The sequence below is a fragment of the Cibotium barometz genome, chromosome 59 (genome assembly GCF_041138505.1).
Source record: "Cibotium barometz isolate CiBa-2024 chromosome 59, ASM4113850v1, whole genome shotgun sequence".
NCBI lineage: Eukaryota > Viridiplantae > Streptophyta > Polypodiopsida > Cyatheales > Cibotiaceae > Cibotium > Cibotium barometz.
In genome coordinates, this window is record NC_141104.1 from 24,552,776 (window position 1) to 24,696,954 (window position 144,179).

Sequence of the window (144,179 nt, forward strand, 5' to 3'; positions counted from 1 at the left end):
CTGGGATCTCGTTGAGATCATTTTATCATAATCAGTAAAAGTCAATGTTTTCTTGCACTACTACCTCCTTTAGTATGGAGATCTTTAAACACTTTCATTAGGGTTTTCTTGTTGATTCTTCCATGTTGGAAGAGTCTTCATTACTTATGGGCATTTCCACTTGGTATTATCACTCAACATGTAACAAGGGCAAATTAATGGGGAAAAATCATACACAACATATCCATAGTGATAGTTGTGTGTCCATATGGGTCAATGGTGGGAAATCTCATACGTGTATTCTAGCTCTAGAAGTGATGCAAATTTTGGATCTTTATGTTTGTCTTCCAACAATTTGTTGCACATTTTGTGGTGGTTCTAGTAGCTAGGACTCTTATTCCAAGTGTCCCTCCACTCATGGGTTTGGATTTTCCATCTCCTCAAGTTGAACTTAAGGGTATGGTCCTTTTTTCTAATGTAGATGCGGTATGTGGGTATTTGAGGATAATGTCATAGGAGCACCTTGATTATTGCAGAGTGAAGTTCATTTTTACAACAAAAGTGTGACGAGAATATCTTAACTCTTATGTCTCGTAAAATACCCATAGGCTTTGCAGTGGCACCACCATTAGCTAGCTTTACTCTACTAAGCTCTCGTCTCATCCTTTCTTAGATTATCACCGAGGGACTTGGAATAGATTGTGTCTAGCCCATGCATGATGGATTTGATTGAAGTGTTTCCTCCTTTACAATTTATTTTCCAAGATGATGGGTAGGTTCTTCTTCAAACCATATTTTTTATGCCGTGCAATGTGCTTCATGTGAAATGATTATGGGAAGTCTCCAAGCTTACGACTTGTGTAATGCTGAAAAGACACTAGCTTGAGTAAGGCCTGTTATTAGGAGCCTATATCTTTAGAGCCTTGTACAAACCAAGAGGTTAGTGTACCTGACTCCCTACAACCACTCAAAGGAGTTTCATGGATGTGATTAGAGACATCATCATAGGAGGCTACTACCCTCAATATATCCTACCAGCCACAACAATTGGGGATAGAAAATAACATTGCTACTTGCACAACAGTTGCGCTAAACCCTAAACATTGAAATATGATCAAACCTATGCAAATCACAAAATTGATACCAAATTTCCATGGGACTTGAGATCCCATTCCACATTTAGAAGTGTTTGATCAAATGTGTGATACATGCGGTCGGCCTGATGACCTGATAAGGGTGAGTGTCTTTGGCCTCACCATGGAGAAGGGAAGGTGGGTCAGCGGTTTGAATCACTAAAACAACTAGAAGATAAGGCTAACTTTGACGCCTTGAAGATCTTTCACATGATTGGATGTTCTAGTCAGAGAACTTGATGGAACATAGTCGATCACCTTTAACATGTCAAGCAAAGAAAGAGAAGGAATCCATTAAAGACTACATTAACAGAGTGAGATATCTCCACTCTCAATATTCTGAAAATGATAAATTCTTTGACGAATGGCTAACTAGGAGATTACTAAAAGGGATCCTTAATTGACCTTGCATAAAGCCTTGTACTCGAAAAACATAAAAACTTTAAGCCATGTTATAGAAGAGCCATAGAATTTAACAATAACTTCATGGGAATGTCCTCAAAGAAACTCCCTGAAAGAACCCCATCCAAAGAATATTTTGGCATAGTGCCTTTAAAGATCCTTTAAAAATGGAAAGAGCCACAAGACACACCAGTTGTAGAAGAGCGGTGGGGCGATTGTGCTCATTCACAACAAAAGGTTGGGATAAGGAGAAAGACAACATAGGTCAACTGCAATATATACCCTAGATGTGAGGTGGTCTAGTATTCAATATGGTGTGCTAACCACACAAGCATGGAATGCCCCCACCTAAGGCCAAGATAACAATGAATGGTGTACATATTGCATGAGGGTAGGAAACCATGATACAATACATTGCTATATCGCAGGAGGTAGCTAGTCATACTAGCTCCACCCGTGCACCCACCATTGGCAAGGCCAATGGGTGCTATACCATACATTGCTATACCGCAGAGGTAGCCAGTCGTACCAGCTCCACCCACACACCCTTTGGCAAGGTCATGCTTACAAACACACCTTACTAGGGTAGTACGTACCTCAAAGAAGAGTACTAAGAGTCCCTAAGTTTACCCTAACACCTCCAATATTTCCATAGCAACCATCCATTCCTTGGGTGTGACCCTGCCCATTGCTATACCGCAAAGGTAGCCAGTCAGCTCCACCCACGTGTTAAAATATTGCATCCTTCTATTTATGCTGTCGTGGAGCTATCAGCCTGTTTTCCTATAGCCGACTGCTTCATGCACAAGTATAGAAGAGGTGCTCCCTTTATTCATTCTATCAGATCATTCCTTTTCCTATTTGCTAGCTCTTATACTCTGTAACCTCAAGTTAATAAAGCTCAGTTCTTGCTTGCAATCTTTCTCTCTCTCATGTTCATTGCTTTCGCTTGTGCACATTCTTTCATGGTATCATTCGCCTAGGCTCTAGCTGTTGCACAATTTGTTCCTCTACATTTTCTGCTTCCCTAGATTCTCCTGGCTGTAGATCTTTCATAATAGTGGGTGCGTTTCTCTTTCTTAGCTATGTTTTTGCTCTACAAGCTCTCCAACTGCTGCCGACCAGTCCTCAGGCTACGTTTTCTTCTACAGAGGCAAGTGGAGGAGGTCTAGCTGCAAATTCAATAAGTGCATCAGACAAGTGGCACATCAGTCTTCTCCCTCCAAGATCCCCTCTCTTTTGGTAGGAGGTTCCCGATGGTGTGTTTTTTGGGTTTCTTTTGCAACTGTCTAGTAGCCTGCATCTTCAGAAGGGGCTATTAGTCCCTAGTTGGATCCTGTGGGAAAGGTGCTTGAGAGAGCACGTGGATTGCTTAGCTACAGAGGTTGTTTGAGACATAGCTTCTTTGAGGCAGACATGGGCCCCCCCTGCACCACGAACAAGGAGGACAAGCTCAGTGGTACAAACTATGATCACTGGAAGCTACAGATGAAGGTGCTTGAGAGAGCACGTGGATTGCTTAGCTACAGAGGTTGTTTGAGACATAGCTTCTTTGAGGCAGACATGGGCCCCCCCTGCACCACGAACAAGGAGGACAAGCTCAATCAGTGGTACAAACTATGATCACTGTGGAAGCTACAGATGAAGGTCTGGTTCACACACAAGGGTCTCTGGGATATTGTTCAGGGCCACAAACAAAAGCCTGAATGCCCTACCAGCTCTAGGAAGTGGACTCAGGACCATGAGGATGCAACTTTCAGCTTGGGAGAATCAAGACTCAAAAGCTCACTCTACACTTGTGTACGAGCCATCTCACCAGAGGTCTCCCCGACCGTGCAAACATTGGATTGTGCTGCTTATGTTTGGAGAAAGCTGACAGACCTATATGCACGGGACTCTACAATGCGGTCTGTCAACCTATTGGATAAGCTCTTTTCTCTGGAGTTTTCAGTAGGGACTTCCATGCAGTCGTTTGTGATGAAGGTTAAGGTAATTCATGACCAATTAGTGGCAATGGGTACTGCCCTAACATCCTCTTAGTTAGCTGCTCTCCTCCTCCTTATCAAGCTTCCTGCAGATTATGACATGGTTTCCCGAGCTTTGCGGGTTCAAATCACAACACGTTCCCTCGAGTTTGATGATTTGTGTACTCTCCTCTTGGAAGAGGAATCCATCCTAGTTTCTCAAGGAAAATTGAAAGTTTCATTGTCTATTGGACCTGATCAGGCACTCTCGAGAGTGCAAAAGAAAGTTTGGAGTCGGTGTTACAAGTGTGGGAAGAAAGGCCACATGTCAAAGGATTGTCAGTCAAAGGACAAAGGCAAAGCAAGGGACAAGGGCAAGTCTTCAAATAAGGGCAAAGACAAGTCACATGACACTGACACAGACTCGTCTAGTGATAACCCCAGCTCTCCCAAGGCCTTACAGTCTAGAGAGAACATGACTGGTGTCCTGCTCTGATCCTAAGGGCATCCCCCGCGTGTTGTCTTCCAGAAACGGCTTGTGGGCAGGTGAGGGAGCTTTCAAAAGCTCTCTTATATTAAATCTAGAGCATGGGACCCGTGTGTCGGAGTTCTAAGTATAAAGATAGGCAAGTTCACTTGATGGTCCGGATGAGTTCCAAGATCAACCAAGTTTCCTTCATGGTTCGGATGAGTTCCAGAACTATTGGTTAGCAGAGACTATGGACAGGATGTGTTCCATGTTCATTTGTTCGAGGTTATTGGATGTGATGTGTTCACAGTTCTACTTTGAGTTTGGAGCCAAGTAGATTTTCTTTTGCTCTTTATAGTGGCATTATGTTCTTTGAAGACAACAAGCTGACATGTGCATTTTTCAAGGTGTACTCAGTACTGGCCATGCGAGCTGACCTTCGTCATCAGTTTTCTTTTGACTTTTTTTGCACACTTCAAGATGCAGAGGTGTTAAAATATTGCATCCTTCTATTTATGCTGTCGGTCTGTTTTCCTACAGCCGACTGCTTCATGCACAAGTATATAAGAGGTGCTCCCTTTATTCATTCTATCATATCATTCCTTGCCCTATTTGCTGGCTCTTGTACTCTGTAACCTCAAGCTAATAAAGCTCAGTTCTTCCTTCTTGCAATCTTTCCTTCTCTCATGTTTATTGCTTCCGCTTGTGCACATTCTTTCACCACGCACCTACTGGCAAGGCCCATACTTACAAATCCACCTCACTAGGATAATACGTGTGCCCCGAAGAGGAGTGTTAAGAGTCCTCGATTGCCACCTTTAGTATAGCAACCATACATTCCTTGGGTGACCCTCATGAACCAATTAACCTTGACAGGAATACTTGAGGGGAAGGAAGAGGGAATAGGGGGGACACTAACTACCTAGCAAATCCCTAGAGGCTCAGAGTCCCCCAAGTCAAATCTTAAGTCACTACATCCAAGATAGAGATAATGGCTACCCTATTTATATAGCCATAGTGTTATCCAATAGGGGGAGGGACATTAATACCTTAGGATCCCATATGCCACTTCTGCAAAATAAGAGGAGAGTCATTGCTCATCATATGAAGTTGGACAAGCTTCATCTTCTTGTACTCAGAGGGCAAAAAAGCAAACCCAAGTTCTACCAGTAGTTGACAAAGTTTCAGAACATGCTAGAGTCACCCCTAAGTCTAGAATGTCTAAGAAGACAGGACAAGGGGAAGACCATGTGAAGTTCAAGAGAAGGGTCAAGCGAGGAAACAGTTTTCAACATCTCTTCATCCTCTTTAGAGGGAGAAGTGAATTCTTAGCTTATGAGCCACCAAACAAGGACTAGGACGAACTAGTTAGACAACACAACCAATCTAAGAAGCTGGCAGAGTTCCCAAGTCCTATTGAGGAAAAAAGTAGACTAGAAGTAGCCTAGGAACTAGTAAGGGCATGCCAGTCCCCATGATTAGAGTGGATGCCAATGTAAAGGCTAGATTCAACTTACTCAAGAGAAGACCGAGAAAAGAACCAGTCTATTCCATAACCTAAGAAGGCTTGGAACAGGGATTAGGAGTTGAGGACAAAAGTTTTGAGGCCATTTCCTCCAAACACTTGGATGATGATGGAAGAGTGCCATACTCAAAGGGGCCAATACACATTCCTATACCATTACTAGCCCCAAAGCTACGTGAGTAATAATGAACATACACCTAGAGACATAGTAGGACTCACCACACCTTCCTTTCCTCCCAAGTCCAAATTTTAGTTGGCTCCTTATTTGCAAGGTGGAAGCCCAAGCCTACGGAAGGACCTAAAGGATCAGATGGACGAAAGATTAAAAGTTGAAATGGAAGAAGAATCACTCCAATACTCTTCAGATGAGTCGGATCATGACAAACTCGCTACTATAAGGAAGAGGTAGTTCACTAAGATTTTTCAAAAGTATTGGTATCGATGAGTAATCTAGGCCACTACTTTGAGAGTGATGATATGAATTCCATACTCCCTATAAAATACAAGGACAGTCAGGTCATAGCCATCCTAGTAGATGGAGGGGATGGAGTTAGCATCATTAGCAAGCAGTGCTAGGAGAAGTGGGGAAAACCTTCACGTGACACTACTAGTTCAATAGTCAAGCTTGCTAATTAACAAAAAATCCCATAGGGAACACCTCTTAATCAAGTAAGCTTCAAGGAGCCTATTGATTACCAAGAGTACGAGGTGGATGTCAAACCCACCCCACACCTCTTTGAGGACTCCATGGAGCTTCATCTTGACTATTATGTAGTGGATGGGAGAGGGGAATTAAAGCCAGTTTACCAACTTATCGCGATGGGAAGGGGCCAAGATATTAATGCAACGGAAAGGAGAATGCCTTTTCAATGTTCACCTATCAAGGTCCCCATCGAGTTTCAGAATTCCCTATAAGTTTCCTCAACTTATCAAGTTATACCCTCAAACATGCCACCGGCCACTTGTAACCATTGTGGCATAGATCATTGGATTAAGGACTGTCCCAACAAGATTGTGGTGACAAGTCCACAGATGGAACCCATCACACACTCCTAAACATGATTGGGGTAAGTAATCAAACTCAAAGGCAGATCCTGAAAAATCTAGATCGCACACCTTTGAATGCTATCACCCACTACAAGCCCAAGCAGAGTCTAAGAAGAAGAAAGGCCATAGGAGAAAAAAGTCGACTAAGAATGGAAAAATGAAGGAAACCATGTGGGAATGCCTCAAGAGCCAGTCTTCATCAGGGACCTAGATGAGGACTTGGACACAAGGGCCAATTTTGAACTTGGCACAAAGATACCATCCAAAATCAAGAACACAGGAAAGGAAACCCCATAGGAACTTGTAATTCTTGAAACTAAATCACACATGATGAAACTTGGATTTTATCTTGTCCCTCAGAAAGAGATTGAACAAGTCCAAGAATTTAGGGATTTAGTTATAAAAACACAAGAGGAGCTTGAACCAAAGTCCAAGCAAGTGAGAGTCTTAGATAATATACACCCTAGTATCTTAATGTCTTCTATACCAAGATTCAAAATCCTCTAGATGTGCTGAGTGTCATCATGGAAGAGATTGAGGCCTCCACCACTTAGTTTGATCCCTCTAATTGGTTTAAGGGACAAATACCATAAGGAAACCCTAAGAGCCCATCTCGGAGATGGATTTTCCAGTCTCATCGACACCTTTTTATAGAAATAAGGTCATGAGTTCGCCATTGAACATCCCAAAATTGTTGGATTTTATGGCCTCACAAACAAGTACAACTATAACCGCCCAATTGAGTGGAGATCTTGAATTGTTTGAAGCGATGAGAGCTCTCCTTAATGAAGAACTTAATGTAGGATTACCACCATAAGGCACATCTCCACTATACAATTGAGACACCTTGAGGTGTACCCGAATGAACAGTCTCATTAGAAGAAGAAAATGTCAAATCTATTGTTAAAATTCCACATAATAGGCTGTAACAATACTATGAAGGTGATGAGTCTAATGCATTACTACTAGTCTCACTGCCAAGGGTATCTCAGTAATGGGAATCCTAGATGGTGGTGTGTAGGAGTGAGCATAATCCTAGATGGTGGTGTGTAGAAATGTTGGGAGAAGATGGCCAAGCCACGTCTAGAAGTCTTAGACATTATTGTCAAGATGGCTGACAGAGCTGTCGCCAAACCTATGGGGATGCTATGAGATTTAAAGATTAAGGTTCTTAAACATTGGGTTATGGACCTTTCCAAACAAACCAAACCATATGAAATAATCAGAGGATACCCTTCCATGAGAGAGGTAAAGGTGGCACATGGCTGGTCTAAGAAACATGTCTACCTCCAATTCAATGATTCCATCATCAAGGTTGATCTTGTACTACCTGCATACATCCTATGGGTAGTGGAGGACTTTTTGAAAATCATTCAGACACCACCACTCATTCAGCCCCATTGTAACACTGCTATATTTGTTGCAGAGAAGAGACTGATGTAGGGAAGGACCTAGCCTACAAGGATGTTAACAATCAGGCTATTGAGCCTTAAGATGATTTAAACTAGATACATATGATGGCTATAATAGATAGTTGGGAAACCAAAGGATCTACATGGGTTACACCTAACCTTGGTGAGGAGCTCCCCAAGGTTATGCCATTTACAAATGATTCATGCTATACCTTCTGATGCCAAGGGGAATGGTCATATAGTGAACTTGAGTCCACATGGGATGACTCGGACACAAGCACCAATGGCAAGGACTCTAAAATAAATATCGAAAGTGACACCAAATCCTTAGTACCACAAACAAAAAAGAGCTGACAACATCAAAAGAAACCGCAGGGAGTAGCTTTGAATCTGATACTTAAAGAGTCTTAATTTGAACAAAGGGACAAAGTTCTTCAAAACACCAAGGAGAATCTTTGAAATTGGTAGAGACATAAATGCTATGTAACTAAACATGCAATATGTGGGTGCATTCGATGCACATCGCAAGTTATTGACACCTGGGGAGAGGAATCACAAAAAGTTATGTATTACAACCCTCCTCCCACTGCAAAATTGATGTCGTGGATGAACCAAAGCTTAATCATTCTGTGAGGCAAAAGAAGAACAAAGAGTTGGCCGAAAAGAGAGGGAAGCGAAAGCTGCAGCTAAGTTAGTTGAAGAAAATCAAGAGCCAACACCTAACTTGCACCCTGTCCCAGAACACTATAAATCTTTTACAATTGGAGACTCCAAGTTAGTGTTTGATAATGCCACATGAAACCAACAAGTGAAACAAAAGGAGTTTATGATGGTTTGGCTAAAGTAAAGAAGTAGACTTGGTTGAACCTTGGGAAGACCCTAAGCTAGTCTTTCTAGAAAAAGACCTCACTCCAAATCAAGAAACTGAACTTATTGATCTCCTCAAGGAATATAAGGATTACTGGACTTACCATGATATGAAGGCGATACCTATTGAGGTTGTCTAGCATGCAATCCCCATGGTATCAAATGCTAAACCTTTCCATCAGCACGACCTTATCCAATGAATTCGAAGTATTCTAACATTGTTAAAGAAGAGATAGACAAGCTCATTGAATGTGGATTCATCTATGAGATTGAGCGTTCGAATTGGGTTAAACCCATCATGGTTTTACCTAAAAAGAATGAAAAATTACGAGTGTGTGCCGATCTCAAAAAGGTCAACGTAGTAACAAGATGAGATCATTACCCCTTGTTGCTGCATTTAGAACACGTACTCAAATGCGTAGCTAGCAAGGAAGCCTACAACTTCTTAGATGGGTATTCAATAACCAAATTTCCATTGCTCCTCCTGGAGGATCAGGCAAAAACTTCTTTTGTTTTACAAAACACAAGGTTTATGCTTATAGAGTTATGCCATTTGGCTTAACAAATGCATCGGCCACATTCCAAGGCTTATGATCACTGCCTTTAAAGATTTTCTAAGGACATTTCTTGAAGCTTTCTAAGATGATTTGTGCATTTATTCGTCATGTAAAGAGGATCTATTCTGCCTATGAAAGGTATTTGAACTATGTAGACTTTATCGCCTATCTCTAAACCCATTCAAATGCCAATTCTAGGTTAAATACGGAGTCATCCGGGTCCAAAAATGGGTTTTCCACCATGAATGAGGGTAAAATAAAAATTATCTTGGAATTACCCCCACCAATGAACTATAATGGAGTCCAAAGGTTTATGGGACATATAGGCTACTATAGGCGATTCATCCTATGTCGAGATTGCACATCCCTTGTACAAGCTTCTCATTATATTTGAGTGGATAGAAGAATGCCAACAAGCTTCTGACACATTGAAGCAAGCTTTAGCTCTGCTCCCATACTAGAAGTGTGCCAAAATGCGATGTTATCTTCCATGTGTACAATTGGATGCGTCCTAGCCTAGCTAGGTGAACATAAACTGGACTACCCTATAAGTTTTGCCAATCGACAGTTATGTGAGGATGGGATGAATTATACCACCAGAGAGCGTGAAGGTTTAGGAATGGTAAATGCCATGAAAAAATTCTGACATTACCTTCTAGCTAATAACTTTGTTTTCTTATGGATCATCAAGCCTTGCTATACTTTGTCAATAAACCTTGCTCCACCGAGAGAATCACTAGGTGGTTGATTCTTCTCAAATTTGATTTTACAGTGGTGGTACGGCTTGGCAAAAGAAACATGTTATGGGCTGATCATCTATCTCCCTCATGTACCTAATGGTGAAGCACCAACTAGAATAGATAAAGCTCATGTACCTAATGGTGAAGCACCAAACTAGAATAGATAAAGATTTACCTGACGCTACATTGTTTAAAGTTGAGGCTATACAAAAGTGGAGTGATAAAATTGTTAACTTTCTAGCTAATGGTTTTCTAGAAGTAAAGAAGCTAAGAAAAGATCTAGTGAGGAAGTTGCTTAAAGAAGCAAAACCTTACCAATTGATTGTTGGAACTCTTTATAGAAGAGGTAAGGATGATATATTGAGACACTATCCCAAGGAGGATGAATACTTATACATCATCGAACAAGCACTCCAAGGGTAGGGCACTTTTCAACAGATATCACTGCAAGAAAAATACTCCAATTGGGGTATTGGTGGCCCATGCTCTTCAAAGATTGTGCACTATTTGTCAGAGAATGTGATGAGTGCCAAAAACAATGCTAAACCACAAAATAAGACATGATGCGCTTGCACCCTATTAAAGTTCTAGAACCCTTTATGAAATGGGGCATTAATTTAGTGGGACCCTTAGTCCAGTTGCATGTAGCACCCAAGTAAGGTACATTTTAATAGCTATGGATTATGTCACAAAATGGACTGAAGTAAGAGCTTCATGATGACAACAGCTAAGTTTCTTTATGAAAATATCATTACCCGCTTTGGTTGTCCTTTCAAGTTGGTGAGTGACCAAGGGAAACATTTTATAAATGATGTAATCCAACATCTCACAACAACTTTCATGATCTCACAATGCAAGCAAATGACCAAGTTGAGAGCACCAACAAAGTTCTCATTTCCATATTAATAAAAATTATTGAAGCAACTCGACGCAATGATTGGGAATTCAAGCTCACAACAGCTTTATGGACTTACCAAACCTCTTACAAAGTTACAATTGGTTGCACACCATTTAAGATGGTATACAGGGTTGAGGCGGTAATGCCGAGTAATTCATGATACCCAGTAGAGCAGCTGAGAGACTCGAGGGTAACATGTTGGCCAACCAGCTGTTCATTCTTGAACAACTGGAGGAAGAAAGAATAATTGACAATGTACAGAACATGTTAACAAAAAAGGATCGATGATAAGGAAATCAATGAGGGAGACCTTGTACTTATGTGGTACGAAGTCCACAACGAAAAAAAGAAACTAAAGTACACCATAAAAGAACCATTTTGAGTCTGCAAAATAACACCTCAAGGTACCATGTGTGTTGAAACCCTTGACAGGGTTGAAACCGTAGGCTTCCTTAATGGTAGTAAATTCAAGAAGTATTATGGTCCTCTTACTGAGGAAGCCTTGTGGGTTGACATGATAAAAAGGCAACCAAGGAAAAAGTGAAATAAAAGAAAGAGCAAGCTTAACAAGAAGCTAAAGAAAGAGCAAGCTTAACAAGAAAAAGTGAAATAGAAGAAAGAGCAAGCTTAACAAGAAGCTAAAGAAAGGCAAATTCGACCAGCAATGTGACGAGAATCTATTCTTGGATCCACACAAGCCTTTCTCAGAGAAGTTGAAGGAGACATAGAGGAGCACATAGGCCTTATGGTAAAGCATTATAGATACATCTTTAAATGTGAAAGGTATCCATGGTAGGAATACCAAGGTTCTTGGGCTACTACAAATAGAGACATATTGTGATGGCAAAACAAGCACCTGGTGGGAGACTTCCTAGTTATGCCTGCCAAAATATTACATGAACCGATAATACATGGTCACACATGAATGAAGGTTGCTGGATGTATGATTAACTGGTCAACAAGGTGTGTCTTTGTGGGTGAACCACAGCTGAACATTCTACTTATAAACCCCTGCCAGCTCTCACTCTTATCAAGAGTTGAGGAGGAAGCCTTAACATCCACAAAATCTAAGGACACCCCCTCCACTTCATCATCCACTATTCAAGAAACTCTAAATTCTTTTACCTCCACACAGAAAACACTTGCATGTCATAAGGATGAGTAGATACAATGGGCTAAAAAGTGGTAACACAAATCTAAATTGAAATGGATTCCCAAGATTTCTCCATCTATACCACCTCAACCGACCAAGCAAAGAAGGCCTCAACATAATAATCAGCATAGGAAATCCAAATTCTAGGTTATCCCAAAATGGATACCCAAATTCTTATTGAAAGCTTAAGGCTACTATGAGGGTAACCATTATATTTGGATACCAAAACATAAATATATACCACTAGCCTCACTACCGTTGCTTACAAATTCCCAAGTCTCCTCCATGATTGACAAAAGCTTCAGTAGCTTAAGGCTACTATGAGGGTAACCATTATATTTGGATACCAAAACATAAATATATACCACTAGCCTCACTACGGTTGCTTACAAATTCCCAAGTCTCCTCAATGATTGACAAAAGCTTAAGTAGCTTAAATCCCAACAAAGGGAAGACTATTGTAAGGGAACCTTTACCACCAACACCCAAACAAGTATGGATCCCAAAGAGAAACCCTATCAGATGAGACATGGTAATTGATGGTGAAGCTTCTACATCACAAAATGTTACAAAACCATTGTTGGCCATCCAAGTCACCCCAATCCCATTGGTTTCCCTAGAGGCGATCCTCTATGCAAGTACAAATTGCCTTGCCCCGCCAGTGTCAACTCCATTTCTCATCTATAAGGGAGAACCCATAAGCTCCATCCAGCCTTATGAAAGGCCTTTACCACCATTAAAGCTGGAAATTGACATGCCGCAACAAGTAACAAAAGGTGCTCCTAGCCAACAAGCACTAATGGAGAAAAGTTAGAGGGGATGGTTACAAACCCCCATGTTTCGCTCCTCCTCGATAAATTTCATATCCATATCAAGAGAGGGAGTCTATTGGAAAAATCTAACCCATGACAACACAGCTTGCACCAACATGTATAGCAATATAGCACCTTTACATATACTAAAAATTGGGACTAACCTTAAATATTTTTTTAAAAAGATGATTAAGTAGTAGATATAAAAATAAGAGAATGAAGTATGATTGTGCTGTTACTACAGGCCGTGAGCATGGACTTTTTGTGGATTGATATGAGTGACCCTATCCTGGACCCAGATTGTCTAGATTGGTACTATCAAGGGTAGCTAAATATTCCTCCTTTCCAAACCCACTCATGCTATTTTTATGCACCACTAGGGGCGCAATGTTGTGGAGAAAAATTGTGAACCTATTCTACCTACAGTTTCATCCCCTTGCACCATGTCTTAGCTGTGAGCGTTGCATGTTGTTCGCAACTGCATGTTGTCCGCAACGTCCTACTTATGCTGGCACTGTAGAACTTATTTTAGGTGCTATTAGACAAGAATCTTATAGTTCATGGTTGTAGGAGAGACCCCACAATGACATGATCATATGAGTGTAAAAGGTGAAAGCTTGTAATAATCACGTAATAGTTTTATTTATGAGGCTAGATAATAGCTAGAGATGGTTTCACCAAAGTAATAGTGTGTAGAGACTAGGGTCATAACCCAAGGCATGCTCTTTGCTCCATCTTAGTTTAGATCAAATTTGGATTGACCTTAATATTACCCTTGTCTTAACTAGAAAAAAATGACTAGTCAACAATAATGTTTCCCCACTACTTAGATAGATGTTTGCACTATGCTTAAATTTTAATTATTTTTCATAAGAACACCTTACTGGTTATACCATGTTTCATTGCATATATTACAAGACCTCCGACATTTCTAATGCCAACATGCATCCAACATATAGACTCGACACATCTTCATTGACATATTCCAGGTATGTTAACCCTTTCCAGAGACCTCTATGGCGTCGATGCCATCACCTTTGGGCCACATGCACTGGAATGGTCGGAATTCACTTAAAAACCATGTATTGTATATTTTATGTGTGTGGTTGCCACTTGTCTATTAAAGGTGCACCACGGGATTTTAGGTAGAGAGTACTATTTGTGGATTAGGTGTTACACAAGCTAGAATGGCCGAATGAGCCTAGGACCTAATTTTAACTTTGGCCGCCCAAGAGGGTAAACCCTAGCAACCACACATAAGAGGCAAAATGTAACTCTCACAAATTATTCTTTCATGCTAATTCAATAGAGTGCTATTCTTCTCTATCTACTATCTTATGCTATTACTTGCTTGTTTGAGCTCTTATGTGTGCTTGCTTGCTTATACGACGTGAGAGAGTGAGTATGAGAGATTAAGTGGTGAGAGGAGGGCCGAGCTTCCATTGGAGTGCAACGGTGATGGCAGCGATGCAACAACAGAGTGGAGCTTTTTCGGGTGTGGTTGCAAAGCAACATTGTCTCTTACGAGAATCCCAAGCAACAAGCTTTCATGCGGTGAGTGACACACCTCGACTGTGCATTTGTGTGCTAGGCCATGGTAATTTAGTTTCTCGATTAAGCTATTTGTGCACTGATTGTGGTTAGGCAAAGCCCCATGTCATTGGATTGTTCCCTGCATTCTTTCTATGGCGCAAGGGCTTCCCATGTGTGTATTATGGAAAACTCGTCCCCTAGTAGTACATCAAAAGAGACGTACTGATTACCATAACTATAATTGTTGGGGACTGCTACAGACTAGGCTAGGGCTTATTAGCTCTCCATGTTGGATAAAGAACGAATGAACCAAGTAACAATAAAATAGCATGAAATCAAGAAAGAAAAGGGAAGAAGGAGAGCTCACAAGACAATCATTCCCTTGCAATAGTTTTCTCCTTCTTCCCTCTTCTTGCTTGCATGCTATTGCATTATTACTTGCTTGATGGATTCTTGTTTGGAGAGGTGTAATTGTAGGTTTTCCTCTTCCATTAGCTTCTTCTTTTCCTACCTTTTGTGAGAGATAACCATCATGAAGAACCATCTCTTCTTGCCTCATCTAGGCATTGAGAGCTCTACCTTCCCCCCTTTGGCAAGGAGGAGCATTCCAGTGTGACAATGGATTGGGGACATGCAAGACAACACATGAGCTCTAAGGCTCTTAAGACCCAATAACACATGCATTCCAGTGTGACAATGGATTGGGGACATGCAAGACAACACTTGAGCTCTAAGGCTCTAAAGACCCAATAACACATGCTTCGGGCTCTTGACCAAATCAATATTATTGCCAATTTGCTCAAGCATTAATCTCTTCATCTCAATTTTCACACCATCCTTAGATGTGTATACAATATCAATATTCAATAACAAGATGTATGTGCGCAAACATATATCTTGTTAGTGTCTTCAAAAATAACAAAATGTATATATGCACACATACACACACACACGCACGCACACACACACACACACACGCACGTGTGCACGTGCACACACATTATATGGACACGTGTGTGTGTGTGTGTGTGTGTGTGTGTTTTGCCCGCTACGTTATTGATAGCTAGTATTTCTAGTGCTTGTATTGAGCTCCTCTCTAAGGTGGTGCCAATTATGGATGCACAGGAAGCAAGAGAGCTTGAACTTCCTTTTTCACCTTTAGAGCTCAGTGGTTGTTAAATCTTTAAGCCGATGGAAATTGCCAGGTTGGGACGGTTTGACTGTTGAATTATTTCTCCAATTTTGAGAAATACTTGAGCAACCCCTTTTGCTTATGAGATCAATCAATCATGGTTGCAAGGAATTATTCCATCATCTTGGGTGGAAAGAGGGGCTTGTTAAATTGGTGCCCAAAAAACAACTATGTCAAAATTTATTTAATTGGTGACCCATTACTTTGATGCCAGTAATCTATAAAATGATCACAAAAATTCTCACTAATAGACTCAAAAATATTTTTAATAGAGGTCTCCGTCCTACACAATATGGCTTTGTTATATGATATATTATATCAAGAGGTACTATTTACCAAAACCAATCCTTTGAAACATGAGAAAGACTTAAAGGGAAAAGCTATGGATGATATTATAAGCCGGTATTTGCCAGAGAGAAAAGCTAAAACACCTTATTTTAGATCCATATTTGTGAAATACACTCTTACCATGCCTTGCACCTAGACCTAAAAATCTACATAGAAGGATATTCTAATGCCACACATGAAACTTGAGAGGATTCACAAGATTTTGAACAAGTAAGGACAATGAGTGGACCACATCACTCCTTCCTACTTACTAGATTCAACTGATTTTTTTAAGTTTTTTTCTCAGTTAAACCTGTGAATGTGCACACATTCACAAGTTGAGTACATGCGTTCGAGTAGGTAAGTGAATGACTAAGTGAGTTGAGAATGGGCATGGCTAGGTCCCAATTAGAGCTATGAATGTGCATTCACAACATTTGAAATGTGCATGGGGAGCTATGAACCTACGTGAAAAGGTGATATCTATGGAGCTATGAATGTGGGTTCCAAGTTAGAACGTGCATGGCTAAGAGAGTTAGAAATGTGCCTTTGTATATGAGAACGTGCATTCTCACTTTGGCATGTACGTACAGAATTCAGATAGCTCTACCACTTGTTTTGCAAGCAGTGGTAGAAATCAAGGCCACGTGATGGTCAATTTTCAAGCAGTGGTAGAAATCAAGGCCACGTGATGGTCAATTTTCAACCGTTTTTTATCATTATAAGCATTTTTGTGAAGAATATTTTCTAACCCCTTCTTTAATGAGAATATTATACAAATTTTCTCTGTCAGACTTGTGAACATACGTTCAGACCTGTAACTGTGCATACGCATGCCTAGTTGAGCACATACGTAGGCAAACTAGAGAGTAGCTTTTGTGTTTTTGGCCTAAAATTTGAGATTTTGCTCTCTAATTAATCTTTAATAGTGCATATTTTTGAGATTTTGCTCTCTAATTACTCTTTAATGGTGCATTATTTTTAAGATTTTTGATTTGATAACATGCTTTAGCTTCTTCTAATCTGCTTGATGATGTGCACAATGCATCCTAATGGTATTTATACAAAGATTACTGGTGTGAGTATGTCTTAAAGTGAACAAAAATACATAAAATTGTTAATGTAAGAAGGAATCAACCAAAATCAAAGGAATTTGAATTGAAAACTTACTTGTAACCATGTAACTTGAGCTCGAAGGGTTTCTCCATACTTTATCACATCAAGGTAAGAAAAATAAACCATAAAACATTAACAAACCCGATGGATTTTCACTCCAACTAGGCTATGAGAATACTCCAAATGCAAAGTATAGCAAGGGAGTCCTAAGCAAAGGCACTTTCCTGGTAGTGTCACCAAATATGCTCATGGGAGAAAACACAAGAGCCTTGCAAGATAGAGAGAAGGAGAGGAGAAATGCAAGGGTCATACCGGTTTACATCTCAAGCCACTCTAGGTAGAGTAATTCTGAAATGGAGAATCACTAATACAAGATTAAGGAGCTAAGATATGGGACAAATCATCATGTAAACTAGCAATTATCAAGAATCACACACATAGCACACATAATGCCGAAGTAATATTAAGCACACCTTAATAATGTTGAGAGCCAGGGTGAGGATGATTACGCGCTTTAGACCCACTCTTTATGAGTAAACCAGAGAATGAAGATTAAATTCCTATGTCTAAAAGTGAATGGGAAATTGAAATTGAAACTCAAACTGAAACTGAAGTTGAAACTAAGATATCCATGATTCCATTTGAGAATTCTATCATAGTTTGGTGAGGTTTCCCAATAGAAAAAAATATTAAATGAAAAACTGCAAAAAATAATTAGTCCTAAAGCCAGTCACAACAACATCATATCCAGGTAAACATGGGTATCTTTGGGATAACCCACAGTCAATCCTAGGCACATTGCTATAATAAATGCTAGTGGGGAATACATTAAAATTTGGAGCTATTTTACTATTCTCATTGAGGGGATAAATATAGAATGTGAGTTCTAGATTTCTCTTGATGAGCTTAAGGAAATCATCTTGGGTGGACTTTGGATAAGTAGTTCTCAATACTCTCTACTATAGATGCAAACTATCACCTTAGAACACCACACTGATTACATTCACATTCCTTTTATAAGAAGGCCATGGAGCTTGAACCTCTAGTGCTGCCTGAACTTGACCCTGATCTAAATGTTCCGAGAATAAAGGTTAGTATTAAAGTGTTTATGTCCACTAAAATAATATAAGCTCAATTGTACCCATGGCATGAACACAATATACTTAATGATATTTATGATGCTCAACATAAAAGGCTATTAGCTTCCTCCCAAAGAGCTCCTCTATTTGAACACATGCCTTCTCCATTGCTCCTTCAATTCTAACCTCATTGTCAAAGAGTCATGCTCATATGTTCAACCCCAACCTCATTCATCAAAGACACCTGCTCATATCTTGAACTCAATAACCTCATAATCGATAGCCATTCCTAACATATCCCACAAATCCTATCACAAAAATCAAATCTTATTCTGGCAAGGGTAAGCCTGCAAAACCCTCAATATTAACAGATCCTATTTCTAAGACTATAGACTCTCATTTGTTGGTAAGTCGGTTCAATGTTCAAATCAAAGACAAAGCTCTAGTTGTTCCATTCCTTGAAGGGAATCTTTTTAGAGTAAGAATGATGAGCTTAAGAATATAAATGCGGTGATTATGGTTGAATCTAGGATAATGCCATAGTATGGGGGGTTGACAAAGTTTTGCATTCTCAGTTTCATGTCCCTTGGTGTGTGAGCTTAAGAATCTAAATGTGGTGATTATGGTTGAATCTAGGATAATGATGTAGTATGGGGGTTGACAAAGTTTTGCATTCTCACTTTCATGTCCCCTAGTGTGAGAGTGGAGGTAGGACTTCAAAGTAAGGATGATGATTTATGAATCTAGGATAATGCTGTAGTATGGGGAGTAACAAAGTTTTGCATGCTCACTTTCATGTCCCTTGGTGTGAGCTTAAGAATCTAAATGTGGTGATTATGGTTTCATCTAGGATAATGCCGTAGTATGGGGGTTGAAAAAGTTTTGCATGCTCACTTTCATGTCCCTTGCTGTGAGCTTAAGAATCTAAATGTGGTGATTATGGTTTAATCTAGGATAATGTCGTAGTATGGGGGTTGAAAAAGTTTTGCATTCTCATTTTCATGTCCCCTGGTGTGAGAGTGGAGGTAGAATTTGAGGTAAGGATGAAGATTTAAGAATCTAAATATGGTGTCTGGTTAAATCTAGGATAGTGCCATATTATGGGTTTGCAAAGTTTTATATTCTCACTTTCATGTCCCTTGGTGAGAGTGGAGGTAGGACTTCAAAGCAAGGTAGAATCTAAATATGGTGACTATGGTTGAATCTAGGATAGTGCCATATTATGGGTTTACAGAGTTTTATATTCTCAAAGTAAGGGAAGGCTTATCTTCTGGAAAGCCTTAAAATTCCTCCATGTCCACCTCTATTTGAGTGGCATGTATTGTGAATCAATGATGGCACGATTCACATGGTGCCTTGTTATAGATTTTCTAAATCTTTGGATCGATGCAGTTCCACACATTGCCTTGTCAATAGACTTTGTAGATCTTTGGATCTTGGAGGAATGGGATCCACCACTCTAGTTACAAGCCCATGGTTACTGCAGTGATAATCTACAAATAGGGGTCTCCAAGGCATGTGGCCTCCTCTTGTAAATAGAGAATGCTCTTTCTTCCACTTGACATATATCTTTTGTATTGACTTATTGATAATTCTAATTTCTATTATTAACGTTGATGAGCTTGCTTGACAATAATTTTTGTTTTAGCCTCCCTTGAACTTTGTTTCATGCTTTCCTTTGATTCCTCAAGGCAAGCTCTTTGTTTCTCATCTTCTAGCTATAGTTTTTCCTTTTTTTCTTATGAGTTTAGAAGATCATGTTCTACATTAGAGGTTCATAGCAGTGTTTCAACTTGCTAATATTAATCTATGTTTTCATTTCAACCCCTTTAAGGTTTCTATTATCCGAGTACCCTAAGGAGTTTGGTTTGGTGACTTTAAAGGAACATATGCCTCTATAATCTAGATTTACTTTTCATTATTAGTACATGAGCATCATGTCTCCTTTGTGCATGTCTTTGTCCTTTTAAGATAGTTGTTAAACCATCTCACTACTTACACTCTAGTTGAGAAACTACTTGAGAGGGTTGTTAAACCATCTCACTACTTACACTCTAGTTGCGAAGTTAACAACTTAAGAGGGTTGTTAAACCATTGTAGTTTCTCAACTATCATTTTGTAAACTACATGGAGTTTCTTTTTGTCTAGATTTTCAAGAGCACTCTCATCATTTTGTAAATTTTCAAGCATCACCAAAATGCATTGGCCACCATAAGCCTACTTGTAGAACCTTACCATGAAATTTTCTATAGATGTGTCCTCGTGTATTGCTAATGCCAAAGTAGGTTTTTTCAAGGAGGACAAGGAAGTCATTTTTATGAGTGCATCTTCTCAAGATGTTATCTTGATCCAATTTATAAAGCACGCATGCTATCAATTGATGAGGATTAGCCTTCTTTAGTAAGTATTTGGGCTAGTCTTTTGTTGATTGATTAATCTCTAGGGGGGACTAATTGATTAGTCTCCAAGGTACATTTTGCTAAGTTGGGGACAATCTCCTCAATCCATTTAGAAACTAAATCAAGACTATACAAAGGGCCTTAGAAAGATTATCATCTACTCCTAGAGGAGACTCTCTATATGGTATTCTAGATAGAATGAACATGAATTCCATCAAGGTAATCATGCAATGGGCTCATTTGCACAGTGTTTGTTTACAAGGTGAATTAATGAGTGAATAAAGAATGCAAATTTGTTGACTAAAAGTATGGTGATATTTCTTAACAGTATTTCTAGTCATTTTCTCATTGTTGTTATGTAGCTGCAGTTAGCATCATTTAGTTAACAGCTTGCGAAACTTACATGGTTGTGCTAGCACACATTTGATGGAAAAGTATGTGGATATAAAAAAAAGATGATGTCCCATTGAGGCGGTTTCAAAATCAATGCACTTGTTGCTAAACCATTCTTCAGCTTATTGTATGCCCATTTTCATTCCTTCTCTTGGCTTATTGTATGACCATTGTCATTCCTTGGTCCATTTAAATACTAATATCAATTTGTATAAAGATCAAGCATATACCACATAAGGAAGATGGGACTTTTATCATATGCAACGTGTCCATGAATCTTTGTACACCTTTGTAGGTGGTGGTACTTTTAGGATCAAACCAATCAAGTCATTCCCTTATTCTAAGGTGCTCAGTCATTAGGAATGTATATTGGCTTAGGATCTTTGCCTAGTCCAACAAGGTTTATGTCTTGGACCTTGGTTGGATAGGATTTGAAATATTTATTGACTAACCAAAGATCTTCCTCCTTCTTGGTATCCGAAGTTGTGGTTTTTTCTCTTGACCTCAAGTTTCATTTTATTGAGTTTCTTTCAGATCAAGCTAGCCTCATCTATTCAAAGTCAAAAGATGTAATGTCTCACTTAATGGCCATTGAACTCACTAAATTTGAGCTCAACTTCTTACAGCGTAGCAAAAGAATCACGAACATCTATATACCCTCTATGTAATGTAACTATTGGAGGTCATATTTGATTGGAATGGCACTCAACATTATCACTTTCTTAGGTTTGAGCTTAATATGTGGTGCATCATAATGTGTGGTGGTAGGAGTTCAAGTAGGAGGGTTCATCTGTGAAGAATTTCCCTCTTTTCTAGATGTGCCATCTCTCGTTGCTCAATAAGAAGAAGTAATACAAAGCTCGACATGTATAGAGAAGCAAAACTCAAATCTATTCACTCTGCCAAATTATGTTTCTTAGGGCTTTTTAGATGAGTGTACATTATTGCCAAATTATGTTTCTTAAGGCTTTTTAGATAAGTTCTTCAAGTCATATAGATTGGGAAGAGGCATGCATTTTGACTCTTCATCTTTACTATTTATGAGTTTATGTTAATGGAAGTAGAACTATAACTTATTTTAGATTTTTTTGTACTCCTTATTGGGTGAATTCTCCATATTTTAAGATTAAGTTTCAAAGTATGATCACCCTTCCAAATATAGGTGTGGTATCAACCTTGCATCCCTCATGTAAGAAGGTTGTCCCATGATCATTTTATACGATCCTTATTGTTAAAAATCCCATCACCATAAATGTGTTGAAACTCATTCCAAAGTCTTGATTTTTATGTCCTTTAGGACTTCCATTGGCTTCATGGTGTTACCATCAGCAAGCTTTATTGTCCAACTGGTTTCATCAAGAGGTGGGCTTCCCTAGCCCTCCTAGTAACGATTGGGGGGATTTTGCTTATTGCAATATCGTCATCCAAGATTGTGATAGCCTGTTTACATTTTTTCTATATGACATGTAACATGAATTCATATCATCACTCTCAAAGTAGTGAACTAATTTCTTCATGGGTACTTTATGTAGTCCATGTTTAGTTAGAGCTCTCTACATGTGTTTTCAAGTCAAACCATTCATCTAGTCCATAAGTTTTCTATCCATAAATTAGATTTTCCTTAGAAGGGAGAGGCAATAGAGACTCATACTTTTGAAGTTAAGAAACAATTGCTCCAATAATATCCTTATGCAATATCCTCCAACAATACATTCACTTGGTTGCGAGCTCGGGATTTTGAAATAGTACATGGAATTGGCATTGGCTCCTCCTTTATTGACAGTGGTTCCTCTATCTCTCGAGTGCTCTTAGGTCATCACCAATCACCTCAAAAAACAAAGTATCATATCCCTTGATTCCATAAGAATCGTTTTTTCACTCATATGGCCTTTAGCATTACTTGAGGTGGTTTTGATTGTATTGGGTTTTCCCCCTTGAGTCATCTCTTCCAATTGGCACACTTTTGGTGGGGATATTTGTTCAAGTTGGACTTGGGACTCTACTTTTTATGGCTCACTAACAAGTTTAAGACTTGGTTCACAGATTGGTTCAGATGATAGTACTAGTTTGTGCTTGACAACTTATTCAAGTAATGTTTCCAATCTTGCTTGGAATCTTCAGACCTACTCTTGTACTTGTTCCACTTGAGATTTCCCTAACACAAGGTTAGGGTACTCTAAAAAGTCTCAGGGACTTGGGGTTGATCAATTAAAGCCTTTCCTTTGTTTAGGGCATGGAGTTTTAAGTATGACTTCTTCAAGAGAATCTCCTTGGGAAGATGTATTAGACCCCTCCTTGAAGCCACTTTTGATGATGGTGATGACTGTCGTCTCCTTTGATCTTATGTTAGGCATTGTGTCTTCATATAATCTTATATTAGGCATTGTGTCTTCACATGGCCTTCTCTTTTTATGGAAGGGTCTTTCTTGCTTTTCCTTGGGTAGCAATCTCTTTAATTTTTAACCACTTAAGAGATAGAATGATAAAGGCTCTCCTATTTTGGAGTTAACTTTTGAGACTTATGGACAATAATGTGCTTCAAAGTTGAGGCTTATTTTTTTTGCATACCTATCAATTGGAATGGAGGTGGCTCTTATTGTAATTGTGGTTGTGGCTATAAATTTTGTTGCGTTGCTTAGGAGAAAGAAAGCTCTTACCTTGGCCTCAAGCTATCCTTGGGTGCATCTCAAAGACATCATCAAGGTTAATATTTCCATCATCTCTGATTTCATCATCTTCATGATCTAGATCTTTAATGAGAACCCTTGACTTATTTTGGGGCACTATCCATTGTGAAGATATAGTTTGGGAGTGCACCCACCATAATGTTGACAAAGGATTCTAGAAGTTTTATCCATCCAATTATATGGTAGATTACCTTTGTGAGAATGGTGATGGAACTAATATTTGCTTGTGGATAGGAGGATACATCTAGAAGATCCTTATAGTAATGCTTTGCTTAGTTATAGTGCTTCATATGCTTTACTTATGCTAGCGTGATATTATTACATATGTTGTATGTATTTATCAGGGTAAAAAATAAGGAGCATATCCTATGGTGGGTTGGCGATTCTTTCTTTGATAGAAGGTAGACTCTATAAGAAAGTTTGGTGAATGTTTGAATTTTTTTAGGATATATGCTCGAGCACTTTTAGTGTAAATTTGGTGATTTTTCCTCAAAAATTTACCTAAAAATGCTACCTTGATATATTAAAAAATTCACCATTGTTTTGGGTCTAAAATAGCCTGTGACTTTTGGAATACCCTTGAAAATTAGCCTTTGGGCTGAATTTTGTCAAGAGGGTAAAACTAGTGCACATACCTCTCTCTCTACACACAGTCAATATGGAGTTCCATCCTCCTTAGCTTCGTTAGCTTCAAGTGCAGGAAACCTAGCCAAGCTTGTAGGCTACAATTGTGTTTTTTGTGATGGTAACACTTGGTTACGGTTTAGCAAAGAGTTTAAGGAGGTGGAGAAGCTTACCCAATAACACTCATCTCTAACATAGCCCACCTCAAGGTGACTAAATCTAGCTCAAACTTTGAGCAACTAGTCTAAGCAACAAACAAGCTCGTATGTGTGTGTGTGTGTGTGTGTGTGAGAGAGAGAGACAGAGAGAGAGAGAGAGAGAGAGTCAAAGAAAAAAAGATATTTAACTAATATATAAGGTAAAGTGATTTTGTGGGTGCATGTATGTACACACACACACACACAAACACACGTGGGTGTGTGTATGTAGCACACATGCATACATGTGTGTGTGTGTGTGTAAAGAAAGATAGAGTCGTACAACTCTTTTGAGGTTTGATTTTTAACTTTAAACAATACCATGATTCTCATTGAAAAATGTAGCATTCTATTTTTTTATGTAGCTCTTGGTCTTGGCAAAGCATTTCAATACTAAAGTGTAACTTTGAGCCATCACAAAGAAAGTTTAACTATGTTTTTCTTTTAGTCGTTTAGGGTATGTAGCATAGAAATTGTGATATGCTTTGATTCTCTTCTTAAAAATGGAGCATTATATTTTTTTTTATAGCTCATGGTCTTGACATAAAATACTTCAATACTAATATGAATCCTTCATCATAATAAAATTTTACTATGTTATTGTACTTTTACTCTTTTAGGGTATGTAGCATAGAAATTGATGTACTTCACATGGAGGGTGTGTTATTATGTTTACCTTGAGCAGCCTACACTATTGCACAAAAGCAAGGGTGTGGCTATGCTTTAAAAAATAAAAATAATGAGCTAGAAGCGCTACCCACAAGCTAGCCTCAGGACTAAGTGCCACGGGGTCTTAAAGAACCTTGTCAGGTGATATCAATGGATGGCATTGATCAAAATCGCGAGACCTTTTTTGGGTCGTCAGATATAAAGTAAACTAGGGTCAGTAAACTAGATTACTAAGCAATTATAGTTTACTAAACGGGCATAGTTTACTTCTTAGTTTACTAAGTGATCCAAGTTTGCTTTCTAGTTTGCTTCCTAGTTTATATCCTAGAATGAGGGTGAATTTGGGTTTGAGACTTAGAAAATTTTGGAGCAAAATGTTTTGTGCAAAAGAGGATCTGAGCTCGAATCCTCAAGTTATCATTGGAAACATCTTACCACTACACTATACCTTTAAGTAACAAAACATTGTGGTTTCAAGTCATTATATTCTATGTTTTTCACTCCTAATTTACTAACCTTAGTTTACTTTATCCTGACAGACTTTATCCCGACGGTCAAAAAAAACATCGCGATTTTAATCAATACCATCCATTGATGTCACCTGACAAGGATCTTTAAGATCTGGTAACAATTAGTGAGTCTTTAAGATCTCCTCACAATTAGTATTGAAGACAAACTTGGAGTCAACAAAACAAAAAGAGAAAGCACACAGTTGCAGAGGTGGCGCTCTTGAGAGCCGGCTACCTACAAAGTTGCACACCAAGCAAGTGTCGCCCCATGGCCACGGTCGTCTTCTGAGGGGGAGGACATCACCTGTGCAACCAGGTCGCCCACAAAGCTGCCATGGCGCCTTGGCGTGTGTTCGACTAGAGAGAGGTGGGCGGTGGGCTAGACGGCTACGCTAGTCATAGGGCATTGTTTCTCTGATAAGAGGAAGCGAGGAAACACTAACGGCAGTTGTGGCCTTGCCTTTCTCTGATGAGAGAAAGAAGGGAAGAAAGGCCGCTTTGTGCGCCCAACCACCTGCAGCTCTGGCATAGAGCACGACACGACAGTGAGCACAGAGCATGGCTAGGCGATAGGCATCGTCACCTCCCTACAGCTCGCACAGAGCTCAAGCTTCCTTCAACCGTGGCCTCTCCATCAGACCCCTTTACATGCTCTACCAGGGTTTCCGAATGCAGCATTTTCCATGCTCTACCAGGGTTTCTCAGTTTTTTTCATCATTTAGCGCCTTCATTATTTGCTTTCCCGGACTCAGATGCATGCTACGGGCTCATTTTTTAAAATAAGGCAAAAATTCAAGATCTCATGCCATCTCAACCCTAATCTTCATGTGGCACCACCTCCGTGTTTTGTCTCTTTCTGCATGCTGCACAAGGTCGGACTTGAGAAATTTTGTGAGAGCAGGCTAATTCTGCAGATAGCTAACTGAGAGCTGCAAAGAGAAGGCCAGTTGAAGACCAAACAATCTCAAGACACTTTCACACTGACTTCATGATGTTGGAAGACAAGCATAATTGGATACGAGGCAAAAACAGGCATTCACTTCTGGATGCGTAATTTGATCTCCTTTCTGGTAATTACATGAGATTTACTGTAGAGTTAACAAACAGGAGACCTCCTCAAAATCTAATCGATTCATGACTTACAATAGAACATGCTAGAATTGGATGCAAAGCTGAGATGATGAAAGTCAGGGCCAGACTCCAATGTTCATGTGAAACCAAGCACACATTCACATCAAAGATTAACGGAACCTTCTGGTCTTGATGTTGATGGTTACGGCATGACTTGAAGATGCATCCCTCATTTCATAACCCTAATAGGCCTTCAAAATGAAGGTAAGCGTACTTGATATGCTTTATCGTTGTTATTGTAAAGCAAGGTTAACCTTCCACAAATGGTGGAACAGGGATTACAGGTTCGGTTCAACGAGCATGGTTGCTTCGTTGAGGACTTCAAACATGGATGTAGAGTCATTGCTAAAGGCAAGAAAGAAGGCAGATTGTTTAAGCTAGATGCTGGAATTCCTAAGTTAAAATCAGCCATGTTCTCTAAAAGTAGAAATGTGGTACAGGACATTAATATGTGGCATAAGAGGATTGGACATGTCAATATACAAAGGTTAAAGAACATGTAGACAAGAGGCATTGTCAGTGGATTGCCTAGATTCAAGTATGATGGGCATATGCATGTTTGTGAAGCCTATCAGTTTGGAAAGTAGGCAAGGTTGAGGTTTCCTAGAGAAGGAAATATGAGTAGCAGGCCACTTGAGATAGTACACAGTGATGTATGGGGTCCTCATCCATAACTTTGTATGCTGTAAAAGGCCTTTTGTTATGAAGTTAGGAGAGTAACTTATTTTGCTAGGGTTTCATCATATTGGATGTTTTTGTAGCCACCAGTCATTATTTTTCCTCATGATGTTCCATGTTGATGCTAACATGACCTACCATGTTTGTAGGGAAACCATGCATGGATCACGACCCCTTTCATGGATTTCCCCTGTCAGTAAGGTGCAGAAGGATTTTTTATACCAACTTTCATTGATCCAAGGTGTTTGCCCTTCTTTTTTCTTAATAAATTGACAGTTGATCCATTGGAGTCTTAGCTTGGTACCCTTTTTACCTTGGGTAGCCTAAGCGGCTTACTTTCCTGGAAAGCAAGCGACTACAACAAAGCCATACTTTTAGAGAGGACTGTGCCAACTCTCCGCCATACTTTATGTATCGTTTTTTTTTAACTCACACGAATAAGTATAAAATTCAAATGACTTGAACGACAACGTGTAACTCAAATTCAAATGTGTTGACTAATTTGTAATTATCCTTTTTGCAAGGTACTTCAAGATCTCCATCGATCATGAGCATAGACGTGCAGTTCATCGATAGTAGACGTGCCTCGAGCACACTTCCTGAGTATGTATACATATTCATGTTCATTTGATCACTTTAAAAAACTTATAAGTAAAACTCCACGGTTATATTTTTGTTAATTTTTAACTTTCCCTTCAAGATATGTCAATTAAAACTGTCGAACATTTGCTATAGATAACATAGCAAACCGGAACTTGAAAAATACATGTCTACGAAGGCAACGTGCTGCAAGGAAAAGAAAACTACTTATGCTAAATGCTTCCACATGATACAACGTGGAGATGTTATATGAGCAATGCCATTTTGAGTGTGATATTGTTGCTCGCAACATTGCACTGTGTTCTCGACTCGACATGTATTCATTTCTGATTTTGAGCAACGCTTTATCTTTGAATGTTCTGTGTTAGTATGAATTCAACTTTATGTTTGTTCGAGCATACTCGTGCACTTGTACAAGCAGATAGAGCTACCCAAGTACTCTAGCTTTTATTTGCTACCAGTGTGCTAACTCAAATCTTGGATGACGAAATGTTGTTACCAGGCCAAGACATACAAGCACGCACTCCAAAAGAAAGAAACCTTTGTGCTTTCTTAATTAAGAACTCTTGATCTGCTCCCTCCAAGATCAAACCTAGCAGCTAACCTACTAAATCTTCTATTCAATGCCTTCTGATTAACTCCCATGAATATATCTTGTGATTAGCGACATAGCTTCATATTAGTGAATGAAGATTGGACAAGCCGCCTTAAAGAAGTTCAATTTTATTTATCTAAGGAAAATATTTTAGAAACAAAAGGAAAATTGTTAGGAGCACTAGAGAAGAAAGTAATAAAAGTGAAGCAAGATGATGACGAACACTAAAACTTTCTATTTTCATTGCAACGATCACGAGATCCTCATTATCGTATAGCATCTGATACAGAAACATACCTCTCATTTTTGAGCTTGTCAAAAAGCAAGAATTCCCTTCTAGTATCCCCACCGAAAAAAGTGCAAGGAGCATCAGTTGATTCAGTTCATATTATCATATTATGCTATTTATTTTATAGAATTCACTAAGCATAACGATTGAAAAAGGAAGCACACGATAGAATAGTAAGCCTAATTTCTCATGAACAACACAGATGAAGGTTTAAAAGTCAAAACACACATTCCTGAGGCGCATTAAAAAGCTTCAAACAAACATCAAGTAGCCATCCATGTCACTAGAGCTGGCAACAGGAGACACTAGAAAGCCTCACATCAGTACTCCACCATAACCACGTATGATTGATGTAGAAGGATCTTGATTGTGGCTCAGCCCATTGTTGTACTGTTAATTTCACAGAAGGGTATAATCAGGGTATAATCCTGCAATTGAACTAACTTCCTAGAGGAAACTATGTAACTTCCATGTCCTAAAAAGTGTCCTTTTCTCCCATAACCAACAGTATGACTGAGCTGTTTCTATGTTCCAAACATCACATGAGATCAATAATGATCCGAGGAAAGAAGCACAAAGATCATAAGATCTTAATGCATGAAAATTCCAACATCTGGAAAGTCCCCACCACACTTTTAAGACCCTGAAACTCAGGAATGAGAATGATGCAGGGAATTCTTCTGTGATAATAAAGTTTGATTATCCACCAAGGCTAAAATGAACAGGCCTGTGCTGCTTTGCAACCACTGACAATCTCACAATTTCTTCTTCTCATCATCATCTAGTGCAGCTAACCGTTCCACAAGAGGAGGATGTGAGTAATGATAGGCCGAGTACCAAGGGTCAGTATTCATTGCCGAAAGGTTCTCCTCCTGTAGACAAAGCATTGGCATCCCGTGAGTCTTCTGGCTGCCTAAAGACAAAGAGGACACAATTCCCTTTAATGATGACATATAACAGAGAACCTGAAGCTTGATTAATCCAGCACGAAGTGGGACTGCATAGCCTAGCTTGCTTGCAAATGCATCAGCCTGCATTGAGAGAAGATGAAACGAGAATAAAAAGCCTCGAGAACAAAAGATGGCAGATACACAAATGGCACACCCAAAAAAGCTCCCTCAAGTCTTGAAACAAAACCAACAAAAGCCACTTTGCAAGTACTAAGGGGTGTACCTGAAACTCGAAAGCACGGCTAACAAGGTTTAGTCCAAAGCTTACAAGATGATGAAGTGGCATGATTGCATCCTGTTCATGTATCACAAAATCTTGAATTGACGAGTCTTTTAAAAAACACATGTTCCAATCAGTCAAAAACTAAAGATATTTGCACGTTCTTTTCGGCAGTTCATGACTGCTGAATGCTAAAGCTCACAGCATGAGCTATCATCTTTGCAAACAATTACCATAGGGGCCTGTAAGGTGCATTACAAGAAGTTCCAAAAGTTCCATATCCTACACTCAACAGTGAGACATTGGGCCCTACGACTGAGGTGACCATGAAGCGGGAAATGGCTCTAAGCGTGAGACTGTAGCAGAATTTTGAAAGAATATACAACCATTTTTTCAGTCCCTTTGGAAGTATCTAGGTAGGACTTCCAATCACAGAGATGCTCTCTTTCCCTGACCTTGTACTCTACCCTCTAATTGTATTATCCAAGCGTTGTGTTACATCCAGGAGGAATAGGGCTAGGGTTAGGACAGCAATGGGAAATCACACACACACACACACAAGGAGCAAGTCAACTAGCAGGAGAGTGGGAGAAGTACTTGTACGCATATTGATAATAAGTGAAATGAAGTACAAATAGAACTTATAGGTGCCCTTTCACACTAGGTGTCCAAGGGGAAAAACCCATTGGGATAAAAGTGCCGCTCAAGTTCTCTCCTGTTCACATGTTACACTACATTATCTCCTATTCACATGCTACACTACATTATCTCCTATTCACATGTGACACTATATATTTGCATAACTTCATTAACAAAGGGTCAAAAACCTACAATTAAGGGGATAATCTAAACCCAAGGTTAGGGCTTAAACGAGCATAGGGCTGATAGTGTGACTGTTTGGTCCTTATAACTCTATTTCGCATGATGAAACCCATGCCCGGACACAACCAGGTGGAAGAAGACATGGGGAGAGGGTCCATAAGGTTTGATTAAGAAAAAGCACCATTCTTGGTCAAACAACAAGAAAAAGTAAAAAGTCAAACAGGGTTGACCGCGAGCCAAAGGGCACCATTGGAAAGAGGAGACTAAGCCAAACCAAAAAGCTAAAAGGCACTTACTCAAAAAGCAGCTCTAAGGCCAAAAAGCAAGGCCTTCAAGCCAGAAAAGCAAAGCACCAAAAGTTGAGTAATATTTTATTAATAAAAGTAAAAAGAGCAAAAGCAAACGCAAAGCATAAAAAGACAAAGCAAAAGCATGATGGCTTTTTGACAAAAAGCAAGGCCCTCCCCAAGTATAAAAGAAGCTAGAGCCCTCTTGTTTTGGGCATCAAGCTTGTGGAGAGCAAGGAGACCCTCATCTTCATCCACTCGCCGCCGCCGCCGCCGCCGCTCAACTCAGCCACCCCAGAGCCGCCGCCGCCTAGTCTAGCCTGGCCGTTGCCCAGTTCCGCCCATCCGCCGCCCAATTTAACCACCCCAGAGCTGCCGCTGCCTAGCCTCAGCCTGCCGCTGCCTAGTTCCGCCCAGCCGCACCTAACCGCCCATCTTTGGAAGCTTGAACTTGGACTTGAAGCTTGGGCATGAAGCTTGGACATGAACATGGAACTGGAACATATAGCTTGGGTATGAAGCTTGGACATGAACATGGAACTTGAACATAGAGCTTGGACATGGAACACAGAGCTTAGACATGAAACTTGGACATGAACATGGAACTTGGACATGGAACATAGAACTTAGACATGGAGCTTGGACATGAACATGGAACTTGGACATAGAGCTTGGATATGGAACATAGAGCTTGGACATGAACATGGTACTCATAGAGTCCAAAGTAAGTCCTAAATGCGGTCTTGTGACTGTCCTCTGGAACAATCCTGACTTGATGATAACCACTCTTCAAGTCGATCTTGCTAAAGATAGTGGCTCCATCAAGTCTGTCTATGATGTCATCAATCCTAGTTATAGGAAACTTGTTCTTCACAGTGATCTTGTTAAGAGCCCTCTAATCAATATACATACGCCAAGAACCATCCTTTTTTTGAACCAATAAGACTGGGAAGCAAAAAGATAATGAGCTAGGTCTAATCAAACCCTTTTCCAATAGCTCGACCATTTGCTTAATAATGTCAATCTCACGATCTTCCAATCTCTTTGGTTTCTTACTTTGGCTTGTCGGGACAATTTGCAGCCAAGTGTCCCTTCTTTCCCTTACTTGTTCCGAAGAAACGGCATCTGAGACAGCAGGCCTATGAGTAGCCTCCTTGTCTCCTCCATGAGAAACAGACCAAGTAGCTCTAGATACTTCTGAGATAAGCTTTAGCAGCTTCAACTTCCTTGGCTTTGGTGGCTTGATGCTTGATGAAATCTTCAAACATTTGAGCCCTTCTTTGATCCTATTCCCTCTTGGTTCTCCAAGCAAGGACTTCTTCGTCTCTAAGCAATCGCTTGAACTGCTAAAAGTTATGGTACTCTTCTGATGTCATGGCCGTGGTCTCATGAGAAATAAGACTGTCGGCCTTGGTTCCCATCTTGAAATTCTAGATTGGCCTCATATTTGTTCCCTTCATTGGGCCCTTGATTTCACAAAGAAAGCCGTGGAATTTCAGTGGGCCAAAGAATCCTTTGACCAGCCTCGGTTCGATTTAAATGGTGAGCTTCCGGTACGGTGGATGAGGGACCAAGGAAACGACCTATGAGTGAAGCGCTAGGTGACCTACGAAGGATCCTAGAGGGTGTTGACCATACGGTGCTCGGGCTTTGGATCGCCGAAGATACCCACAAGTACATCGGGGAAGATATTGAATAAGGAGTAAGAGTTGTTTTCTGAATTCGGGCATGAATCTGGTTGATTGACCTTGCTAGTCCTCAACGGATGAGTCCATGGCTCTTTTATATGGATCCATTGGTTGATCTTGCTGATCTTCAACGGAGATTCCATTTTGATATATGAATATATTGCCGGTTACTATGAGCTAGGAGCTATCGAAAAGCCCCCTGAGTGGACAGGTGGTGAGTGTTTTGGTTGCCAATGATGCCATAGGTACACCAATGAAGGAATGATTGAAAATAAGGATTTAACCAGAGATTTTGAGGATTATGATCAGTAACACCATGGTTTCTTTAAATGATTGTTTTTAAAGATAGCTGACTCTGTGAAAAAGGCAATTTCATATTGGGTGTGTAAGTGGTGTGACTAGTTTTAAGTTTGCATGAATATCCGGCTAGGGGACCTGGGAACTCTTTTCCCTGGTACCCGAGACAAAACCTAACCAAATTCCTAATCGGATCCCATTACTACAGTGGTTGGACGGTTGGCTAACCCATGGGACAGGATGGGGTTAGGCTGAACTGATGGATCCCTAAAATGAGACTCAATTCTGTTATGGTACGATAGATGAAGTAAATCCCGGATAAAAATTGTTCTATGGAAAAGAATCAACGACAGTGCCTCTCAATGAGGAAAAAAGTGTTGGTCTCTATGATCCAAGTGCAATCTTTTCCTTGATCTGACTTTGATACTACGGGTTCGGACAGATCAGTTCAGTTAGTTAAGGCTTTTGACTACGTTAGAGAAAAGTTATTCTGGAGGAATTGCCCGTGCTTTACAGGCAAGGGAAGTTTTTTCGGGTTCGGTTTTTGAAGAACCGATGGATTAGTCTCTTGTCCGGATACCCGTGGGCGAGGCCCCAAGTGTGGGACCCTGGCCCGCGCAAGAAGTGCTACTTCCGCTGCTAGCACCCCTGAATTCGTTGCGTGGTGGGGACAGGGATCTCACACCAGAAGGGCAATTTCTACCCTCAGAGAGCCATCATAAATCAGCCAAGGTGGTGGCTCCCCTAGTTTCATAAGGTCCACCTTTATAGGAATACTTACATGCATGCCCCAACGACCCAAAGAGTAGATCCCCAGTACATGTTGATTCCAAGGATATACAGTTGGAGTATGTACTCGCATCAGAGGAGCTACAATATAATAAATATTTGGTGAACTTTTCAAAGCTACTCTCATTGTCCACAGGGGAAGCAGTTTAGATGAAGATTGGATGTAGACAGTCAAGAGGCTGTTTCTATAAGAGCATCAAAATTCAAAAGATTTCTATGTACAGATGACATGCAAAATATTTACAACCCTTATTATCTGCCTGGAGAATTTTGAAGACATTAAGCATGATAGAGGCTGGCACATCTACTCCGATTATCCTTGCAAAATAATTAGCTTGAGAGCTTGATGCTTTGCATGATTCTTTGCATTTCGACAATACAAGTCCCAGTCCCATCTCCAAATCACTGGACTCCTGGTTTGGGCCAGAGATGGGAGATTTGTAGCAGCATTGCAACATGGCACATCTGGAGAGCTCGATGCAGCGAGGTCACGAAGGCACCCATGCTCCGCCTACGGAGTCCATCTGGAGCATCTCGCTCGACATCATTCATACCCTTTGTGGCTAGTAGGGGAAGCTACAAGGTGGTTCTGAACGTATGTGGAAGCGTCAGGATGCCTTCTTGAGGCTCTGGCGACTTGGCCCTTTTTCACAAAGAGGTGGTGAGCCCACTTGGCACTATAGACCACCTGTGTAGTTATTCCTCCCCCACCCCTTGTATAAGATAGAGCGGCCAGCCGGAGGAGAAGTGCGCATCCTTCTTCCCCTTTGTTATATAGTCATCGCTCCGTACATGGAGGTGAGTTTGTATTTAGCCTTTTGAGGTTGTTTTCTTGTTAACTAATAGAAATATATATATATATATATACACACACCTAGATAAATCCAGGAACATGCCCAAATTCACCTTTTAGGAACGTGCATGTTATATACTCATGGTAGTCAACCCACAAGACTATATAACTATCAACTCCATTATGCATAGTATGGACTAGATACTACGACATCCCCACTAATGTCATCAGTGCCCAATAGTGGGTGTAGAACTCTGTATCAAGATATGCTCTCACACACACACACACACGCACGCACACACACACACACACACACACAAGAGCATATATTCACACAAAGCCCTTCGTACTCAGTTTTTGTCAAACCTCCGGAGATGCAGAGCAGACTCAGCCATAATGAAGCCTATCACTAAGGGAAGTAGCAAATAGAAAGAATTAGTATACCAAAAATAAGTAGTTGACAAGGCAAATGCACCACTAAAGATAGAAAGAATAAGCACAATATCTTGTTTCCACGATAAAAAAAAGTTGGGCGCCTTGTTAATTTGGGGTTAAGCTTGCTTCTTTGGATGCATGCTCATAATAGCATGCATGTGTGAAGCATGAGCTGGAAGTCGACCTCTGTGAGCTGTGCTTTTGCAAAAAGCTGAAGCTTGTAATACCTACCCCTTATTGATAACCATCTCCAACCCTCTAAATTCCTCATACTCCTACACACCTACTAAATTGTTCCACCTCTCAACTTCATGGTGAATCACCAAGCTATGGCCAACGTACCTATGGATGTTTTTGGTGCACAGCCGACAACCCTACCTGCTATTCATATACTTGTGGGTGATGTTGTGCAGTCTGCAGAGGCACCGCCTAGCACTTAAGTACATTTGACTACACCACATGTACCATCTCAGTATCTGGAACAGCCAGTTCCTATGGCGAGTTTTGGTATCGATCCTAATTATTTTGCTTTTTCTCAATACTTTCACCCATATCAAAAATATTTGGGCTATCATGTACCTTCTCAACAGCCTTCACGTGCTCCCCAACCCATCTCCTTTTGTGGATTCTCTATACTCCACCGTTTTTGATTTACAAAGAGAATTGGCAAAGCTACGCTCCCAAGCTCCCCAAGATGCAGCTAGTAATCCTCCTCCTCTCCAAGTCTCTTTTCATCCGGAACCTTTTTTGGGTGAGAAGAAAGAGTTTGAGCAGCTTTACTTGGATAGTTGGCTTGGGAAGTGGACCGCTTTTTTTAATATGTATAAGTATACTGATGCTCAACGTATTAGTCAGATTCAAATTATGTGTTAGCATAAGCGTTCACCTAGTGGAAGGACCTCCATGTGAAGCCAACAACATGGGCTGATTTTCAGCTTGTGCTTAAGACACAATTCGTCTCTATTGACAAGATAGACAGCTTCGGAAGGTTATTTAAATTGCAGTTGTCCGCTACTCAAGAGGGGTATTGATCATAGGACTAAGCTATTGCCTAGTAGTAGTCTCGTCTTCCAGCAACCCTATCGATTTAGCTAAGAGGAGGAGGACGAGATTGCTAGGCAACTGCAAGATTATCTTAATAAAGTTTTGTTCAATCTTGTTAAGTCTCCATGGAGCACTCTCGTTCTTCTATCAAGGAAGAAAGATAGTAGCATGCACTTCTCTGGATTATAAGCTTAAACAAACTCACTATCAAGAACAAGTATTCTTTGCTGAGGATGGATCACTCTTCAAGGTGCTAAGTATTTCACCAAGCTTGATGTACAATCAAGCTATCATCAAATAAGAATCAAACCTGAGGACGTGCCTAAGAACACGCTATGGCCACTATGAGTTTTTGGTTCTCCCATTTGGGTTGACCATTGCTGCTACTACTTACAAACATACGATCAATGATTTATTTTGTCCATACTTGGAAAAGTGGATTGTTGTCCTCTTGGATGAGATATTGATTTATAGTAGATTATTGGAAGAGCACATACATCTTAGAGTTGTCTTATAGATTCTCAAGCAAGAGAACATGGATACGAAGGAGTCAATGTGTGGCTTCTTCAAGCAGAAACACTTGTATCTAGGTTGTGTCATCTCTGTTGATGGTGTGAGGATTGATCCACACAAGGTTTGTAGACCAGTATGGAGGCTCAATGTAGCCATTTGGTCCTCCATGCTCTTTTCACATTATAGAACTCATGCTGGACACAGACAAGATGATGGACACATGGAAACAGGGTTCCTAAAGTTGGAATTGGAAAAAAAGCACTCGTCTGGGTCAAAAAGCAAGAAAAAGCAAAAGTCAAACTTTGTTGACCAAAAAGCTGATAGCAGAGGGCATGGAACTGAGTCAAAAAGCTAAAAGCAGCTCCAGGGCCAAAAAGCAAGGCCTTGCAAATGTAAAAGCATAAATCAAGAACTTTGACTATTATCAATAGTAAAAGCAAGGAGGCAAAGCAAAAGCAAGATAATAAAACAAAAGCTAGGGGATAATAGCAAAAGCAAAGTGTAGTTAAAAGCAAGCATCCCCTCAAGTATTTAAAGAGGCATGCACCCTGAATCATAGAAGAACTCTTGGAGGCTCATAGAAGAAGTACGTGGAGAACTCCCTTGGGAAAAGCAAGAACACCATCAACCTTCTTGTGCGCAGCTACTACAACCATACTCTGCCATCACCTTGGGAAGCTACCATCGGCGCTCCGCCCAACAGCATCCTCCTCAATCGGTGCTCCACCCAACAGCACCCTTCTCCGCCGGCGCCCTGCTCTACGCCTCTACACTTGTTACTCAAGTAATCAGCATCTAATTACAGTTAATGACTGCAAACACATGATCTTTCTGGACTGACCAGTAATGATGTGGCACCAATGGCAAGACAGCGAGATCAAGGTGCTCCAAAATAAATGACAGTGATATCAATACCTAACCCTTACCATCTGCAGCAATCCTTCCATCTGCAGTGGCACCAAAATATTTTTGAAGGTTCTTTATAGAAAACAAGATTGAAAAGTTGCACACCTGGAAGAGAATGAGACCAATTAAAATAGGTTGACTGTGAAAACCAAAGCTTTCAAATAACTCCTTTGAATTGCGCACTAATGTATACCCACCAAACTGCAGTAATGTGAGAATCTGCAAGATGCAGACACAGGTTTCATATCAAATAAGCACATATCTATACATCCAGTACGTTTGAATGACTGCTTGGTGGGCAAAGAAATGAGTTTGATTACCTGCATGGCAATGAAGGAGTACATGGTGTGATTCAGCCTCCAGTGGCCTAACTCATGAGCAATTACTGCTACAACTTCATCCTCATTTTTGCACTGTAGCATCAAAATTAAACAGTTAATGCAACATCTCTGAAAACAGTTGATCACATTATTTAATAAACAATGCATGCTGCTTGGAGATAAGATAAAGTCATGTGTATAAGGTTCGCTGGTACCATGAAAAGACTTTTTAACAGGAGGTCAGCTATAGTACCATGAAAAGACAGGTTCCAAGTAGTTGGAGAGAGAGAGAGACAGAGAGAAAGAGAGAGACCACTTTGCATCATGCCAGGGGTGAAGAAAGCGACATGTAAGAAAGCCTTGACGCAATCAGGTTCCGTCATAAAGCAGCACGTGCTAAAGGAGTGTGGTGGAGATTGGGATGCTTTGGTGATAAGCAATGAGTCAAGGGAGAAGGTACACCTTAGCATGGGGAGACTTCACGAAAGCCAAAGACATGGGTGCAAGGGAGGCTGCAGGGCAAGTTGCTCATCAGGAGGAGACGAGCCAAGACCTTCCTAGACTCGCTGACTGAGCCAAGGCAAGGCTGAAAAACAGTTTTGAGATGAGAAGCAGGGGCAAGACAACCCAACAGGATGGGACTGCTGGAAAGTTAAATCAGGGTTCAAACGTGTTTAGGGAGTGACTTCCTGCTGAGTTTGTGGATAAGCAGATCTCTCACTTTGCCTTCTGTGGGCTGATGCCCTTCTGTACAGGTAAGGTTTTCTCAAGATTTGAGCTCATTCATCGGTTGGAGGAGGACGTGCTTCAAGCCAAGGCAATGAGAGAAGTCTTCTGCCTGGGCAAAGGCTTCTATAACATTTTGCTGGCAAACTCCACATGGGTGCCGAAGCTTCTGACCAAAGCCCCCTTTCCTACACAATGAGGTTCATTCACGTTCTGCCTTGACCTCCCTATGTGAGTGGAGTTCATAGATCTGCCTCCATTGATCCAACCTTGCATTGTGAATGGGAGAATTAGGGTTTCATGTGAGAGACATACACACAAAGAAAGAAGGGAGAGAGAGAGAGAGACAGATGTGGGGATAAGTCAACTCACCAAGTGAGAGTGTGTGACTCCCCTATCACACATGTATATTTGCACTAGTACATATAGTGCACTTCGTACATTAAAAGTACTAAGTGTACTATGTACTATAACTTATGGACTTGTACACACTGTAAGGGTGGGCATAATGCCTTTACCCCAACAACCTCCCACTTAAAGGCAAAGTGCCCTTAAGTAAAGGAAAAGAAAAATCAGCATGTACATGATAATATACAAGGCCATATCAAGGCTGAAACTGGCCTCATCCAATGCCCATCAAGTGTCTGCAATGAGCAAACCGCTCTGGAGGCAAACTCTTTGTCGACAGATCAGCCGGGTTGTCATCTGTATGAATCTTAACAAACTGAATTTGCTTGTTCTCTATCACCTCTCTGATGAAGTGATACTTCACATCCACATGCTTCGTCTTTGCATGAAAGACAGGGTTCTTTGCCAATTGGATGGCACTCTGACTGTCACAATGCAACAATGGAATATCCCCTGTATAACCCAATTCAACCACTAACCGAGATAGCCATCATGCCTCCTTGCAAGCCTCTGTGGCTGCAATATACTCGGCCTCTGTAGTAGATAAGGCAGTGCACTTCTGCATCCTGGATATCCATGACACAGCACCTCCTGTGAATGTAAACACATAACCGGTAGTAGACTTCCGGTTATCTGGATGACCGGCATAATCCGAATCCGTGTAACCATGCACTAATGCATCCTGTTTGCCAAAGCATATGCACATATCCTGTGTGCCCTTTAGGTATCTCATGATACCTTTCACTGCTTCCCAATGCTTCTTGCCAGGTTTGGTCATGTATCTAGAAACCACTCCCACTGCAAATGCAATGTCCGGCCTGGTAGCAACCATGGCATACATGAGACTGCCACAAGCTGAAGCATACGGAATCTTGGCCATATCAGCCCTGTCACTATCCGACTGTGGGCTGTCCATAGCACTGAGTTTCACATATGGAGGCAAAGGAGTACTAGTCTTCTTCCCCCCGTCCATATTGAACCTCTGCAAAACTTTGCCAATGTATTCCTTCTGAGACAAATACAACACATGCTGATTTCTGTCCCGAAGTATCCGCATACCCAAAATGTGATTTGCATCACCCAAATCCTTCATATCAAAGGTTTGATGCAGCCTCTTCTTCAAGACATCCATCTCTTTACGAGATTTCCCGGCACTCAACATATCATCAACATACAAGATGAGGATCAATAGACTGCCATCCAAAGCTTTCTTGGTGTATAAGCAGTGATCTATGTCACTTCTCCTGAAATCCTGTGATTTCATGAATGTATCAAATTTATGATACCATTCCCTTGGTGCCTGTTTGAGCCCATAAAGACTCTTTTTCAGCTTGCATACAAGCTTCTCCTTTCCATTCACTGCATAACCCTCTGGCTGTTGCATATATATCTCCTCATGGAGATCACCGTGAAGAAAAGCAGTCTTCACATCCATCTGAATCAAATCCAGATCATCATGAGCAACCAAAGCTAATACAGCTCTAAGTGTGGTCATTTTGACCACTGGAGAGAAGATCTCATCAAAGTCCACACCATATTCCTGCTTGAAGCCCTTAGCCACTAACCTGGCTTTGTATCTTGGCTTTGCATCAGGTGCAACTTTGAGCCTGTAAACCCACTTGCATGGCAAAACCTTCTTGCCTGTAGGCAAATGCACCAACTTCCATGTTCCATTTTTGTGCAAAGAATCCATCTCTGACTTCATGGCACGCTCCCAAAGAGCCTTGTCTGCCCTCTGTAAAGCCTCCTTATAACATGAGGGCTCCCCACAGTCAGTGAGCATCAAGTAGTCAACCCCTGGAACAAACGTCAGGGGCTCTGGAGGGTCTAGTGGACCTCCGTACCCAATGACCATCATTTGCAGGTTGCTGTCCAGCCTGCATATCACCTATTGGTGGCTCCTGTTCCATGCCATAAGGCTGAAAAATCATGCCCGGTATCTCCTCTAACTGTGGGATATCCATAGGGATATCTTCTGCCATCTCTGGCTGTCCATTTGGACCATTTTCAGCACCATTTAAGGGCTGGTTTTGCTGCTGTAATGGCTGATTTACAGCTCTTGGTTGTTGTCCATGATGTCCATCATCATCAAAGATGACTCTGCCAGGCTCCTGTTGCCTTGCAGGCTCCTTATACATGCATGTTTCATCAAAAATGACATCATTGCTGCGTATAATCTTTCTATTCACTGGATCCCAAAGTCTATACCCCATTTCACCTCTATCACCATATCCTAGGAATATGCATTTGTGAGACTTAGGATCAAGTTTGGTGCGCATTTCCCTGCGTATGTGCACGTACGCAACGCAACCAAACACTCTCAAGTGCTTGTAGGACGGAGGCTTCCCTGTCCATACATCCTCTGGCACTTTCCCACCAAGCCTCGTGTTAGGTGACCTGTTTATAAGATGAACGGCTGTCATAACAGCTTCAACCCAAAAACCATGAGGTAACGCAGCATGTGACAACATAGAACGGACCTTCTCCTGAATGGTCCTGTTCATCCTCTCTGCTGTCCCGTTTTGTGGAGGATCATAAGGAGTAGAGAGCTCCCTCTTGATGCCTTTAGCATCACAAAAGTCCTGAAACTGTTTGGACATATACTCTCAACCATTGTCGGAACGCAAAGCCTTCAGTGTTTTGCCAGTTTGATTCTCAACAAGAGCAACAAACTTCTGAAACACTGAGAATGTATCACTCTTCAAACGAAAGAGGATAAACCCACACCTTGCGTGTGGCATCATCTATAAAAGACACAAAATATTTTGCCCCTCCCAAAGAAAGCTGAGGCATCTCACATACATCTGTATGCACAAGCTCTAACTGAGCATCTTTCTGTCCAAGAGCTTTCTTGTGGGGGCACTGGAGTTGCCTGCCATATATACAATGCTCACAAAACTGAAAACTTGAAAACTTTAGAGAAGGCAAGTAACCAAAACGAGACAATTGCTCCATTCCTTTGACACTCATGTGTCCCAACCGGCTATGCCACATAGAGATTTCCGACAGCTCGGTTGCATTTACATTAGCATGGTGACAAACACCTGCATGCATGAAGTAAAGAGTGTCCACCTTAGAGCCTCTGGCAACAACCACTGAGCCCTTACTAATCTTCCACTTTTCACGACCAAATGTGGTAACATAATCAGCATCATCAAGCTGTCCAGTAGAAAGCAGGTTCTTCTTCATCTCAGGCACATGCCTGACATCATGGAGCATAAGCTGTGAGCCATCTGAAAACACAAGCCTCACATCACCTCTGCCAAGAATCTTGCATGCATGGTTGTCACCCAAATAAACTACTCCTTCATTGCCAGCAGTATACCTGACAAACAAGTCTCTGCAACCTGTGACATGAAAGGAGGCACCTGAATCAATGATCCATGAGTGCATACCATGACCATCTCCTGTAAGAAGTGAATGGACATCAAGTGAAGACGTGAATGGGACTTCATCCTCACTGTCACCTGCATGTGACACATTGACTTCTTCAATCTTGACTCCACTTTTGCCCTTTGGCTTTGCATCTTTGGCTTCATCTTTGTCTTTGTCTTTTCCTTTGCCCTTTTCCTTTTGATCATTCTTCCATTTGTAGCATTGCTTTTTGAAGTGTCCCTTCTTGCCACAATAATGGCATTCCAAGTCCTTTTTGGAGCGGGACTTGCTCCTTCCCCGTTCTTGGCTTTTACCCCTTTGCTGGGATCTCCCACGTGCATTCATTGCATTGGACTTTCCAACAGAATTGTTCTTCCTGTTCATCTCCTCTTGAAGGAGAGCACCCTCAACATCTACATATGACAGCATAGCATTCGAATTGCTAGTGGCTGTCCTGAATGTGTCCCAACTCTCTGGCAAAGTGCATAAGAGAAAAGTGGCTTTGAACTCATCGTCCATTGCCAACTTTTGATTGATTACCTGGCTGACAACACCATTAAACTCATTTAGATGGGCTGTCATAGACGCCCCTTCCTTCATTTGAAGACCTATGAGTTTCTTCAACCAATACACTTTGCTTGAGGCACTTTGCTGGGTATACAAGTCCTGCAATCTTTGCCACATTCCCCAAGCTGTCTTCTCTTCACGAATGCTGAAAAGTAAAGAGTCTGACACAGACAACATGATAGTAGATCTTGCCAGCTCATCCATATCTTCCCACTCTTCAGCAGTAAGAGAAGCGGGCATTACACCCCTTTCCTTGATAGGCTTGTGCTGCTTCTTCTGGAGCAACACATTATAGCACTAGGTTTGCCAAATATCATAGTTATGTGAGCCTTCAAGCTTCTTGATGTGAAGCAATGAAGAGCTCTCACCTGTGGTTGCCATAGCAATATGCAACCTGTCAATGCCTGACTCCCTACAAAATGTGCAAACACTGCACCAAAAGCACACAAAGTGCTCACAGTTGTTCTCCCAAAGTTTATCTCCCACTGCGGAAGCACGAATGCAACTTTTCTCCCACTGTATGTGATGAAATCACCAAAATCTGGTTGCTGCAGATTTAGGACAGCACCTTAAATGTGCTCTTTTGCCCTTCCAAGGTACTGTACAACAGTACCAAGTGCTCACCAATGATGTACCAAATCTGTACCGACAAGTACAGCAGCTGAAAATGAACCTTTTCTTCACTCAAATCAATGTACAGCCATGCCAAAACTTGCACAAAGTTGTACCAAATCTGTACCAGCAAGTACAGCAGCAATAAATGCTCTCCTGGCTGTCCAAATGAGTGAAAATCAGACTTTTACAGTCCCGACCACTGCATACAACAGTCCCGAACAGAAATTGGGCAAAAGCCCCTTGACTGCAAGCTGATTTCTGAGGATTCAAGGCATAAAAGTCTTGTCTGCTGCTTTGCCAAGCTCAACAAGCATAAAATCTTGAAAAGCCCCTTGATTTAAGATCAATTTCTGATCATACATGGTACATTAGCGCACATGAAGGCATCCAGAGTCTTCACGATGCTTCCCCCCGGCCACATATACATCCAGTACATAAAAGCCCCTTGATTTACAGGCACATTGAGTGCTTGACAGGCATCAACACATTGCCCAAAGCATCAAATGCGAGTGCCTGCATGCAAATCAACCCAATCGGCACAAAAGCCCTTTGATCTACACATCAATTTCCTGCAATTTTGCCCCAAATGTGAGATTGCTCACATCATACAGCATGTATGAATGCCCAATTGCACAATTACATCAAAAGCCCCAAATTTCGACATCCAATTTCCTGCAAATTGACTCTGATTGTGACCAATGTCACCCAATTTTGCCAATTTTGCTCAAAATTTGAGCAATTTGGCACCTGTATCTGCTCAATTAATGATTGTACCTGCTCAATTGCAAATCCCAAAAGAAATTGAAGCAAATACCTTTGAAAATTTTTGATTGCAGGAAAGAAGGGGGTCGTGTTGATGCTGCTGTAGAATTAGTGCAGAAGACGTCGGGTGTTTAATGTTTGGTGGTGGCATTGTTTGACAGTCTGCAGTGTCGACACAGGTCGAAGTACCATGCAAAACGCCAACAGACGTAAACAGGCAGCGCTGGCCCGTTTGTTTCTTGCGCTGCTGTGGGTGAGCTTCGAATCTGTCGCATTGAACGATGAAGGCCGCCCGTTAGTGTTGGCACCACCACCGCGTGTCACTGGCAGCAAAGTACCCGTTCGCGGGTCTGACGATTGCGTGGGAGTCAAGGACTGGCGACGGGCTTGAGGGCGACTCGCCAAGCGTGGTCAAACTGACAGGCGTGGAGTCTCGCCACGGCAGCGACAACGGCGATCTTGTTGAAGGTTCGCCCCCTTCCTGGTGCGCCACCCAATCGCTCGAGCTCGCCTTCACGGGGAGACGCTTCACGGGGACACGTAACGCCGCCCCCGCCTAGTAGCTTTACGCCTTGTGGCCAGGCATCTAACGCCCAACGCTCACACAGACTGCGCCACATTCGTGTCAATGATAACCAACGACTTGTGCAGCTGCTGTCGCCTGCCTCAGCTGCAGCCTGCGTAGCAACTGCTGCAACTCGTGGCCAACACTGCCAGCGCTGCAGCTCTTCTACAGTCGATTTCCAGCTTTGCATACTTGAGAACAAAATCCTAAAACCAGGGCTCTGATACCAGTTGAATGGGAGAATTAGGGTTTCATGTGAGAGACATACACACAGAGAAAGAAGGGAGAGAGAGAGAGAGAGAGAGAGAGACATATGTGGGGATAAGTCAACTCACCAAGTGAGAGTGTGTGACTCCCCTATCACACATGTATATTTGCACTAGTACACATAGTGCACTTAGTACATTAAAAGTACTAAGTGTACACATAGTGCACTTAGTACATTAAAAGTACTAAGTGTACTATGTACTATAACTTATGGGCTTGTACACACTATAAGGGTGGGCATAATGCCTTTACCCCAACACATTGGAGGCCTTGACAAGATATGCACAGCAGACCCCTTTATGTGCCATCCAATGCACTGCAAGCTCTACATTACCTAGGACCCTCAATTCTAAAATGGCCACTCAGCTAGAACGTTATGAAGAAATTAAGATCAAGCTACAGTTTCGATCCTTTGCCGGAGCCAGCTTCACTATGGCAATTTTGGCCACTTCTTGAGAAAGTGCATCTCCCCCACAGCAAGGTTGGAAGCATCAAAAAAAAGAATGGGAAAACTGTGGATTCCTCCTCCCTCAAAAAGGCAACAGAAAGAAGAGGTTACAGAAGGAGAGGTCATCTAAAAATAGTGGCAACCTGTTCTTGATAAACATGCCTTTAGAACAAGGACTCTTTCTTCAGCCCCTTATGTGCCTACATATGTTAGAAATGCCTTTAAACTCTTGGAGATGGAGCTAGGGCACAAAGGCACTGATAGGGAGCTTCCTGATGATGAGAAATTGATTAGAATAGCTGTTGGGAATTTGTTGGACATACAAGCAACTTTGCATGAGTTGACAAAGAAGAGGGATATTTTTAAGTGGCCTGAAGGAGGATGGGATAACTGTGGATTCCTCCAGGAAAAGGCAACAGAAAGAAGAGGTTACAAAAGGAGAGGTCATCTGAAAAAAGTGGAAAGCTATTATTGATAACATGCCTTAATAAGCTATTATTGATAACATGCCTTAATAACAAGGACTCTTTCTTCGACCCCTTATGTGCCTACATATGTAAGGAATGCCTTTAAACTCTTGGAGATGGAACTACAGCACAATGGCACTGATAGGGAGCTTCCTGATGATGAAAGATTGATTAGAAGAGGTGTTGGGAATATGTTGGACATACAAGCAACTTTGCATGACTCGACAAAGAAGAGGGATATTTTTAAGTGGTCTAAAGGATGCATTTCACAAGCTTAAGGGTGCAATCATTACCGGGCCAGTGCTTGTGATATGGGAGAGATGGTCCCTGACTCTCAACAACAGTTTTCTCACGAAAGACTTTTCATTAACTATCACCAAAGGACTCAATGCTAAGCAGAAGAGAGAAATACCTTCTGGATGCATGCGAAGGAGAAGAAAATAATTTGTCTGGATGATCCAAGAAAATAATTTGTTTGGCAAAAAGGTGAAGAGGAAGCAGTGGTTCAAAGGTTTGCAAATCTTTTATGAAGGACTAGAAAAAGGTTATAGTAGGGTCATGACAATGATCAATACGACCCTACACCCAGTCATGATTGCCAATCATCCAGCTAGTAGGATACCGTTCATAGAGATTAGCCTTGACAATGAAGAATTTTGGATAGTGAATGTGGATGGAGCCCAATCAGCCTGGACAATGAAGAAGAATTTTGGATAGTGAATGTGTATGTAGCCCAATCAACCAAGCTAAGAGGAGAAATGTGGGACTACATTCTCGCTGGCTTCAAAAGAAGAAAGTGGGAGAGACTTAGTTTGCAGAAGAGCTTAGTATATGGGTGGGATTTGGGTGACTGTGTAACTATTTGGCCATCCTAGCTCTATTTCACATAGTGAAATCCATGCCTGGACACCAGACAAGTGGAAGAAGACATGGGGACAAGGTCCATAAGGTTTGATTTAAAAAAAGCACCAGTCTTGGTCAAAAAGCAAGAAAAAGCAAAAAGTCAAACAGGGTTGACCGCGAGCCAAGGGCACCATTGGAAAGAGGAGGCTGAGCCGGACCAAAAAGCTAAAAGGCGCTTTCTCAAAAAGTAGCTCTAAGGCCAAAAAGTAAGGCCTTAAAGCTAGAAAAGCAAAGCACCAAAAGTTGAGTAATATTTTATTAATAAAAGTAAAAAGAGCAAAAGCAAAGGCAAAAAGAGAAAAGCAAAGCACAAAAAGGCAAAGCAAAAGCATGAAGGCTTTTTGGCAAAAAGTAAGGTCTCTTACAAGTATAAAAAGGCTTGGACTTCTCTTTTAGTACCATGAACATCATTGAAGATTGAAGGAGATTGTGGAGTGTGTGTGGGCATCATTATGATCATGGAGAGTTTCTTCTTCGCCATCAACACCTTCTCAAACTTGCTTTTCAGCTGTAAAATTGCTCCAAAAACCCTAAAAACTGCTTTTTGGATGTTTTTATCGCCCAAAAACCATTAAAATAGGTTTTATATCAGTTTTCTTGCGAGAAAGAGCTTTTCCATGGTTTTCTTCATGGACAAGGCTATAGGAGTTGTGGAGATTACTCATGGGATGAGCGAGTGTTTCTTGGACTTGGACATATAACTTGGACATGGAGAACTTGGACATAGAGCTTGGACATGGAACATGAAGCTTGGACACAAACATGGAACTTCGACATATAGGTTGGGCATGAAGCTTGGACATGAACATGGATCTTGGACTTGGATTTGGACTTGGACTTGGACTTGGACTTGGATCTGGACTTGGACTTGGACTTGGACTTGGACTTGGACTTGGATTTGGATTTGGATTTGGATTCATTGGATTTGGATATTTGGATTTGGTACTAGCCTGGTGAGAGATACTTGTGGATCATCCCTGTGGTGTGCTTGACATTAGAGATCTTGTGCGTCGACATCGACATCGACTTGGATATCTTACATCGGCAGTTTGTTTTGTACTCATTGATTGTATTGATCCTGGCCAACGTGCCCGTGGATTGTTCCTGAATAAATTCCTGAAAGGGAGCGGGACCTGTTCCCCACTCAATGTGGTGTACTGTGCAAGTTCCCCATTCCCTTTTCTCTCTCCCCTCTCTCTCTTTATATTTGTATCTCTTGGACACGTGGTTGAGTCTGTAAATGTATGCCCCGCTGGGCTTACAAACTAGCCTTCGTCTCCAAGTCACACTTACTTCAGTCTACAGTACTCTAGGAACTCCTCATGTTTGTATAGGGTGTATTTCGGGAATGCTGTAGTTGGTTTCCACATACGTTCAAATTATGGACAGATTACTCCTCTACTCTATCTGACCAATTTCCCTTAAGCTAGACCTCAAAAGCTCCTAGTTAGAGGAGAGACGGCAAGGCTCATTTACCTAAACGAAAGCTTACTGTCAACATCTCCTTGCTCAAGGATAAGTTTTTGCTGCTAACACTAGGAGCAGAGTTTACACGAGGAGTGCCAAGATTCATCTTTCCTCCTGAGACTGAGGATGCTTCCTAGAAACTCCACACACTCCTATGTCAGTTCTCTGTGCTCAATCACCAAACAATCTTTGAGATACAATCCTGATTTCTTCTGAGTTTCAATGCTTGAACATTTCTCAGGGGCCTTATTCTTCTGGAAGTACAATTTCTTGGAGAGTAATATCCCGCTTGGAATTTTTGATCCTCAAATCTCTTTCTGCCTGGTCTTACACTCTCCAAATCTTTGAATCTCTTAAAGGGATAGCTGCCTACTCTCCCTAAAGTGGTGGAGGAAGATCGCATGAAAGATGTTGAAGAAGATCAATAAAACAAATGGGAAGAGACGAGTCTCCAGGATGGGATGGTCTCACATTGGAATTTTTCCTAGAAATTTGGACACAACTAAAGGCTCGTGTAACCTATTTGGTTAGCAAGGGATTTAAAAACACGAACTAGAGCAAAGTGTTACACTCATAGATCTCCCAAACACAAGACAAACAAGATTAGTTTCCCAATTGGGAGTCGTGTAGGCTAGCTCACCACCCAACCGTAGGTCTACATCGACAAACCACCCCCAAGCACAAGGGCTAAGGCTTAGAGTGCACCATGTCGAAGGCCTAGGTTGTCATGACCCTGTGAAAGTGGAACAGCACAAGTGTGGGCATGGTGGTTGGTGAGCAAGATAAATATTAAATGATTCATATTTGGGGTGCCCGGACAAATGGTATGATGTGTGGACATCTTCAAGTGTGAAGGGGGACCAAGGACATTAAAAATAAGTGGCCCCTAGGCATAAGTGGCCCTTAGGAACTTTAATGAATATTAAAGAAAGGGGCCTAGGATATTATTGGAAGGAGGGGTAACTCCACTTTTCGGAGTTACACGCCTCTCTCATCTCTCTCTCTCTCTCTTGCTTTTGGGAAAGCGTGCAAACTACCTGCGTGGAGGAGAAGAGAAGAAGAGTCGACTGGCTGCATAGAGGTGGTGGTGGCTGCTGATTTTGCTGTGTGGAGAACAGGCCGTACAGAGCCTGGCCGTACAGACCACGTGGCTGGAGGCTGTACAGAGTAGGCGGCTGCAGTCCTTGAGGCGGCTGGTTCAGGCAGCGCTGGCAGGTACGGACAGCAGGCGGCGGCAAGGCGACCAGGTGCAGACCTGTACGAACTGTTGCAGGCGTTTCTTTCATACGGTTGCAGACGCAGACCTGTCCAGCAGGTACACACACGTGCAGCGTGTACTACTGCAGTCCTATCCAGCAAGTACAGGTAGTACAGTACAGTATTGTACAGCTGCAGGCGACGCAACATCTGGTACAGTCGGCGCATCACAGGGATAGCTGCAGGTACAGTACTGAGGCGGCTGCACGAAGGAAGGTTCAGATAGGTACACACACGTGTTGCACATACAGATTCGTACAAACAAGTGCACACGTGTGAGGCAGAGTTGCTGATACAGGCAACTGCAAGTACAGACTGGTAAGCTCTGAACTTGTCAATCTTTCTTTCTTTCCACTGGCTTATGTCTGCTGCAGAGTTGTGTCATCTGGCCCCTTGTGAGAGGAGGGGTATGGCGGTTTGAAGGGTGGAAACAGAGATTGGGCAATGGATGTATATTTGAACTGAGTTGTGAAACCATGTTCATGGAATATGCCAGATGTGTGCTCAAGGCTGCCCTGCTGAATTGTCTTGGTTGATTAGAGGGAAGCAAAGTGTGTTGCTTTTGTGGGACACAGATCTGTGTGTGAATCCTCTGTGCTAAGAGGTCTTGAGGGCTGCCAGATTGGACATGCAAGTTTACTTTTCCTAGACTGGCTTTGTTGTACTCAGTTATACATTTCATTGAATTTGAATAAAGAAATACCGAAAGGGGTGCCAAGCTTTGCGGCCAACAAGTGTCGTTTTCCTTTCAGTTTTGGGGCATTCTAGCTCCAATTAATTTTGTTATTTATTAGACTACAATTGGAAGGGTGACTGCTAGTCTACCGCACTTTGGTTTCTACCAGAGGCCGGTTTCAAGGTTCCGTTGCCGGGACCCATCATCAACTTTCTTAAGGGGACCAGCAGGATTATTGCACCCATTGAATGATCTATGGGAGAGTATTGTTATGGATTGGATTGCCAAGTCAGGGAATGATGGTAAATGGATCTTTTTCACAATACCAAGAAGATCAATCATGTATGTCATTGGTTGGACCTTTCAGATCATTGGAGGATATATAATGCCTTCCATGACAGTTTATGGAAACCATGTATAGGAGGAGCTTGTATTCAAGGGGTGGAAGAACCAAAACAAATTCAGTTTCATTCTGTGAGAAAAAGAGGAAAGACAGTGGTCACAAAGTTGCTCTTGGAATTCAAGAATTATTCGCTATTGGATGCGAAATGGATACCAAAGGAGTACTTCTAGGACTATCTAGATATACTTCGAGCTTATGAGCATTGAGGAAGTGGTTGGTCCAAATGTATTTAAAGTACAGATATGGACGTCTTGCGATCAACACAGATTCAAGAGGGAGGGATTGTACCTCTAGCCTCTCTTCATTGTATTGGACTAGAATTGATCATTATTCTGCTTATAATGGTTACTTGGACATGCTCTAGTTGGGTGGCAACGATGCCGGGTAGCCCAAGGAGCAAGATTTGTATATGGGAGGCAACGATGCCACATGACCCATCGAATGGCAACAATGCCAGAACGAGATTTGTATATGGGAGGCAGCGATGCCAGATGACTCATTTGACGGCAACCATGCCAGATGTCTTGGATTTCGCAATCGGGTGGTCATTGCGACCAAATGGCCCAGATGATTGTACTGGACTTCGCAGTCGGATGGTCATTGCGACCAGATGGCTCAGATGACTGTATTGGATTTCACAGTCAGGCGGTCATTGCGACCAGATGGCCCATATGACTATATTGGATCTCATAGTCGGGCGGTCAATGTGACTAGATGGTCCACATCACTGTGAAAAAACTCTCGAGTGGTCCTAGTGACCGTATGACCTTGAGGATAGTCTGAGCGGTCCTAGTGGCCAGATGGCTCAGCACGGCTTCGATGAAACCAGATAGGACAATCCATGAACAGGAGGATAATTACTTGTGCATTGCATACTGATGTATGTTTGAATTTCTTTGCCTTTGTGTGTTGTTTTTGATGTGTGGACAATGCTTGGTTTTATGGCATGTGATAGTCTCCTAGGCTCCAAACTATCTGGCCAATACTTGGAGTATCCAGTAAACGCGAATGATGCATTCTTGTTTATTGACTAGCTTGTGTCTAGTTTTTGCAGAAGGTGAGTATGCATTTTTTTTATCTAACACATATGACAGGCCATGAAGATGTACCATCAAGAACAAGGACATCAATCAAAGAAAAGGCATTGAGATGTCGCCAGATGAGTAGATGACACCACGGATATGGGGAAAGACCAGATGCACAAGCTCACCAAATGTGGCTAGTACCTTGAAAAAATTGGATGTACTTGATGTACTTTGAAACAATTGGATGTACTTGATGTACCAGGCACATATAGATGTACTTGGAAGATATGAACATGCTTGGAACACTTGCAGTCCGCAATTGAGGACAACTACAATATAAGAGGGAGAGAATGTAACTATTTGGTCCTCCTAGCTCTATTTCACATGATGAAACCCATGTCCGGACACCAGAAAGGTGGAAGGAGACATGGGGACAGGGTCATAATGTTTGATTAAGAAAAAGCACCATTCTTGGTCAAAAAGCAAGAAAAAGTAAAAAGTCAAACAAGATTGACCGTGAGCCATGGGCACCATTGGAAAGAGGAGACTGAGCCGGACCAACAAGCCATAGCTTATGGTATCACGTGAGTGTAAGGGAGAGGGGTTTTTGGAAGGGGGGGATTAAGCTTATAAGTTAGAGGGTGAGGGAGATTTATGGTGCCGGGGAGGAAAGGGAGCAGGGGAGAATGAAAGTAGGTGTTTTGTTTCTTCTTGTAGTTTACAAGATGTGATCTAGTGGTGTAGTTTGAAAACTTGATTAGTTTACTACTCTTTTAAGCTAACCACACACGGAACAATTTTTGGAGAGAGTGTGAGATCCCACTACCCCCTCCTCACACCGGATTTCCGGTTGCTGGCAGCAGCTCCCTCTTGCGCGGGGTAGGGTTTCCCATTCGGGGCCTCGCCCCTCGAATGTTCGGGCATGAGACTAAGCTCGTGGTCATTTCGAAAACCAAAACCGGAAAAATTTTCCATGCCCGGAAAACGGGGACGATTCTACCTTTTTGAATTTCTTAACTTTTTTTCTAACGCGTCAAGAGACTAAACTAACCTTCATCTAAATAAACCAGATAGAAGGAAAACTATTACAGACTTAACTTGAAGAAATCAATGCTTTTTTCCTAATTGAATCAGGCACAACCGTTGATCTATTCATTTGAGAAGTCTTCAGGCTTTTATTTAACTACTCGAGTTCTAAGCGTATTCCTATTAAACAATTTTATTATTAAAACTCTACTGATTCCAGCCTAACCCCATCCAACCCATGGGTTAGCCACCGCCGCCCAACCACTGGAATTGGTAGAACCAGACAAGTACTCACCCACCCATAATTGAATGCCTTTCTTAACTTTAGCTTTAAAGATAAATTTAGGAATTTTGGGAATTATTCGAGTCCCATTTCTTATAGGATTGGTTGGAAACTCGGTATTTTTGTGTAGTTTGAGCTAACATCTATTTGTTGGTGCACTCTTTGTGCCATTAGATTATATCTTGACAGAACTATTTGGCAGGCGCTTTCTCAAAAAGCAGCTCCAGGGCCAAAAAGCAAGGCCCTAAAGTTAGAAAAACAAAGTTTAATAACTTTGACAAGAGTGAGTAATATTTTATTATAAAGTGAAAAGCAAAGGGAAAAAGGCAAAAGCAAAAGCTTGGTTAAGCTTTTAGCAAAAAGCAAAGCCCTCTTCAAGTATAAAAAGGCTTGAACCTCTCTTGTAGCATCATGAAGGAGATCCTGGAGTGTATGTGTGGGATCATTATGATCATGGAGAGCTTCTTTTTTGCAATCAACACCTTCTCCAACTTGCTTTTCAGGTATACGGTCAGTCCTAGACTTGTATGGGCATATGCATGGGCGATACGAATGCATGCACGGATCTGTACGGACTGAAACTTCAAAAATCCTACAAATTGCTTTTGGAGGTTTTTATCGCCCAAAAACCATTAAAACAGGTTTTATATCAGTTTTCTTGCCAAAAAGAGCTTTTCCATGGTTTCCTTCAATGACAAGGCCGTAGGTGTTGTGGAGATTATTCATGGGATGAGTAAGTGATTTTTCGACTTGGATTAGGATCTAGATTTGGACTTGGACTTTGGACTTGGATATGAACTTGAACATGAAACTAGGATATATAGCTTGGACATGAAGCATGGAACTTACACATGGAACTTGGATATATAGCTTGGGCATGAAGTTTGGGTATGAAACATGGAACTTGTGGTCTTGGACTTGGATCTGGACTTGGACTTGGACTTGGACTTGGATTTAGACTTGGACTTGGACTTGGATCTGGACTTGGATGTAGATTTGGACTTGGACTTGGACTTGGACTTGGACTTGGATTCATTGGACTTGGATTCATTGGATTTGGATTTGGATATTAGATTTGGTACTAGCCCGGAGAGAGATACTTGTGGATCATCCCTTCGGTGTGCTCGGCATCAAAGATCCCGTGTCTCGACATCGACATCGACTTCGACTTGAATATCCTACATCGGTATATCTGTTTGTTTTGTATTCATTGATTGTATTGATCCTGGCCAGTGTGCCCGTGGATTGTTCCTGAATAAATTCTTAAAAGGGGGCGGGGCCTGTTCCCCACTCAATGTGGTGTACTGTGCAAGATCCCTATTCCCTTCGGTCTCTCCCCTCTCTCTCTCTATATCTTTATCTCTTGGACACATGGTTTAGTCTGTCACTGCACGCCCCGCTGGGCTTACAGATTTGGGGAACTCTAGGACAAAATGCAAGGCACCATTAGGGTGAAACACCGTCTCATGACATCCTTGAGACCTGCACCCAAGGATTCATGGAACCACACCCAGTACACTGAGGATATAACAAAGATCGCAAACGGAAGGTCCTGCAATGGTACCAGCTATGGAGATATGAATGACAAGCATGTTTAGTGAATCATGAAGGGTTCACCATCTGGACACTCGTTCTCAGCAAATGTGCTCTCCTCTTGATTTACAAGAGATATGGATTACAAGTATGTTTAGCAGATCATGAAGGGTTCACCGTCTGGACACTCGTTCTTCTCAGCAACTGTTGTCATCCCATTGCTCTCCTTTTGATTTTCAGTTGCTCCGAAAGACTTCCATGCAGAATACTACAAGAGATTGCTTAGATTAAAAGGAGGTTACCACTTTGACCGATGCAAGCCATGGTATCCACATTAATTTCAATGAAAGAACACAACTCAGCAGCCAGCAGGTTAGGATCCATAGCCATGCTACGTAGCAGGCATAAACTAAACCTCTAACCTGAGCTGCAAAAGGTGTGGGAGTTGAGCAAACTCTTGTGCCCCTTCCCAGAAAATCCTACACTGAGCATACCAAGCCAGTAGAATTGCAATTAATTACAAAGAGTTGCAACAAAAGTCCAAGATATTTGATAATACTACCTGTTGAATTAGAGTATCATAGATCACAATACGCTTGCTGTTGTAAAACCCATACATATATGCCTGTCACATGCAACATTTTAAAAGTAAGTCTTGCAGACATGCGTGATAAAGACAAACTTTTATGACTTCCTTTTCTAACAAATTCATGAAGCTTGTCATTTTGCAAAAGCCCACTCAAAAACCAGTACATGCTGGAAAATGAAGCTAGAATGAAAAAAACATCTCTATGTTACAAGTCACATAATTTCTTGATGTAACTAAGATTAAGCTTTTACTAGATGAATAATAAGGATCCTGTAAGATGCACGCAAGACAGTGTACAAGATTTGTCTCTTCTTTGCCATGACAGGACTATGAAACACTGCGACATGAACTTGGATGCAAAGGTGCACTATCCCATAAGAGCAAGAATTGTGCACCAAGGTACACATGGGAATATAATTTCCCAAACCAGGTATGACTACAAGAAAGAAGACATTGAGGTCCATAGTTCATGAGGAAGGTGTGCCTCATAGTGACCTCACTTACTGGACAAGTTGCGATTTGCATGAGATTATAAGCCCCCTGCTTAAGCCATGTATTTAAACACCTTGTTTCAGTGGCATAAGAGGATTATGATGTGTGTCCCAAGCCTGATGTGCTTGGTGACAAGACGCGTGGCACCGAGGTATCTTAACCTCCCTCGTTAGCCAAACATATAAAAAGAGCATGCATCCTTTCATTTTTGGGATCATCTCTCTTAGAGAAAAGAAGCCTCGTCTCCTCTCCTCTTTAACAGCAACCTACTCTCTCCCTCAACTCCTCTACTCCCTCATAAGCAACCCGAGCTTTGCTATCTTACAATGCTACCCTAAATCTCCCTCATGGCAGTTTTTGTTATAAATTCTTGCAACTTTTCCTAACTTCTACACAAGAACTAGTTTTTCCCTCTTAAGCATTCCAACATTATTGCATTGTTTTTAACTAAGTGAATTAAACAAATTGAAAATAGATAAGTTATACAATTAAGCATGGTAAATTCCACTGATTGCTATGAGAAGCACCAATTTTGGTATCAGAGCATGAGTCTAGCTTGTGCCTATGAAAGGATTCCCAAGAATGGCTCAGCCTCCTATGCATGGTCAACTTAGGAGACACCCATTATTTTATTTCGGGATATTTTATTTTGGAGACGCCTTTTATTTATATTATCTACTAGGATTAATGTGTTCAAATGTTATGTGCACTGACTAATATTATTTTGAATGTAGATGATGATTGAGTTGCAAATTATGTGTAAATCGCGGGTGGAACATGTGTTGGACCACTATGAGAGATGTAAATGCCTTTAATGGTTTCATATTTTGACATTAATATTTTTGTAAGGCTAAGGTCTCATACCTTTGTACATACCAATTAGTATTTTATACTTTTGGTAGACCCAAGACTTTATATTTGTTGCTTGCTATATTTTTGTAGAGCTTTTATGCTCATAAACTCAAAAGCACTTGTGCTTTGTTTTTGGAGTCATCTTTTTGAAAAGCAAGCTTTTCTAATACATTTAAATATGCATAAGTGGTACAAGGGTCACACTCATCTAAGGGAGATTCAATCCAATCTTGTGTTCACAATGATCTCTTTCTTACTCTCTAGCTCTCTTGTTTATTTAATTTTGTTTACTAAGGCTTATGCTTTTAATTTGGAAAAGTCTATGTTATGCTCTAATGTGTGTGCTTATTTATTTAATTTTGCTTATTAAGGCTTATGCTTTTAATTTGAAAAAGTCTATGTTATGCTCTAATGTGTGTGCTTGAGAATTAGAGTTTCTTCTTTAAAGGTCCTGACACAAAAGAGTTACATATATACTATGTAAAAGTGGAAGAGTCATGTGCTCAGTAGCAAACGTGGAGACCAAAGCATGCACGGCCTATAAATTTGCATCTTCAAGGAAGATGTGTGGGCTCGATCTAGAATCGATAGATGTGTAGTTGAAGGTTGTTCCTCTGAAATCTTCTATAGTGAAGGGAAGAGGCATTGAGACTATACCAGCTCCATGGAAGATGTAAGCGTAATGGAGGGGTTCCAACATGATAAATGTAGGTGATTTAAATATGTATGTAATATACTAAGGGCTTAGTCCTGAAAAGTCTGAAAAACATCATGATCTATAGTCTCCATCCTTGTCCAATTCTGCCTACTAAGATCAAGCTCCCGAAAAAGAGAACCTCATACATGGCTGAAAGGCAAACCAAAGAGCCACACCTCTCATACTAGATCTCAATCCTTGAAAACTACAGCTCCTCTCTGCATGTGGAGATATCTTAGCACGGCATTGCAAAAAGTGAGAAGAATTGTTACTTTAGATATCCTCAGCTTAACCCTTACGTTTCACTAAACAAAATGCATATAATTGCTTGTGCAAGCCTTCAAGAGATGAGGATATAATCACATTATCATTTATACAAAGAAAGATAGTATGTGTCACCATTTGGTCCCTTCACCAATCTTGACCAGTGTTGTACACATTGAGCAGAGCCAAGGTGTGCACGAGGATTTTCCAGAGAAGAAAGCTAAAGCATTTACTGGTAAAGTTTGGCCTGAAAGATGGCTACAGAGCATGGGCAGCATGGGATTTCATTTATCAAAGTGACTTATAATGCTTAATACTTATAAGTCACTGTGTTCACACATCATAAATGAAGGGTTGGACATATTATTATTTTGGGGCATGGAAAGGTGCATAGAAGAAGGTGCCTACATGAAACTTGGGCAACAAACTTGGGAAAAGCATAAAAGTTAATATTTTGGGCCAACCCAATTACTTTTGGCAAAAAGAAAAAGCACAAGCCAAAAAGGGCAATTGGTCGACTTTATAAAAGAAGGGAGAGGTTTCACTTTTGGGATCAGTCGTCGCAGGCATCTACTAGCTGACTGCAACTCTCTTCCTCTCTCTTTCAACGCTGGCTGTACAACTGAGCATCTCGCCGTACAGCAGTCACTTCTCGTGGTTTACTGTGCACTGGCCAAACACAGGCGACAACAGTTGTTTCCTTTTCTCCCTCTTGCGCTGGCTGCACTGTTCACAGTAGGCAGCCGACCTATTTTCTCTCTTCTGTCCCCTGGTCGTACAGAGCTAGCCTTACAACACAAATCTCTTATCTCTTCATTGTGTTGGTCGTACACTGCAAGAGTGATTCAGCAGTGGTACGGCAGTTGTACGGCACTATTTAGATGCCATACAGCATTCTTATAGTCAGCCCTGTGCATGGTTTATCAGCTCGTGTTCTTTTCTAGTGTCTTGGCAAGCAAAAAGGACAGTGTTTAAGACTGATTATTGGGACAGTTTTGTGACAGTTTTGGGCTGATTTGTGGCCTGTCTTTTGTGAAGAAGGACAAGCTTCAGTATTGTATGCACTCTAAGAAAAGATGCTCATGCTTTGTGGAAAATCCGGTGCTGTATGCACCCGCACCTTGCAAGGTTTCTCGTAAAAACGCTTCTATCTGAATAAAGGAGTTCCTAAGGGGAGCCGACCGTTCTAGCTCAGTGTGGTGTCATTATTTTATTTGTGTTTCTTCAACTGTGTTTTCAAAGCTCTATCTAGTATATTTGAAGTGTTGGTCTATCATTCCGGGTCTCCTGATTTCAGTGACCGTGGTATCAGAGCATTGACTTTCTCGGAAGCAGAGGCTTCCTTTCAACAATGAGAGAGAGAAAAGATCAGAAGTGGAGACCACACTGACCAACAGTTTTGCTATTGAGCTTATGGAAGCAGTTATGTGTCAAGAGCATAAGCAGCAATTAGCTTGGTCTAAGGATTTATGGATTCACAGAATTTATCCTCGGAGTATAGAGTTGGTTTTATGTGCCCATGTTCACCACTCTTTCCATATGGATTATTGTGGATTATAAATCAAGTTTACGAGCAAACTACATGCAACTATCCCTAGAGATATCTTATGTGTATGCTGAGGAGATATTTTCTTTTTGGAGACACAATTGGCTTTTGTGCTTGTGTCTGGTTCTTATCAGAGTTGTTGACTCAAGATATAGATAGTTTCTTTCTCGATACGGTTGGCTCTTGTGCCCGTATCTAACTTGGGATCGTGGAACTAGATTTATGGCTTTAATGCTGGAATTATGAAATACTATTGATTGGCAGTGGATCTGCTATACTTGAAGGATAGTTTTTAAGTAAGTAGCTTTTAAGTACCTCCAAAAAGAAAATAAGTAAAATACATAGCCACAAAACATCTTGCCATGCTATTGGACAGCATAAGAACACCACTCCTATGATCCATACGCATGCCCAAGCCAAACATGCTTCACATGTCCATATGGTTCACCAAGGCAACAACCCTTCCATGAAACCAAACATGCTCGCCAGAGTTTCACTCACCAGGGCTACCGGTGAGAATGGGGATCTTCCACAAAAGGAAGGTGAGGCATTCACTGACATGGATAGGCCTGAAAGATGGGTCATAAAACATGTGTCACGGGATTTTAATCATTCATATGACTTATAAGGTTTATGAGTCAAATGTGTTCAGACTTCATTAAAAAGTTTGGCCAGATATTGGGTGTTTGGGCATCGATCCCTGGACAGAAGAACGCGCCTAGCGCTGAGGGCTAAAACCGGCATACAAGCTTGGGCAACAAGTTTGGGAAAAGCATGGCTAAAAAGAGGGCTGGTCAACTCCATCTTGGGAGGAGGGCCGATTCGTTAAGAAAGGGGAGAAGGGGCTGTCTTTTACAGGCATGCACATGAGAGCCCAAGCTGGACTGCAGCTGATCTCTCTTCCTCTCTTATGCGCTTGAGAGCACAGGGCCGACAGCAGTTATTTTGATCTCTCTTTTTTATGCGCAGAGGTGCACAGGCCGGCAGCAGCTATTGTTCTCTCTTCTTCCACCTCTGAGCTGACCAACAACTGTAAGCTGGTGTTTTTGCTGGTCACCCACAGGTTGGCTGACCGCCACTGTGTGTATTGTCTCTCTCTCTCTCAACTGCCTACTGCAGAAGACTGGCCGTACAGCAGCAGCACTGCCTTCTAACTCTGGCCGCCTGTAAACTGGTTGTACAGCACATGTTGAGTGTTTTCTCCCTACAGGCTGCTCTCCAAACAGATCGTACAGCTGTGCCTCTCTGTCAATACTGACCATACAGTAGTGAGCTGTCCTTTAGGTTACCCCACATGGAACAGGACTGTTTTTGGGGCTGATTTGTGGCACCGACTTGGCTTGTCTTTTCTGAAGAGGGCTTTGCCAGAATCTCTTGTATGCTTTGTGAAAAAAAAGCTGACCAAGACATGTGTGGAAAATCTGGTGCTTTTTGCACCCTCACCTTGGATTCTTTGTAAAGCTTCTACGTAATAAAGAACTTCCTACGCGGGGGCCAGCCGTTCCAGCTCAGTTCAGTTCTTCTGCTGTGTTTCAAAGCTGTTTCTGGTATATTTGAAGTGTTGGTCTATTGCTCCGGGTCCTGATTTCGGTGGCAATATGAGCTAGTAAAGAACATGCCCCTCTAGACCGCTCGCTGAGATTTTCCACCACATCAATGTAGAGCCCAAAGAGTGTTGATGACTGAAAACATCCTTGCTTCAGTTCTCGTTTTTGTCATCCCTCCTGGTATCCTGATTCAACCTGTCACTCTCTCAAATAAACCATCGTTGCCCAACACCTCTCTCATGGAAATTCTAATTCTGGGAGTATTTAAAATTTAAAAGTTTATTGTGTAACTGTCAAAAGCCGGTATACTTTCTCAGTGTTCTTCATTTACAGCTCCAAGGGCAAAATTCTGAATTAATGTTGAATAGTTTCACCAGTCCTTTGACTCTGCATTCCAACTCTCCACAAATGTGCACACCAAAGACACAAGTGCTCACGCATATATTCTGGTTATCAGTCATCCTATAACCATGATATTACTAGCTCCATGGAAACTACCCCTTTGTGAAAAAGGACGATGGTGCTAGTCGCCCAAGCTTGAGGAAATCCATGAAAGTGCTTCATTGAGCAATAGAGCCAGTTTGAGAGAGAGAGAGAGAGAGAGAGAGAGAGAGAGAGAGAGAGAAATGAAATGAAATGAAATGATATATTAACATCTTCAGAAGGCCAAAATAACCTATGAGACCAAAAAGGTTACAACAATTGGTGGATCTGATACAATGTCTGTGTAAGAAAGGCTAAAAACAACTAAACAACTATGAGGAAAAGTAAGGTACTAGGAGCTCCTAATGGATAACATCTGGGAGGAAAACTCCAGCAACAAAGGTAAGCATCATATACATCACTATCCAAAGAGAGAAAGAAAGAAAGAAAGTTATATTAACGTCCACGGGAGGCCGAATCCGACCTATGGGAGAGATCAGGTACATCCATTTACATTCCACTTTGGGTATCGATGCCAAAGAGGCATAAAACTGAAAAAAAAATAACTCAAAATGAACTCTTAAGACTCTTAAGAGTTTAAATTACAATGAGAGAGAGAGAGAGAGAGAGAGAAGGGAGAAGGGAAGATTTTTTTTTTTCATCTGGAGAGAGATGATGACGGCAACCTTGTGGGCTCAGTTGCAAGACATGTCATGCGTCTAAAATACATTAATATCTCTGATGGCATTATAGATGTGCCTAACAAGGTCAAGTTGAGTTTGATATTGTCGCTTTGGTCAGCATCTTCATGCTACATAGCAAGGTGAACATGTGGTCTCCTAATAACACTATAAACACAACTCTGATATATTTCAACCCTTGCCTCATATTTTGCCATGAGCTTAACTTCAGGCCTCCAAACTCCATTTGAGCTTCATGAATGTTTGGCAATGGTCAATTCAAACTTTCCTTTAGCCAATCCTAACACTTCACCACATATTTACAGTACGCAGTCAGTCAGTACGCCTACATTTCAGCATAAGGATCTCAAAGTAAGCAGGACAATAAGGACTTTGGAAAAATGTGAGTGATTCAACTGCCATATATTGTCATGAATCACAATGGCACGATTTCTTTAAGACAAGATTACCTACTGTTCTTTCACAGCCTCTACATAATGCTTTTGCTATAAATGGACCTGGAATCCCACCCAAAAAAGGACAAGATCTGAACCCATGAAAAGATCCATACAGATTTTTGTAGCTCTTAAACATTGAGCAATCCTGAGCACACACAAAAAAACCTGCCTATCCTGTCATGCTTTAAACGCATGCTGACTTCTCCACCAGAATCAAATTGAACCAACCTATTTGGCACGACTTCTTTAAGACAATATTCTTTCACAGCCTCTACATAATGCTTTTGCTATAAATGGACCGGGAATCCCTCCCAAAAAAGGACAAGATCTGGACCCATGAAGAGATGCCTACAGATTTATGTAGTAGCTTTTAAACATTGAGCAATCCTGAGCACACACAAAAAAACCTGCCTACCCTGTCATGCTTTAAACGCATGCTAACTTCTCCACCAGAATCAATTTGAACCAACCTATTTAAAGCTCTAGATCAGCATCAATACAAACATGCAGGGTGAAATACATTGCCTTGACATCTTGACCTTCAAGCATCTAGACCATAGACTCTCCAACCATCACAGCTCTCTTTGTTACTTACATTACTATGGCTAGACCTTGTTGATCCATCAATCACAAAAAGTTTCTTGAGTGGGAATTTGAGTGAAGCAGCCAAATTTTCGATTTTCTCTCGCAGCTGTCCATCAGGTAACTGGGCAAAATATATGGAAAAATAGCATTACAATGGATCAAACAATAGATGCCAAAAAAAGATTTGATTTAAGGCCCATAATCTTACCGGTGTGAACTTGTTGAACAGTGGGGCTATGAGAACTGGGTAGATTGCCATCAACAACAATGAAAGCACCAATATAAAAGCCCAGAGATAAATTGCCAGATAAGGACCTGCTCTCTGTGAAAACACTGAACGCTCATGAGGCATAAATCCAGCAATTAATCACTTTATTCTTGAACACAACATTGCAACAATTGAAACAAGACAAGCAGTAACCAATCCGAATCCTTTATTTCCAAAAAAAGATCCTTTATTAGTCAAAAGAAAATGTCTGCATCATGCAGACCACAACCCACCAGAGAGGCTGAACTAGTACAAAGAACCCTCCTGAGAGGTCTATGAAAACCAAAAAACATGAGTGTTTCCCTCTCCAGCTGGCCACTCTTGGAGAGAGGCTAAAGTGGTGGAGGGGGTGCGAAAAGCCACACTGGTGGGAAGCCTGTAATTACGCCCCCCCTTCCCCTCCCCTCCACCCAATATATATATATTATATATATATTATATATTATATATATATATATTATATATATATATATTATATTATATATTATATATATATATATTATATATATATATATACCAGTGTGGCTTTTCGCACCAGAGAAAAATTGCCAGATAAGGACCTGCTCATGAGGCATAAATCCAGGAATTAATCATTGCAACAATGCAAGACAGCATCCAATCTGAGTCACCTACAAGAGTCTCCCTGCTCCCCTGAAGGGTTTGACAGTTGTTCAACCAAAATCAAGCAGATTGTCTTCACAAGCAGGGTGATGGATCTAGCTATGGCTTCAAAGCATCTGGTCCGCCAATTGTGCCAAGCCGCAACGCTGCTAATAAGCTCCCACCTTTGGATCACATAGGGCCTCAAGGGTCTACTGGGAACCTGTACCGAGGAAGCAGGAATGGCCGCGATCCAAAAGAGTGTGAGCTGCAAGGCAAGACCTATCCCGTGCCCAAATCCGTGGCCCATGCAATCTCACTCCATGTACAGAGTGCTGGGTTCGGAAGTGAACAGCCGGATGGTCCCAGGCCACGGGGTGGTTCTCCTAGGGCCATAGTCGATACACCCCAGTCTGCAACCTCTAGCAGGGTGGGGCCCATGTGCCACCTGCAATTGTGGAATCGCACTATCCTAACCGCTGTGGACAGAGGGGGTAATCCTCCTGCGTAAGGTCTGGACTAAGTAGAAGCCCAGCCTGGTCACTAGCGCCAGAAGGGGGGCGGATCTCCTCGATACCAAAGATTGCCAAGGGGATGTGGTGCCTATAAGAGGGCAAGAGCTACAAACGCCATATGCAGGCTTAGTTCCGTACGTCGTACGACTGAAATCGTACGTACTTGCTGTACGGTACGGTACCGTACGGATTCGTACGATACCGTACGTTTTTTTTTTTTTTTGGTCGTCGCCGTTGTTGTTGTTGTTGTTGTTGTTGTTGCTGTTGCGTGGAGCAATTTCAGTCTTCTAGAGAGCCATTCATCGCCATTTGCAGCCTATAGGGAGCTGTTTGTCAGCGTGTGTTGATGATCATTCAGATGTTGGTGATGATGTAGACTTTTGATATGTTATAGCTCTCTAGGCATTGGGCATCTATCTAGCCCATCGATGATGTATTGTAGTATGTAGTATCATGTATGTACGCATGTTGGCGGTCGCCCATGCCATGAGTTTTTGGCCTATCCTTTTGTAGCAATTTTGTACTCTAATGGCATGATGACATTATGTTCATGGTTCTACTATTTTGTAACTTCTTGTCTACAATTTTTAAGTTTAGGAAGTATTTTTAAAAAAAAACGTACTAATATCGTACCGTACCTCAAAAAATTTTAAGGTACCAATTAGTACCGTATTTTATCGTACCGTACCGTACCGTACCTTTCGTACTAACTAACCATGGCCATATGCACCAAATGGTGCTGAAAAACATTGGAACCACCTATTGTTGCCAATGTGACAGCAGCCACCTTGCTAGCCCAATTGGACGACTTCACAGTCGATTTTTCTGTCGAACTTAGAGGCTTCAAAAGCTTCGACAACTGACTTCGTTCCTTATGAGGCATGGAAGAACTCCTCGGCAAACCGGTAGCACCCCCGACGTCAAGCCGATGAAGGCGAATGAGAACTATCCAGGGAGTCCGATGGAGAGGGACCCTGAGAAGGAGACTGTTGGCCAAGACATCTCTTTTGCCTACCAAGAGCAGGCTCAGAATGACAAATGTTAGACCAAGGGCAGTGCTTGTCCGGTTAATCCGTACCTACCTCCAAGGGAGTAAACAACCTACTCCTGTGTATTGTGCTATTTCATCCTTGAAATCATCCAACCCCCAACTGCTAGGCCATTGTAATGACCTTGTTGGAATAGGTCAAAACAGGGGAACCACCCTGAGTGAGTTTGTAAAACTCGTCCTCAAGATTGGTCATGTACTGTGGTGGAAGAATGAGCTTTGAGGTCAGCCACGAAGGTAGTCCAATGAACATGGAATTGGCCTATGATGGGATCTGTGTGAAGTTGTGACCAATGTTGCCAATAGTAACAGCTTCAGACTGAATTGGGGTGCTGCTACATGGACTTTGTCTTGTGGATCTCTGATTTTAGCTAAAGGAAAATGTGCTTCAAATTGATGAATAAATTGAGCAACAACAGCATGATCACACTTACCATCATACTTACTAAAATTTGAAGAGGTTCGTATGACGGTGGTGGTAGGGGCAATGGAGAACGAGGAATTCGGAGCCTACTGAGGGAGGGCCGCCAAAATCTGTGCTATCGTTTGCTGATGTTGGATTTGCATAGCCTCCCAGTCGAGTCTTTGCTGGAACTCTTGGTCAGCTTTTTCTCAACGGCGCTAGTCTTCCTCATATCAGCTTGCTTTTCCTAATCATGTTGGATTAGTCCCTAACCCTATTGGATTAGTCCCTAACACTGTTGGATTAGTCCCTAACCCCAAGGGTTAGTGCTAGGTACGTAACAATGTTAGAAAAGAATAAAAATTTGTAGGTTCCCTAGGTTATGATACCAATTGTAGAACACTTGTGCCCATGTACTAGGGTATTTCAGAGATAGGAAGAAGAGTGGACGGAATCACACGTACAACACACACGAGTCCTAAACTACTGCTCTGTATTATGTACAAGAAAGAAGTAATACAATTGAAATTCAAGTACAAGATGTAGCTGAGAATGAAGACGTCAAATCACAACCCTATGAGACTTTCTTTTTTTTTCCTGGGAAAAAGATCCTTCAATTAATTAATGAGAAAAACAGCCACAAAGGACTAAGTACAACTACAAAGGGCTAAATACAAACTCGCCTCATATAAGGGCGGGAAACATTTACCTGTGGCTTCCTTATCTCTTTGTTCCTCCGCACGTCTCAGTTCTTTCTCTTCCTCTCCTTTTCTTTTTGCTTCTTCGTCTTTTCTTCTTTGTTCTTTGCGTCTTGCTTCTTCTTTTCTTTTTGCTTCTTCACGTCGATCTTTGTCTTTTCTTATGCGTCCCTCCATAGTGAGAAGGACCTGTGCCAGATCTGAGATGCCTTCTTTGGGCTTCTCTTTTTCGGCGCCAAGCTGCATCTTCAGAGAATTTATTTGCTCCATCATTATTCTCAGGAGCTCTTATGTGCTTGGCGAAAGCGTGTTCTTTCTATTTGGAAGCTTTGTGCCTCCATCACTTCTAGTTGGCTTTCTTCTTGATGTGATTTCTCTCCCGACATGGTGGAGGCCTGGGTGTTTTTTCCGCACCACAATATTACCATCCACCACATGCTCTCGCTTCTTTAGGTAGCCAAGTTGGGTCACCAACCTAATGCTCTGATACCAATGTTACATGCACTGAGCTAGATCGTGATAACGCACAACAAAGCCTTCTTTATACCTTTATGTGGTGAGAATCTTTAGCATCCAATTCAAAGAGTAGAGAGAGAGAGAGAGAGAGAGAAGAGAATGAGAATGAAGAAGACGACACAGTATTGGGTCCCAAATACCAACTGAAGGGCCCCCCCTGCAAGAAGGAGTATTTGCTTATATTATTCTTTGGAGAATGATGTACAATGCTCGAGTAAACAAGCCATATGACTGTCCAACGCAAGGACGAGGAAGACTATACATCCGCTGAGTATCCACCAAATCCGAGGCTCTGCTGAAGACTCTTCAGGCCACTCACGCAAGTCCAGATAGCTGTCGGACTGCACATATGCTGGCTGAATGTGAAGAGGAGCTTCCTTAGTTGCCTGGAGTTGATTGGATGCTGATCAGCTTCTGCACTTTTGCTGAATACCTGAATGCATACCTAGGACTGATGCGCTTGTATTTATATGGCTCATGCTGCTGGTCGGCTGCCTGAGGAGGTTGTCAGCCTGCAGAAATCCCACGATTGGGCATTAAATGCCTGGTCGGCTAATATTGCTCGTCTTGACTGTTCGCCGACTGGTTGTCTGGCCTGGCCAACACAGTCTGGCTTGGCCGACTAGTTGTCAAGCCTAGCCGCTATCACCTAAGCCCACAACAAGCTGCCGACGACTGGCCTAGGTAAGCAGCTAGGGGGTTGGCTACCCCCTTGCAAGGCTAGCCCTCCTTGGGGGCTGCCTTGGGGCTAGCCTTAGGGCTGGCCCCTTCTACATACATGCTTATTCATGCATCCAATGCTTTGGTTGACATCTACATACATCTAAATGATGAATTCTCCAAGTGGGTTAAGAGGACTAAACACTTGACTGACCTCTAAGGCTCAAAGACTAACCTACGTAGCTCGTGCCTGACTAAGGACTCACAATGGGATCACAGCATACGTGTCTCTATTTGGCCACCCAATTGGTCCACCCATGCTTTCTCATCATGTATGTACATTGGACTGGTGTCCATGGCAGTTCTATATGCCGGGGATTGATGCCCCTCATGTGATACTGTGGACTTGGCTTTCCGTTGGGACTTGTGCCTCTGTGTACATGCCCGGAAATGCCTAGTGGATTGGTGTTCCATTGGGTCTGGTACTTCGTGTACTTGCCTGGAGCATGTCTATTTTGGTATAGTTTCATGAACGGGGATTGTCCATACCAATGCTGTAACTCGGTTGAACACAATGCTAATCAATACACTTAATGTCACTATTTGGGCATTCTCTGCGCTTCAGGCCTATGGACGAGTTCTGTAGGATGGACTGGCATCTTATGGTTGGGGACTTATGTCTACACCGAGAGCCAGTAGGCTGGATATATGGGTTGGGATTGTGTATCTGCGCCCAAATCCAGAGTGTGGTACCACGGACTACAAGCTAAATGAATAGGGAGACTGTTCAATGCATCCTTGCATAACATGTTTGCAAGTTAAAAATCCTGTCTTTGCATGAACTATTTGATTGCATGCAAGATTTGTTTGTGTAGTTCACATGTAGGGGACGCCCTCTTGTGAACCGTGCGAGTGAAACTGTATTCTGACCTCGTTTGTGGGCTGTAGACAGGTGGTAAGTACACCACTTTACTCTTTTATGAGTTAAAGCAATGTATTCTTTGTTTTGCAGGTCCACACTTTAATAAGTGTGTCCGCCCAAGTTATAAGTGAGATTGGGCGTCCACACTTCATTAAAGCTCGGGCGGACAAACTATAAGTAAGAATAGACTAGAATTCCCTTCCGGTCGGCTAGGCGAGTGTCCAGGCACCCTTCCCACTAAATTTGTGTGGAAAAGGGATGGTTATGGACTGGGTGGCAGTATGAGGACCTGCCACCATGCTATTACTCATTTTGAAAATTACCTCTCTCTACACTCTCTCTCTAGAAATAGGCGCCCCCCTTCAAGAGAGCCTATTTTTGTTATTCTCTCTAACTTTTTGCTTGGTGAGAGTGCTGATTTTCATTCCCTCTTGCTCCCAACTCCAATGGAAAGCTTGAAGATTCTTCCTTTCACAGTTAAGCCTCCAGTTGCTCACCTTTTCACCCTATCTCTCTCTTCTAAATGAATATGGAGTCTCCTAACCATTCTACCGCCCCCAAATTCTGCTGAAACCCTAATTTTCAGAAACCCTAATTCTGCAGAAACCCTAATTTCAGAAACCCTAATTTTGGAGGAAACCATACCAAGCTGTGCCCCTTACTCATAGGCATCTAAAGAGCCCAAAATGCCCAATTTTGGACTCATATAACCTGCTTAAAACCCTAAAAATCAGAAACCCTAATTTCAGCCGGAAGTGGAAAACGGTCACATTCAAGCTGTAGTTCGTCCGCACGGAGGTGGAGCTCGACATTGATCGTCCAATACTTGGTAAGAGCATTTTGCAAGCAATTTTCAATTTGAGATTCGAATGCTTTGTCAATATGGTCTCCTATGTCTCGGTCCTGGCACACACATGTGTATGTGTATGGATGCCAGTGGAGCATAGCTGCGTTTGACAAGCTTCAAGGAATCAAGGAACGAAGCTACTCTCAAGTGAAGCTATGGATTCCATCGTCTACGACAAATTTGTTTGCAATGCTGTTTTCATGATCATGGATGCACTTGAACAGTTTGGCATGTGAATGCCCGTGAGGCTTGTAACAGTTTTCCTTGATAATAAAATCTATTACAAGGGGGGTCGGCCCTTTCCGGCCCTAGTGCAGTGTGCAAAAATAGAATTCAGCTTCTTACTCTATTGTGTTGCGCCATTTAAAATTGTTTAATTATGTTAATAGCTTAAGTGTTTGCCAAGATTGTGCTCAACCCCGACCGGGGGAATCTCACTTAAATACACTAAGATTTGATAGACACTTGCTCAAATACAAGAAGTAAATTGTTGAATTGACAAGAGACACACAATGAGCCGGAACGGCCGACCCCTCCCTCAAATAAAGTATATTGATCTTGGGAGAATCAAGTACATAGTGTCATGGGCATTTCTGACCAGATTTCCATACCAACGCATATGAATACAGTATTGCAAACAAGTGGTTGTCGATGTAGACTTGCAACCCACACTACCCTCTCAAGTGCCCATGTTCCCTACCATCTGCTCTCTATTGTTCCACCAACACATGGTAGCAACAATTTGCAAGAGAGCACGTAGGACGAGAACACTACACAAGGTATGTGATCTTGTAATCCGATTCCTCCCTCCTGCTACTTGCTCCCATATTTAAGCATAAAAGCTTACAAATAGCAAGTAGAGTCGCTGACAACGGAAGTCTTCGCGATGGAAGTCCTTGGAGTGTTGAGATCTTTGATTTGTCGCCTTTCTTCGCGACAAAAGTCTTCAAGAGGATGAAAGGAACCTTGGGAAAGCTTCCCCTATGGTTCAACTTGAGAAAGGAGAGCTGAAATTAGGGTTTTCAGCAAAAAGACCAGAAATTACAGCAATAAAAAGAGCTGTTTTGCTGAATTTCAGTCATTGGGAGTCTGTAGGAGAGTGATTAGCATCCGGAAACACTCTAGGAAGCTTGGAAAACACCCTAGCAAGTTGGGTATTGCTATGGAGAGCTTGGAAATGGAGAGAGATGCTGGAAAAACAGAGTTTTCAGCCTCCAAAAATCTTCATGAAGAGAATACGAATTTTCTCTTAATAAGCAAGTGAATTGGGGTCCAATCAGGTGAAGGGACATGGTGAGATGCCCATTTATGAGTCCTGGACAGGTCCTGGACATTGAGTCTTGTCCACCTCGGGACTTCAGTGAGTGTGAACTTGGAAGCGGTCATAATTTATAAGTGACTTCTGGGCTCCCAAACTTTAATGAAGTGGGAACGCACTCACTTATAAATATTGGCTAAGTCCTAAGGGCTATTTGAGCCTAGATTAGGTAATACTTACCACCTGTTCACATGCCACACAACCATGTCAGTAGACAGTTTCACACGCACGGTTCACGGGCGGGCGTCCCCTAGCCCGGAACTACACATAGGTCATGCAAGCATGAAAACAGCATGCAATTTCATTTTTAGGCAAGCACATAAAGATGCTATGCAATGCAGCATTGATACGGACAATCCCCATTCATGAGACTATACCAAAATAGACGTGCTCCAGGCAAGTACACGAGGTACCAGACCCAATGGAACACCAATCCACCAAGCATTTCCGGGCATGTACACGGAGGCACAACTCCCAACGGAAAGCCAAGTCTACAGTATCACATGAGTGGCATCAATCCCCGGCATAAACAACTGCCATGGACACCAGTCCAATGTACATACATGATGAGAAAGCACGGGTGGACCAATTGGGTGGCCAAATGGTGACATCCCCCCCGCCTTCTAAACAGTTGTCCGCAACTGAAAAGCATCCAAATATGTCTGAAGCACATGCGGGCAATCTCTGAAGAACTCTTCATCTACCCATTTAGCATCAATGGAAAGATAGTTCTTAAACTTCACAAGGTAACGCCTCACAACTTTGCCTGCAGCAAGCTTGCGTTCCTTGTGATACACAATCTGCTCTGGCTCCAAGATCTCCTCAAGCTCACCCACTTCTGGTGGATCCTCAAAGACGATTGCACTGGGCTCCAGCCCTACATACTTGCGAAGGAGACTCACATGAAAAGCAGTGTATATGTGCCAATGCTTAGGTAATGCCAATCTGAAAGCCACTTCATTGATCTTCTCGATCACTCGAAAAGGCCCATAGTACGTGGTTACAAGCTTAGGATATGCATCCTCTTTGCCGGGCCTCTTGCAAATCTTGCTTTCTCAAATTTCAGCAATACCCAATCATTCTCTTTAACATCCAATTGCCTTCTATGCTTGTCGGGAGCCTTTTAATGCTCGTCTTGTGACCTTGCAATGACTGTCCGCACCTGAGCAAAAGCGATAAATATCCAAGTCTGTTACATACTCATCAGCTGCAAAAATCTCATCCTTTCTGCGAAGGATGGGTGGCAAAAGCACCTTACCATAAACAATCTCAAATAGGGCCTTTCCCGAAGATGCATGCACCGTGTTGTTATATGCAAATTCCACAAGCAGTAAGTACTTCTCCCAAGAAGACTCTGATCCGCTACATAACATTTCAAGAGATCCAACACAGCTAAATTTGCAGCCTCACTTTGCCCATCCGTTTGAGGGTGATAAGCTGATGAGAAGTGCAATTTGGTGCCCATATTACCAAATAAGGCCAAAAGAGACTTGTAGTCCTGGAATCTCTATCCCCCACAATGGACTTCGGCATTCCATGATGTTTGAACACTCGTGCAAGATATATTTTAACCATATGCTCAGCTTTGATGGTCTTTTTGACCGGCAAGTAGTGAGCTTGCTTGCTAAACCTGTCCACAATTGTTCAAATTGCATCATTACACTGTTGGGTCCGTGGCAAGTCCATAATGAAATCCATTGTAATACTTTCCCATGGCTGTGTGGGAATAGGCAATGGCTGAAGGAAAGCTGGTGCCTTTTGCCTATCAAATTTGACCTTTTGACAAGTGATACATGCACGTACATGTGCCTCTATGTCCTTCCACATACCTGGCCAAAAAAAATACCGCTCAATCATGTGCGTAGTAGGCATTATGCCTCTATGACCAGCATGGAGAAGCATGGCACTCATCCAAAACCTTTTGCCTCATGTCAGACACCACACATAGGCAATTATCTTTCATGAGATAACCCTCTTTGATCACATATGAGGCATGTGCATGACCAACCATCAAATCAGCCCAAATAGTGGCAAAATCAACATCCGTATGATAGAAATCACGCATAGTAGACAAGTCCCAATGAGAGGCAACCGAGATAGCTGCTACATACGGCTTTCGTGATAATGCATCGGCCACTACATTCTTCTTTCCTCGGGTGTGCAAGATCTGAAAATGAAACATAGAGAGGAAATTGGCCATCCTCATATGCTTCTCTGACAACTTTGTTTGAGCAAGAAAATACCTCAAACTCTGGTGATCTGTCTTCACAGTGAAATCAACCCCAAGAAGGTAATGTTTCCATATAGTAAGTGCATGAATTACAGCCAAGAGCTCTCTCTCATAAATGCCAAGAGATAGCTCTGCATCATGCAATCTACGACTCTCATAAGCCACGGCATGTCCCTCTTAATTTAGGACAGCTCCTATGCAATTTCCAGATGCATCACATTCCACACAAAAAGGCTTTTGCAAATCCGGAATGATCAACACTGGACCATGAGTAGTTGCATATTTCAATTTGAGGAATGCATCTCTCTCTACATTAGTCCATTTGAACACGGCCTTCTTCTTTGTCAAATCATGTAAAGAAGAAGCAATCCATGCAAAGTGCCGAATGAACCTGCGGTAGTAAGAGCATAATCCAAGAAAACTACGGATCTCATGCACCGAACTCAATTCGAGCCAGTTCCGAATTGCATCAATCTTTTCAGGATCCATCCGCACTCCATCTTTGGACACAATATGCCCAAGATAATGTATCTCTGACAAGAAGAACTCACTCTTCTTTGCATTTATGGAGAGTTTATGCTTACGGAGTTCTTTAAAAACAATGGCCAAATAAGTTCTATGCTCTTCTTCGGTCTTCGAGAAGACTAGGATGTCATCAAAGAAGACACCTGTAAATTTTCTGTACCCACAGAATATGTGATCCATCATTCTATTAAATGTAGCTCGGACATTTGTAAGACCAAAAGACATAACAAGATACTCATAAAGCCCAAATGCTGTCCTGAAAGCGGTTTTGTGTACATCCTCAGGCACTACACGCACTTGATGATACCCACTCTTGAGATCAATTCGGCTAAAGCATGCCGATCCATCCAACTTGTCAAGGATGTCGTCTATGCGTGGAATCGGAAACCGATTCTTCATGGTAAGCTTTTCAAAGCTCTATAATCCACACACATACGAAAGGATCCATCCTTCTTTTGAGCCAAGAGGACGAGTGAACAATATGGGAAAGAGCTTGGCTGAGCCAAACCCTTCTCAAGAAGCTCATTCACTTGCTTCATGATCTCCTCTTTTTGGGATGCACTTACATGATAGGCTGGCCTATTAGGTGGTGAGCTACCCGGCACAAGATCAATGCGATGATCTTCCGGTCGTTCAGGTGGTAACTCATTGGGTAACTCATCAGCAAAACAATCATTGTGCTCTTGCAAAAATTTCAGCCTATCATTACGAAGAGTGTTTACATGTACATTATTTTCCTCAACATGATCTCGTACAAAAATCAAATACGCAAAAACACTCTTTTTCATTACTTTCTTAATTTGTACATGAGATACAAGGGGAATGGTATCACCCTCTTCACTAGCATCAATTACATGTTCTCGGCCTTTATGCATGAAGGTGATCCTGTTGGTCTTGTAAGCCTTGCAAGGATCAATACGTGTATACCAAGGCTTTTCAAGCAATACATCACAACCATTCAAAGCGCCACAAGAAAATCCTGATGATCCACATAGCCTTGAATGTGTGTGCAACTTGCCAAAAATAGACATGACCTGCACTTCTCTACCAACAAAGGCAGCCCCTGCTTCAATTTGAGGACCCATGTCCTCCACTTCAATACCCAAAGCAGCTGCCATCTGAGTGGATATGAAATTTTCAGATGCACAATCATCAAACATGAACAAAGCGGGCTGATCTTTGAGCTGTCCCCAAGCTTTACATACAACCCTATCTTTACTATCATGTGAAGTGTTACCCTGCACATCCGAAACCATATGCACATTAGGCTTTGATGCGTTTGCATTATTAAGCTTCTTCTTGTTTGCGCATGCCTTTGCAATATGCTCGGTGCTACCACAAGTAATGCATTTTCCCTCACTCATATATTGCTTTTTCTGTTCCAGAGTGAGACCGTACTCTCTTAGTTTGAAGAGAGGCTTCTTGGTAGTGTTATTTTGAGTCTTTGGACCATTTTTATCTTAGTTTTGGTCCTTTTTAGGTGGCTGTCTGTCACCAGGAGGTGAAACTTTTTGCAGTTGATTTCCTTATTTACATTTCTTTTTAAATATATATATATATATTTTTCTTTTCTTTCTCTTTGGTTGCTGTTGTTTTCCCCCGGGATCTCTTGGAAGGGCTTGGGCCATTGCAATGTCAGAATGGGTCAGCCAGTGGGACTTTGGACCAGTGGTTGGCTAAGCCTGAGAACTGCACTGAAAGATGAATGACAGTGTCCAGGACATGGGCACTGAAAGATGAATGACAGTGTCCAGGACATGGGCACTAAAGGATGAAGGACAGTGTCCAGGACATGGCCACTGAATGAGGGTATAGGCCAGTTTACACTAGTAAGTGGCCGCCACCGAAATGTGAATGTATCTTGAATTCTAAGCAAATTCTGAAGTGACCATAGTGGTCAAAGATGGTCAGGAGACCAAAAGGAATGCAGATGACATCATCCCTAAAATTTAGGGAACTGCTATTTTTGGCAGTGTCGGAATTGAAAAGTGTTCGCGTCAGTTTGTGCGGAATGTCGAGGGGACCAAAAACTGACAAAGGACTGTTGTGAGAATGTGAACCAGTCAGGAGATTTTTAGCCTGGAAGATTGCATGTGGAAAAGGCTTAAAAATGTGCCAAGTGTCAAATTTTGGTGCATTTTTCCTCATAGAGAAGAGGGAAGCGTGGGAATTTGGGAAAGGAGGTTCATTTGCAGCAATCGTGTGGTTTTGTTGCAAGAAAAACAGCTATGGTGGTGCACTCCCTTGCCCTACAACTCATGAATTGAGGGTTGAGCTTGTTCCCCACAGCCTCTCTCTCTCTTTCTCTCTCTTGCAGACTATGGAAATGCTTTCATCAGATAAAATCAGGTACAATTGTGTGAATTTCATGCTTATATGCAAAGGCTAGTTGCCTCCTTGAACAGGAACAGGTGTAGTTGGTTCCTACACCAAAGCAGGCACAGAAGAGGGTAATAACCTCTTCAAAACAATGCTGTTTCAGCACTGTTTAGGTGCTGTTTTTGGGCTGTTATGTTGCCCGGTTGATGCCAAAATGCAGTAGGACTTTGCTAAAGTCCTCCAGGACAATACAAGGGTTATTTTGGGTTGAAAACAGAGCTGAAAACAGGTCTGTGCAGAAAATTACAGCAAGCTGAATTCTGATGTTTTGGACTCCATTGGGAAGCTTGATGCCTATGGAAGTGTGCCTGTCAGTTGGGATTCATTCTGAGATGTTATGGAACAGTTTTAATGCAGTTATGCTGGCAAATTTCTCCCAGAATTTGTAAAATTCAGCTGATGCATGTAGAGTGCTTTGTTGCACTTGTGCTTTGTATTTCCCAACCTTTTTAACAATAAAGAAATACCGCAAGGGGCGCCGGACTTCGGGGCCAATGTGTTGTTGAGCAAGGGAGCGAGGATTCTGTGAATGTGTGTCTCAGTAAGTCCAGGTTATTTGTGAATGAATTACCGCTTTATGTGTCCATAGACCGGTTTTATGGTTCCATTGCCGGGATAGGGTCCTCTTTTCTACAAGAGCCCGGACACGGATTGGATTGGGTGAACAGGAGACACACATAGTGAGGTACAACTGATTACAGGTGAGAAAGAGTACGGTCTCTTTCTTTGGATACAGGTTCCCTTACTTTTTCAGTTGACAGTATGACAGACAAAGGGAAAGGCAAGCTCCCTGCCGAGGAGAGTTCCTCTTCTACTCGCAGACAGCATATGGAGGTGACAGGTGCCCAGGTGTCAACCTCTGCTCGGATGGAGCCAGTAGTACAGCCAGTCTTGTTAGAGGAAGAACAGGAACAAGAGGATTTATTTCATGCGCAGCTCCTGAGCATGGTTGGTACCTTTGAACAGTTGGTGAAGAATCCCAGGATGAAGAGGTATTTGCAGTCAAGGACAGGGGATTCCCAGGCTGAATCATCTCAACATGCAGTTGAGAGGGCACAGGAACAAATGCCAAGGATGCCACAGCATGTAGAGCAGACACCAGCAGTGGCAGCTGATCCAGTGCAGCATGTTACACAGGCACAGGTACATGTATTTAATGGCCAGGAAAGTAATGTGCAAAGGGTCATGCCGACCATTCCTCCATTCGTTGCTTTCCAGCCTGGCTATTTTGGTGGTGGATCTGTTTTTCAGGCCATGGCTAGGCCGCCCACAGTTTTGCCAGGATTGATGTCAAGAGGGTCACCAGGAATGATGCCTATGGAAGCTGTGAACCCTCTTTATGCCAATATAGGTGTGCAGCCCGGATTTCAAACTTATTTTAGTCCAGTTTTGGGGCCCGCAGCACCTGTCAGTGTGGCTGAATTTTCTCAACCTAGTGGACAAAGAGCAGTAAGGACTGATGCAGAAAAGGTGCAAAAGGATTACAAAGAAGGAGGTCAAGCAGTAAAGTTTGAGACTTTCAGTGGGATGCAGGACAAATTGAAAGCGCTGACTTTTATTCAGCAGTTTGATGCAGCATACACTGGGGGTAACTTTACAGAGTCTTCAAAGGTGCGGAAGGCTGCTACTTTCTTGAAAGGCAATGCATTGCAGTGGTGGACCTCACTCTTGATGCAAGGACAAGCACCTGCTACATGGGTTCAGTTTAAGCAGCAGTTCTCTTTTGCATGGCTTACAAATACTTTTGAAGTGGATGTTATGACAGCATGGCACAAACTTGATGCAGCCAACTGTGTAAATTTGGAAGAGTATAATAAGAAGTTTTGGGATGCACTCTTGCCAGTAACTTCTTATAGGACAGTGCCATTGTCAGAGCAAATAGAAAAGTATTGTTGTGGTTTGCCCAAAGAAATCAGGGATTATTGCATTAAGACCAATGTTTCTAATATGACTCAGCTCATTGAGAATGCAAACATGGCTAATGCATTGCTACAGGGAGGTTCACGTGGCTTTAAGAGCACAGTGAACAAGGAACCTCAGGGCAAACAGGAACCACTTGTGAAGAGGGATTTCCCACCTAGACCATTCTATAGAAAGAAGCCATTTGAGAAGAAGACTTGGCAATCACAACCTCAGAAAAGTGTTGGTCAAGGCAAAGGACAGAAGAGGCCACTATATGGCAAGTCATTTGAAGAGAGAAAGGCATTGATGCAAGCTGGGAAATGTTTCATCTGTGAACAGAAAGGGCATATGGCTGCAAAATGCCCACAACAGCCAGTAAAAGATGCCGAGGATAAAGAAGGGCCACCCAAGAAGAAGACAATGCCGAGTGCAGGATTGGTACCTGACATGGTTGGTGACCAGCCATGTGATAATGCTACAGAATTGTGCAGAGCATGGGGTAAAATCAGAGATGCTACAGTGCTGATTTTCTTTGACCCTGGTGCTCGAGCCAACTTTATTTCACCGGCATTGGCAGCCAAGTTGGGAATTCGTGCTGAAGAGATGGGACCAGTTGGACAGGCTGATTTGGCATGCCCTGGGCATTCAGTTCCTGTCACTCCTATACTTGGCAAACTTCGTATGCATATACAGAGTTATGTGGACACAGAGGAGTTTCTTATCATGCCCTTGGAAGGATGTGATGTCTTGTTGGGAATTCCATGGTGTCATAGGAAACATGCAGTGTTGGATGCTTTCAACAGGAAAATCACAATTGTACATAGGGACAAGACTCATGTTTTGGATGTGAAGCTGAAAGGAGAGTCTGTCCCAGTTATTTCTGCTTCTGCTATAACTTCAGTAATGAAAAATCATCTTTCTGCGTACTTGGTTTTTGCAAAGCAGATGAATGAAGTTGAAACTGATTTGTCTACACTAGACGAAGGTAGAAAAGCTTTCTTGGATACATTCAGAGACTGTTTTTCAGAGTCTTTACCAAGAGAGTTACCTCCTGAGAGGCCAGAGGATCATGCCATAGATCTTATTCCAGGGTCTAGTTCGCCCAATAGGCCACCGTACAGGGTTAGTGCAGCCCAGCAGAAAGAGATTATGACACAGGTTAATGAGCTGTTAGAGAAGGGACTAATTCAGCCCAGTAGTTCCCCGTTTTGTTCACCTGTGTTACTAGTACAGAAGAAAGACGGTTCATGGCGAATGTGTATTGACTACAGAGCCTTGAACAAGAACACGATCAAGAATAGATTTCCGATTCCGCGCATAGATGATATTCTTGATCGTTTGCAAGGAGCAGAAATGTTTAGCAAGATAGATTTGAAGAGTGGGTACCATCAGATTAGAATCAGACCTGAGGATGTGCACAAGACTGCATTTCGCACTACATTTGGTCTCTATGAGTTCTTAGTCATGCCTTTTGGATTGACAAATGCTCCTGCCACATTTAACAGAATGATGGATAGAATTTTCCGTCCTTACAGAAGCTTTGTGGGCACATTCTTTGATGACATGATAGTCTATTCAAAGAGTGAAGAGGAGCACAGAGACCATCTGACAGCAGTCTTTAATGAGCTGAAACACAACAGATTGCTCATTAATGGCAAGAAGAGTGAATTCTTTCTGAAAGAAATTCACTTCCTTGGGCACATTGTATCAAAGGATGGTGTCACAATGGATCCTGTTAAGATTGAAGCAATCGTTTCATGGCCAGATTTACAGACTGTGCATGATGTTCGCAGTTTTCTTGGCCTTTTGCAGAGATTGCTTCACCATTACATGCGCTTGAAAAGAAGGCTATTAAATGGCAATGGACAGATAAAGAGAAATCAGCATTTAGATGCCTGAAACAGAAAATGACTACAGATCCTGTGTTGACATTGCCAGATTTGTCTAAATCATTTGTTGTGCAGTGTGATGCATGTGGGAACAGCATTGGTGCTGTCTTGATGCAGAATGGCCGAGTCGTGGCATATGAGAGTAGAATACTCTCTGACATTGAGAAGAACTATCAGATTTATGAGAAAGAGCTGTTAGCTGTGATCCATGCACTTACCAGTTGGAAACACTATTTGCTTGGTGCTGATTTTGTTGTGCAAACGGATCATCAGACGCTCAGATACTTTCTCACACATGCAAAGTTGTCAGAAAAACACATGCGCTGGGCAAATTTTCTGTCAATGTTCCATTTTCAGATAGTGCATGTAGAAGGCAAGAAGAATGTGGTTGCAGATGCATTGTCTCGCAAACCACAAGTGTCAGCTGTTTCTATTTCTTATCACCAAGAATTGGATGATATGAAAGAGCAGTATGCCAGTGATGAAGATTTTTCCAGAATCTATGAGCAGCTAATGAATAATCAACATCATGATCACTATGTTCTGAAAGACGGCTTTCTCATGATGCATGGAAAGCTATGTGTGACTAAGCAGTTAAGGCCAAAAGTAATGCTAGAAAGTCATGCTCCACCGTATGCTGGACATCGAGGCATTGATGCTACAGTGAAAGCGGTAGAGACTTTCTTTTATTGGCCAGCTTTGAGACGTGATCTTGATGCTTATGTTAGATCTTGCCTAGTATGCCAGAAAGTCAAGTTTGATAGACAGAAGGCACCTGGGTTATTGCAACCACTGCCTATTCCAGAGAGACCATGGGAAAGTATTGCCATGGACTTCATTTTTGATCTTCCAAGGACAACGACAGGGAATGATGGAATCTGGACTGTTATATGCAGATTCAGTAAGCAGGCACACTTCATTCCTGTTAGAAAGAAGATAAAGCCTGAGCACATGGTTAAGATTTTCATGCAGAATATCTTTAAATACCATGGTATGCCACAGTCTATTGTCAGTGATAGAGACCCAAGGATGACTAGCTTGTTTTGGAAAGCATTGTTTGAGAATATGGGCACGACCTTGAAATTCTCATCTTCTTTTCATCCTCAAACTGATGGGCAGTCTGAAGAGGCTAACTCTACTGTTTTGGATCTGCTGAAATGTTATGTGTCAGAACATAAGGCAACTTGGGAGCATTATTTGCCATTAGTAGAGTATGCTTACAACAATACGGTGCACTCCTCTACTGGTAAGGCACCTTTTGAAATTGTCGAAGGTGGCAAGAAAGTACCTCCCATTCTGCAGACAAAGGATAAGATATTTGAAGCAGATCGGTATGTTGAGGGATGGCAAGAAGCGTATAAGAAGGTCAAATATGCCTTGGAAAAGTCACAAGCTAAGTAGAAAAGAGCTGCTGACATGCATCGTCGAGAGCTCTTGTTTAAAGAGAATGACTGGGTCTTATTGCGCTTTGAAAAGGCACGACTGAGAAAAAGAAAGGGCAAGGAACGTCTGTTTCCTAAGCTCAGTATGCGATATTATGGTCCTTTCCAAGTCTCAAAGAAGATAAGTGATGTAGCATACAGGCTGAAATTGCCAGAAACCTGGAAGATACATAATGCATTTCATGTGAGCCTTTTGAGGCCTTTTATTGGCAATGTGCCAGAAGATATAGTGCCAGAGGAACAGCCTGAAGTGGAGGAATAGGATGAAATTCTGGTTCCTGAGCAGATTCTGGCCCATAAAGACAGAAAAGTGAAAGGACAAGTTGCAAGAAGATACTTGGTGAAATTCAGAAATTATTCACCAATGGATGCTAAATGGATGGATGAGGTTGAACTGGCTGATTCACCTCAGTTAATGCAACTTTACAAGGAAGCCTTCCTGTTAGAACCTGCAGTGGTTTAATATGCTTTTTGAAGCTGAATTCTAAATGACCTGTACATTTGTATTATATGTTTGGCAATGTACAGTTTTGACATTTGTTGTCAATGACTTAATCAATGAATGAACTTTCAGTGTTTTGAAGTTGTATCTGTTACGCTTCAAATGAATGATTTACATGTTGTGACACTAATAGTACAAGATATATGCTATCGCCCTGTGTTGCATCCGGAAACATGTATTTGAAAGGCTTGAACCTGCGATGGCACAAATGGTAGTGGGGAATTCCTATCATCGCCCCGTGTCATGCGTTGGCAGGAGATACATGCGATGACACTAATCACCTGGGGAATCTTGTGATCGTCCTGTGTCATCCGTTTGCATGTGGACTTGCAATCGAGGTCGCTTGCTTCTTTCAAGAGGGGGGTATGTCACCAGGAGGTGAAACTTTTTGCAGTTGATTTCCTTATTTACATTTCTTTTTAAATATATATATATATATATATATATTTTTCTTTTCTTTCTCTTTGGTTGCTGTTGTTTTCCCCCGGGATCTCTTGGAAGGGCTTGGGCCATTGCAATGTCAGAATGGGTCAGCCAGTGGGACTTTGGACCAGTGGTTGGCTAAGCCTGAGAACTGCACTGAAAGATGAATGACAGTGTCCAGGACATGGGCACTGAAAGATGAATGACAGTGTCCAGGACATGGGCACTAAAGGATGAAGGACAGTGTCCAGGACATGGCCACTGAATGAGGGTATAGGCCAGTTTACACTAGTAAGTGGCCGCCACCGAAATGTGAATGTATCTTGAATTCTAAGCAAATTCTGAAGTGACCATAGTGGTCAAAGATGGTCAGGAGACCAAAAGGAATGCAGATGACATCATCCCTAAAATTTAGGGAACTGCTATTTTTGGCAGTGTCGGAATTGAAAAGTGTTCGCGTCAGTTTGTGCGGAATGTCGAGGGGACCAAAAACTGACAAAGGACTGTTGTGAGAATGTGAACCAGTCAGGAGATTTTTAGCCTGGACGATTGCATGTGGAAAAGGCTTAAAAATGTGCCAAGTGTCAAATTTTGGTGCATTTTTCCTCATAGAGAAGAGGGAAGCGTGGGAATTTGGGAAAGGAGGTTCATTTGCAGCAATCGTGTGGTTTTGTTGCAAGAAAAACAGCTATGGTGGTGCACTCCCTTGCCCTACAACTCATGAATTGAGGGTTGAGCTTGTTCCCCACAGCCTCTCTCTCTCTTTCTCTCTCTTGCAGACTATGGAAATGCTTTCATCAGATAAAATCAGGTACAATTGTGTGAATTTCATGCTTATATGCAAAGGCTAGTTGCCTCCTTGAACAGGAACAGGTGTAGTTGGTTCCTACACCAAAGCAGGCACAGAAGAGGGTAATAACCTCTTCAAAACAATGCTGTTTCAGCACTGTTTAGGTGCTGTTTTTGGGCTGTTATGTTGCCCGGTTGATGCCAAAATGCAGTAGGACTTTGCTAAAGTCCTCCAGGACAATACAAGGGTTATTTTGGGTTGAAAACAGAGCTGAAAACAGGTCTGTGCAGAAAATTACAGCAAGCTGAATTCTGATGTTTTGGACTCCATTGGGAAGCTTGATGCCTATGGAAGTGTGCCTGTCAGTTGGGATTCATTCTGAGATGTTATGGAACAGTTTTAATGCAGTTATGCTGGCAAATTTCTCCCAGAATTTGTAAAATTCAGCTGATGCATGTAGAGTGCTTTGTTGCACTTGTGCTTTGTATTTCCCAACCTTTTTAACAATAAAGAAATACCGCAAGGGGCGCCGGACTTCGGGGCCAATGTGTTGTTGAGCGAGGGAGCGAGGATTCTGTGAATGTGTGTCTCAGTAAGTCCAGGTTATTTGTGAATGAATTACCGCTTTATGTGTCCATAGACCGGTTTTACTGTCCATCATTTTGCAGGTTTTGGACAGTCCTCTCTTTGCCTTGAAATGAGGGTTTAGCCTTATTGGATCGACTCGATTTGAGTTCCAATTGTTCGGTGACAGTGGCAGCTGCGATTAATTGGTGTAAGGTATGACCAGGATACACTTGTAATCCCGCTTTGTACACGGGTTGCAATCCCAATTGAAACCTTCTCTTCCTTTCCGCCTCGGTGACATGCATAAATGGAGACACCTCCAAGAGCACTTTCCAAAACTTTTGTACATATGCATTTACCGATTCCCCCTCATTTTGCTTTACCCAATCCCATTTCATTGTTATCTCATTCAATGCATTGGGAGGCAAGAATTGAGCATAGAACCTCTCCTTGAACTCTTCCCATGATCTAACAGGATTTGGTGAGAGCTTCTCCGTGAGCCACCAATGGACAACAGTGCCTTTCATGAACAGAAAGCAATATCGAACTGGGCAATAAAAGCAAGTGCCTTTGATGCATTATATTCCCCATGATATGTGTCAAACTTCACAGATTTGTCTCCGGCTTTGAAGTCACGAGACTTTGATGCATGTGTGTGCATCTCAACATGTTTTCCCCCATATTTGTCCATTGGAACAGCCCCTGTGTGACTGGTATCATTTTTTAACCAAAAGGTGATGCATAAGGCATAGATACATGTGCCCTGTAAACATGAGGCATGGCTGACCCCTCAACATGCATTGATACATTTTCAGCCATAACTTCTCCCTCACGAGCACACTCGAAGGCATGAGTGGCATGAAAGATACGTGGAATACTTGCACCAACAGAAAATTGCAGCCCATGTTGCATGTGTTGTGCATGCACATTTTCAGCCGGCAATGGCATTTGACATACATTTTGACCACTGCCACAAACATTGTATCCTTCACCAGCTACATTAGGTGTTCTTGCATGGCGTGAAGTCACTGATTGTTCCTTTCCCATAGCATGGAGATTCATCCTCTTAGACATAAGTTCTTGTTCGAGCACTTGTGGGGATTCCAAGACATGTGGGATGGTTGCCTTTTCTGCATAGACATCCTCCAAGTATGCACGTGTTGCATCCCTCGGTTGCATGTGCAACTCTTGAGCAATCATTGTCATTGCATGATCCATATAAGATTCAGCTTTCTTGGCCTTCAAACGGTCATGTACCAATGGATCCTCGCGGCGGTAGAGATTTAATTTTTCTTGCTGTGCAAGGAGAAGAGCCTGCATACGAGTAAGTTCAGCCCTCAAGACTATGGACTCTTCTTCCTGCATCTTCTCTTTGCCACGGGACAGCTGTCCCACATATTCATGTTCCCTATTGTGCACCACATGAGTTTGCTCATCCTGTAAAGCATTGGAGGCATGCATTTCATTGTCCATGCCTCTTGTGTTAGCATCTCCAACATTCATTGTATGGCTGTATATAATGTTCCAAGTGTTGAGATAGCTAGTGTTCACGGTGATCGTCTCTCACGATAGAAGTGAAAAAGAACCGTATGCTCTGATACCAATGTAGCTTGGTTGAACACAATGCTAATCAATACACTTAAATACACTAAGATTTGATAGACACTTGCTCAAATACAAGAAGTAAATTGCTGAATTGACAAGAGACACACAATGAGCCGGAACGGCCGACCCCTCCCTCAAATAACGTATATTGATCTTGGGAGAATCAAGTACATAGTGTCATGGGCATTTCTGACCAGATTTCCATACCAATGCATATGAATACAGTATTGCAAACAAGTGGTTGTCGATGTAGACTTGCAACCCACACTACCCTCTCAAGTGCCCATGTTCCCTACCATCTGCTCTCTATTGTTCCACCAACACATGGTAGCAACAATCTGCAAGAGAGCACGATTCCTCCCTCCTGCTACTTGCTCCCATATATAAGCATAAAAGCTTACCAATAGCAAGTAGAGTCGATGACAGCGGAAGTCTTCGCGATGGAAGTCCTTGGAGTCTTGAGATCTTTGATTTGTCGCCTTTCTTCACGACAATAGTCTTCAAGAGGATAAAAGGAACCTTGGGAAAGCTTCCCCTATGGTTCAACTTGAGAAAGGAGAGCTGAAATTAGGGTTTTCAGCAAAAAGACCAGAAATTACAGCAATAAAGAGAGCTGTTTTGCTGAATTTCAGTCATTGGGGGTGTGTAGGAGAAAGATTAGCGCCTTTGATGCATTATATTCCCCCATGATATACGTCAAACTTCATAGATTTGTCTCTGACTTTGAAGTCACGAGACCTTGATGCATGTGCCTGCATCTCAGCATGTTTTCTCCCATGTTTATCCATTGGGACAGCCCCTATGACTGGCATCATTTTAGGACCAAAAGGTGATGCATAAAGCATAGATACATGTGTCCTGTAAGCAAAAGGCATGGCAGCCCCTATGACTGGCATCATTTTAGGACCAAAAGGTGATGCATAAGGCATACATACATGTGTCCTGTAAGCATGAGGCATGGCTGGCCCCTCAACATGCATTGATACATTTTCAGCCATAGCTTCTCCCTCACGAGCACACGCAAAGGCATGAGTGGCATGAGAGATACGCAGAATACCTGCACCAACAAAAAATTGCAGTCCATGTTGCATGTGTTGTGCATGCACATTTTTAGCCGGCAATGGCATTTGACATACATTTTGACCACTACGATAAACATTGTATCCTTCACGGGCTACAAAAGGTATTCTTGCATGGCGTGAAGTGGCTGATTGTTCCTCTCCCACATAGGATGGAGATTCATCCTCTTAGACATAAGTTCTTGTTCGGGCACCTGTGGGGATTCCAAGACATGTGGGATGGTTGCCTTTTCTGCATAGGCATCCTCGGTATGATCCAAGTATGCACGTACTGCATCCCTTGGTTGCCTGTGCAACTCTTCAGCAATCATTGCCATTGCATGATCCATATAAGATTCAGCTTTCTTGGCCTTCAAACGGTCATGTACCAATGGATCCTTGCGGCGGTAGAGATTTAATTTTTCTTGCTGTGCATGGAGAAGAGCCTGCATACGAGTAAGTTCAGCCCTCAAGACTATGGACTCTTCTTCCTGCATCTTCTCTTTGCCACGGGACGGTTGTCCCACATATTCATGTTCCCTATTGTGCACCACATGAGTTTCTTATCCTGTAAGGCATGCATTTCATTGTCCCTGCCTCTTGTGTTAGCATCTCCAACATTCATTGTATGGTTGTCCATAATGTTCTAAGTGTAGAGATAGCTAGTGTTCACGGTGATCGTCTCTCGATAGAAGTGAAAGAGAACCGTGTGCTCTGATACCAATGTAACTTGGTTGAACACAATGCTAATCAATATAGTTAAATATACTAAGATTTGATGGACACTTGCTCAAATACAAGAAGTAAATTGCTGAATTGACAAGAGACACACAATGAGCCGGAACGGCCGACCCCTCCCTCAAATAAAGTATATTGATCTTGGGAGAATGAAGTACATAGTGTCATGGGCATTTCTGACCAGATTTCCATACCAATGCATATGAATACAGTATTGCAAACAAGTGGTTGTCGATGTAGACTTGCAACTCACACTACCCTCTCAAGTGCCCATGTTCCCTACCATCTGCTCTCTATTGTTCCACCAACACATGGTAGCAACAATCTGCAAGAGAGCACGTAGGACAAGAGAATACTACACAAGGTATGTGATCTTGTAATCCGGTTCCTCCCTCCTGCTACTTGCTTCCATATTTAAGCATAAAAGCTTACCAATTGCAAGTAGAGTCGATGACAGTGGAAGTCTTCGCGATGGAAGTTCTTGGAGTGATGAGATCTTCGATTTGTCGCATTCTTCGTGACAAAAGTCTTCAAGAGGATGAAGGGAACCTTGGGAAAGCTTCCCCTATGGTTCAACTTGAGAAAGGAGGACTGAAATTAGGGTTTTCAGCAAAAAGACCAAAAATTACAGCAATAAAGATAGTTGTTTTGCTGAATTTCAGTCATTGGGAGTGTGTAGGAGAGTGATTAGCATCCGGAAATACTCTTGGAAGCTTGAGAAACACCTTAGCAAGCTTGAAATGGAGTTGGAAAGGAGAAAGTGCAGAAAATGCAGCCCAACAGTCCTCATGAAGGAGGCGCTAATCTCTAGAGAGAGGAGGAGTGAGGTTGTGAGTTGTCCAGTGTAGGTGGCAGGCAGGTGCTTTGTGGAGCAAGCTAGAGTGGACACATAGCTGGTTACTCCCTTTGTGAACACCGGGCTGGTCATAATTTATAAGTGAGTTTTAGTCGCCCAAAACTTAATGAAGTGTGTATACACTCACTTATAAATTAGTGCTAACTCCTAAGGCTAGGTTTATGACCAATACTTACCACTTGTCACATGCCACATAACCATGTCAGCAGACAGTTTCACACACACGGTTTGCGGGCGGGCGTCCCCTTATCCGAAACTACACATTGATCAAGCAAGCATGAAAACAGCATGCAATTTCAATTGCAAGTAAGCACATAAAGATGCTATGCAATGCAGCAGATGTCACCATTTGGCCACCCAATTGGTCCACCCGTGCTTTCTTATCATGTATGTACATTGGACTGGTGTCCATGGCAGTTGTTTATGCCGGGGATTAATGCCACTCATGTGATACTGTAGACTTGGCTTTCCGTTGGGACTTGAGCCTCCGTGTACATGCCCGGAAATGCTTGGTGGATTGGTATTCCATTGGGTCTGGTACCCCGTGTACTTGCCTGGAGCACGTCTATTTTGGTATAGTCTCATGAACGGGGATTGTCTTTACCAATGCTGCATTGCATAGCATCTTTATGTGCTTGCCTGCAAATGAAATTGCCTCTGTTTTCATGCCTGCATGATCTATGTGTAGTTCCGGGCTAGGAGACGCCTGCCCGTGAACCGTGCGTGTGAAACTGTTTGCTGACATGGTTGTGTGGCATGTGAACAGGTGGTAAGTATTACCCAATCTAGGCTCAAATAGCCCTTAGGACTTAGCCAATATTTATAAGTGAGTGCGTTTCCACTTCATTAAAGTTTGGGCGCCCAAAAGTTACTTATAAATTATGACCGCTTCCAAGTTCACACTCACTGAAGTCCCGAGAGGCAGACAAGACTCAATGTCCAAGACTTGATCCTCCCCTTTTACTCATAAATGGGCATCTCCCCATGTCCCTTCACCTGATTGGACCCCAATTCACTTACTTATTAAGAGAAAATTCGTGTTTTTCTCTTCATGAAGATTTTTGGAGACCGAAAGCTCTGTTTTTCCACCATTTCTATCCATTTCCAAGCTCTCCATAGCCATACCCAACAAGCTAGGGTGTTTTTCAAGCTTCCTAGAGTGTTTCCGGATACTTGCTTTTATTGCCCAGTTTGATATTGCTTTCAGTGATAAGAATTTCACTTAGAAATCCATGATCCGGCATGTAAGCATGTTTATGAAAGGCACTACTGTTCATTGGTGGCTCATGGAGAAGCTCTCACCGAATCTTGTTAGATCATGGGAAGAGTTCAAGGAGAGGTTCTATGCTCAATTCTTGCCTTCCAATGCATTGAATGAGATAACAATGAAGCGGGATTGGGTGAACCGAAATGAGGGAGAATCAGTGAATGCATATGTACAAAAGTTTTGGAAAGTGCTTTTGGAGGTGTCTCTATTTATGCATGTCACCGAGGCGGAAAGGAAGAGAAGGTTTCAATCGGGATTGCAACTCGTGTACAAAGCGGGACTACAAATGTATCCTCGTCATACCTTACACCAACTAATTGCAGCCGCCAATGCCACCGAGCAATTGGAACTCAAATTGAGTCGATCCAATAAGGCTAAACCCTCATTTCAAGGCAAAGAGAGGACTGTCCAAAACCTACAAAATAATAGACAGCCACCTAAAAAGGACCAAAACCAAGATAAAAATGGTCCAAAGGCTCAAAATAACACTACCAAGAAGCGCCCCTTCAAACTGGGAGACTATGGTCTCACTCCGGCGCAGAAAAAGCAATATATGAGTGAGGGGATTTCTGCTTTACTTGTGGTAGCACCGAGCATATTGCAAAGGCATGCCCAAACAAGAAGAAGCGTGATAATGCAAATGCATCAAAGCCTAATATGCATATGGTTCTGGATGTGCAGAGAAACACTTCACATGATGGCAAACACAGGGCTGTATGTAAAGCTTGGGGAAAGCTCAAGGATCAGCACGCTTTGTTCATGTTTGATGATTGTGCGTCTGACAACTTCATATCTACACAGATGACAGCTGCTTTGGATATTGAAGTGGAGGACATGGGTCCTCAAATTGAAGCAGGGGCTGCCTTTGTTGATAGAGAAGTGCAAGTCATGCCTATTTTTGGCAAGTTGCGCGTACACATTCAAGGCTATGTGGATCATGAGGATTTTCTTGTGGCGCCTTTGAATGGCATACACGTATTGATCCGTGCAAGGCTTACAAGACCAACAAGATCACCTTCGTACATAAAGGCCGAGAGCATGAGATCATGTTGAGGAAAATAATGTACATGTTAACACTCTCAGTAATGATAGACTGAGATTCTTGCAAGAGCACAATGATTGTTTTGCTGATGAGTTACCAAATAAGTTGCTACCCGTACGACCGGAAGATCATCGCATTGATCTTATGCCGGGTAGCTCACCACCTAATAGGCCAGCCTATCGTGTAATTTCATCCCAAAAAGAGAAGATCATGAAGCAAGTGAATGAGCTTCTTGAGAAGGGTTTGGTTCAACCAAGCTCTTTCCCCTATTGTTCACCCGTCCTCTTGGTTCAAAAGAAGGATGGATCCTTCGTATGTGTGTGGATTATAGAGCTTTGAATAAGCTTACCATCAAGAATCGGTTTCCGATTCCACGCATAGACGACATCCTTGACAAGTTGGATGGATCGGCATGCTTTAGCCGAATTGATCTCAAGAGTGGGTATCATCAAGTGCGTGTAGTGCCTGAGGATGTACACAAAACTGCTTTCAGGACAGCATTTGGGCTTTATGAGTATCTTGTTATGCCTTTTGGTCTTACAAATGTCCCAGCTACATTTAATAGAATGATGGATCACATATTCCGTGGGTACAGGAAATTTACAGGTGTCTTCTTTGATGACATCCTAGTCTTCTCTAAGACCGAAGAAGAGCATAGAACTTATTTGGCCATTGTTTTTAGAGAACTCCGTAAGCATAAACTCTTCATAAATGCAAAGAAGAGTGAGTTCTTCTTGTCAGAGATACATTATCTTGGGCATATTGTGTCCAAAGATGGAGTGCGGATGGATCCTGAAAAGATTGATGCAATTCCGAATTGAGTTCGGTGCATGAGATCCGTAGTTTTCTTGGATTATGCTCTTACTACCGTAGGTTCATTCAGCACTTTGCATGGATTGCTTGATTTGACAAAGAAGAAGGCCACATTCAAATGGACTAATGTAGAGGGATGCATTCCTCAAATTGAAAGATGCAACTACTTATGGTCCAGTGTTGATCATTCTTGATTTGCAAAAGCCTTTTAGTGTGGAATGTGATGCGTCTGGAAATTGCATAGGAGCTGTCCTTAATCAAGAGAGACATGCCATGGCTTATGAGAGCCGTAGATTGCATGATGCAGAGCTATCTCTTGGCATTTATGAGAAAGAGCTCTTGGCTGTAATTCATGCACTTACTATATGCAAACATTACCTTCTTGGGACTGATTTTACTGTAAGACAGATCACCAGAGTTTGTGAGGATGGCCATATTCCTCTCTATGTTTCATTTTCAGATCTTGCACACCCCAGGAAAGAAGAATGTAGTGACAGATGCATTGTCGCGAAAGCCGTATGTGGCAGCTATCTCGGTTGCTTCTCATGGGGACTTGTCTGCTATGCGTGATTTGTATCATACGAATGCTGACTTTGCCACTATTTGGGCTGATTTGATGGCTGGTCATGCACATGCCTCATATGTGATCAAAGAGGATTATCTCATGAAAGATAATTGCCTATGTGTGGTGTCTAACATGAGGCAAAAGGTTTTGGATAAGTGCCATGCTCCTCCATATGCTGGTCATAGAGGCATAATGCCTACTACGCACATGATTGAGCGGTATTTGTTTTCGCCAGGTATGTGGAAGGACATAGAGGCACATGTACGTGCATGTATCACCTATCAAAAGGTCAAATTTGATAGGCAAAAGGCACCAGGTTTGCTTCAACCATTGCCTATTCCCACACAGCCATGGGAAAGTATTACAATGGATTTCATTATGGACTTGCCACAGACCCAACAGTGTAATGATGCAATTTGAACAATTGTGGACAGGTTTAGCAAGCAAGCTCACTACTTGCCGGTCAAAAAGACCATCAAAGCTGAGCATATGGTTAAAATATATCTTGCACAAGTGTTCAAGCATCATGGAATGCCGAAGTCCATTGTGGGGGATAGAGATCCCAGGACTACAAGTCTCTTTTGGCGGGCCTTATTTGATAACATGGGCACCAAATTAGACTTCTCATCAGCTTATTACCCTCAAACGGATGGGCAAAGTGAGGCTGCAAATTCAGCCATGTTGGATCTCTTGAAATGTTATGTGGCGGATCAGGAGTCTTCTTGGGAGAAGTACTTACCGCTTGTGGAATTTGCATACAACACAGTGCATGTACGGGAAAGGCCCTATTTGAGATTGTTTATGGTAAGGTGGTTTTGCCACCCATCCTTTGCACAAAGGATGAGATATTTGTAGCTAATGAGTATGTAAGACACTTGGATATTGCTTTTTCTCAGGTGCAGACAGCCATTGCAAGGTCACAAGACAAGCATAAAAAGACTGCGGACAAGTATAGAAGGCAATTGGATGTTAAAGAGAATGATTGGGTATTGCTGAAATTTGAGAAAGCAAGACTTGCAAAGAGGCATGGCAAAGAGGGTGCATATCCTAAGCTTGCAACCAGGTACTATGGGCCTTTTCGAGTGATCGAGAAGATCAATGAAGTGGCTTTCAGGTTGGCATTACCTAATCATTGGCACATATACACTGCTTTTCATGTGAGTCTCCTTCGGAAGTATGTACGACCGGAGCCTAGTGAAACGGTCATTGAGGATCCACCAAAGTGAATGAGCTTGAGGAGATCTTGCATTCAGAGCAGATTGTGTATCACAAGGAACGCAAGCTTGCTGCACACACAAAGTTGTTAGGCGTTACCTTGTGAGGTTTATGAACTATCTTCCCATTGATGCTAAATGGGTAGATGAAGAGTTCTTCAGAGATTGCCCGCATGTGCTTCAGATATATTTGGATGCTTTTCATTTGCGGACAACTGTTTAGAAGCCAGGGGGGACGTCACCATTTGGCCACCCAATTGGTCCACCCGTGCTTTCTCATCATGTATATACATTGGAGTGGTGTCCATGGCAGTTGTATATACCGGGGATTGATGCCACTCATGTGATACTGTGGACTTGGCTTCCGTTGGGACTTGTGCCTCTGTGTACATGCCTGGAAATGCCTGGTAGATTGGTGTTCCATTCGGTCTGGTACTTCGTGTACTTGCCTGGAGCACGTTTATTTTGGTATAGTTTCATGAAAGGGGATTGTCCATACCAATGTTGCATTGCATAGCATCTTTATGTACTTACTTGTAATTGAAATTGCATGCTGTTTTCATGCTTGCTTGACCAATGTGTAGTTCCAGGTAAGGCCCCGTAAACCGTGCGTGTGAAACTGTCTGCTGACATGGTTATGTGGCATGTGACAGGTGGTAAGTATTGGTCATAAACCTAGCCTTAGAAGTTAGCACTAATTTATAACTGTGTGTGTACACACTTCATTAAGTTTTGGGCGACCAAAACTCACTTATAAATTATGACCAGCCCGGTGTTCACACACACTGATGTCCCGAGGTGGACATAACCCAATGTCCACCGCCCAGACCTTATCCCCTTTGTACAAAGGGAATAACCGGCCATGTGTCCACTCTAGCTTACTCCACAAAAGCACCTGCCTGCCACCTACACTGGACAACTCACCACCTCACTCCTCCTCTCTCTAGAGATTGGCACCTCCTTCATGAGGACTATTGGGCTGCATCTTTTGCACTTTCGCCTTCCCAACTCCATTTCCAAGCTTGCTAAGGTGTTTCTCAAGCTTCCAAGAGTGTTTCTGGATGCTAATCACTCTCCTACACACTCCCGATGATTGAAATTCAAGAAAACAGCTCTCTTTATTGTTATAATTTCTGGTCTTTTTGCCGAAAACCCTAATTTCAGTCCTCCTTTCTCAAGTTGAACCATAGGGGAAGCTTTCCCAAGGTTCCCTTCATCCTCTTGAAGACTTTTGTCGTGAAGAAATGCCACAAATTGAAGATCTCATCACTCCAAGGACTTCCATCGCGTAGACTTCCGCTCTCATCGACTCTACTTGCAATTGGTAAGCTTTTATGCTTAAATATGGAAGCAAGTAGCAGGAGGGAGGAACCGGATTACAAGATCACATACCTTGTGTAGTGTTCTCTTGTCCTACGTGCTCTCTTGCAGATTGTTGCTACCATGTGTTGGTGGAACAATAGAGAGCAGATGGTAGGAAACATGGACACTTGAGAGGGTAGTGTGAGTTGCAAGTCTACATCGACAACCACTTGTTTGCAATATTGTATTCATATGCATTGATATGGAAATCTGATCAGAAATGCCCATGACACTATGTACTTGATTCTCCCAAGATCAATATACTTTATTTGAGAGAGGGGCCGGCCGTTCCGGCTCATAGAGTCTCTCTTGTCAATTCAGCAAATTACTTCTTGTATTTGAGGAAGTGTCCATTAAATCTTAGTGTATTTAAGTGTATTGATTAGAATTGTGTTCAACCAAGTTACAATACGACAAATATTCCTATAAAAAGGTGTTATTTCTGCACAAATATTGCATTGATGATCATGCCAGTGTGTCACTATGTACCCCAGTGCAGGGTGCACGTGACAGCCCTTGTTGCAACAGCCGCCTGTGTAAAGCCGCCTCTCTTCAGTCCAACAAGCAGGAGCTCTTATGCACACACCAGGCGTATCCACCTGACAATAGCCGCCTACATCTATACACCCTATAGCCGCCTACATCTATACACCCTATAGCCCATACCCAAATTCTTGTTCCTCTTAGAGGGGTTATCATAATATCTAGATATTTGTGTGTCATGACATAAGCAATGACGTTATAAAGGTGCATGTACTTCATTGAAAAAAAAAAAAAACTAATACAAAGTCACATCATTTTCAATCATGTACTTCTCTCTCTAGCTTGTGTTTCTCTCTCTTCTCTCTCACTGTCTGTCTATTGCAATAGCCATAGCCATGTTTGACTTTCAACCACCATAGCCTGGAGCTTCTCCTTTCATAGCTCAAGCTCCAAGAACTAACAACTGCTTCATCCTCAAAATCATCCAACCCTGCGAGCTTGAGTAGACACCAAATTTGGAACAATAGGCGCTTGAGATGTATGGTCCATCCTATCCAAACGGAGGGACAACTTTACCAAAAGAGCCATTTGTTTCTCTAAGGGTCGTAACAGATTGCCTAAGTCCATTGTGGGGAATAGAGATCCTCGAACTACCAGTTTCTTTTGGAGAGCTCTTTTTGACAATATGGGGACAAAGCTGAATTTCTCTTCGGCTTATCATCCTCAAACCGATGAACAAAGTGAGATTGCAAACCTCACTATCTTGGATATGCTAAAGGTGAAGCAAAGGATCAATGGGAGAAGTATTTGCGTTTGGTTGAGTATGCTTACAACAACATCATTCATTCATCAACAGGCAAAGCTCTGTTTGAGATTATTTATGATAAACCATTGTTGTTCTCCGTGCTTAGAACCAAGGAAGAGATCTTCCATGCAGATGAGTTTGTTCGAGATTTGGATACAACTTTTGCACAGGTTCAAAAGGCTATTGAGATATCTCAAGCCAAGCAAAAGAAAGCTGCGGATAAGCATAGAAGAAAGGTCTCATTTGAAGAAGGGAATTGGGTCTTGTAGTCAAGAAAGCAAGACTTGGAAAGTCTAAAACCAAGGAGCACAAGGACCCAAAGCTTGCTCCTAGGTATTATGGACCTTTTCAGATTATAAAGAAGATCAACGATGTACGGCCTGGGTGATAGCTTCCTTACTTATGCCACTTGCATGGTTGGTGAGATTATCATTGATATGTTGCCAGTGGATGCTAACAAGGTGTGTGCCAACCATATTTGGATTACTAGAGTATAGCATAGTTAGAGCACCAACTCGTATAGTCAAGTTCACACTATCGACCAACCATTTTGTATGTTATAGTAGGGGAGTACTTTCCCTTATAGTATGTACTCATATCTCCTAAGTTTATGGTTGTAGACAAGAGAAGAAACGAGAAAAAAATTCAGCCATCCGTCTCTCTCCTGGCTCTATCTCGTGTGTGTGTGTGTGGGGGGGGGGGGGGGGGGGGAGGGCAGGGGGCAAGCCAGTCCACGTTTTACTCATGTGTAGGCCTACGACTCACACAACTAATAATATATCTTTACAAAGCTTGTGAACCTTCAACCTCCTCCTAAAATTTTTAATGAAATGATGCTTTGCTTTCACTAGTCATTCTGCCCAACCTTCTCATGGGCTGTGCATTTGCTCCCCACGCTTCTGACACTTTGTGCTGCTACTCGTCATTGTCCACCACTGCCATGTAGCACTGTACCCAACTTCATCTACTGCTGCTTGACTGCTGCCGGTAAGATACGAAGGTGCGTCACACCAGTTACCCTCGCAATGGCAGCTGCCATCACTGGATTTTTATATTTTTTGTGTATGGGGGGGGTGGAGGGGGCGCTCATGAACCTAACGGAGACCACCCCATCGTGGGCGGTAGGGCACATGCGGAGTACTTCAGGAGGCCCGGGAAGCAAACGAAGACTGGGAACCCTAAAACTCCAGCGAGCAATTCTGGGCACGCAACAGCTGGTCAAGGCAGGGAAGAAGGACAGAAATCACAGGGGCACAGAGGGCAGGGAGGGAGGGGGGAGCGTGGCAGCCTAGGGAGCTGGGGTTTTGTAAAAAATAATTTCAATACAAAGGTTGACACAGATCCATGCATTTACTTCAACTGTTCTGTTAGCCAAGCCAGCATGCAATAACAACTTCAAAAGTAAACTTAAGGACCATTTCTAGCAGCAATATGTACCTGGACAATAACAATCATGGCTGCAACAACAGGTGGCCCAAGCAGTACCATAAGACCCAATCCAACAAACAAATCCTTGAAGAAGAGCCAAAGAGTTTGCTGTTGCAAACACCCCCAGTACACATTATATGAGTACAAAAGACAGGTGGACATCAAAGCTCATAAAATGACAATAAAATGTTTGCTTATAGACTCTCTTAAACACAAAGCTAATAACTCAAAACATCAGATACAAAACTAAAGTGCAGGATGATTCATAAGAGAATTGTAAAGCCAAAATTAAAAGAGGTACCACATGCTGAACTCTAATGGATCTACCTTATTAAAACCATGGCGTGCCTCTATGACGAAAGTTGAATATAAAGAAAAAGGAAGCTCCGTCACCTGTCAACAGTTTAAGTAACCACAATCAGCAGCTTTTAAGCACTAATTTGTACAATTCACAGCAAGATTAAACTCATAATTTAATCACCTGTGACCAAATTGTTGTAGTGGCCAAAAAAGCCAACGTCTGGTATATTTCATTATTTGCATCAAATCCCAGCTTTTCTACTATCACACCTGTTTTCTGAAAGTCACAAGGTTCTCTCAGATATATTTGTCTATCCATTCTAAAAGAGTAGTTGAGGCAGTCAGGATAAAAAACTAATAACCAACACAGAGCAGGCACATACAACAAATAGAAAGGTAGGCTCTTAAAGCAGCTCTGTAGACGTGAACATTAAACCAGTGGGAAAAAAACGCTACCAATAAGCACACAAGCAAAGTGAAAATCACCACTGTGGCTTACCTCCCAAAGCCACGGCAACGCACCAACCAGTAGAATAGCTGAATCTTCAATGATGGTCACTGCAGCATGAATAAAATGGAAATAGCTGGCATGGCAAACCATGATTAGCAAACTTGCAAGGAAAAACATACCGTCAAAAATTACATCATGGTTCAAGCATCATATGAAATTCTAAGACAAACCGAAAAGATAAACATATTCACTGGAAGTCCTGTTAAAGACATTAACTGATGCATTTGAAACATATGTTTGAATTACCTCTCCTGCAAAAGGAAGAGAAATACCTTTTATCAAGGCTGTAGGCACGGGCTTTTTCAAATTTATCTTGGCTCACGACTCCAACCAGTTGAGGAGGAAGCTTAGGAAGTTTCAATGCAGAATGCTGCCGCAAATCCAAGTATGTCTCGAAAAAATACATGAACACCATGAATCCTGCCAATCAACCCAATACCATAAAATTTTCAAGGCCTGGTGATACTGATAAGAGTCCAGAATTTTACAAAGGACTCAATCTCTTGCCCCGATGCTAATGTTTCACTAGGATACAACAGTTTGCGAACTTTGCCAGACTTCACCTACAGAGCCAAACATCCCCCCCCCCCCCTCTAACACCATAAAATTTTCAAGGCCTGGTGATACTGATAAGAGTCCAGAATTTTACAAAGGACTCAATCTCTTGCCTCGGTGCTAATGTTTCACTAGGATACAACAGTTTGCGAACTTTGCCAGACTTCACCTACAGAGCCAGACATTCCCCCCCTACAGCCAAGCGTTGCTCCTAAGATTCACATAGGTTTGCCTTTGAATCACCTCCAATGCTTCCCTACCTTTAATCTTTAATGCAAAAACCCTAGAGTGGCTACATTCACAGCCATGTTCCTTCTCCCCTTGATTGTGCTCACAGCATATGCCCATCTTGTTATACGCAGATAACATAATCCTAATATCCTAATGCCAGATTCAGCTGAGGGGTTACAGAGACGTCTGCACTTGAGAGGCTTTGTGTGATCAGAGAGATGGTAGACCTCGCTGTCAATGTCAGCAAAACCAAGGTCATGGCCTTCGATACATCATATAAGATCACATCACAGCTACCCTTCCTTTATAGAGGAGCGCACGTGGAGATCATTTAACATTTACAGGACCGTTGAGGCCCAAATGAAAGACAGTGCTTTCAGGCCCACTTACAGGAGCCCCATAACAAGTGTTGGCTCTTTGACACTCTGGTACACCTGGCAGCGATGTATGGTGCACCTTTTTGGGGACTGGGTCTTGGTGTGGACTCCTGGAACAGCATAGAGAGACTGTACGTAATGATGCTATGACGTTTGATCAGGAGCAAAGCATCGGTCCCACATGCTATTGTGCTAGCAGAGTTTGGAGCAGCCCCCTTGGTCACAGATTTCCTCTGCCAAGCCATCATGTACATTCAGTATGTATATACACTTACTAGGACCCTCTCCCGAGACTGGCACTTAAGAGTCATCCCTGTAGTTACACCATGAGAGAGAGAGAGAGAGAGGAGAAATGAAATGAAATGAAATGATATATTAACGTCTTCAAAAGGCCAAAATGACCTATGAGACCAAAAAGGTTACAACAATTGGTGGATCTGATACAATGTCTGTGTAAGAAAAGCACCCTCCTCATCATCATCAATATCACCATCATTACCAGCACCAGCATGGTACTCCCAAGTGATTGACTGGTTTGACACACACGGCCTTTCCTCCCTCCTTTTCAATATAGCCTGGACTCCCAATACCTAGATTGCTCACGGCAAGAGATCAACCGTATTATTAGGTTGGACTTGCTAGGGCTTCACATGCATCGGGAATAAGTGTCCCCGCGCCACAGCTTAGCAAGACGCACCACTTCTTGAGAATTTCACAGGACAGATTCACTGAGAACTTGATATACATACACACACGTCACATGCCATGCGGATAGCGATTGGTCAGATCAAGGAATCCTCTTCACCACCTTGGAGACTAGCAAAGCCGGACACATCTCACACAGGAGGACCGGATATGAAGAGTGCGCACTATAGGAGAGGTGGAGAATGAGGAGCACTACATGGTCAAATGCCTGACCTAATATGAGATCCGAGGGAGATGCCATTGTCTCTTTCGAGACGGTTTCAGTCTAGACACCAAAGAGAGGCAGTATTGCAGACAGACGCAGCGGACTCTCGTCACAAATTTCTTTGACATATGCCCCCATACCTCAAAGGCCACCACTCAGAGACACACGAAGCATCACGATCCTCTGCCCGTCAAATGCAGATCTAGGATGCTCTTTGATGCCATGGTAGACTCCCATCACAAAGGCCAGACATCCTTTCAGTCATCAGATCTATTCCGGCCAAGGATGGTATCACCGTAAGCTGATTGTTTGCGAGAACCCCTCTCACACAAAGCCATGCCCTTATACCACAAGCATTGGCAGCCGTTGTTTTTTCTCACAGTTCTTTTCTTTCCACGGCAGTATTGTATCGCCTTTTTGGGTCTTTCATAGACGTCTCTCTCTCTCTCTCTCTCTCTCTCTCTCTCTCTTCCCCATTACCCATCCACTACCCGTCACTATCGCCCTTCTTGTAAACATTGTGTTGGCCCATCATACCAATCACCCATAGTCACAAGAAACGTTTCGAGGTTTCAACGGTTTTTTTCAAAAGTTTTTGTCTATCGCTGAAAAACATTTCAAAAAATTATATACATACACATGTATATGTGTGTGTGTGTGTGTGTGTGTGTATCTTTCAAAAACCACTAGAATATGATGTTATCCCAAGACCCACACATTCCACATATTGCCATTTTTCTGCTAGGAATTGTAGAATGTGGGATTGTAATTATGGGATCAAGAAGATGAAGAAGATAGGAATTGGGATTACGAAGAAAAAGAGATTGGGAGAAAAAGAGGTGAAAAGAAAAAAAGAAGAGGAGAAAGAGAACACTGTTAGAATTTGTGCATCTCTGTGTTATGAGGTTACCCTATTTATTGGGTATTTATGTATTTTTCCCTTGTGTAGTGAGTCGTGAGCAGGTCGTCCTGTTCCCTGAGGTAGTCCATCAGTTCACGTCTCTACTATATAAGGTAGCTCCTCATTGCTCACTTTACCATCCAATCCCGTGCACATCGTTCAAAATCTCTTGTTGGCTATCGCCATTGTAAAGCTGATTGCTTTTATAAAAGGTGATCTTGTCCACAAGCTCTCTCTACTCTCTCTCTTGTTCAGTTTATGCTTCCACCTGTGCATTCTCCAACATGGTATCACTCGCTTAGCTTCAGGCTGCTCCATCATTTCTGCAATCTGCTTGCCGTTTTTCTTCAACTATGCTGTGTGTTTTGCTTCCATAGCTTCTCCGGGGTGCAGATCAGTCTCCTACAGTGGCTGCATTTCACTCCCTTGCGGCATTTTCTGGTCCAGCCACCATCAAGGCCAGCCCTCAAGGCTGTGTTTTGTTCTTCAGAGGCAGGTTGTGAAGCTGTTTGGCTGCGTTTTCTGCTTCAGCATCAATTGGTGGTGAGTTTCTTGCATGTGGTGTTCCTAGACAAGTGGCTCTACATCTTCTTCTTCCTCCACGAGTTCCTGCCCTTCCAGTAGGAGGTTCCCAGTGTTTCGAGGACTGTTTTGTTGCTGTCCAGCCTCTCTCTCTCTCAGGTTTGAGAGGGAGCTGATTGGTCTTGGTGCCTCGCTTCGTTGGAAAGCACTTGAGAGGAGTTTTGGAGAGCTGAGATTTGTGTTCTTTGTTGCTGTGGATATGGCTCCCCCTACGAACAAGGATGACAAGCTGAACGGACCCAGCTATGCCCATTGGAACCTGCAAATGCGGATCTGGTTCATCCACAAGGGTTTCTAGAATATTATTCAAGGCAGGGAGAAGAAGCCCGAGCGTCCTCAGAACTCTAGGAGGTGGACTCAGGATCAAGAGGATGAATTCCTTACCGAATTACAAGGCTAGGAGAATCAGGATTCGAAGGCGCATTAAATGCTTGTACGGACCATCACACAGGAGGTCTCACCGGCCGTGCAAACTCTCACCAGTGCTCATCAAGTATGGTCTAAATTGGAGGATCTCTTTGCTCGAGATTCGTCAGTGAGGAAAGTTACATTGCGAGGGCAACTCTACGGTTTGTTATTTCCTACAGGCAGTTCTATGCAGTCGTTCCTCATGAAGGCCAAGGTTATCCATGACCTGTTACTGGCAATGGGTGCTGCTTTGTCCTCTGCTCAGCGGCTGCACTTATCCTCACCAAGCTTCCCCCGGAGTATGATGTGGTTTCTCAAACTTTGCAGTGCCAAGTCACAACCACTCAATTGGATTTTGATGATCTTAGCTCCCTACTCTTGGAGGAAGAGTCCGTCCTAGTCTCACAAGGTACGATGAAGGTGTCTCTCAATAGTTCTGACCAGGCACTTTCCACAGTTCAGAAGAAAGGTTGGAGTCGCTACTTCTCTTGTGGAAAGAGAGGGCATCTGTCCAAGGATTGTTTGTCCAAGAAGAAGGAAAAAACCAAGGGCAAGTCTGCATCTCAAAAAAAGAGTAAAGACACGACAAACGACAGTGATACAAATTCCTCTAGTAACACATCTAGGGCTCCCAGGGGGCTTCCGGCTCAGGAGGACCTAGATGGTGTACTTCTCTAGTATACATGCAGTTCCCCCCCATGTGCTTCCAACCAGAGGAGACTTGTGGGCGAGAGAGGGAACTGATTGCAGCTCCACTTACTAGTGCATGGGAACCGTGGTTCCAAGCATTAGACATCTGGCAAGGCATGGTTATCTTTGATGTAGCAAAGATTATGAACTGGATTTTTTCCAAGTTCATTGTTCGAGGCTTTTGGGACGTGATGTGTTTTCCGTCCACTATTGGGGATTATGGGCACGGTGTGTCCAGCAACTCATCATCTATTCTTGGAATACACTTGTGTGGGAATTCATAGCCAAGCAAAAATCCTTGCTGTTCGTGGTGGCATTTTGTTTCGAGGAAACAGATTGGCGGGTGCTCTCTCCGAGGTGATTCCAATATTCGTGGTGCTGGAGGGTCCATGGTTGCATCTTCATCAACTTAATCTTCTTCAAACTCTTGCAGACTATGAGCTTCAAAGAAGGTGTTAGAATTCGTGCATCTCTGTGTTATGAGGTTACCCTATTTATTGGGTATTTATGTATTTTTCCCTTGTGTAGTGAGTCATGAGCAAGTCGGCCTGTTCCTTGAGGCAGTCGGTCAATTCACGTCATAGTTGCTAGGCATTTCATGAAACGTGTTTCATAAACGTTTCATACAGGTTTCATTCATTTCCCAGAAGTTTCTGTTGGATTATATTATCTCCAGAGGGTCTACATCACCTTTTTTCATGCTTGTATTGGCCATTTATTAGGCCTTGCATTGGCATATCTTAGCAAAGATTATTCAGCATTTTTCTTCCATTTTTGGTATTTTTTAGGCATTTTTTGTAGCATTTTATGCCACTGCCATGCTGTCGGCCTGCTACAGCAGGCCGACCAGCACCCTAGGGGAATATATAAGGGCTGACTCCCTTTCCCCCAGTTCATCTCATTTTTCAGCATTCAGTTGAGATCATTAGCAGCTACTACTGCTTCTCACCATTGTACAGCACCTATGGGCTTCCCTCGTGCTCAGATTTTAGCAATAAGCATCAGTTTCCAGCATTTACAGGTCTTGTACCTGGGCCTACATCTGTGTTTTATATTTGCTTCACTTTCTTTAATGGTATCAGAGAAAAACGCTGACCTGTGAGCAAAAGAAAGCTGCATTTTCTATTTTGGAGCAGAGGCTTTGACAGTTTGCTGCATTTTCTGCAGATTTCAGCGTAGAAGGTGCTGCGTTTTCTTCCAGGAGCAGAGGCTTCCTCAAGAGTGCTGCGTTTTCTTCATCTGACACTTGGGACTGTTGTATTTCTGAATTTTCAGCAAAGATTGCTGATTTTTTTTATTGTTGGAGCCCTCTTCTAGGTGCTGAGGACAGGGAACTATCTTGGAGAGATCTTCTTCCTCTCCTTTCAGTTTCCCACCCTCTCTCCCTTTCTTCTTGTTGTTGTGCACAGCCTGAGAGGAAGACTTGCTGATTTTTTTCAGCCCCTTTCTTCAGAGAAGGTTTCTTGTCAAAGGACATGGCTTCACGAGGTTTCTCTACTGCTGCTCCTTCTCCTGTTGATTCTCCAGCACCATCACAGCCTGGATCCCCTGCTCCCGCCGCTCCACAAGTGGTTCCTATTCCCAATCTTTCCTCTCTGAGTTTCTCTCATCCAGGTCTTGCTCCCAGCCCTACCCACATACCATCCTACAATCCTCCCCAAGTCAGTGACTCCATGAAGCTTACCACAACCAACTATCATACTTGGTCTTTCTACACTGAGTTGTTGTTGGAAGGAGCCGGTGTGTGGATGGCTATCTCCACACCTCACTTGGTGGACCCTGCTTTGAGAAGCATATTGGATGCTCGGGCTCGTCTTATCATCATCCATTGCATGACTCCATCCATACAGGCACAGTTTGTCTCCTCCCGGAGTAATGCTCATCAGATGTGGACAGAGATCCAGAGGAGGTATGGGAGAGTTTCGACAGTGAAGATTGCCAAATTGGAGTCAGATCTAGAGAAGCTTACCATCACTGAGTCAGATAACCTGATTGAGAAGATTGGAGAGTTTTCCCGTATCAAGCTGCAACTTGAGGAGTACGGGAGCACTATCAACAATCCCATCCATAAACTTCTTGGTAAGTTGCCTGCTTCCTTTGATTCTTTCAGGGATAATATTTATTTCCTCTAGGGGTAGAGTTTCATTCCTCCGAACTGATAATATTTGATGACTTCCTTGCTTCGAAGGGCAGTCACCGACAGACTGGAGTTCCTTACACTCCTCAGTAGAATGGAGTTGTGGAACGAAAGAACCAGACCATCAAAGAGATGGCTAGTGGTATGTTGCATCATGCAAGTCTCCCTCCTGCTTTCTGGGGTGAAGCTGTGGCTACCTCAGTTTATCTCATTAAGATGCTAGGTTGGTCACACAGGTTCAGTCCAAGCTTTCAGAGACATTTGAGATGACTGATCTTGGCCTTCTACATTATTTTCTTGGACTAGAGGTTTGGCAAAAAGATGATTGTATCTTCATTTCTGAGCAGAAGTATGTGAGGAAGCTGCTCACACTTTATGGGTTGTCAGATTGTACACCTCTCTTGTCAAATGGATCCCAATGCCAAGTTATCCAAGGAGGACAATACACCCTTGGTGGATTCCATAGAGCACCAGCAGATTGTTGGCTCATTGCTTTACCTTGCCAACACCCGTCCAAACATCTCCTATGCTATGAGTGTCCTCAGCCAATTCTCATCAGCCGTTCGAAGGTCTCATTGGCAGGTAGCTTTGAGAGTTCTTCGTTATCTTCGAGGTACTTCAAATTATAGCATCACCTACTCTTGTGGTGCTGATTTGGTTGGCTTCACAGATTCTGATTGGGCAAGCTGTATTGATACTCGAAGGTCTACATCTGGATATTGCTTCATGCTTGGTTCAGGATTGGTTTCTTGGAAGTCTCAAAAGCAGAGGACTGTTTCTGCTTCTTCCACCGAGGCTGTGTATAAATCCTACCTTCTCTCCTCTACTGAGGCACTTAGGATTCATCAAATTCTGGAGCATTTGTGCTGTGCTGACACTTCCCCGGTTACTATTTTCTCGAATTCTCAGAGTGCTATTACTCTAGCACAAAATCCCGTGATACGGGGAAGATCCAAGCATATTAAAGTGCATTATCATTTTGTACGCGACTGGATCGAGTTGCGCCTTCTCCGACTGACCTATTGTTCTACCAAGGACAATGTAGCTGATCTCTTCACCAAACCACTTCCGAGAGCTACTATGGAGGTGTTACTTCAACGTTGGTATTGGACCGCTCTGGCGCTGAAGAGGAGGTGTTGGATTATATCATCTCCAAAGGGTCTGCATCACCTTTTTTCATGCTTGTATTCGCCATTTATGAGGCCCTGCATTGACATATCTTAGCAGAGATTATTCAACATTTTTCTACCATTTTTTGGTATTTTTTGTAGCATTTCATGCTACTGCCATGCTTTCGGCCTACTATAACTGGCCAACCAACACCCTGGGGGAATATATAAGGGTTGACTCCCTTTCCCCCAGTTCATCTCATTTTTCACCATTCAGTTGAGATCATTAGTAGCTGCTACTACTTCTCACCATTGTGCGGCACCTACGGGCTTCCCTTGTGCTCAAATTTCAGCAATAAACATCAATTTTCAGCATTTACAGGTCTTGTACTTGGGCCTACATCTGTGTTTTATATTTGCTTCACTTTCTTTTAGTTTCAAAAACGTTTCATACAAAAAGAGGAGATACAGGCCGCCCCAAAATTTATATACAAGTTTATAATATGTTAAAAATATGTTGCCTTTCCTGCAAAACAATATTAAACATGCATCATTTACAAATTAAAATATGTTTACAAGCTAAAACTAAAGAATCTTGGTGACCCAGTTACAGTGAGCACCCAACTGAGTCACTAACCAATTAGCATAAATAAACTGGCAACATCAAGAATCAAGATCTGGATTTCATCAACAATAATGGCAACTACTCAATAATGGCACTCTAAGTGATCACAAAAAGTTTGAATCCTGAGCAGATACAAAAAAAGTAGACTGAAGTCTGAAATACACAAAGTAAAGCATGTTGAAGCCTGATAGATGCAATCATGCATGACAAACAGTAAACTAGAGAAGCTTGATAGCCCCAAATACTAGAGTCCTCAATGTGGAGGCTGGACACTCAATCCTCAACATCCTCGATGTCCTCATCAAGTCTCCTCGGTAGACTCGATGTCACACTCTCAGAAGAGGACGATGCTGCCTCAGCTGCCGCACTCGTCTCAGCTGCTGCACTCGTACTAGCACCTCCTGATAATGCTGCTGTAGATGCTTGTGTGCCATGAGCAAGTGCCATCAACTCCTCATACAACATGGCATATATGTCGCGCTCCTCATGAGGAATCTCTAGGACATCTTTTATCTTCTCAATGTCCATTTTATCGACATTGACCTGGCAATACACCAACCGCTCCAACTGCACACTAGACACAACATGTTCCTCTTCTTTCTATGAAAGAAGGCCCATGTGCTCCAGTTTCTCTCAGCAGGACCTGAACTGCAATCCTGTGAGAGGAGTCAAATGGCAAGGCGTTTCTGCCATTAATATACAAAAACTTTGTAAGTATAGTGTACTAAGTCTGACCAATGTATTATGTAAATAACATACTTGTCTTTTAGAGTTGTACTCACCAAGTGAGGGCTACTAATCCCATACTTCTCCCACCATGAGACTGGCCGAAGCTGTCTCTCTCGCATGCATGCAATCTGTCTACCAAATGCGTGGCTGACATTCCGATACACTAGCCGCTCATCCTCCAAGCGTCTCATGAGCTCCACGTCTCCTCCTATCCATTTTTGAATGTAATCTTGCCATCCATCTTCCAACTCTTCATTAATATACTGCGCCTCACTACGCCAGAGAGGGTGCAATATGTCGCAACCGCTTGGATTGATCTATGGAACCAATCCCACCGGTCGTTCCAAACCCGTCGAATGTCCTCAACCCTAAAAATTAGCCATGCATGATCAAAGCTATTAGGTCACTCCTACAGGCTACGATACAAGTTACAACAAGAAGGCAACTAGCTGGAAGTTCAATACCTCTCATCTGTCAAGAGAGTGCATCGGTTAAGCGGTCCATGAACTCGTACAAGAGTCCATGAGTGGTGCCCTCCATATCACTGATGCGAAGAACACTATAGATTGGTTGAAGATAGGCCCACAAAACATAGTGCAGGTGGTGATTGGCAATGGTAGCAACCGTGTCTCTATGGGACGGATGCTAGAGGATGAGTTCCCATAACCTAGACTTGCTCATTGAAGATCTTGCAAGATTAGGTGGATTGCTGACATCTTTGACACTGCGCGTAGCTTGGTGAAGTTTGTTACCAAGAGGCCCAAGGTCTTGGCAATGTTTCGTGCCAATAGTGACCTTGAGCTTCTAAAGCTCTCACAAACCAGGTTTGCATATATGTTCATTGTGGTTGAGAGGGTAGTGGGAGTCCGACATGGACTCGTGCGCACAGTGGTCAGTTGAGAGTGGATGAGCTGGGAGGACCATGAGCACCCGAAGGCAATTGCTTTTGCACGCAGAGTGATGCAAGAAGATTGGTGGAAGGAGGCAGAGGCTTCATGATAGCCTCGCAAAGGTGTGACTATATAAAAGCTCACGTCACCATTGTCCCAGACATAGATGCATCAATGGCACACAAAAACACCAAAATATCGTACACATTCCTCGTGTATATCTGACCACCCATCACATAACAATGTGCGACCATACTTGCTCCAAGTGGCTTTTAATGGCTCCATCTCCACCTCCACTGCTTGTTGCTCTCTTCTAAGCTCTTTAGTGCGCAAGGTCTCATAGGAGGGTCCCTCCCACTAACATCCAATGCGGTTGATTGCCCTCATGGCCTTTTTCCATCGGGGTGTACGCACAATGTGAAAAGACAAAACGCATTGGATGAAAAGCCTAGTGAGTTCCCTAGTTGCATCTTTAATTGCTTGCTTTTGCATGCTTGCTTGAATGCTTGCTCTCTTTAGAGAGGCTTTGGGTACTGCAAGCAAAGGGGTTCGTGTTGCCGTGGGAGTGGAACTACTAGCACCCCGAATCTTGATTGGCTCTGTGCATCTTCCTCTAAACCCAACCGTGTTCTCTTTGATGCATCACCTGTATCCTCACTAGCCCCAATATCCTCAAGCACAAACCCACAACCACGTCTTGCTAGTTGCTGTCTTTTCCATTCTGGTAACTCGGTTTTTATGTTTGCAAGCTCAAGTTTGCATGCACCAATGCCTTCCCCGGTTAAACTTGTGAAATGGGCCTTAACACAAATTATGGACCCTCCTAAGCAAACCCCGCAAAAATTGCATTTCCACTTCTGTGTGCCATATTTAGATACAGGAGTGACATGGGCCCACATGGCATCCTTAGTGCGAGGCATCTTGACAAAAGCAAGGGTGGATTGGCACTCTAGCATGAAAACCCCCAAATTTCAAAATCTGTGTTTTTTTAAAAAATCGAAGAAAAAAAGCACAAATCAACACAACCAATATGAGAGATGGTGGGCACGAAACCTCGGAAGTGCGAGAGGAGCTGGTAGGGGCTGATTTGTTCAAGGCAAGAGCTCCTTCAATCAATTTTCCAATCGCCTGTGGCCGTTTTTTTTTTTTATCCTCTCTGGATAAAAAAACGTTGATAATCGTAGGTTTTCCTAGGCTACATGAAAGAAACGTGTTTCATTCCAATGAAACGTTTCGTTTCACATTTCGTTGCAAGCTCTCTCTACTCTCTCTCTTGTTCGGTTTATGCTTCCGCCTGTTCATTGGAACGAAACGTGTTTCATTCCAATGAAACGTTTCGTTTCACATTTCGTTGCAAGCTCTCTCTACTCTCTCTCTTGTTCGGTTTATGCTTCCGCCTATGCATTCTCCAACAAAGACTAAGAAAAAGAAGAGCATGAAGAGAAGACTAAGAAACAGAAGGAGAGGAAGTGGAAGTGGAAGTGGAAGATGTTAGAAGTCATCTCCTGTCTAGTTTTATACACCAGGGCCTTTGTTGTGGGTGTGCCCGCCCTTATGAGGTGTTTTCCCATTTTTCCCCACTCTCCGTATTTTTCCCCTATTTTTTCCCATTTTTCTAAGGCTTGGGAGGGCTGCCAGAGGGTGCCAGGAGCAGTACAGTGCTGGCCGACTGGATGTTTATCAGTCGTGGGCACTCTTACTGCTGGCCGACTGGTTTTGATCAGGTTTTGGCACCAGATAGCTGGCCGACTGCATTTATGCAGTCGTGGACTTCTTTTATCAGTCGTGGGCTTCTCTTATGCTGGCCGACTGCCCTCTAGGGGAGTATATATAGGTCCTCAGCCCCCATGCCTTATTTGTATCATATTCGGGATCTTCTTGTGTATATCAGAGCAGAGTTACACGCCTACATCTCTCTCTTTTTGTGCTGTTTTTTCTGCCTGCGTTTTTGCTCTTGTGTTCCCAGATTTGGTCATCATTTCCGCTGCATATTCTGACATGGTATCAGAGCCCTAGGCTCTAGATAGGTCTTGGGATTTGTGTGAGCAAGAGGGGGCTGTTTTGTGGCTGATTGGTGGACTGTTTTGGACTGTTCGGGAAGAGGAGAAGCAAGAGGAAGGCGGGCTGATTTGCTGGACAGCCACTTGCAGGTATCAATTCTTCTTTGTTCCCACCCACCCACCCTTTTCAGAGTACATCCCCGCTATGGCAGATTTGTATGAGATGGCCGAGAGACATGTGAAGATCCCGACACTCCCCACGTTTCCGGTGGACCGTCAGTTAGACGGGAGCAACTACGGCATATGGAAGGTGATGATGGAATCCGTTCTGGAGTCTTACGACCTCGCCGATTTTGTCGTTGTTGGTGTTCCACGGCCGGAAGTAGAGGAAGGGGAGTTACCGTCAACCCGAAAGGACCGGGAGGCCCAGACGCAGATGTGGGATCGCGTCAACGCCAGGGTCCGTTCGTTTATTTTCCTCCACTGCACACCGCAGGTAATCAATCATGTAAAGCACATGACGCTGGCCAGAGGTATATGGCAGCATTTGGCTTCTCTGTACAACAGGGTATCACCCATGAAGAGGATTTCTTTGGAAGTACAGATGCGGGTTATGAGCCCTGCAAAGTCGGCGACGATGCGGGAGCATATTAACAAGCTGCAGGCTCTTCAGCAGGAAGTTCTTCAGGCTGGGAAGGAGATATCGTCAGAGGACATGGCCATAACGTTGCTGTCACATTTGCCCTCTTCGTACTCAGCATTCTACTCGTCGTTGATTACCAGTGGCCGGCTCAGCACCATCACGTGGGAGGAGCTTGTGCCTATGGTCCTGGACCAAGAGGAACGATTTACGAACCCTCCTCAGGATGGAGGTTCAGAGGCCTTTACTGGCCAACGGTCGAAAGGCCGTAACACGGGCAAGGGGAAGGCTTCGTCGGAGAAGTCTTCTGAGAAGATGTCCGTTAGTGACCGCGAGAAACTGAAGGCAGAGAGGACCTGTAATGATTGTGGCGAGAAAGGCCACTACTGGAGGCAGTGTCCCAAGCGGAAGACCGAGAAGGGAGAAGATTCCTCAGCAATCATGAAGACTCCGGCTTTTGTGCACCTGGAGGTGATGGACACCGATGCTTCATTTTCTTCAGGCAGGGAGGAGATTGGAGGACTTGTTAGAAGTCATCTCCTGTCTAGATTTATACACCAGGGCCTTTGTTGTGGGTGTGCCCGCCCTTATGAGGTGTTTTATCATTTTTCCCCACTCTCCGTATTTTTCCCCTATTTTTTCCCATTTTTCTGAGGCTTGGGAGGGCTGCCAGGTGATGCCAGGAGCACTCTGAAGCTGGCCGACTGCATCTGTAGCAGTCGTGGGCTGTCTGAGTGCTGGCCGACTTGTTCTGTGCAGACATGGGGCACCAGATGCTGGCCGACTGCTGTTTTTCAGCAGTCGTGGGTTTTGTCCAGTCGTGGGCCTCTTCCAGTGCTGGCCGACTGCCCTCTAGGGGAGTATATATAGCTCCTCAGCCCCCATACCTCATTTGTATCATTCCTCGGGATCTTCTTGTGTATATAGAGCAGAGTTACACGCCTACATCTGTCTCTCTCTTGTGCTGTTTTTCTGCCTGCGTTTTTGCTCTTGTGTTCCCAGATTTGGTCATCATCTCCGCTGCATATTCTGACATGGTATCAGAGCCTAGGCTCTAGATAGGTCTTGGGATTTGTGTGAGCAAGAGGGGGGCTGTTTTGTGGCTGATTGGTGGACTGTTTTGGGCTGATCGGGAAGAGGAGAAGCAAGAGGAAGGCGGGCTGATTTGCTGGACAGCCACTTGCAGGTATCAGTTCTTCTTTGTTCCCACCCACCCACCCTTTTCAGAGTACATCCCCGCTATGGCAGATCTGTTTGAGATGGCCGAGAGACATGTGAAGATCCCGACTCTCCCCACGTTCCCGGTGGACCGTCAGTTGGACGGGAGCAACTACGGCATATGGAAGGTGATGATGGAATCCGTTCTGGAGTCCTACGATCTCGCCGATTTCGTCGTTGTTGGTGTTCCACGGCCGGAAGTAGAGGAAGGGGAGTTACCGTCAACCCGAAAGGACCGGGAGGCCCAGACACAGATGTGGGATCGTGTCAACGCCAGGGTCCGTTCGTTTATTTTCCTCAACTGCACACCGCAGGTAATCAATCATGTCAAGCACATGACGCTGGCCAGAGGTATATGGCAGCATTTGGCCTCACTTTATAACAGGGTATCGCCCATGAAGAGGATTTCCTTGGAAGTACAGATGCGGGTTATGAGCCCTGCAAAGTCGTCGACGATGCGGGAGCATATTAACAAGCTGCAGGCTCTTCAGCAGGAAGTTCTCCAGGCTGGGAAGGAGATATCGTCAGAGGACATGGCCATCACGTTGCTGTCACATTTGCCCTCTTCGTACTCAGCATTCTACTCGTCGTTGATTACCAGTGGCAGGCTCAGCACCATCACGTGGGAGGAGCTTGTGCCCATGGTCTTGGACCAAGAGGAACGATTCACGAACCCTCCTCAGGGTGGAGGTTCGGAGGCCTTTACTGGCCAACGGTCGAAAGGCCGTAACTCGGGCAAGGGGAAGGCTTCATCGGAGAAGTCTTCTGAGAAGATGTCCGACGCTGACCGCGAGAAACTGAAGGCAGAGAGGACCTGTAATGATTGTGGCGAGAAAGGCCACTACTGGAGGCAGTGTCCCAAGCGGAAGACCGAGAAGGGTGAAGACTCCTCAGCAATCACGAAGACTCCGGCTTTTGTGCACCTGGAGGTGATGGACACCGATGCTTCATTTTCTTCAGGCAGGGAGGAGATTGGAGGACTCTCCGCAATGGATACTCGGGAGTGGATTCTCGATAGTGGTGCTTCCAGGCACATGACTCCTTCCCGTTCCGGTTTACAGGATCTCTGCATGGTTTCTGGTCATATTCTTACTGGGGATACGTCCACTATCCCAGTTCACAGTGAGGGCAAGATGGAGATAGTTCCCAATGGCAGAGGGGGGAAGCATTCCTCCCAGGTGTTGTATGTTCCGACACTTGGTTTTCATCTGTTGTCAGTGCATCAGGTTTGCAAGACTGGCGTACGGGTGGAGTTTGATGAGCATTTTGTTGCTCTCCGGGACAAAGCAACAGGCCAAGTGGTTTGGGAAGGTGGAGTGGAGAATGGAGTTTACAGGCTTTCAGCACTCTCTCTCCCAGGTCCTCAGGATTGTGATGAGTGGCAGTTTGGTAATGGCTACTCAAGTGTGGATACGCTGCAGGTACGGGCTTTCCGAGACCAGGTGGTGGATAGCTTACCAGTAGATGGCAGCAGTTGGCAGGAACTTTCCAGTACTGAGGTTGGTAGTTCTTGTGTTCGTGAGTCAGAGGAAGCTGAACAGGTCACTTATGCTCTGATGTCTCGTCGTGTTCGGGACATAGAACTTCCAGTAGTTGAGGATGTTCTTTCCACGGGAACCTTTCGGAAAGCCCGGCAGGTGATAGGTGTTTGCTTGCAGAAGGAGGTGGTTTCTCCAGGCTTTGTGGTTCCGGATTCAGAGGGGGTGGTTGACAGGTTCCATCAGGTTTCCAGGACTTGTTTGTGCACCGTAACAGGTGTTGATCCTTGTGAGCAGTGTGATGTCTCTGTGACTCAGAAGCTGTATGGTTCATTGATCTGGTTGATGGACACCGGATTGGACGGGAGCTTCCTGATGAGGCAGTTGAGCTCTTGGTTGCAGATGTCTCTTTGGGAGGCAGGATCGCGTTTCCTGTGGTTTCTGCGACATGCGAAGGATCAGAGACTCTTTTACACAGGAGGGGGATTGTTGGATGGAGTCCGACTCCGCGGATGGAGTGACTCGGTTTGGGGAGAAGATCCGGACATGAGGAGATCTACTTATGGCCCAGGAGCAGTTTTACGGAGCAGGAGGAGGTTACCTTGCAGGTTTGGGCTTCCACTGGAGGAACCCTTGGTCATCCAGAGGCACTTTGTTCGTGAACAGATTGTTGCTGATGATATCTTGCTGGAGTTCTGTTCGACGGAGGACAGTACGGTGGACCTCTTCACGAAGTCGCTCTCTGGATTTGCTCAGGCGGCACCCCAGCTCCCAGTGGTTGGTCACACAGCCAGGAGCTGAGAGGGGGTGTTAGAAGTCATCTCCTGTCTAGATTTATACACCAGGGCCTTTGTTGTGGGTGTGCCCGCCCTTATGAGGTGTTTTATCATTTTTCCCCACTCTCCGTATTTTTCCCCTATTTTTTCCCATTTTTCTGAGGCTTGGGAGGGCTGCCAGGTGATGCCAGGAGCACTCTGAAGCTGGCCGACTGCATCTGTAGCAGTCGTGGGCTGTCTGAGTGCTGGCCGACTTGTTCTGTGCAGACATGGGGCACCAGATGCTGGCCGACTGCTGTTTTTCAGCAGTCGTGGGTTTTGTCCAGTCGTGGGCCTCTTCCAGTGCTGGCCGACTGCCCTCTAGGGGAGTATATATAGCTCCTCAGCCCCCATACCTCATTTGTATCATTCCTCGGGATCTTCTTGTGTATATAGAGCAGAGTTACACGCCTACATCTGTCTCTCTCTTGTGCTGTTTTTCTGCCTGCGTTTTTGCTCTTGTGTTCCCAGATTTGGTCATCATCTCCGCTGCATATTCTGACAGGACTCTCCGCAACGGATACTCGGGAGTGGATTCTCGATAGTGGTGCTTCTAGGCACATGACTCCTTCCCGTTCCGGTTTACAGGATCTCTGCAGGTGTTCTGGTCATATTCTTACTGGGGATACGTCCACTATCCCAGTTCACAGTGAGGGCAGGATGGAGATAGTTCCCGATGGCAGAGGGGGGAAACATTCCTCCCAGGTGTTGTATGTTCCGGCACTTGGTTTTCATATGTTGTCAGTGCATCAGGTTTGCAAGACTGGCGTACGGGTGGAGTTTGATGAGCATTTTGTTGCTCTCCGGGACAAAGCAACAGGCCAAGTGGTTTGGGAAGGTGGAGTGGAGAATGGAGTCTACAGGCTTTCAGCACTCTCTCTCCCAAGTCCTCAAGATTGTGATGAGTGGCAGTGTGGTAATAGCTACTCAGGTGTGGATACGCTGCAGGTGCGGGCTTTCCGAGACCAGGTGGTGGATAGCTCGCCAGTAGATGGCAGCAGTTGGCAGGAACTTTCCAGTACTGATGTTGGTAGTTCTTGTGTTCGTGAGTCAGAGGAAGCTGAACAGGTCACTTATGCTCTGATGTCTCGTCGTGTTCGGGACATAGAACTTCCAGTAGTTGAGGATGTTCTTTCCACGGGGACCTTTCGGAAAGCCAGGCAGGTGGCAGGTGCTTACTTGCAGAAGGAGGTGGTTTCTCCAGGCTTTGTGGTTCCGGATTCAGAGGGGGTGGTTGACAGGTTTCATCAGGTTTCCAGGACTTGTTTGTGCACCGTAACAGGTGTTGATCCTTGTGAGCAGTGTGATGTCTCTGTGATTCAGAAGCTGTATGGTTCATGGATCTGGTTGATGGACACCGGATTGGACGGGAGCTTCCTGATGAGGCAGTTGAGCTCCTGGTTGCAGATGTCTCTTTGTGAGGCAGGATTGCGTTTCCTGTGGTTTCTGCGGCATGCGAAGGATCATGGACTCTTGTACACAGGAGGGGGATTGTTGGATGGAGTCCGACTCCGCGGTTGGAGTGACTCGGTTTGGGGAGGAGATCCGGACACGAGGAGATCTACTTATGCCCGAGGAGCAGTTTTACGGAGCATGAGGAGGTTACATTGCAGGTTTGGGCTTCCACTGGAGGAACCCTTGGTCATCCAGAGGCACTTTGTTCGTGAACAGATTGTTGCTGATGACATCTTGCTGGAGTTCTGTTCGACGGAGGACAGTACGGTGGACCTCTTCACGAAGTCGCTCTCAGGATTTGCTCAGGCGGCACCCCAGCTCCCAGTGGTTGGTCACACAGCCAGGAGCTGAGAGGGGGTGTTAGAAGTCATCTCCTGTCTAGTTTTATACACCAGGGCCTTTGTTGTGGGTGTGTCCGCCCTTATGAGGTGTTTTCCCATTTTTCCCCACTCTCCGTATTTTTCCCCTATTTTTTTCCATTTTTCTGAGGCTTGGGAGGGCTGCCAGAGGGTGCCAGGAGCAGTACAGTGCTGGCCGACTGGATGTTTATCAGTCGTGGGCACTCTTACTGCTGGCCGACTGGTTTTGATCAGGTTTTGGCACCAGATAGCTGGCCGACTGCATTTATGCAGTCGTGGACTTCTTTTATCAGTCGTGGGCTTCTCTTATGCTGGCCGACTGCCCTCTAGGGGAGTATATATAGGTCCTCAGGCCCCCATGCCTTATTTGTATCATATTCGGGATCTTCTTGTGTATATCAGAGCAGAGTTACACGCCTACATCTCTCTCTTTTTGTGCTGTTTTTTCTGCCTACGTTTTTGCTCTTGTGTTCCCAGATTTGGTCATCATTTCCGCTGCATATTCTGACAGAAGAGAAGACTAAGAAAAGGAAGGAGAGGAAGAGGAAGAGAAGGAGAAGGCCCATGGGCACTCAAATTGCTACTACTCGAGTTTTAAAATACAAAAAATTTGTTCAAAACATGCGAAAAAAAATTCCCCCAAAACTTACCTAACCAAGAGGTTTCAAGTTTTTTTAGAACCGTTCCGCTTTGAAACATCTTGTAGGTTTTGAAATGACGAAACGGATTTTTTCGTGACCTGCACACACTTCTCCCCAGCCATGCCCATCAACTGTGCACAAGACACCTGAGGGTACCTGGGCGTATCTCCTGATGAGCTACATGCCAAAATCCATGGCTAACTACAAGTGGTTTTCAGGTTTGAGGGCTTTAGAGTTAGCACTTCTAGTCTTGTGCCCTTCAGGTCTTTAAACTGCTTCAAGATGCATGATAATTACATGGTTGCCACTATGATCCCACCTTTATTATGCTTGGCCTATTTCATTGCATTGTCACTGTTGATTGGTTTTCCATGATGAAAGGACCCTCATTCAAGAGTCTTCAACTAATGTATCTGCCAACCATGACACCCCACCTGCTGATTGGAAGGGAACTTCCTTTCAGTTCTAGTGTTTCACTGAGTTGAACCCTTTAATGGTCTTATGTTTGCATTCAGACTCATTGGTCAGTTGGCCTCCAGGTGTTGTTGATGAATCTCCCAGTCTCTCTCTCTCTCTCTCTCTCTCTCTCTCTCTCTCTCAAGTTAAGCAATATTTAAAAACTGGGGTGATTAAGGGGAGATCTGTATCTTATCACTTGTACGTAAAGCAAGTTTCTGAAAAAATCAAACAAAACAAACAAATTTATGAAAGATACATAAAAATCGATTCAAGACACAGCAGTTACTTGAGAAGATTTGAAAAGTTCAACTCAGTGATGTTAGTAATTTTATATAATATTTTCCCTTTTTAAACTACCTGGCAGTCAAGACTAGAAGATCACTGTAGCAGGATAGGTCTTTGGAGCACAAAATACGAATGCTGCGTGCCTTGATATGACGAAAACAACAATAGCACGAGCCACTCATGCAAACTGGGTTCAAGTTCAAAGTGGCGCTAAGGATATAAGATCCAGGCCCCATTAAAAGGAACCTTATGATGAGGGTTTTGGGGAGACCAAGCTGGATGCTCTCATCATTTATTGATACATAAGAGTGTGATTAATAGAGAGAGTAGCTTTGCCCCCAAATCCATCTCAATCCCTAGTGTGGGTTGATTGTCTTCTCTCTACATTTTATTAGGGCAACATAAACTTTTGTATGTGCGCAAACCAGAATTTCGCCGTTGACAAGACGACGACCAGCGACAGAAGTAAAAGCAGTCACGTAAGAAAGCTTAGTTAGAGAGGAGGAAGATACAAACCTACGACGGCTTCCAGATATGGGAAAGCCATTGTTACCACAGAGCGGTAGTGCCTTCGAGTCCAGCCTTGGAACGATTATTACAATATATTAAGCAGCACGCCAAACCGTAAACCTAACATGCACACACAATGGTTTGCTTTTAATTAATAGCGCATCAACGATTAAACGTAAGCGGATGTTCATTAACGATCTTTTTTATCTATCTTTGAAAGATTATAACCTTAGGGATTTTCTTTGTAAAATTTTAAATGAAGACAAAATGATTTGTAGAGGTCTGTAGGGAAGTTTAGGTTCTACTTTGCTGTATTTTGGACATCTTCCAAGTTTATATATATATAATTATTATTGATCCTTTTTAAAAAAAAGATTATAACCTCAAGGTAACTCCTAAGGAAATGGAGAGAAGTCACTTGGCCTCTCTTTGTCTCAGTATTGTATTACAAACGTTAAACCTAACATTCACACACAATGGTTTGCTTTTAATAGCGCGTCAAAGATTAAAACTAAGGGGATGGCAAAGTAGCCGGGTTCAATCCCTGATGAACTCATTTATGTCCCAACCCCAAGGGGCAGGATTAAGTAACAATCCTTGAAAAAAAAAATGGGAATGGAGAGAAGCCATTTGGCCTCTCTTTGTCTCAGTACATGCAACCATGTGGTGCTAGTGTTAAGGCATATGAGTTTGTAATAAAAAGAAAAGGCTCTTTGGGTAAAGGAATATCTAAGGGTTTAGAGTGTAGTGAAGATGTGTTACGACTCCTTTAGGTACAAACTAGCAAACTGTGGGACACACTGGTAAGACGTGGGAACCAATGGTGGCACACACGAGCCATTGGGTAGAGAAGCATATTCAAGAGAATGAATGCTTCTTATATCTAAGGCAGCTTGGGAAAGAGGAAACACTTGGTTATCTGAACTAGAGTTCTTCATTGAGTATTGGCCTGAACTAGAGTTCTTCATTAAGTATTGGCCTGAGCTCTGTTGGAATTAGGGTTAGGGTTGCAACAATGCACACACACAAGATAGAGAAGCTTGAGAGCATTCAAACTCGCTAAATTAGAATCAACAACAAATGTGTGCCAGATACAAAAGATAAGTACACACCCCAAAATGAGTAGATAAGAGGGTGTACATACGCACGAGGGAAAAAACCTCCTAGTGAGGGAAAAAGTGCCCCGGCAGTCCTAAGTGTGTTCACACACATCACTACCATCCATAAATCCCCCCTGGAGAAGCGATGATGTGAACATGTACATGGTATGGCCGATCAATCCTAAAAAGGCAATAAACCCAAAGCTTTACGAAAAGCTTCGAACTTTTCACAAGAAAGAGCCTTCATGAATAAATTTGCCATGTTGTCATGTGTAGCCCCATAGACCAAGCTGATCTCGGCTGCTGCAGAGAGTCTTTCCCTAACATAGTGGTAATGTACCTCAATGTGCTTAGTGCGAGCATGAAACACTGCTGCTAATGCGCTTTAGCTATCAGTGAAAATTGTAGTAATAAACGACTATCCAACACCCAAATCAGCCATAAGATGTCTAAGCCACACACACTCAACTGTAGCTGTAAAAGCTGCCCTGTACTCAGCTTCACAGAGCTGGAAGTGGCCATTGTAGGCTACTTCTTGCTGAGCCATGATATACATGAATCACCAAGGTGAAAGCAAAACTAGTGGGGGACACTCGTGTGTCATAACATCCAGCCCAATCTAAATCACTGAAAGCATGCAGCTATGACTCACCCCCATTTGGATAAAATAAACCAAAATACTGAGTGTCCTGTAAATAGTGGAAAATCGCTTAACAGGCTGTTAATGCTTCGTACCTAGGCTATGCATAAATCTGCTCCAACTGTGGCCTCGTGTTGCACACACAAAGAAGGGATCCAATAGCCTGCTGATACAAACTAGCATCAAAAGAGTATCCTATATCTTGAAGACTAAGTCAAGTACTTGTCTCCATAGGTGTAGCCACACATTTACAGACTTTAAGATTAAACCTCTTCAATAGCTTTAGTATATATTTAGACTACAGCATAACAATGCCATCATTGCATTACATAAACTGAATCGCTAAATAGTAATACAAGGGCTCCAAATCTGACATCTCAAACAATGACTGTGAATCAGCCTTAAAAGCTAAAAATTGATCTATATCGGGTCCCGTGAGCAGCATGTCATCAACATATAGAACAACGACCAAAAATGTGTCCTTACTCCTCTTCACATAGAGGGTGCTCTCTGTTGGACTGTTACAAAAATCATTTGTAACCAAGTATGCACGAATCTTCTCATACCATGCTCTAGGAGCCTCCTTAAGGCCATAAAGAGCCTTTTTCAACCTGCATACTTTAGACTCTTCTCGTTTTATAGCAAAATCAGGAGGTTGTAATATATACAGCTCCTCATGTAAATCACCATTCAAGAATGTTGTCTTAATGTCCAACTGATGTACATTCCACCCATGATGTGCTGCCAAAGCAATGAGACACCTAATGGTAGTCATACGAGATGTGGGTGCAAAGGTCTCATCATAATCAATGCCTTTTTGCTGGGCATACCCCTTTGCAAGACAAGTCTGGCCTTGTAGCAATCAATGCTACCATTTGCTTTGTGTTTTAACTTGTAAACCCACTTAGTACCAATGGCCTTCTTGCCATGAGGTAGATATGTCAAATACCAGGTGTCATTCTTGAGTATAGAGTTATACTCATCCTACATAGCATGCATCCAATGATCATCATCATGTGCTTCCTCAAAGGAAACAAGTTCCTCCTCATTACATAAAGTAGAAATGAGAACATGATCCACATGAGAATAATCTACATGATGAGAACCTGCACGAGTTGTGCTAGGTAAAGGAGCTGCCAACTTGCTATCCCTAATGTCTGCACAAGCCATTTTGGCATACGCCTAGATTCTTCTATGGCTACTCTCTCCTTATCCACTATATCCTTAATAATTTTCTCATCAAAAGGCTGATTTTGCACCTGCAAAGGCTAAATTTCAACACTTGGTTGAGCATTCAATTGCTCTACATATGGATGCCCTCCCCATCAAACAAAGGTAAGAGCAAATTAAACATGTCCTGTGAGCATAAATTATACTATTTTTTGCATGAAAGCATGGGCTGAACTGAGTTTTCAACAAAACTGAGAGAGGGGCTGTTTGGGACTGTTCTAGACTGAGTATGAATGCTATAAATGCTGCGTTTTACCTTCACCAAGCGGCTGGGGCAAAACGATGAGTCCTGCCTCCAATTGGGAATAGGTTCATACTGATGAAACCACTGGATTCCTAAGATCATGTCACATCCCAAAAGAGGAGAGACAATGAAATCTCGTTGGAATGAGATCTTCTGAACTTCAAAGGCAAACTGCTGTGCCTTCTGAGAAATGAAATCCGCTTTTAGGCTGGATGGTAAAGTCTATATCCCTTGCTTTCTAAACTGTATCCCACAAATATGCATTTAATTGCCTTAGTCATCAAGCTTACTGGCAAGTCTATGGAGAGCTTTTGCTTGCTGATCTCTCAGCCAAGCCTTCTTACCCCAATGGCAAGGATTGAGGCCATGTCTTGATCACCAAGTACCTAATGCCCCTCCTTACCACTTTTCCAAAAGCACTCACGACAATGAGAATTTAAGCCATGCTTCCCTTGGCCTCTCCCCACCAATGCCAAGGGTACCATCTCAACATGCTAGATTCTAGTGCTTGTTTGGAATGAACTTGTACAATTTAATTGAGAATCTAACACTGTAAAGAGAGTAGAGTGTTTTGATGGCTTACAATTCCAAACATGTACTCATGCTCATGAATATTACAACTTTATCATGTAATCATGCTTGCATTCTGCTCCTTGTATAGTTTTTTCATCAAAATCCTTTGCTCCAAGGCTTGCAATAGTCATCCAATCAAAGAGAAACAAACAATGCCCTCTCCAAGGCATAACAAATACAAGAAGTATCAATGATTGCATACTCTTCTCTTTTTTTCATCCAATTATTGTCTTCTTTGCATGTATAAGGTAAAATGATTGAGAAAATGTATGGGAATGATAAAGAGCAAGTACAGGTTCAAAGCAATGCAAGCTATATGCAAGGGAATGATGAGAATCCCATGATATGTAAGAATTTTTCCCTAAACCCTGTTTTCTTCCAAAACCCTAATGCCCTTGGCCAAATTGATCAACCAATGCATGATTGTATAGAGAAGATCAAGGGAAAAGGATTGTAGATTGAAAACTCAGGAAATCCCACCACAAACCCTAATCTTGAAGGCAATTCCCAAAACCCTATTTCTCTCAAGAAAATCTAAAATTGTGATCATTGTTACAAATCAATGATATGAGAGGGGAGAGGAGAGATAGGAGAAGAGAACTAACACCCTGGATCTCAAAAATTTTAAGTGAAAATCCCAATTTTCAAGAAAACCCCCAAATCATTCAAGAGGACCAAGAAACCCTAAATCTTAATTGGAATCAAGCATCAAACACATGTATAGGTAGAAGAAGGTTGGGAGAGCCTCATTATGCAAGAATTTCATAAAGAAGATGATCCCAAACCCTAACTTTCCTCTACTCATGCAACAATTGATCACATATATGAATGTAGCGAAGCACGAAAAGGAAGATTGTTGAAGAAAATTTTCCAAACTTTTATGAAGAACTCTAATTTTTCATGAAATCCCTAATATGCAAGAGAAGGAGAAATTGAAGCATTCATGAAATTAGTAGCTTAATTACTCTTAGTACTTGCTTAACCAAACATTGTGATCATCCAATGGTGATTAATGAGCTCCATCTTTCCCAAAAATGCGCGCAGCCCACAACATCCTCACAACCACAAAATAGCAGTCTCAATAGTGTGTAATGAACTTGTTAATCATGCTTAATACCTTGCTAACCAAAGGTTTGAGGCATTGCTAGGCATTAACAAGGTCTGGAACTCTAAAAAAATGGCAGTATAAGCGCAGCCTGCTAGCATTCTCATGGCAAAATCGTCCAAGAAAAAGAAGCTCTACAAACTCTTGAGATGATTCCCATAGCTTGCCTAATCAAATCCCCAAGCTTTTAGAAAGTTTCAAGCTTATAATCATGGCTCACAAAACTAAAGCAAAGAAGAAGAAGAAGAAGAAGAAGAAAGGGAAAACGTTTTGGATTAGCCAACTAGTCTTGATTAGTGAAATCTTGCATTTTTTTGAAATTTGGTGCAGGTCACTCAAAATTTGGTCCATAGTAAACCCATGGTCCCAAAAGCTTAGGAAGTAAACAAGAAATGGAAATTTACCCATTCAAGGTCACCATAACCATCTTCTTGATCAAAAAATCAAGAAAACCAAGAACACTCAAAAGATTTTCAAGAAAAATTAAGAGAGTGGATCAAAAGCATGGCTTTGATACCAATTGAAATGAAGCAACCATAAGCTAAGATTTGGGACAAATCATGTGGATTAGTATGTAATAAAACACACATAATGCCTAAGTGATTTAACCTTTCACCAAAGGATGGAAATAACCTTCTATAGGCCAATGTATGGTAGGTGTATGTTCAAAGAAGGTCATATGATCAAAAGATACAAATGAAGATCCATGAGCCTCTTTTATAGTTGAGCCCTATGACCATAAACCTAAGATATATGACTATAAACCTAAGCTAACTATTAAAGTTGCTACTCCATTACACTAAGGAAGTGAGAAGGAAGGTAAGGTTTGGGCAGAGGGGGTGTTTTCCCATCCATATTCGACACAGAACACAAGACTTTGAGGCCTAGTAAAGTGAGGACCTCTCATAACAAAATCAATTTAAGACTAGGAAGTGTAATGATATGGGGATAAGTTTCTTTTTACTCCACAAGGGAAACAAATCGCAAAACCAAAGATGAGGTGAGGCTTCCCTCCATATTAGACCTAATGCGGGAGGAACCTCGGAGGAACTTCCATAGGGATGAGAACCATTAGGTGAGAGAATTAGGTTAGCAATCCCACTTGAACCACTAGTGCCAATTCAGTTAGGATGGGGAACCACACGAGAGTTCAGAGCCGAGATAATAGATCCTTGAGTGTACCAACAACTCATGGAGCACCGATATATGGATACCTGATGACACATTTAGGCTTTGTACCCGTAGAACAACTAAAAGAAGCTTTTTTTGGGATGCCATGGCACCTATGGATATGCAATACCATCCTATACTCGAGTGCCTCCTAGAATGGAACCCAAGCACATAACCACCTATGGATATGTGGGACCATCCTATACTTAGGTACCTCCTAGAATGGAACCCAAGCACATGGCCACCTATGGATATGCAGGATCATCCTATACTCAGGTACCTCCTAGAATGTAACCTAAGCACATGGCCACAATAATGGCCTCGGAGCCAGTTATATAGAGGACCGAGAGATATAAATGCACCAAGGTGAGATCTCTTAGCGTGCTTTAGATGCCAAGGCCATCACAAAGAGTGGTGGATTTCCCACTGAGAGCTAATCTAGGAGGGGCAACTAATGGCCCACCACCTTTGGTAGATGATATATAAAGTGTGGCATTGATAACGTTTGATTAGTGAGTGCTCTCTTAAGCCAACAACTCTAAATCCCTCAATGAGTAAATCATTGCCTATTGTGGCGTTGGGGATAGTCAGTGTGTCATGTCCGCCCAATGTCATCTTTGGATGACAAAAAAGAAGTACCACTGAAGATTGTGAAAAGGGCCCAAGATAATAATTACAAGATTAGGTAGCCCGACCCCAACTTCTTCCACATCAAAAACCCTGAAAAACAAAAGAGGAAAAAGAAAAATAGGGACCATAATAAAGGGAAGGGATAGGGAGTGCAAACCTAGCCTACAATGGAACCACTTGAGCCAAGAACTTCCCAAAGTTCTAAGGTGCTAAAGGAAACCAAAAAGAAAGACACCCTCAAGGACCTACTAAGTTATTTTAAGATTGAGGATGTTCCAAATTCTTCCACTCAAATTACATTAAAAGAAGAGCAGGGAGAGTGGGGGAAACCTTGATAAGCGAATTCTCATTGATAGAACATATGAAATTAGGGAGAAAGCTTGGAGGATGTGTTAAAAAGGAGTGCTAGTTTGGAGAGATTAGTCGAGGTTTTTAAGGGAAGAGGAGCGAGTGCTAGTTTGGAGCGACTAGACGAGTCTCTTGGGTTATGTACTGAACGGAGGGCTCAGGGGTGGGCCCTTCACAACCATTTGACACTAGTTCATTTGGTGGTGGTCAGGGGGGAAAGTATAGACACTATTCCATTAACGATGAGTACCTACTCTACAAAGGTAGAGTTTGCATACTAGATTGGTGATTTTCGAGCCCAACTTCTTATAGAAAGTCATAATAGTCTGAGTGCTAGTCATCTCGGGAAACAGAAGACCTATGCACTAGTCAATAGACAATTTTATTAGACTAGTTTGTTTAAGGATGTCCAAGACTTCTTGCTGAAATGCAAGAAGTGTTAGGTCAATAAGCATAATCGCCTCAAGGTTCTAGGTTTGCTTCATCCATTGGATATTCCCAAAGAGAAATAGGAAAGTATTTCCATGGATTTCATCACTCGCCTACCTATAAACGAATTACGGGAATGATTCGGTTTGGGTAGTGGTTGATAAGTTTACCAAGACGGTCAAGTCTATACATACTAAAAAGACAATGAAAACACCTTAGTTAGCTCAGTGGTTCAAGAACATCTCTACAAACTATATGGCCTACCCACACGTAGAGATAGGAAGTTCGATAGTCACTTTTGGAGGGAAATCTTTAAAAGGTTGGACACTACTCTGAGTATGACTACAACTGATCATCTGCAATCTGATGGTCAGAGACCGAGAGAGTTAACTAAGTATTAGAAGACATGGTTCATGCGTATGTCAGTAAAAAGCAATCCAATTGGGAGGAGTATGTGCCACATTTGGAGTTTACTTATAAGAGTTTGAAACATTTTGTGATGGATTTAGTCCATTCATGTTGATGTATGGCTTTTAGTTGAGATCTCCTATAATCATAGAGCTAGAGAAGGAAAAGTTAGAGTTAGTCAAGGAGTTCCTTAAAGACATGCAAGATATGCTACCAATAGGTAGCAAAAGGTATACTACCAACAGGTAGCAAAAGATAGTACACATAGTGCACAAGATCGTGCAAAGACGTATGCAGACATGTGTCGAAAAGAAGTAGCTTTTGAAGAAGGTGATTTCGTATATTTAAAAGCCCCTGCGAAGTTGGAGACTTTAAAGACATGAAAGTGTGAAAAACTTTCACCTAGATATTGAGGTCCCTTTAAAATCCTTAAGCAGCAAGTTGGTGGATTAGCGTACAAACTTGAGTTGCCTAGAGAGCTCTCGAGTTCATCTTGTTTTTCATGTCAATAGAGTGTGAAAAACTACTGACCATAAGGAGAATGTAGTTTCTCTAAGTGTTTTAGTGGAGTTGATAGAACCACCATCTATTCCACATGAACTCGTGAGGACTCTTGGATTTAGATATCGGAACACAAGGCACACTGTGTACCGAGAGGCACTTGTTAAGTGGAAAAATCATGAGGATGAGGTGTCCTCATGGGAGCGCTTGAGTACGCTAACCAAGAACTTTCTGGAGTTCATTTTCATGGATGAAAACTCTTCTTTAGGGGGAGTAATGTTATGTAGCTCGAGGGAGCAAGTCAGGGTTCAGGGGAGAGGGCACCTGGTGGCGGGTGGCCGAACATGTGTGGGCATGCAAGCAGTATACTATACATGTCTAGCGATGAGGATCCCTATCCTCATTCCCTTTGGTTGGGTGGTGATCTAGAGCTCTTCTCCCTCCATCGTTTTACAAGAGCGTAATAGTAACCATGGGTGTGTCCCGTGAACGGGGGGTACGGTATGGTGGCATGTGGGGGTCTTTATAATGGAGAAATGATGGGGGAAGGGGCAAGGCGCATTGGGGTAAGAACAAAGGGACAAGAAAGATTGTGAGACAAATATGACCCACCCGCTCTCCCCACCATTATATAGATTAAAGAACCTTTGAAACTTTCCATATGTTAAGCATTTTTCTATAGCCCTAGGATAGTAAGACTTTTAACATTCCTTAGCCTACAAGTTTTCCTATAAATTTGAAGTAAAACACTACTCATAAACTTTCCTTTTTATTATAAGCTTACATTTTTTACACCTACGTCTTTGACCTCCTCCTCCAACTAACCTCCTACCTAGATTTCCCATAAATAATTAACCTTTAAAAGCTTATTTAACCTTAGGGATTTCCTACAACATTGAGGTAAAATGCTCCCTAAAAACTAACAACCTACATCTTGTCAGACCTCCCTAATGCAAACCCCAACCCTAGCTTCTATAGCCCACATGTAAAAAAATAGCCTTCATGAAAATGTGGATGATCTCTTCCCCACGATAGTGAAAATACCCTGGCATGCTATACTTAGTTTAATCACCTAATTATTATGTTTACCAATGACCCTATGCATTAAGTGTATGCCTTACTAGGCCACACACCATGCTTACCACACCCACAAACTCTACCCAGTACTACATTCACACTTTATTACATAAGTGATGATGGACAATCGTATATGCTACCAAGGACTCATGTCATTCTCTCCACTTTTTAGGAATCATTATCCTTGATGATAATGCTTACAAAAGTGAGACTGTATTTTCCAAGTTACATATGACAAGGAATGTCCTCTTAATTTTGATAAGGAATTCTTAAAAGAGTAAAATTTTGAAATTATCTTTCTCTTTGTTTAGGATTTTCATTGGCCTATGAGCTTCTCATGATCAGGCTCTTACAAAGAAATCATTGTATCAACTAAGTTATCACCATAATAAAAATAACGCTTTGATTGACTCTCGTAAAATATTGGGTGGACATGATAGTCTTATGGTACTCGCATCTTTAACAGGGCCTACAATCGTTCATGGCTCATAATATCTAGGTGAAAACTTTATGCTTTTACCTGCACACAAAGCATCCTCGACTTTTGAGGGATGAGTAGAAACATTTTCTACCCCTTTACAGATAACTATATTTAGCACTCTCGGCATTCATATATTTATAGGAAATTACAGCAAGGTGATGATCATGAAGATATCCCTTGTAAGCTTCAGAATAACCTCTTATGGTACAAGGATAGAGTGTATCTTGTTTCCACTTCATCCTACATACCTAAGGTGCTTCATGAGATGCACTCTTTTCTACTTATCTTGGTGTGACAAAGATCTATGAAAAAGTGAGCAAGAGTTTCTTTTGGAAAGGCATGTGAAGACATGTCAAGAAGTTTGTGATGGAATGTTCTTAATGTCAAAGGAACAAGGATAGTCATCACAACTACCAAGTGGTCTACTTTATCCTTTACCCATTCTAGATGGGAAGTGGACCCACATCTTTATGGACTTCATTACGGATTTAAGCATGGATGGGATTAAAAGTTTGTGGTGGTTGATAGGCTTACCAAATCACCTCACTTCATTGCTTCTAAGATCTCATATGTGGTGCATCTCAAATTGCCTAATAATTTGTGGAGAATGTATTCGAGATACATGGCTTGCCACTTAACATAGTGTGTGATAGAGACACTAAATTTATGGGAAATTTTTTGAGATCTTTGTATGAAAATGTGGATACATAAATTACTCCATCTAGAGTCTATTATCCTTCAATAGATATATAAATTACTCCATCTTTGTATGAGAACATGGATACACAAATTACTCCATCTACAGCCTATTATCCTCTAGCGGACGGTCAAATGGAGTGTACCAACAAGTGTATTGAGGTGTATTTGAGGTATTATTATCACGACATACAATGTTCATGGCATGAATGGCTATATCTTGCTAAATTTTTCCATAATTATAGCAAGCATTTGAGCATTGGGATGCCTCCCTTTGAGGTTCTTTATTATTATCAGTATCAAGTGCATGTGCTATCCATAGCCTTCCAAGAAGATAAGGTAGTTAACACATTGGCTAAAGAAGAGTTGGAGAAAATGAGGAAACTTCTTCAACTATGCAAGAACAATATGAAGAAAGTCCAAGAGGTTATGAAGGCTAATGTGGATGAGCATAGGTGTGATGTGAAGTTTCAACAAGAAGATTATTTACTCTTGAAGCTACCAAAGAGCCGCCATAACACTCTTGAAGGGTTCTACCAATCCTAAGTTTCAAGAAGAAGATTATGTACTCTTAAAGCTACCAAAGGATTCTAGACCAATCCCAAGTTTTCTCATAGGTACTATGGTCCATACCTAGTCCTCAAAATGGTTGGTGATTTAGCTTACAAGCTTGACCTTCCTTCTTCCTACAAGAATCCATAGTATATTCCATGCATCTAATCTTAAGGAGTATGTGGGTTCTATACCTCAAGAGGTGTAAGAGCTTCCACCTATGGGGATAAAGAAGGAGAAATTTATGAGCCGAAGAGGATTATGGGAAGATATACAAGAGAGTTGAGGAATAGAAGCATAGAAGAATTCTACTTTCCTATGTGCAATAGGTCTATCTATGGAGGATGTTTCTTGACCATATGGCATGATTCCCATGGACTTTTTGCTTCTTACGTGGGGAGAAATACACTATGTAATTTTCTGGATAGATTTTGCAGAGGTGATTTTGGGGGTCTTTTCTCTATCTTAATGAACTCCAACGACTATTATGATGAAGAATTATGATGAGGGGATGTTTTGAAATTGTGTATAACTCATTTTTAGCCCATTTCAATGTGTTTCCATGAAGGAATTGCAAGGGCTTTCAAATGACATGGATGTTAAGATAGTCTCCCACATATAAGTTGATGGTTATCCTTCATTTGATATTCAAAGCTTATGGGGTGAAGTTTTCTAATATCGATTGAAGACTCACTCAATCATTTACTTGGAGACTTTATTCATAGGACCATATGGAAGACCAAGGACATTTCTTTTCTCATACTTAGAGGATCTAGTTTTACACTAACTTTGCTATCGACATGGCTACTTTTGGAGATTTTCCCATCTTCTTTTTATGGTCTTATGGGTATGATGGAAGCTTCACATCTCATTAGTGTATAATTGTACATATGATAGATCTAACATCTGTTCTTTTTTGTCAAATCATGGAGCATCAAAATATCATTTGGAGGTACAATGTTGAAGATGGTCTAATAATGATTGATGAAGAATTTCTTACTTGTTTCTACTATCTTAAATCTAAGAAAGTATTTGTATCAATTCGTATTGTTGGAAGATTATAATATTTGCTATTGTTAACATTATTATCAATTCCAAAATTCCATTTTTTGTAGCAAGCAACTCATTAATTTAAGGTAAGAATTTCTTACTTTAATATCTATAATCAGTTTAGATTTCATCTAGAATTTTATTTTTCCTCTTTTATAAATATTTGATTTAAAAAAAATTATACTTTGTATTCATAGAAAGAATATGACATTAACTGCCATGTTCCCTCACAATCCAAGAACAAACTGACTCTTTTCAAAGGAGTTATTATATCAAGAACGTAAGGATTAACACACTCCGAGCGACCAAAATTGAGCAAAAAGTCTCTATGAGCGAGTGCAAAAAAATCTGGCGAACGAATTTGCCAATGATGATATAAAAAAACATACATTCTCCTTGCTAGCTCTACAACTATTTTCCATCCCATTAGCTACCTCTACATATAAGAAGCTAGGGAGCTCAACTTTCCCATTAAGCAAGGATTCAAAAACATATTCTCTTTGACTTCATTGTCACCCTTGACCTATGAAAACTAGAATATATCTCAGTCGCATGTTAAAAATGGAACACTACACCATCAAACAAACAAACATACATCCAAAACTACAAAAGAACTCTCACTTGCCTTCATATTCCTCCTTGATTCCTCCCAGAAGTAATTATTTACAGCTCCATATCAGTAGGAGATTCATTGGAAAAAATAAAATTCACTTGTGGAATACCTCAAAAAAGGTATATTCGACCTCAAAACACTCTTCGCATATAAATCTACAAGGATTTCAAAGGACCAAATCACGTGCAAATAGCCAAAACCCAAAACTTACTTCCATCCAACACCACAAAGTTGGACTCATTTATCATAATTATCCTTCTCCATAGGGGAATATAAAGCCAAATCGAGCATAAAGGCATATGGTCAAGGCACAGTGTGAGACCTACATCCTAACAGCGCTGGAATAGCTCCACCTTAGACAGAGTAGCCTGATGCATGAAGGAATGAGTCCATGCATCTAAACTGAGCACCTGCAGGAACACGAAGTACATGTGTTTGCAACATAAGTAAGGTGTTTGCTCTCCTACTTTAGAAAGTCCTCATCACAAGTGTAATGAGGGAGCTCTGAAATCGTGACTGAATAGTTCACACCCTTGGTTTGCAAAGAAATCTTGCTAATATAAAATATGTGTGATTCATTGCACAAGATGATTGCTTCCCGAACCACTTTAGCTCTGAGAGATTTTTACCCTTTTCAAAAATTTCATTAAACTCCTCAGTCAACTTCTCCCTCCATCGAACTACCTTGTCGTCTCTATATTTAGGACATACACCACTGACTGCACCTTGGAGTGGTGTGGTGATCTCTCTGTTGGTGATTGGAAGCTAAGATTCCTCTCTTTAAACCAAAATCACTTGCATGAAGATCTTGAATCTCAATGTTGGTGAGGCTTGTCCCAGCGGCAAGAGGCCAAATACTTGGAGCCGGACCAGGTGGCCCCAAGACCTTGGACATATCCACAACCCATGAGTGTGTGTTGGTGGAGTTGTAGAACCATATAAAAGTCTCAACTGCACCATCGGGGTATCGACGACAACCCCAAAAACTAGGTGTAGGAATACCCTCATCTGCAGACTTCCCATAAGGATTTATCAATTTCCCACACCTCATTTTGCTCTCTAGCAATAATCCAAAACAAGTGACCGTGCTATGCAGTTTAGTTCTTCGAATAGCCCACACGATCTTGTTGACATTTGCTTCCACAACATCCATACTGAATTGTCTTTGTGGCACATGTGGACCTACTCGGCTGATTCACTATTACGGTCATGTACTCTGGCCTGTGACTATCATTCTCAAGAACAACACTTGGAGTATTTAACACTAGCCGCTTACGTTGTACACTACACTGTTCCCTATAAACACACTGCATCTCAAGAGAGTTAATGCCTACCTCTTCCATTGTTGAATTAGCCAGATTAGTAAGCTTTTTTACTGGAGGATGCAACCTCTCCACCGAAGAACTTGTCTCGTATGCCTTCTCCAACTGTGGACCAGTTCCCGAGTGCTTTTCTGTAAGAAATGTGTGGTAGTTTGAGCTTTGCAAAATTGCCAAGGACAAGTGTGCACCAGTAGCTTCATACAAGGAAATGTGATTTTTGAATCCCACACTTGCTCTCATGCTAGAGTGCTTTGCCTTGGTCAAATTTTTTGTCGACACAAACAAGCCATAATCATTTTACGTAAGAAACCATGACCCCCAATGGAAGGCCCTAACATCCCACCATGCTAGCCAAGTTTTCAAGCAAGGAATCTCTCCCTCCATAGCATGATTATTTGGCCAAAACTTTTGCAATTCTTTTAGTGGTAACCTTTGTGGGGGCTTCTTTTCATTTTCTGCAAAAAATCTTGTGGTCCTCCTGAGAGGATGCACATATGCATTTCTTTGTATGATTGAGAATGCTCTGCTCCCATTGGAAAACATAAGATCTCTCCTTGTTTGCCACATGCATGATCTTTTTAGCACTGCCATTATTACACAGACTGCACAGCTAATCAATTAGCACTAGCTTTGTCGGTCATGAACCCTCAAAACTTTGGAGTTCCAAAGCCACACTTCTTAACCACAACATTAAGCATTTTCCAAAACTCAATTTGGCCATTTCTATCCTCCACCTTGAACTCACATGTGGCTATTGTCGATAACTCATGGATGAAAGGGTCATACACATGGGCACCCATTGTAGACCAGCCTTGAACTCAATGCACATGGTCAAAGTGAATCCACATCTCTTGGAGATTGCCACCAGGACGCATTTTATTCACAAGGTCCAAGCCACTCACTGGTCCAATAATGGACATTTTAAATACATGCGGTTGGTGTGTGGTCTCTAGTTGATTAGGAAATAGAATGTTGTGAATAAATGGATATCTACATCTATTTTTTAAATCCAACACTACATCCAATCCCTTTGAACTAGCCGAACTTGCTCTCTTTGCATCCTCTACACACTTTTGAATTGGAACGAGAGAAAGAGGCATTCAAGATGATGAAAAAGGATGCAAATCATGAGAACAAAATGTGAAGTATGTTATTTGTTCTTCCTAAGTTTGTTTGGGGGCTTGCAGGTGAAATAAAAAGAAAGCGGACATCCAGTGTTGATGAGCCCTATTTGGACCACATTGATGATGACTTGTTTGCCAACGAGAATGATTTGGGTTGTATTGGTGAGTGGGTGGCCTCGTGCACTCGTACTTGGTGAACATTGCATAGTGGGGCAGAGACTCTTTCCTCATCTACATCTACATCTACTTTGAAGCTTAGGTAGACCTTTATTTTTTTGAGGGAGCACACTATAACGATTTGATAGTGTCTATCCATGCATGGCGGTTCATGAGTGGGTGGCCTCGTGCACTCTTGGTGAACATTGCATAGTGGGGCAGAGACTCTTTCCTCATCTACATCTACTTTGCAGCTTAGGTAGACCTTTATTTTTTTGAGGGAGCACACTATAACGATTTGATAGTGTCTATCCATGCATGGCGGTTCATGGTGGGGACTAACTACATGATCAGTAAGGCTTTGGTGAGAGAGACCCAATGTACACACGCATCCATGAGTTCTTCACAAAGAATAACCACATGAGTGGTATGTGTACACTAGGAAAGGAAAGCAGGTCCCATGGGCGGCGGACTTTGTTTATGATGGAGCTCCTATTTGGAGGGAGTCTCCATAGGAGTGCACAGAGGCCTCCATGGGATATGTTCTTGGAGGACCATGTCCGTTATGGTCTATCTTTAGCGGGGCTACTTGATCGGTTAGATGGTGGTGTCCTACATGCCTTGAACTCAATTTCTTGTTTCACCAATTGTTTGCCATAAGTTCCTACTTGGTCAAGAGGTTTGTGTAGGAGATTCTATGGGGTGGATTGAGCGTTACTCTAGAGTATATGACATGGAGGTTTGGAGATGGATTGTTCTCTTCCATCACTTGGCATACGGTTACATTGAACAAGAGGGTAGCATGGCAAAGGTAATGTGACTTGCTCTATTAATGCCCTGTGGCAGTTGCATCGCTGTTTCTATGGTATTATGTAACTGGAATTTGTTGCATGGTTGAGTTTATATACATGTGCCTCTTATGAAAACGCAATTTTGGACTTCTATGATGTACCTTATTTGTAAAAGAGGGTTGTTTGCACCCACTTTCACTCTTGCAACCAAGCAGACCATTGTTTGAAACATTGTGAATGGGAACCATAGACTCATGTGTTATGCATTATTAGTAGTGAAGGATTGGAGCTTTGAGGTGGGCTATAGATGAGCCATACATTTCTGTCATGTTTCTTAGAGCTACTCTATCATCCACGGGGTATTTTCTTGGAGTTGGGGTGTGACACAGCGCGCCCGCTCTCTAAAGGCATGCCTTCGTTCCACGGAGATCATATGTTTCATTGGATGTAGATGATGCCATCATCTTAGGCTATGTAGATCCGTACTTATGTAGCTACAAGAGTGCAGGCACTTGGAGGATGAGATCGATCCTCATGTGGGGTGAACCCCTATGACTAGTGAGCTTTGACAGTCCCTCTTTGACTTCTTTTGGTCCTTTTTGGCTAGATTTGAGGTGGAGCTACTGGCATTGTTTCTTTTTTATGTATTTGTCTCTATCACATGGAGTGTTTCTTGTTTACTATATGTGATGATAGATGACTATTTTTGTGCTGTGTTTTGGGTATTTGGCTTGTCCTTTGGTAGTAGTAGTTTGGACACCGGCACTTAATTTTATATCGAAACTAGTGATGTCCTTTTTGTCACTCTCTTTGATTATTCGGTTGAAATGGAATTAACGAATATACCCTTAACCCTTTGGGATTCAATGAAATCTTTTTATTGTTGACACATGTGTGCTTTTGTTGTCATTGTAGTGTATTTCCCTCTTATGTGGAGGCTACAACTCAAAGAATGGTTGCTGATGACAAGAAGTACAAAAGGATGTCACGAGCACATCATCAAGCATCATGCTTTTATGTGGATGATGAGTGTGAAGAGGGTTAGATAGTGTACTAACAACCATCCTCTCGAGTGAATACTCTTGCCCTCTTTGATGTCATGACATGTACACTTTGAATTCCATTTGGTTTTTATCTGGTTCATGGCTCTCGCATGTATTGATAGATTGTCAATATGAATCAATGCTTGAAAACCACATGGTTGTAAGGTGAGGAAGCATTGGTTGTTTCGTCTATTTTTGTAATCATTTAAATGCTCTGAGTGTGTTTCGTGATTCGCCTTTTATGACTGCATGTTGATTTGAGAATTCTTAAATGACAATACGTGTTAATATATTCAAAAGCTATTATAAGACCTAGTGGTTTGGATGTGCGGATGGATCCATCACCAAGAGCACTATGGATTTTTGTAGTAGCTTGAGTTTGGGGCTTACTCGGTTATGTTCACTCGGTGTCTTGTAACACTCTCAAGAACGAGAACTTTGAGAGAAATTTCAAAAGAAAGTTTTAAAACGATTAAGTAAAAGTAATAAGAATCAAATAAGAAAAGTTAACAAATCTATGAAAATAGACATGCATGACCTGACTAGCAATAAAAACTCCAAGAAATGAGTTCTTACATGTTACAAATGTCAAAAGGGACATTATGCTAAAAGCTATCTGACAAAAGAGGAGACCAAGTTATTTCCTACATGCACAGCCGATAATAAATATCTCAAGCAAGAGAATAACATCACCGATAACCTATCACAACAAGCAGTGCAAGTATGTATTCAAATATTTTTTACAAATAATTTATATTTGTTTCTCAACTTGCCAAATACCTTAATCACCAAGTTTCAACTCATTTGAAGCATTGGAGCATAAACAGTGGATCAAACTATCAGAAAGTCAAAACATAGGTATATAGAGGGTTGGTTAAACCAAAATTGACATCATAGGCTTACTCCTTATCCTAACACATTCCCATAGAGCAACCCAAGAACACCCAAAAATGACACCCTTATATCATCCTATCACAAATTTGCTAAAACAACCCTATTATGGCTATTGGCAAGCCAAAAGGTAGACCTAGAAAGCTATCATTAGCAAACAAAGGATATAGAAGGGGAGAAATTGATGGAACACGGCGCTATGGACACAATGGAAGAGATTAAAGAGAAAATTCTTGGGGGAATCCCTTATAAAAATATCTCTCAATCCATGGGCCAAACTTCAAAGAGAGTTGAAGAGGATGCTAATGTGGGAAGTGCCCATAAGCACACCTCTCAAAGTTTGCAAGCCATTTCAAATGACACTCTCTTACAATTGCTTGTGAATAGACTCGATTTTAAGCCATGGATAGATTGGATATCATTAACCAAACCTTGAATTCAAAGTTTGAATCTACTACCAAGATGGGAGCCATTGAAGATCAATTGGGTCAATCCATGAATTAACACCATGAAGAAGCTATTGAAGATAGAGTTCATAAGGGCAAGTAACATATGCATGAAGCTCATTATGGTGCTCACAAGAGAGGTTAACAAGTTATGCAAGCGGCCCCTTCATTGGGGTTTATGATCGATACTAGGAGACCTCTCATAAAAGGTTTGAGGCCTTCTTCATTTCAAGCCGGTATTTCTCAAGTGAATAGCAAACCACCACAAGAGTCATTCAAGCCTATGGATCCATGCTTTGGGGATGCCAAGAGGGTACCATCTTATCCAAAAGCAAATCAGCCCATCATGGTAGATGAGGAGATGCATTGGGGTAAGGATGGGGCTGATCATGATTGGGAACACATGTCTTTTGCACAAACACAAGTGGAAGCTCATGATAGTTGGATAGAGTTACCTTCTTTCATCAAGAATGAGTATAAAGACTTTGCTCAATTTTCCAACTCTTACACGCAATCGCAAAAGGGTGATGGTTACGCTTTACATATATTGAAGGAGTGGATTACCAAGCTAGATACTTATTTTAAGCTTTACCCCGAGAGTGAGCAAGACAAAGTGCAATTTGCTTCATGACACATGGAGGATTATGCTCACCAATTTTGGAGACATATGGTTAAACATGGGAATATACCACACTCATGGGAGGGTTTGGAAAGAGAGATGAACTTGATGTTCATCTCACCTTTGGTACTTGATAGATACCATGAGCAATGGTATGAGCTTTCTCAAAAGGGCATGGTGGTAAGAGAATACACCAAGATTTTTATGAAGCTTTCCATGTATGTGAAAGGGATAAATGAGAAAATGAAGATGAAGAAGTTCATACATGGGTTGGATGGATCCCTTCATCAAGGCGTATGTACCAGCTCAAAGGCCAAATACTTTCAAGGAAGCTAAGAGGTTGGCGGAGATTTATGAACTAGAATATAGGATATCTCTGCCACCTATTACTTCTTCCAACATGAATACAAACCCTCTTCCTACACCACCATCTTCCATTCCTAGATTTTCAACCATATACAGGGGTGGACAGCCCACGAGTGCAGCTCACTTGGATGCAAAGAAAGCGGACAACTTCAACAAGAAGCCTCCTTGAACCTTCACAAGACTCAAGGGATGGATGACCCAAAGATTGATGAGTTGAGAAGCAAAGACTTATGCTTTAAGTGCAAAGAGATATGGTCGCTCGAGCATGTGTGCAAAGCTAAGAAGGTTGTGGCCACTATGATCCTCATGGATGAAGGAAAGGATGACAAGGAGTCTCATGATGTTGAAGACTATGAAGATTTCCATAATGTAACAATAGATGAGGAGTTAAAAGAGAACCATTCATTTATAAAAATGGATGATGAATTCCCATTTGATTCTAGTGGTAAGGATGATAGACACATTGTGATATGTCATAATATCTCAAAATTCTAAAATTTTTCTTATCCCACCCAAACCTCTCTCCCAAGCAAAAGAGGTGGCTGGTCACTCTTTAAATTTATGATTTTGAGATATCATACACACCGGGCAAGAACAATACAATAGCGGATTCTTTGTCAAGAATGTGGGCTTGCACTATGGCATCAATTATGGAGGTTTACAATATTGGATTAAGGGGATTTAAGAGGAATATCTCCTAATGAGGGTGATGTCCACATTTACATAACATTATAGCAAGGTAATCATGAAGATATTTCCCATTACAAGTTTCACAATAACCTCTTATGGTACAAGGATTGAGCGTTTCTTGTTCCTACTTCATCCTACATACCTATGGTGCTTCGTGAGATGCATTCTTCTCCACTTGCAGTTCATTTTGGTGTGCTAAAGATCTATGACAAAGTGATCAAGATTTTCTTTTGGAAAGGCATGTGGAGAGGTGTCAAGAAGATGTTCTTCATGTTAAAGGAACAAGGATAGTAATCAACTACTAGTGGTTTAGTTTATCCTTTGCCCATTCTAGATGGAAAGTGGACCCACATCTCTGTGGATTTCATTATTACGGGTCTTCCCAAGGCCAAGGATGGGTGGGATCAAATATTTATGGTGGTTGATAGGCTTACTAAATCATCTCACTTCATTTCTTCTAAGACCACACATGGGGTATCTCAAATTGCCAAGCAATTTATGGATTATGGGAAGAAGGGCAAGAGAGTTGAGGAATCTTTATCGGATAGTCAAAAGCTTATGGGCTGAAGATTTCTAAGATTGATTGAAGGCTTATTCAATCATTTCCTTAGAGACTTAATTCATGGGACCATGTGGAAGACCAAGGACATTTCTTTTCTTATATTTGGAGGATTTAGTTCTACATCAACTATGCTATTGACATGGCTAGTTTTGTGATCTTCCATTTACTATTGTGGTCTTTTGGGCAGAATTGTACATATGATAGATTTTGAGGAAAAAATCTTTGGGTATGAAGCAGTAACTTCATTAGTTAGAATTAGGGATGGTTTGTAATAAAGTAGGAACTTCACTAGTTAGAATTAAGGATTATGGTCATGGGCTCAAGTGTAAAAGGGTGCTCATGGGCCAATATTGTATCTTTTGGACATCTTTTGATCATTTGACATTTGAGTGAGCCACGGACCCTTGAGCTACCACACTTTGGCTTATGGAAGGCTATTTCCATTCTCATGGTAGGAGATTAAACTAATTTTTGGACTCAATCCCATGCTTAAGGAGAGTGCCTCAAATGACACCATATCAAGGGCACCCTCTCAAGAGGAATCTCTACAAGCTTCACAATCCTAGGAACCCCATAACAATACACTCTTTTAAAAGATATTCCTCTCGAGTACCTATGATCCAATCACTATAAACTTTCATGATTGATGTCATAGTGCAAGCCTAGATCCTTGACAATGCATCCGCCTAACACATTGTCCTTGCCCAGTGTATATGATATCTTAAAATCATAACTTTGAAGAGTGGCCAACAACCTCTTTTGCTTGGGAGAAAGGTTTGGCTAGGATAGGAAAAATTTCAACACTCTATGGTTACTTCTCACCTTGAAATGGACACCATAAAGATAATGATGCCACTTCTTGATGGCATGAAGGATAGCAAGCATGTCTTGCTCATAAACATGCAATCCCATCTCCTTGTTGGAAACCTCTTTACTCTCAATGATGCCATGCTCTTGGTATAAAACAGCCCCAAGTCCACTTCCACTTACATCCACTCTCACATAGAAAGTCTTTAAAAAGTCGAGGCACACAAGAATAGGGGTTGATGTAAGTAAAGCTTTGAGTTCATTGAAAAATTTATTGGTAATGGAATTCAAAAAAAATTCTTCCCTCATAAGAAGATCGGTAAGAGGTGCCACTATTGATGCATAGTACTCCATAAAATCTGCTACTATAGATAGAAGATAATCCAAAAAACCCTCTTAGTTGAGTAGAGTTTCTTGTTGTTGGCTAATCTTTAACACATGCCACTATCTATGGATCCAGCCTTATACCATTCTCTCCCACCAAATGTCCAAGATACTCCACTTCATTGACCCTATGAATGTGCATTTTTGCTCTCTTTTGTAAAAGGCTTGTGCTTTCTCATCACCTCAAACACTTGCTTTCGCATGAAACAAAGCCTCCTCCTTATTCGCTATATATCAATGTGTCATCAAAGAACACTAGCAGAAAATTAAAAAGAAAAGGAGCCAATACTCTATTCATCAATTTTTGGAAAGTGGCTGGTGAATTTGTTAGGAAAAAGGAAAATGAAATAATCTCCTTTTGGTCCTAAATGCCGTCTTCTCTTCATCACCCTCCATCCTTATTTGATGGTATCCCGATCTCAAATCAATCTTAGTGAAGAATTTTGGTCCCTTGAGCTCATCTAAGAGATTATTAATGGAATAGGGTACATATTCTTGATAGTAGTACCACTAGATCACCTTCCTAAGTGTATGAAGAGGATAAAACCACCTTGGTAGAAGGGCATGCTATCCTAGTTTCCCCCTTTCCACCATTGGCCACTTGTACTTGGAAGGTTATGGGTAGCTCCTTCCTGAACCCACTAGGATGTGAGTAAATCTCCTATTGATGGATCCCACCAATGTTAGGGTATTTGGGCCCTTGCAACCTACCCTTATCTCTTGAGATATAGAGTAAACACATGCCAAAATTTTAGAAATTTTAGACTTTTGAGATGTCGTTGATCACAATGTGTCCACTATCACATCCTTACCATCAGGATCAAATGGGAATTCATAATCCATTTTTAAAAAGGAGAGGTTCTCTTGCGAGAGTCCTCATCTTGTGTCTATACCTTCATGACAACCCCATGACAATCCTCAAACTCCTCATAAGATCCATGAGATTAATAGTGGCCACAACTTTCTTAGTTTTGCGTATATGCCGGGGTGATGACCACGTCTCTTTAAACTTAAAACATAAGCTCTTGCTTGTCAACACTTCAATCTTTGGATCATCCATCCTTTGAGCCTTGTTGAAGGTTTAAAAAAACTTTTTGTTAAAAGTGCTCCCCTTCTTTGCATCAAAATAAACTCCAGTCTTGGGCTATCCACCCCTATAATTGTAGGAAATCTAGGAATGGAAGGTCACTAGTGGTGTAGGAAGAGAGTTTCTATTCATGTTGGAAGAAGTAATAAGTGTCTTGTGTGAATCCTTCATGAATGAAATAGGCTGATATTTCCAATATTTAGGCTCATAAAGCTTTGCTTGCTAGCTATAATAGGATTATTTTGGAAAAAATGAGATAAGATAAGGTAGAATTGTTGAGATTGGGCAACCTAGGGCTCTTTAGATAGTTATCTTCATGAGGAATAAGGCTACAATGGTGGTTTATGTTCAACCCATAAAGGTTAGGACTGAATTAGGGTTTGTTGTTCAGGCAGAGAGTGGCCAAAATTGTCTAAAAGGTATCAATAATGTATACCACATGCATAGGCAACCAACCATTACCACCTCGATTGAGCTTATTACCATCAAATCCCATTGTCCATTGCCACCATTGGCCTTTGCATTGCATAATCCCCATCCTTTGCCACCATTGGCCTTTGCATTGCATAATCCCCATCCATTGCCCACCATTGCCCACCATTGGCCTTTGCATTGCATAATCCCCATCCATTGATATTTGCACAGTCAATACATTGTCCCTTATTTGCATGAATCCAATGTCCAATGATCCAATTACCGATTCGATTTGAATGGAGTGCCGATGATGAGGATTTGCATATTGATCTCCTAGCCAAGCCTTCTTTACCCCTTACCAAAGTTTGGAATCCGATGGCAAGGGTTGAGGCCAAGTCTTCACACCAATGTACCTAATCCTCCTCCTTTTACTACTTTTCAAAAGAACTCATGGCAAGAAGAGTTCAAGACATGCTCCCCCATGGCCTCTCCCACCAATTCCAAGGGTACCTTCTCAATATGCTAGATTCTAGTGTTTGTTTGGAATGAACTTACATAATTGGATTGAGAATCTAGCAATGTAAAGAGAGTAGAGTGTTCGAGGGCTTACAATTCAAAGCATGTACTCATGCTCACGTACATTACAAACTTTAGCATGCACTCATACTTGCATTATGGTCCTTGTTCCCTTTCTAAATCAAAATCCATTGCTCCAAAGCTTACAATAGTCATCCAAAAATAAAGAAGCAATACATTGCCCTCACCAAGGCATAACAAATGCAAAAACCATCAATGATTTCATGCCTTTCCACTTTCTTCAATCCAAGTGTCGGCTTCTTTGCATGTATAGGGTAATAGTGATTGGTGGAGAAGTCTGGGAATGATCAAGAGCATATAGAGGTTTAAGGTAATGTAAGCATTATGCAAAGAAATCAAGAGAACCCCCTTGATTGCATAATGTAAGCATTATGCAAAGAAATCAAGAGAACCCCCTTGATTGTAAGGATTTTACCCTAAACCTTGTTTTTCTACTCTTGGCCAAATTGATCAAGCAATGCATGGTTGTGTAGGGGTGATCAAGGAAACAAGAACTATGGATTGAAAACTCAAGAAATCCCATCATAAACCCTAATCTTGAAGGAAATTCCCAAAACTTTATCCCAAGAAACCCTAAAATAGTATTCATTATTACATATTAATGGTATGGGAGGGTAGGGGAAGAGAACTAACACCATGGATTCCAAAACTGCATGCTAAAAACCTTGATTTTGGAAAATCCCCAAATTTAAAGAAAGGGGTAAAGAAACCCTAATCCCATGGTTTGAGAGCCAACCAAATACATGAATGAGTAGGGAAGAACACGAGGAAGAAGATTATGGAGTCAATTTATGCAAAAACCCTTAAAAATTCTTAATTTTATGAGAAACCCTAAATCTCAAGGAAGGGCTCAAGTCTTGCAAGCAAGTGTGAGATTAACCCTGTTTAGCACTCAAGAAAGCTTGTAGAAGTAGCAAATGACACAAGATGATGATTAGGGTTGAAGGAAAACGCCACCCTAAATGGTGGGGCCATTCGTGTGAGCAACGATTTTGCCTATGCCCATCTGTCGATTACACCCTCCTCCATAGCTTGTCATACTTGCCATTAATTTCCTTTATGCCTAATCAAGCTACCGTGTGGTGCTCAATGACTGCTCCAAGCCTTTCATCTCCACAAAATTTTCCATTCATAAGAAGGGGGAAGAAGATGCACGATTTACAAGGTCCACACCTCCATAATTTGTCCACATCAAGTTTTTGGTCCAAAACATGTCCGATCGTCTAGAATGCTCCAAAATTGATGCAATTTTCTTAAAAATAAGCTTTAATCTTGGCCAAGTACCATGATATTCATGTCCACTAGTCTGAGTATGATTAGCTTAAAATATTTCATGCATGAATCTAGATTTTCAAGAAAATGTGAGAAATTTCAAGAAAATCGAGAACCCTTGCATTTCATAGAAATATTGCTCAAATTTGCTAGGATCAAAGTTAAGAGCTCTGATACCAATTGTAGTGAAGAATCACTAATGCAAAACTTAGAAGCTAAGATATGGGAAATCACCATGGAATCTTGCATGTATTAAAAATATAATCTCATACAAAGCCATGATGCCTAAGTGAGTTAACCTCTCACCAAGAGGATGGAAATAGCCTTCCACAAGCCCAAAAGTAAGAAAGCCAAAGGCTAAGCAATGGTGATGGCCTTGAGCTTCTCTCTTTCACTGATCCATGGCCCTACTATCTTCTTGAAATGCTTGCTAAGTAGTGAGAGTAGTTGGTGGTCCTTCTACAAAGCTCTTCGAGCTTGATGATGGCCTTGCCTGCTATTTACTTGATGATGACATTGCTATACTACACTATGTCTGTGCTGATCCAAGACTATAGCACAACTTCAAGTGCTTCTTCTCTGTCCTTCATGAAGCCACGCTCATTGTCTTCTTTTCGTGTTCTCCTGTATTGAGCCTTAGAGAGAGCAATAAAGCTACTACATGGGATCTAAAGTAGGTTGTGATTTGTGGGACACCGTGCGGGAAGCCAGGGGAATGCTAGAGAGCTCAAACTTGCCAAGCAAGTTTTTATCTCAAGTTCTTGTTCTCTCTCCTTTATAGACTTGGATCAGCACCCCTCATTGGTTGTCGTAGTAAGTAGAGAAAATTGCTCCTTCTTGGTCGGGATGGTGGTGCTACGAGGCATCACACCGTCTCGGTCTCCAAACCAAGAGACAACGATGTCACATTAAAAGAAACAGAAGATACTACACCTTATCGTTGTCCTTGTCACTCAAGATAATAGCCTGCATTGCAATACCATATGCTTCATCTAGATTAATGCTCTTACATAGCTCCTTGCCACCACTGAAAAAAAATATTGCAACAATTGTTGCACCTTAGGAATCCTAGTAGAGCCCCCACCAACACTACATCATAGATGCTGCTTTTGTTCATTTTTGCATCCCTTAAACACTTCTCATGATATGTTTGATTTCTGCAAGCTTGTTCAAATCCACTCCTTGTTACATTTTACTGCCCTGTCTTGCTATAGATGTTGAACTTTACTGCTTTGTCTTGCTTCTTTTCACGTCCTTTGTCCATAGTAATCACATACAACATACCATTTACATCTATGTCAACTTCACCTCAATCTAAAG

General features: G+C 42.2%; 2 protein-coding genes across 2 annotated transcripts; one reads left to right on the forward strand and one right to left on the reverse strand.

Annotated features, from left to right (window-relative positions):
• Positions 1-29,144: 29,144 nt before the first annotated feature.
• On the reverse strand, positions 29,145-117,640 carry ATSTE24 (Peptidase family M48 family protein). The gene is made up of 14 exons (XM_086793594.1): positions 117,448-117,640; positions 97,710-97,857; positions 97,426-97,510; positions 97,108-97,203; positions 96,954-97,019; positions 96,636-96,734; positions 63,155-63,268; positions 62,957-63,067; positions 55,376-55,438; positions 38,041-38,133; positions 37,826-37,939; positions 30,150-30,221; positions 29,942-30,007; positions 29,145-29,848 (listed from the first exon to the last, which is right to left on the reverse strand). The coding sequence occupies exons 1-14, from the start codon at positions 117,476-117,478 to the stop codon at positions 29,732-29,734; spliced, it is 1,275 nt and encodes a 424-aa protein (XP_086649720.1). The 5' UTR covers positions 117,479-117,640; the 3' UTR covers positions 29,145-29,731.
• LOC147605644 (uncharacterized) lies at positions 75,807-81,571 on the forward strand. The gene is made up of 6 exons (XM_086793302.1): positions 75,807-79,221; positions 79,590-79,907; positions 80,061-80,674; positions 80,786-81,031; positions 81,143-81,238; positions 81,395-81,571. Exons 1-6 carry the CDS (start codon positions 76,638-76,640, stop codon positions 81,569-81,571), a joined length of 4,035 nt encoding a protein of 1,344 aa, XP_086649428.1. The 5' UTR covers positions 75,807-76,637.
• Positions 117,641-144,179: the final 26,539 nt, after the last annotated feature.

What these genes read in the sequence shown, in the direction of transcription:
- LOC147605644 (XM_086793302.1), top strand. Translation starts at nt 76,638, where the DNA reads ATGACAGACAAAGGGAAAGGCAAGCTCCCTGCCGAGGAGAGTTCCTCT. An exon ending in TTGGAAACACTATTTGCTTG is followed by an intron (nt 79,908 to 80,060) that starts GTGCTGATTTTG and finishes ATGTGGTTGCAG; the next exon opens with ATGCATTGTCTCGCAAACCA. An exon ending in ATGGTATGCCACAGTCTATT is followed by an intron (nt 80,675 to 80,785) that starts GTCAGTGATAGA and finishes ACTGATGGGCAG; the next exon opens with TCTGAAGAGGCTAACTCTAC.
- ATSTE24 (XM_086793594.1), bottom strand. Translation starts at nt 117,478, where the DNA reads ATGGCTTTCCCATATCTGGAAGCCGTCGTAG. An exon ending in CAAGGTCTAGCCATAGTAAT is followed by an intron (nt 55,439 to 62,956) that starts GTAAGTAACAAA and finishes TGCATGTGACAG; the next exon opens with GCATATATGTATGGGTTTTA. An exon ending in ATGATACTCTAATTCAACAG is followed by an intron (nt 38,134 to 55,375) that starts GTAGTATTATCA and finishes TTGATGCTACAG; the next exon opens with TGCAAAAATGAGGATGAAGT.